At 46.0% G+C, this 143,813-nt stretch overlaps 3 protein-coding genes across 4 annotated transcripts; 2 read left to right on the plus strand and 1 right to left on the minus strand.

The window, feature by feature from the left end:
- The first annotated feature begins 28,210 nt into the window (after nt 1-28,210).
- Nucleotides 28,211-59,490, plus strand: HEBP1 (heme binding protein 1). The gene is made up of 4 exons (XM_047787507.1): nt 28,211-28,393; nt 38,396-38,534; nt 39,576-39,756; nt 58,890-59,490. The coding sequence occupies exons 1-4, from the start codon at nt 28,316-28,318 to the stop codon at nt 59,059-59,061; spliced, it is 570 nt and encodes a 189-aa protein (XP_047643463.1). The 5' UTR covers nt 28,211-28,315; the 3' UTR covers nt 59,062-59,490.
- An 11,373-nt stretch (nt 59,491-70,863) lies between these two features.
- Nucleotides 70,864-81,996, plus strand: GPRC5D (G protein-coupled receptor class C group 5 member D). Of its 2 annotated transcripts, XM_047788555.1 has the most exons (4): nt 70,864-71,088; nt 71,964-72,890; nt 79,715-79,782; nt 81,742-81,996. In XM_047788555.1, exons 2-4 carry the CDS (start codon nt 72,008-72,010, stop codon nt 81,811-81,813), a joined length of 1,023 nt encoding a protein of 340 aa, XP_047644511.1. In that variant the 5' UTR covers nt 70,864-71,088; nt 71,964-72,007; the 3' UTR covers nt 81,814-81,996. The 2 variants fall into 2 exon arrangements, with proteins under 2 accessions (XP_047644511.1, XP_047644512.1); XM_047788556.1 differs by lacking the exon at nt 79,715-79,782 and having other exon boundaries at nt 70,923-71,088.
- Nucleotides 81,997-102,411: 20,415 nt separating this feature from the next.
- On the minus strand, nt 102,412-122,748 carry GPRC5A (G protein-coupled receptor class C group 5 member A). Its single transcript, XM_047787509.1, has 4 exons — nt 122,499-122,748; nt 106,432-107,360; nt 104,154-104,212; nt 102,412-103,358 (listed from the first exon to the last, which is right to left on the minus strand). Exons 2-4 carry the CDS (start codon nt 107,351-107,353, stop codon nt 103,266-103,268), a joined length of 1,074 nt encoding a protein of 357 aa, XP_047643465.1. The 5' UTR covers nt 107,354-107,360; nt 122,499-122,748; the 3' UTR covers nt 102,412-103,265.
- Between the last annotated feature and the right edge of the window lie 21,065 nt (nt 122,749-143,813).

Here is a 143,813-nt window from a genome sequence, read left to right on the forward strand (position 1 = left end):
GAAATGCTCTAAGCCCCTCCAGTACATGGGCCATTCAGAGGGTGCTGCCCCTGCTGGCCCCTATTTCCCTCCTTAGGGGAGCTCTCTGGCCCTGCCTCCACCCACATGCCTATGAATTTTGCAAGACAGTTGCTGTTGTTGTTGTTGTTGTTTGTTTGTTTTGGTTTGGTTTTTTTGTTTTGTTTTTTGCTTTTTAAGGCATATGGAGGTTCCCAGGCTAGGAGTCTAATCAGAGCTATAGCTGCCAGCCTACGCCACAGCTACAGCAACGCCAGATCCGAGCCGCATCTGTGACCTACACCACAGCTCATCACAACACTGGATCCTTAACCCACTGAGCAAGGCCAGGGATCGAACCTGCAACCTCACGGTTCCTAGTCAGATTTGTTTCCAGAGCGCCACAACAGGAACTCCTGCAAGCCATTTTAAGTCAAACTATTTATACGGATGAAGCCCTGCTAGAAATATTTCCAGAAGGCCTCCCTGCCCCCCTCCTTGCCCATAGTCTCTCCATGGCAACAGACCCACCCCATCTCACTCCCTCCCATCCCCGTGTCCAATGTCAGCTCCCCCTGAAGGGGATTTGGGTTGTGTGTTTGTTTCTTTTAATAGCACTGGATCTCAAAGTTGGGAGGGATCTCGGAGGTCTGCAAATCTAATCCCCACTGAGTAGGAATTGCTTCTGTAATCCCTGGTCACTTCATCTCTGTGTGGACATTATCCTCAGCTCCTAAGAGCTTGTGGTGTGTGGCTGAAATCCAGGGCGGCGTAGTGTTGTGGTTGCTACCCACGACCACCACCCAGCAATCTAATTTTCCCTGCCAGAGCCACAACAGATGAGGCCTAATCCCCATCCCATATGGTGATCCTTAAAACGCCTGAAAGACGGAGGCAGGGTTCTTAAGAAATTTTGCTTGAAGTTATTTCCTCCTTTCTATCAAAACTATTTTCCTCCCCCTTCCCCTTCTCTTTCCCTTAAGTGAGTACAAGAAGTTTTGTCTCCTGATACAAGAGGTTTCCTTTGACATTAATTTCTCCTTCACCAATCAAGCCTCACATTCCTGGAGTTCCTGTCACGGTGCAGCAGAAACAAATCTGACTAGGATACTTGAGGTTGAGGGTTCGATCCCTGGCCTCGCTCAGTGGGTTAAGGATCTGGCGTTTCTGTGAGCTGTGGTGTAGGTTGCAGATGCAGCTCGGATCTGGCCTTGCTGTGCCTGTGCTGTGGCGATGTAGCTCCTATTAGACCCCTAGCCCGGGAATCTCCATATGTGGCAGGTGCGTGTAGCCCTTAAAAAAAAAAAAAAAAGGCCTCACATTCCTTAGAGAAACAGCTTTTTTGTGGGGAATTAATTCCTCCTCCCCCTCACAAATGTTTTCTCACCCCGTTTGGGGTTAAAATCTTTAAAGGCCTTAGACATGTATTCTTAGAGCTGAAAATGTGGATGCAACTAGAGATTCTCATACACTAAGTGAAATAAGTCAGAAAGAGAAAGACAAATACCATATAATATTGTTTGTGTGTGGAATCTAAAATATGGCACAAGTGAACCCATCCAAAGAACAAAAACAGACTCACAGAGAACAGACTTTTGGTTGCCAAAGAGGGGAAGGAGAAGGGAGTGGGATGGACTGGGATTTGGGGGTTGCTAGATGCAAACTATTACATTTAGAGTGGATAAGCAACGAGGTCCTACTGTACAGCACAGGGAACTATATCCAGTCTCTTGGGATAGAACATGTTGAAAGATAATGTAAGAAAGGGAATGTATATATGTGTATATCTGACTGGGTCACTTTACTGTACAGTAGAAATTGGCACAATGTTGTAAATCAACTATATTTTAATTTTTTAAATATTGAAAAAATAAAATAAAGGCTAAAAATGCCCAATGAAGAGCAAGAATGAATTAGGTAGAGAAGAGAATGTACCTGAAGCTGCTATGAACTATGACGTCACAGAACTCTCTCCTTGTTTCTTTTTCTGGGGTAACCTGAAAGACGTGAGGTTTTGTTCTCATGCGTAAGAATGAAGCTCTCTTCTTCTTTACTAGGCCAACTTTAAATAAGAGAAAGCACCTTAGAGAAAGGATTTTTTTTTTTTTGCATGATTTTTTCTGCCTATCCCATATATTGCCTTACAAATCCTTTCTCTAGGATCTTTTTAATTTGTTTGTTTGTTTGTTTGTTTGTTTTGCTTTTTAGGGCCGAACCCTCGGCATATGGAGGTTCCCAGGCTCGGGGTCCAATTGGAACTGCAGCTGCCAGCCTACACCACAGCTACAGCAACGCCAGGTGCCAGGTTCAAGCCAAGTCTGTGACCTACACCACAGCTCACAGCAACGCTTAACCCATTGATCAGGGCCAGGGATCAAACCCATGTGCTCATGGATATTAGTCAGGTTCATTTCCGCTGCACTACAACGGGAACTTGGGATTTTAAAAAAATTTTTTTAATTATTTATTTATTTGTCTTTTTTTTTTCGTCTTTTTAGGGCCACACTAGTGGCATATGGAGGTTCCCAGGCTAGGGATAAAACCAGAGTACAGCTGCTGGCCTATGCCACAGCAACACAGGATCTGAGCTGAATCTGCAACCTACACACAGCTCACAGCAACCCTGGATCCTTAACCCACTGAGTGAGGCTAGGGATCAAACCTGCATCCTTCATGAATAATAGTCAAATTTGTTTCTGCTGAGCCACAATGAGAACTCTGGGTTTTTTAAATTTTAATCCTACATTTTCTGTACTCTCATCAAAAAAACTGTTGAATATATTTTCCTCCCCAGTCTTAAAGATCAGGGATACAAGAGTCTATTTCTTTCTGTTATAAAAAGTTTGCTTTTCACACCTTAGACTTATAGATCTGTGGCTCTATTATCTCTTTTAGTGACAGGACAAAAATTACAAACTGGCACTTGAGAGAAGAGAGACAACTAGGACCAATGTCTGGGTACTACTTATTCAGCTAATATTTATAATGTTTTAATTTTAAAAGAATAAAACAAGGCACAATTCATTTCAATTTGATCTTTCTGTATATCATTTCAATTAAATAAAAATATAATTTACTAATACATATATGAAGTGAATTTTAGCTACTTAAAATAATGACATAGGAGTTCTCATTGTGGCACAGCAGGTTAAGGATCTATAGCTGTCTCTGTGGCAGCGGGGCAGAGCAGTTTTGACCCGCAGGCCTGGCACAGTGAGTTAAGGATCTGGCATTGCTGCAGCTGTGGCATAGGTTGCAGCTGCCACTCGAATTCAATCCTTGGGCTAGGAACTTCCGTATGCTACAGGTACAGCTGAAAAAAGAAAAAAAAAATGACATAGACTCAAAAGTACTGACATGGGAACATGCCCATCATACATTTCAGAAATAAATCTATTGTATGTATATAAATTGTATGCATGTAAAAATGTTTAATGTGTACAAAAGGGTGCAACAGACTGGATATTTGCATTCCCCTGAAATTCATATGTTGAAACATAATCCCAGATGGGATGGTATTTGGAAATGAGGCCTTGAAAGCCTCATGAATGGGATTGGTCTCCTTCCAAAAGAGCTCCATAGAGCTCCTTCGCCCCTGTGCCACATGAGGACATGGCAAGTAGGCGGCTGTCTATGGACCAGGAAGCGGGCCATCACCAGACACCAAATCTGCTGGAGCCTTGATCTTGGACTTCCCAGCCTCCAGAACCATAAGAAATAAGTTTCTGTGGTTTATAAGCCACTCAATCCCTAGTACTTCTTTTGTAGCATCCCAAACAGATTAAAACAGGAAAGATAAACACAAAACTGTCAAGAGTGGCTTTCTCTGGGAGGTATGTTACGTTGCATCTGATAAAGGAGAGAACTGTTGCTGAGACCGTTCACTTTTGACTCCATATTCACTTGTATTAGTGGAAAATGAGCATATATTTTCTGTAAAAAATTTTGAAAGTTGCCACCAGAACAGAAATAAGAAAGAAAATATACTAAGGACATAAAGTCAATCAAGAGAAATTATATAAAACATAGGTGCTAATTTACATTAAATTCTCTTCTGATATCTATGTCAATTAACCCCAAATGATGTCACCTAGTTTCATTTTATAATCTTACCCTTCCTATTTTTTTGTTTGTCTTTCGTTTTTTGTTGGAGGGGGTGCAATGCAAAGGAGAAAAAAGTAGCTTTATTGCTTTGCCAGGGAAAGGAGGCCACAGCAGGCTAATGCCCTAAAGAATGTGCCCTCCCTCAGGGGAGATTAGGAGGTGGTTTTATAGTTTGGGAGTAGAAAATAAGACCACAGATAAGGATCGGGGAAGATGTAAGCTTTCATTCCTCTTCAAAGTTGGTGTTTAGTCGCCCCAGGACAGGTTTTTGTGGTCCTCCTATCTGCCTTTCGTCTGTTGGGGGTTTTAGTTCTATAGAAGAACTCAAAGATATCATGTATATTCCTTGAAAAGGAACTAGGACCCTGCCCCAAGCCTGCACTATTGTTTCTTGACTGTTCTTCCTGTTACCTTTTTTTTTTTTTTTTGTCTTTTTAGGGCCGCACCCTCGGCATATGGAGGTTCCCAGGCTAGGGGTCCAATCAGAGCTGTAGCCACCAGCCTTCATCACAGCCACCGCAACTTGGGATTTGAGCCGCGTCTGTGACCTACACCACAGCTCATGGCAACACTGGATCCTTAACCCACTGAACAAAGCCAGGGATGGAACCCACATCCTCATGGATGCTAGTCAGGTTCGTTAACCACTGAGCCACGACAGGAACTCCCATGTTCCTCCTGTTATCTTAATGGTGATCAACTTTAAAGTTGACTGAAATAGTGACTATTTGATATTTGATATTTTATTGAATATTTAATATTTCAATAATGGCTATTGAAATTTGATATTTTTCCCGTGCTTACTATAGTCGAGGGAAATACCTTTTAAGAGGACATTACACATGTTTACCCACGGTAGAACTTCGGAGTTCTTATACTGACTCTCATAAAGAGTCGATTTTCAATGTTCTCACTCAGTTTGCAGTTTCCAGCTTTGTTGAATCTTTGTTTTCCTGAACTTAATTCTAATCAGATTCAATCTCTTTGGGATATTTTCATGGGATGTTTGAAAGAAACAATAAACCAGAGTTCACCCATATTTTTCCCTCTTAAAAAAATAAATATTCCTTTCCTTTGTTTAATTTTAAAGCTCAAATAGAACTTCAGGTTCCTGCAAAGATGGAAAACTGGAACAGAATGCTGGCTCCCTTCCCCAGAATCAAACAAAGAAAAGCTTAAAGAGAACATGAATTCCAGGAACCAACGACATCGACAGTGAGAAATCCCTGGGGAGGTGGAAACAGTGCACCTGGAAGGCGTGGGGGCAGGTGGGTTGGCTGGAGCCTAGGGCAGAAGACTGGCTGGGAGAAATAGGTTAGTGAAAACAAGTTTACTTCCCTTCTGGCCCATTCCCTGCTCTGTTTTGAGGCAATGACTACCTTCTTATCCACTAGCGAAATCAGCGAAATAGGGGTTCAGGGGATAAAATCAGGCAAACAAAATTTCAGCTAGAGTTAATAGTTAATGAAAACAGGAGCCAACTGACTGGCTGGAACATTTACTCCACCATTCCTTCACCTTAATTCTTGACTATTAGCTTGCAAATTAGATGTCCAGCCTGGACCTTGACCTTGAACTCCAGACTTATCTATCCAAAATTGTCCACTCATAACTCTCCTTGGATGTCTAACAGGCATCTCAAACAAAATGTTTCAGTCAGGGAGTTCTCTTCATGGCTCAGCGGTTAACAAACCCGACTAGGATCCATGAGGATGCCGGTTGGATTCCTGGTCTCGTTCGGTGGGTTAAGGATCTGGTGTTGCCATGAGCTGTAGTGTAGGTTGCAGACTCAGGTTGGAGGCAGCTGCAGCTCTGATTCGACCCCTAGCCTGGGAACTTCCATACGCTGCAAATGCAGCCTTAAAAATCTAAAAAAAAAAAAAAAATTTCAGTCAACCTAACTCTTGAATGCCCCCTCCCACCCCTGCAAAAAATCTATTCTTTTGCTGTCTTCTCCATTGCAGTAAGTGGTAATTCTATCTTTCCAGTTACTAATTCCAAATCTATTGGTGCTACCTTCCATTTAGAAATGGACAAATTCGTACAATGGAGCACTATGCAGCTATAGGGAGAAAAAAAAAAGGACTCCTATGTACCACTATGGAATGAATTCGATGATACACAGCTTAGTGAAAAAAGCAGGTACAGTATAAAGTGTATAGTATTCTACCTTTACCTAAAAAAGAAATAAAAATAAGAAAATGCATGTACTTTCACAAATGGAAGAATAAATTAAAATATAATGGGAAATGGTTACTTTCAAAAGAAAGAAGCAAGTTCAAGGAAACAGGGTTAGAAGCTAATCTTCTCTGAATACACTTGTTTTTATAGCTTTTAACTTAGAAACCATGTAAATGGTTTATGTAATTATAAACCACATTAAATCAAGATGGGAAAATATTAATCCCTGAAAATTGAAAATAAAAAATCAAATATATTAAGTTATGGCTTAACTATATAGAGAAAAATTAATTCAATAATGTCAAAATACAGCAATATTTGCCTTCCTTTTAGGGCATGGTCTAAAGGAAAAATAGAATTGCAAAGTAATCTTAAATTGTATTCACAGGTCATATTGCTAATAACAGAAGTATGGAACTATTATACATACACACATATATATTACAGGATAAAGCAAACAATTTTTTTTTTCTTTTTCAGGGCCACACCTGCAGCATATGGAAGTTCCCGCGGCAGGGGTCGAATCAGAGCTACATCTCCTGGCCTATGCCAAAGCCACAACAATACCAGATCCAAGCCGCATCTGCAACCTACACCACAGCTCACAGCAACGCCGGATCCTTTAACCCACTGAACAAGGCCCGCAATCAGATCTGAATCCTCATGGATACTAGTCGGGTTCTTAACATATTGAGCCACGACGGGAACTCCACAAATAAGTAATTTGCTAATGATGTTCAAAACTGTTATATATACACATAGATGAGCTAAGGCAAATTAAGTAATTATACTAATGAGTAAGAATAAAGAGACACAAACATAAAGAAGATAGGTTTTAAAATGTGATACTTTACTTGAATTGGAAATATGATTATTAACTTCTGAGATATTTTCCCTTTTCATACAGGAATATGTATTTCTAGCTTCTACCTAGAAGCAATGACCAGCCCAATGAGGACCCCTAGCGCCCAGATTGTATTCTCCAAACACTACTTCCCACGAAAAGGAACCAGAGCTCCCTGGGAAAATAGATGAGTTCCTGTCTAGAGCAGGAATGAGCCTGGAATACCTATCCATACTAGAAAACAAGGAAGCTGTTAAAGCCCACCATGGGCACGTCAAAAAGTCCACAGGAGCCAGTTTGAAGAGGTTCCCACAGTCAAAACTGAAACAATTTGAAGGGGCTCCCAGGAGCCAATGATGGAATATTATCAACAGGAATAATAATTGTAGTAGAGTGTAACATATAAAATATGTTAAAATCCATACTTTTATAATGATACTTTTTTAAAAGAAAAAACTTCGATTGGAGCTCTTTTGTGGCTCAGTGGTAACGAACCCGACTAGTATCCATGAAGATGAGGGTTCAATCCCTGGCCCTGCTCAGTGGGTTAAAGGATCCAGCATTGTGGTGAGCTTCGGTGTAGGTCACAGATGATGCTCGGATCGGGGGTTGCTGTGGCTGTGGCATAGGCTGGCAGCTGCAGCTCTGACTGGACCCCTAACCTGCAAGTGCGGCCCTAAAAAGACCAAAAAACAACAACAACAAAAAAAAACCCTCAAAAAAAAATTTCACTGATCATCTTTAGAGCATTCAAAAGAACCAAATAATTTTTCTAAAAACTGGAAATGCAAGAGGGTTAATACCCATTGGGGCCATCCTCATCCAAGAACAGGAGTCAGTATAAACATTCCCTGCTTCTCTTTCAAGCAACAACTCTTATGCACACTCTATGTGACTTTCCAGGGTGTCCCCAGCAGGATGAACCTCTAGCTCCCCACAGTGGGGTCAACTTGGGAAGGTGCTCTTGGGTTATCTTTTCCTCCTTTCCTACTCTTCATTCTCCCTTCTTCTGTTCCTTGGAGGATTATTTTCCAAAACAATGATCATCATGAAAATCCTTGTCACAGGGTTCTGCCTTTTTGCCAAACCAAGGCTAAAACATTTGGCAGCAAAAGCAGCTCTAGAAAACAGCCCCTCCATAGACAATTCTAGAACTGGGTCACTTATAGGTCAAACACTGGTAAGGACTCCATGACTGGTGATAAGTAAGAAAGACTGTGTGGGTTTGGCTGACTTTTGTTCATGGCCTCAAATGCCTTGATGAAAAAATTTAAGAAGATAGGCTCAGGTCAATCAGACAACTCTAGACACACTGTGAAAGTAAGAAAGCCTCCATGGCAGTGTTTAAAGAGGTTCTTGTCCTTTTCCACGGGGGGCTGAAAATCAAGTCCAGGATTTAACTGCTTGGCTAACAGAGCACAAAGAATACTAAACAATCGCCTAAAGAGGTCTCACATCAAGATCAACGTCCTGATAAGATGATAGTGAGAATCAGAGACCTAAGATGGGGATGAGCCTAACATGAGCCTAACAACCTTGAACCCTGATATCTTTTAATCTGCCAAGTTGGTAAAAGCAGATCCTTCCCCCTTGTTAAAGGAGAACCACCTCCATTCAAATGGAGACTCCTGGAAGACCTCACCTGAGGCAGGTATTTCACAACATGGTGCTTATTCTTCTCTAGATCTGGCTCCATCTTCTCTACCTGCCTTCAAACCAATGACCAGGAACAAGTCTGAGCACAATCTAAGTGGGAATTCCTTCTCTAGAAGCATTTCACATACACACTCTGTAAATCTGAACACCTGGCCAACATGTAGCAACAGGAACTGGGGCGTGTATAGGAATGGAACTTGATGTTAGACAGGATAAGGGAGCAATTATTATTTATTTAGAGGGATAAATATAAGGCAGGATAAGGGAGCAATTATTGGCATGGGAGCATTATTTCATGACCTGGAGCTCACTGTCCTGACAAGGACACCTGAAGTCAGTCCCCAAATCCTATTGGGATGACTCTTGGAAGCTTGGAAACAACGCTGAGGCAGAAATGCTAAAACTTCCTTGACAGAGTGTTGAGGAAGAAGGTTCAGGAAAGTATAAATGTTAGAATGGTTGTTATATGACTTCTGATACCTAACTAGGTCCCCCAGGAAGGCCCAGAGGGCACTCCATCACAAGAGCAATAAGAGATAACACTGGTAAAGAGGCACCAGCATTTCTGAGAATTCCAGCAATAAACGTGCTCTGTACATTATCACTGAATGCTGGAGATTCTTCTGTGGAGTCAAGCTCTCTATCACCAACTGGAGTGATAGGATACCAGAATAGCCGAGGCCAGATGACCTAATCTAAAGAGTCAAGATGAAGTTCTCTGGTGGTTCAGTGGGTTAAGGATCTGGTGTTGTCACTGCGGTGGCTCAGGTCACGGCTGTGGTGTGGTTTCAATCCCTGCCTTTGATGCCACAGGCACAGTCAAAATAAAAATAAAATAAAGAGCCAGTATGAATATAATTATTAAAATACAGACCAAGGCTGGAGTGATAGTCAAGTTTCCTTGACCTACCAGTATCTGTGGCAATGGCAGATAGACCATGGCGTTACTAGGAACCATACAGATGGACGACAGATTAGATTATTACTTGGTTTACATAACCACACAAAAATTGAAAGCTAATGAGCAAAAGGCTGATATCAATCACCACACTGGGTACCTGCAATCTCATTTTCCAGTCACAGGACAATTCTGAGACCCAGAGCCAACTGATTGAAGAGGAAGCCTAATCCCCTTGATAAAAGACTTTGCAATGCCATGACAAATACATACATAAGCATTTCCCCATTCCTTCCCCAAAAGAACATGTAGCCATTTTCCAGACTCTAGGGAAATGGGAATACCCAGACCCATTGCACAGTCTGGGCTGATATGAAGACCAGGGGACCTGACATGCCATCAGAGTCCCCAGGTGAAAGTCAAGAGATAAATGATGTCCTAGCCCACGTTCATCTCTTGGTGGGTACAATGAGTGCACAAACCTACCAACGGTTGTCAGGTTCCTGAGTACACCAGTGGCAAATGGAGGTTCCCAGGATAGGGGTCCAGTTGGAGCTACAGCTGCCAGTCTACGCCATAGCCACAGCAATATCAGATCTGAGCCGTGTCTGAGACCTACCCCACAGCTCACAGCAATGCCGGATCCTTAACCCACTAAGCGAGGCCAGGGATTGAACCCACAACTTCATGTTTCCTAGTTGGATTCATTTGTGCTGTGCCATGATGGGAACTCCAGGGATGGTTATACTTAAAAGCAGGAAAAACCCCTCAGATTTATTCCTTGACTTGTTCAGGAAGAGTCATTATGGTAGAGGGAGTTCCCGCTGTGGCTCAGCAGTAACAAACCCAACTAGTATCCATGAGGATGTGGATGCGGGTTTGATCCCTGGCCTTGTTCAATGGGTTAAGGATCCAGCCTTACTGTGAGCTGTGGTGTAGGTCACAGATGCAGCTCAGATCCTGTGTTGCTGTGGCTGTAGGATGGCGGCTGCAGTTCCGATTCAACACCCAGCCTGGGGGGGGGGACTTCTATATGCTCCAAGTGCAGCCCTAAAAACCAAAACCAAAAAAAAAAAAAAAAAAGTCATTACGGTAGAAATGGTCAGCAAGTGAAAGCCTCTGAAATGACCTGCCCCCTCTTCTAGCCATGATAGAATATCAGAAGAAATACCACATATTAGGAAGAATTACAGAAACCAGCACCACCTTCAAAGAATTAAAGGAGGCAGGGATGGTGCTCCCTATCACATCCCAGCTTAATTTACCTTTCTAATCCTGAAAATAAGAAAAAGCTGCTGGTTTCCTACTATAAATCTAAGCAAGAGGTAGTCCAGACACAGGTGCTATTCCAGATGTGATACCTTTACTGAAACAGAACAACGCAGTTTCTGTCACATGGCATACACTACAGATCTGGCAAGTGCATTCTTTTCAATTCCCAGAAATCAGAGGACCAAAAGCTTTTTTTAAACTTGGGATGGACAGCAGTACTAATTCTCTGTTTTGTCCTTGGGTATTCTCATTCTCCCAGTCTCTTTCATCATGGAGCTGCACTGTCTCATTTGCCCGTAATACAAAGAAGTCAAAGGAAAAGGTCCATCAGGAGCTGAAGGTGTTACTGGCTTCTGCTCCATGCCAACGAGGTAAACCAGCAGATCAGCGATAACAACTGATGCCCTACACTGACCTTGAGGGCATTTAAAAATGGCTGCTTTTTCTCTTCTGCCTTTTGAATCTTGTACGAATTTCTTTTGTCACCAACCCCAACCTGAAATCACACAGGAAAGTAAATTCTTAGAAATGCAGTTTTAGCTTAGCTAGGGTCACACACCCCATTAACTTTCTTGAGTTTGGGGAAAATTATCATAAACAATAGTTTTCAAGTTTTATTTTGCAAAAAGTATCATAAGGCATTCTGACTGTCTACCATTACATAATAAATCTCCCCCAAATTAGTGGTTGTATGCCCCAAGTTCAGAAAAGTTAAAAATAAGAAGATGGCAATGGCATATCAGAAAAATCCAACTGAAAAGAAAGCTGGGGCTACAATCTTAATACCAAAGTTGGGTTCAGAGCAAAAAAAAAATATGTATTAACAAGATTTTTTTCTTTTTTTAAAATTTTAAATTTATTATTAACAAGATTTTTTTAAAAGCACTTTATAATGACAAAAGATGCAACTCACAGTAAAGCTACAACAATTATGAGTGTCTATGCACCAAATCACATTGTACCAACTATAACACAAATCTGTATGTGATATAAGAATAGGGGAAAACAAAGCAATGGGGATCTTTAATCTTTTTCCATCCATGAAAGAACAAGTAGATCATTTTTTTCTTCCATGCTTTGACCCCAAAACTTCCCCAGGGTTGCAGAATTACTATAATCAAAGGGGACTACCTACACTACATATGAAAGGGTTTAGTGTTACTTGAAGGTAGACTTTGATAAGTAAAAAATGTGTGTTATAAACTCTAAGGCAACCATTAAAGTTTTTTAAGAACTATAATTGATAAACTAAGAGAGTAGACAAGATAGAATAATATAAAATGCTTAATTAAAACTAGAGAAAACTAGAGAAGGCAGAAAATGAAACATCTGGGCCATAAATGGAAAATAGTTACAAATATAATAGATATTCAAGGAAATATTATATATTATGCCATATCCGTGGCATATGGGGGTTTCAGGGCCACATCTGTGGCATATAGGCTAGGGGTGAATTGGAGCTGTAGCCACCAGCCTATGCCACAGCCACAGTGATGCCAGATCCAAGCTGTGTGTGCAACCTACACCACAGCTCACAGCAACGTCAGATCCTTAACCCACTGAGCAAGGGCAGGGATGGAACCTGCATCCTCAAGGATACTAGTCAGATTCATTACTGCCGAGCCACAATGGGAACTCCTCAAGGAAATGTATTGATAAATACACTAATTAAAAGAGACTGTCAGAATAAGAAAAACAAGATAACTTTATATTGTCTACAAGACAAGAGATTCACTTTAATTATAAAGACACAGATAGATTAAAAGTAAAGGGATGGAGAAATATATTTTTCTTCATCCCTTTATATAATGCTAATATTAACCAAAAGAATGCTAGAAGAGCTTATTAATTTCTTTCTTCTTCTTCTTCTTCTTCTTTTTTTTTTTTTTTTTTTGGTCTTTTGTCCTTTTAGGGCTGCACCCATGGCATATGGAGGTTCCCAGGCTAGGGGTCTAATCAGAGCTGTAGCCGCCGGCCTACACTACAGCCACAGCAACACTGGATCCTTAACCCATTGAGCAAGGCCAGGGATTGAACCCACAACCTCATGGTTCCTGGTTGGATTCTTTTCCACTGAGCCATGACGGGAACTCCGAACTTATTAATTTCAAACATATTTCAGAACAAGGAAAATTTTTAGAGATAAAAAAGGGTACTGCATAATGATAAACGGGTCAGTTCTCTAAAAAGATGTACCAACATTAAAGGTGTTCAAGTTCAAGCTGAACGGAGAAACAGACAAATCAACTATGATGGTTGGAGACTTCAACATCTTTCTATAAGAAATTGATAAATCAAGGAGGCTGAAAATTAATATGGATATAGATGACCTATTGATCACTGGATATAATTAACATTTATAGCTTATTCCATCAAACAATAGCAGTAATACACATTCTTCTCAAACTCACCTAGGACATACACCTCAAAAGAATACATTCTGGGATATAAGACACATCTTAACACATTTAAAAGACCAGAAAATCACACAAAAGAATTTTTCAAACCATGGTGGGATTAAATTAGAAATGAATAGTAGAAAGATAACTGAAAAATTCTCCTAAATACGTGGAAATTAAAAAATATACTTCTAAATAACACAAATCAAGGAAGAAGCTCAAGAGAGGAGTTCCCTCCTGGTGGCTCAGCAGGTTAAGGATCTGGCATTGTCACTGCTGTGGCTCAGGTGACTGCTTTGGCGCAGGTTCAATCCCTGGCCCAGGAAGAGAAATTTTTAAATTCTTTGAGCTAAATGAACATGAAAATGCAACTTACCAAAATCTATTTTAGATGCAACAAAAACTGTTTATAGGGAGATTAAATGCCTATGTTGGAAAAGCAGACAGCTCTAAAATCAATAATTTAAACTTCTACCTTAGGAAACTAGAGAAACAACTGCAATTTGATTCTAAAGCAGAAAGATCAGAAAAATAAAAACTGGAACAGAAACCATAAAAAATGAACACAAGAAAGCAATAGAGGGAATCAACAAAATTGAAGACTGATTCTTTGGAAAGATTAATAAAATTGATAGTAACCCTCTAGCCATGCTAAGAAAAAAGAAAGAAAACATAAATTAACATAAACATAAATTACTAAATTATCAGTATCAGAAATGAAAGTGAGATCATCTCTATTGATTCTATAGACATTAAAAGGATAATAAAGGAATACTATGAATAAATGTATGCTAACAAATTTGATAATTTACATGAAATGGACCAATGCCTTGAAAGACACATACTACCAAAACTCACACAAATAGAAATAAATAACCTGAATAGTCCTATCTCTATTAACAAAATTGAATCAATAATTAATAGTCTTCCAAAAAAATAAACCACAAGGTCCAGATGGCTTCACCAGTGAATTTATGTACCTACACTTTGGCCCAGGAAAATTTTATTTACATAAACTTGCACACATGGCAAATGATATATGTAGGAGCTTATTCATTACAGCATTGTTCTTATTATCAAAAGACTGAAAACAATGTAAATGTCCATTTATTGACTACTTATTAAGTCAGTCACACACATGGGAATCTAGATAGCAGTGGGAAAAACAAGGATCTTCCTCATATATCAACATGGAATAATTTCTAAGATTATATAGGTACATGGAAAGAAAACAATGTACAGAAAACCGTGAGGATAGTAAGCTACCATTAGTGTAACAGGGAGAGGATGGAAGAATGTATGTGTAAGAGCTTGTCTATGTACAAAAAAATCTTCAGAAAAATATATCTGAAACTAACATAACAATAAATACTTTGAGAAAGGGAAGCAGGTGTTTGGAAAACAGGGGCTAGAAGGAAGTGCTTTACTACATATCGTTCAGTACATTTTTAATTTTTGAAGTACATAGTTTACCCTCAAATATATGAAATTTTAAAAGTTAGTATAAATTAATATCCAATCCCCCACAGATACTGAGGGATGACTGTATATGCAAAAAATATCTCTGGAAAAATACACAAGCGAGGAGAAAACCCAATGGCTAAGGCACAGAGAACATCGCTCTGCTGTAGATATTTTTGAATTTTGATCCATGTGAATATTTCGTATTCAAAGGTAAATTAAACATAAAAGTATAATTAGTCATCACCTATGGAACATATATTTCTTACGCAAAAATTCAAATCTGGTCTCTGGGCTTAAACGTTAGATGCTTCCCTATGTTTTCTGTGCCTTTACTTAGAAAAACAGACCATGGGGCCATGTTCCACCTCGATTTCTCCTTACAAATATGATCTTTGAGAGGTTCCTCTCTGATAGCAAAATTATCAGAAAGAGAAATTGGGGCGTGTGGTATCTTGATCCTTGACGAGAACCTTTGCCCTCATTCATTCAGTTTCCTCTGGAGAGGGGAAGATGGGGATGGCAGGCTTCTCAGGCAGCTGCTCTAAGGTACCAGAGAGAAAATCCAGCCAGAAGCATCGTCTTTTTCTTCCTTCCTTCCTTCTTTCCTTCCTTCCTTCCTTCCTTTTTTTCTCTCTCTCTCTTCCTTCCTTCCTTCCTTCCTTTCTCTCTCTCTTTCCTTCCTTCCTTCCTTCCTTCCTTCCTTCCTTCCTTCCTTCCTTCCTTCCTTCTTTCTTGCTTGCTTGCTTTTTAGGGCCACACTTGTGCAGCATATGAAATTTCCCAGGCTAGGTGTAGAATCTGAGCTGCAGGGGCCAGCTTATACCACAGCCCCAGCAACGCGGCATCCGAGCAGTGTCTGTGACCTACACCACAACTCATGGCAACACCAGATCCTTAACCCACTGAGTGAGGCCAGGGATCGAACCCACATCTTTATGGATACTAGTTAGATTCTTAACCTGCTGAGCCACAAGGGGAATTCCCCCAAATCATCTTTCTGAATTGCTGTCATGACTGGCAGAGTTCCACTGCCCCAGGGATGGCAGGGGGAAGAGCAGCCCTCAGGAAGTTGCTCTGTGACTTCCTCCAGCAGAGGCAGAGGATTTAACAGGGCCTGAACCTATGCGCAGGGATGGTCAGCCCTTCTGGGCAGAAATCTTTGTCCTCCGGAGGAGACAGGGCAAGAGGACACACAATTGCTGCAACTCACATAGCCCTGATCCAGAGCAAAATAATTCCAAAATATAAATCTCTACACAGCAGATGCAAACCATGAACTTTTTTCAAATACTCAATGAATTTTATTACATTTTTAGTTTTACAATGATCATCACAACCAAATTATAGCGTCTCAGTCCCAAACCCCCAGTGCACGCCCCCACCCCCAACTTGTCTCCTTTGAAACCATAAGTTTTTCAAAGTCTGTGAGTCAGTATCTGTTCTGCAAAGAAGTTCACTGTGTTCTTTTTTTTAGATTTCACATGTAAGTGATAGCGTATGATGTTGGTATCTCGCTGTCTGACTTCACTTAGCATGATAATTTCTAGGTCCACCCATGTTGTTGCAAATACCGTTATTTACTTCCTTTTAATGGCTGAGTAATATTCCATTGTGTATATGTACCACATCGTCTTTATCCTCTCCTCTGTCGATGGGCATTTAGGTTGTTTCCATGTCTTGGCTTTTGCATATAGTGCTTCAAAGAACATTGGAGTACATGTATCTTTTTGAATCATGGTTTTCTCTGTATAGATGCCCAGGAGTGGGATTGCTGGATCAAACGGTAATTCTACTTTGTTTTCTGAGGAATTTCCATATTGTTTTCCACAGTGGTTGCTCCAATTTACACTCCCACCAACAGTGTAAGAGGGTTCCCTTTTCTCCACACCCTCTCCAGCATTTATTGTTTGTAGACTTTCTGACAATGGCCATTCTGGCCAGTGTAAGGTGATACTTCAGAGTGGTTTTGATTTGTATTTCTCTAATAATGAGTGATGTTGTACATCTTTTCATGTGTTTTTTGGTCCATGAACTCTTTTTTTTTAATCTGAGATCTTTGCTATTGAAAAGTCCCACCAAAAAGAATCAAAATAGGACTGCAACCCCTGTATTGGTTAAGGACAAGGTCTCCTTGCGAATGAATCAAAGAGCTTTACAATAAGGCCTACAGTACAGCACAGGGAACTATATCCAGTCTCTTGGGACAGACCATGATGGAACATAATAAAGGGAATGTATATACATGTATGATTGGGTCACTTGGCTGTACAGCAGAAATGGGCACAACATTGTAAATCAACTGTACTTTAATAAAAAAGTAAAAACAAACAAATAAATAAATAAAGGTTAGTTTCCCTGTTGCCCCCTCCCAGAGATTCTGATTTGAGACCGAGGAATATGTTTTATTAACAGGCTTCGCAAGTGATACAGGAGATGGAAGGAGCACACTGTGCGCTACATGAATCCACATCACAGGTTCACACATAAAATTATTATAAAAGAGGTACACAGGGGAATGAGGATGAAGAGAGCCAAAGATGATATGTGGGTGCTGGTCTGTTAGAATGGGAAAATTATAGGAGCTCCCTGGTGGCTTAGCAGTAAAGGATTTGTCATTGTCATTCCTGTGGCTCAAGTTCGATCCCTGGCCCAGGAACTTCTGCATCCTGAGGATGCAGACAAAAAAAAAAAAAAAAAAAAAAGGATGGGAAAATTGTAGCCTCTTACTCACTGCAATAAGATGGAAGGAGAATTCTCCAAAATAAAGGACAATCCACCCAGACAGATGTAAATGCAAACTAAATTCTTTTTCCATTCTAACTGCAATTTTAATAAAGACCATGTCATCAGAAAGAAATAGCTGATGTTACAATTAAGCTACAGACATGTCAATAAAGTTCCTCTCTTTGGATTCCTCTTTTTTCCCAATATTGCTGATTATGATCAACCTTTAAGTTTCAAGAAAAAATTGTGCACAATTTTTTTCCTATCCTCTTCTAAAAGAAGTACTTGGTGGAGTTCCCTGGTGCCCTGCAGGTTCAGGATTGGCATTGTCACTGCTATGGCATGGCTTTGATCTTTGGCCTGGGAACTTCTACATGCCACTGCCGAGGCCAAAAAAACCCAAAAGGACTTGGTGTAGAATGGAATACTAGACACCATGACTAACACACATACACACACACACACACAGAACCTCTCCAATAACCATGTTTGTGTTGCCAACTTTCCTTCCAGAGTCCTTCACCTCCCCCACCACCCCACTCTGTACCACCTTCATTCACTCAATGAACTTATTTTAAGAGCTTACGGTTCTGGCACTATTCTAGTTACTGGGGACAAAGTCCTGAAGGTCCCTCCTTTCATGATGTGTACACTCTAGTGGAAGGGGCAGAAGAAAGAACAAAGCACAGATTAACTCTATATTTTCAGATAACAAGCGCACCGGGGAGATGGAATACTTTAGGCTGGGTAGTCGAGGAAAGTCTCTCTGAAGAGGCGATCTGAATAATAAGAAGGAGCCAGTCACAAGAATTTCCGTGGGAATTTAGGAGCACATTCCAAGCAGAGGAAGAGAGAGTGCAAAGACTCTGATCCAGACAGGCTTACATTCTTGAGGACGGCAAAGAAGATCAATACGGGGGAGCACGGTAAACTAGGAGGTGGACCCTCAAATATCAGGTGAAAGACTAAACCAGAAAGTGTATGGAATGACTGGCCAATGGGGACCTGCTATGTAACAGAGAGAACTCTACCCATATTCCGTGATCATCTCTGTGGCAAAAGACTCTGAAAGAGAATGGATATGTGTACATGTATAACTGAATCACTTTGCTGTTCAGCAGAAATTATCACAACACTATAAATCAGCTACACGTCAATAAAGCTTTAAAAAAGGGGAAAAAAGGAGTTCCCGTCGTGGCTCAGTGGTTAACGAATCTGACTAGGAACATGAGGTTGCAGGTTCGATTCCTGGCCTTGCTCAGTGGGTTAAGGATCCCGGTTGCCGTCAGCTGTGGTGCAGGTCGCAGACGCAGCTCAGATCCCGAGTTGCTGTGGCTCTGGCATAGGTCGCCGGCTACAGCTTCGATTGGACCCCTAGCCTGGGAACCTCCATATGCCATGGGAGCGGCCCTAGAAAAGGCAAAAAGACAAAAATAATAATAATAATAAAATAAAATAAAAAAGGGGGAAAATTAGGTGAAAGACGAAGGCTGCATGAGTGTATGTGTCCTAAAATTTTTCTCTACACCATTTCATAGTAGTTGACATGTTTCATGCCCTCTTTCCCCTTAATAACTCTGTGTGTATTTCCCAAGAGCAAGGATATTTTCTTACACAACCACAATACAGCTGGGGAAATTTAACACTGATATAATACATTTCTCTACTCCTCAGTTTTTATTCCAATGTAAACAATTATTCCACTATGTTCTTTTTCTAGTCCGAAGTCCAGTCCACAATCATGGACAGCATTTAGTGGTCACATCTTTCTCTCTCTCTCTCTCTTTTTTTTATGGCCGCACCCATGGCATATGGAAGTTCCCAGGCCAGGGACTGAATCTGAGCCACAGTGGCAGCAACACCAGATCCTTTACCTCCCTGTGCTGGGCTGGGAATTGAACCTGCACCTCCACAGTGACCTGAGCCACCTCAGTTGGCTTCTCGACCCCCGGCACCACGGTGAGAACTCCATTTGTCATGTCTCTTTAGTCTCCTTCCATCTGGATCAGGTCCTCAGCCTTCATTTGTCTTTTAAGATCCTGGCATTTCACAAGAACTCAGGCCAGTCATTTTATAGCATCTATTTCTATGTGGGGTTTTCTGATGTCTTTATGGTGAGACTCAGGTTACAAATCTATGGCCGGAATGTCCCATGGGCAATTCTGTGTTCTCAGAGTCTCAATCCAGGGGCCTACCATCCCTTGCTGGCGACGTTAACGGTGGCCATGTGGTCACTGCAGGGAGAAGGTATTGACCAGTTTCTCCACTGTGATATTACTCTTTGTGGAAAGATATTTTGAGAGCATGTAAATATCTTACTCCTCATAAAAGGAACACTTTTATTTTTATGATTATGATGATTCTTACGATTTGCTTACAGCAACGCAGGATTCAAGCCTCATCTGCAACCTACACCACAGCTCATGGCAACTCTGGATCCCCCAACCCACAGAACAAGGCCAGGGATCAAACCCATATCCTCACGGATACTAGTCAGATTCATTTCCACTGCTCCACACAGGAACTCCCAAAGGAACTCTTTAAACATAAACACACTAATGTATAACCAACAAAACACAATCATCCTTGGGTTTGATTTTCTGGGTTATTTGGAAAAAAGAAATGTTTTAAACTTCAGTTTGTTTAGGGAGTTCCTGGCGTGGCGCAGTGGTTAATGAATCCAACTAGGAACCATGAGGTTGTGGGTTCGATCCCTGGCCTCGCTCAGTGGATTAAGGATGCGGTGTTGCCGTGAGCTGTGGCATAGGTCGCAGATGTGGCTCGGATCTGGTGTTGCTGTGGCTGTGGTGTAGGCCAGCAGCTACAGCTCCAATTAGACCCCTGGCCTGGGAACCTCCATATGCCGTGGGTGCGACCCTAGAAAAGACAAAAGACAAAAAAACAACAACAAAAAAAGAACCTTTAGTTTGTTTAAATCAGGGTCCTAAGAAAGTCTAGACAATGCATTTGGCTGCTATGTCTCATAAGTCTCTTTCAATCTATAACAAGGGATCCTAAGTTCTTACCAGTTCTTACATGCATGAAATACCATGATCCAGAAGCACCCAGGACACACATGCCAAGTCGTTATCTTATTCCAGCACTGGGCACATAGCACTCACTGAGTTTGGTTGAACTGTTGGGTCCTTATTTCCTCCCATGTACACATATCTCCTGCTACAGGTCATGGCTGTGCTGCGGTGTCTCCAGACTCTGAAATCTCACAGCTGAGTGAGGGTTAGAGCTTGGGCAGAGCTCCAAAGCATGAGGTGGCTGAGCCTGCTCATAGCCTGGACCCAAGCCACCAACTCAGGGGCAAAGGTGTAAAAGGGGGAGGACAGGCCTTCTCTGTCACGAACTCAGTGCTGGGCTGTGCAAGCCCAAGGGCTCCCTGTTGTGTCGGCTGCTATGGAACAGAGATTAAATGTTGGCTTAAATTTGATTGTAGGAGTTCCCCCTGTGGCTCAGGGGGCTAAGAACTGAGGATCCATGAGGCTCCATGAGCATGGGCGTTTGATCCTTGGCCTCACTCAGTGGGTTAAGGAGTCGGTGTTGTCGTGAACTTTGGTATAGATTGCAGATGCAGGTTGGATCTGTTGTGGCTGTGGCTATGGCTGTGTCTGTGTCGCAGGCCTACCCCTAGCCTGGGAACTTCCATAGGCCATAGGTGTGACCTTTAAAAAAAAGGAAAGAAAATAAATTTGACTGTAAAATATTTAAATACCATTATTGGAAATGGCAGAAACGGAAAAACGCATTACAAATCTATTTGTCCCTATTTCTGTGCAGTGTATGTGCAGTGTGTATTGCTTTGGAGGCTCAAATGCTCTTCTGGTGCAAACTGCTATGTCAGGGGAAACTGCTCAAATGGGCAACTGTGTTTAGCAGATGTGAAGCAGAAGCTGTGGTGGGAAATGACAGTGTTTGGGAAACTGTGACTCCCAGAAACCAGAAGTCAGAACATTAATAAAATGGGTTGTCAGTGTGTGAGCCACAGTTGTCTCTACAGACTACCTCTTTAGGGGGGAAAAAAAATCTCCATTTTTATGGATGAATTTAGACTGTACGGTGCTGAAAACTAATGGTTATTTGGGGGAGATCTATTTGTCCCTATTTGAACACTTTCAATCAAGAGGTGAGTACCTGAGACCAAGAAGAATTCAGGAGAGGCAGATGCCAGACAAAATTAGCACCTGCTCCTGGAGAAGAGCCATAAGATAACCCTTTGCTCCTGTCCTGCCTGCTGGTTTTTAAGGTTCTTCATTCTTCCAACCGCTGAGGTCAAACACCCTGGAATCATCTTCAACACCTCACAGCTCATTTCACCAGCAGAAGCCTATTAGCTGCTCCTTCAAGTTCATGCAGAGCAAAACCACTTCTCATCAACCCCACGGCCAGTGCCCTTATCTGAGCATCAGTAGCTCTCCCTGCATCCCCTCAAGGGCCGGCTGCCTGGTCTCTTGCTTCTGCCCTTGCGCTCGCCACCTCTGATCAACAACACGGCAGCAAGAGAAGCCCTTTGAAACCCTCCAGTGGTTTCCCATCTTGCTCAGAATAAAGCCAAAGTCCTTATGATGAATGACCCCTGTGAACAAAAGAAGAAGAAGAAGAAGAAGAAGAAGAAGAAGAAGAAGAAGAAGAAGAAGAAGAAGAAGAAGAAGAAGAAGAAGAAAGCAAGCCCACCCACCCCAAACCCCCAAACAACCAAAAACACCCACAGAGAGAAAGCTGCAAATAAGAAAAGCGTCTATTAGGGGTCTTAGCAATTGCAATCAAGAGACAAAGATTCAGGTAAAACTGAATGTGTTCTGGGGAAGACAGTCAGGGGCCTATTAAGGCAAAAGCCACAGAGGTGTAGTTTGACATAAGAAAAGAAATATTTGTCCTAAGGGATAGGCTGTCACGAGTTGCTTTGGAATAAGGGTCCGATAAGGATCTTGAGTTTCTGGAACATTCTGCAGATGTTCTGGATGCCTGCATTAAGATGATAAGTGGTCAAAAGGCCAGATTCCATCCAGACTGACATGCATAAGTCCTACTTCCTCAGTGGTCTCTTGGCTCCACTTTAGGGAGCTCTCTTAGCAATATCGACTCCATTTTTATCTTCCTTTCACACATGCAAGGTCCCACATGACCTGCCCTGCACCCCAGCTGTATTAGCCAGGGCTCTCTGGAGAAATGAACCAATATGAGATACCAAATACAGACAGAGCTTCCTCCACTTACAATGTGCCAGGCACTGTTCTAAGGGCGTTATGATTATTGATCCTCATAGCAGGCCTCTGAGGAAGGTATTACCATTATCCTCATTTTACAGATGACAACCCTGAGGCAGAGAAGGGCAAATTACTTGTCCAAGGTCACCCAACTCATAAGCAGTGGAACTGGGGCTTGAACCCAGGCACTTGGCTTCAGAGTCCAGCCTTGGCCATCATTGCTACTACCTTCTCCCTTTCTTAGTCACCTCTAGCCTCCCTGGTCTCCTCACTTTTCTCAACATACTAGGTACTCTCCAACCTCAGGACCTCTGCACATGCTCCTCTCACTGACTTGAAAACGCCCCCAGCTAGCCCCTTCTTTACACCCTCATTTCTTCAGCTCTGGGTTCAAATGTCACCTCTCAATCCAAAGTGGCACATACTGGCATACCTGTGCTTCGACACCGCCCCCCAACCTATGATAACATATTTATTAGTTTACTCATTTCTTGCTTGTCTCCCACACCGAGATGCAAACTCCAATAAAACAAAGATTTTTGTCTATTGCATTCACTGCTTCAGTTTAGAACCCCACAGCCTGCAAGAGAACATAGTAAGCATTAAATAAACATGTTGGAGTTCCCATTGTGGCTCAGTGGTTAACGAACCTGACTAGCATCCATGAGGACTCGAGTTCGATCCCTGGCCTTGCTCAGTGGGTTAAGGATCCGGTGTTGCCGTGAGCTGTGGTGTAGGTCACAGGCATGGTTCAGATCCCACATTGCTGTGGCTCTGGCAGAGGCTGGAGACTACAGCTCTGATTGGAACCTCCATTTGCAGTGGGTGCAGCCCTAGAAAAAAGACAAAAAAAAAATCAAAAACCAAAAAAAACCCATGTGCCTCAACATCGCTAATAATTAGAGAAATGCAAATCAAAAGTACAATGAGGTATCACCTCACACCAGTCAGAATGGCTGCCATCAGAAAGTCTACAAATAACAAACGCTGGAGAGGGTGTGGAGAAAAAGGAATCTTGGCGTTCCCGTCATGGCTCAGTGGCTAACAAATCCGACTAGGATCCATGAGGATGTGGGTTCAATCTCTGTCCTTGGTCAGTGGGTTAAGGATCTGGCATTGCTGTGAGCTATGGTGCAGGTTGCAGACATGGATTGGATCTGGCGTCGCTGTGGCTGTGGTGTAGGCCGGCAGCTGTAGCTCCAATTAGACCCAGAGCCTGGGAACCTTCATATACTGTGAGTGCGGCCTAAAAAGACAAAAGACAAAAAAAAAAAAAAAAAAAAAAGAAAGAAAGAAAGAAAGAAAAGAAAAAGAAAAAGGAATCTTCCTACACCATTGGTGGGATGTAAGTTGGTGCAGCCACTATGGAAAACTGTACAGACATTTCTTCAAAATCTAAAAATAGAGCTACCATATGACCCAGCAATCCCACTCCTGGGCATATATCCAGAAAAGATGGAAACTCTAATTTGAAAAGATACACGCACCCCAATGTTCACAGCAGCACTATTTATAATAGGCAAGTCATGGAAGCAACCTAAGTGTCCATCAACAGATGAATGAATAAAGAAGATGTGGTGCTTATATACAACGGATTACTACTCAGCCATAAAAAAGAATGAAATAACACCACTTGCCACAACATGGGTGGACCTAAAATTACCATACTAAATGAAATAAGTCAGGAGAGAAAGACAAACACCAAATGATATCACTGTTATAGGAAATCTAAAAAAAAAAAAAAGATACAAACGACCTTATTTACAAAACAGAAACAGACTCACAGACACAGAAAACAAACTTATGGTTACCAAAGTAGAAAAGGGAAGAGAGATAAATTAGGAGTTTGGGATTAACAGATATACACTATAATACATAAAGCAGATAAAAAACAAGGACCTACTATTAGCAGAGGGAACTATATTTAATATCTTATAAAAACCTATGATGGAAAAGAACCTGAACATGAATGTAAACATATAACTGAATCCTTTTACTGTACACCTGAAACTAACACAACATTGTAAATCAACTATACTTCAATAAAGGTAAAATAAATAAAATAGGAATTCCCCTTGTGGCTCAGCAGTGACGAACCCGACCAGTATCCATGAGGGTTTGATGCTGGCCTCGCTCAGTGGGTTTGATCCCTGGCTTCATTCAGTAGGTTAAGGATCCAGCATTTCTGTGAGCTGTGCTGTACATCACAGATGTGGCCCGGATCTGGTGTTGCTGTGGCTATGGTGCAGGCCAGCAGCTGCAGCTCCTATTTGGTTTGGTTTTGTCTTTCTGCCTTTTCTAGGGCCACTCTGGTGGCCTACAGGGGTTCCAAGGCTAGGGGTCTAATCGGAGCTGTAGCTGCTGGCCTACACCAGAGCCACAGCAACACGGGATCCAAACTTCATCCACGACCCACACCACAGTTCATGGCAACACCAGATCCCCAACCCACTGAGCAAGGCCAGGGATCGAACCTGCAACCCCATGGTTCCTAGTCAGATTTGTTAACCACTGTGCCACGAGAGGAACTCCTGCAGTTCCTATTTGACCCCTAGCCTGGGAACTTCCATGTACCGGGTGTGGCCCTAAAAAGACAAAAATAAATAAATAAGTAAATAAATAAATAAAATGTGTCAAATGAATTTAAGATTAAACAAACCAGACCTTATTAAAAATGAAAGGAAATGGCTTTCATTTTGTAATTTACAAGGCAAAGTGAAAGGAAGTGATTCCCTGGAGAACGGATGTCTGTGGTACTGACGGTATGCCATGCTCTGAGTGGGGGCAGATATGAGACCATTCCTACTGTGGGCAGGGAGTGGGTGGCCCCTGAAGGTTGGAACATGTCCATAGTCAGCACCAGGTACAAGGCCCGTCCTGGATGAGAAAGGAAAGAAGGCCAGGGAAGGTAGTCGGTGCAGATGGAGGACAGAATGAGGCGGAATCTCCCTCCTTCCTGAGTTTCATACACTTGGCCACTCACCAAGAGTCCTGAGCTGCACCCAAAGACACCCTCTGCTAACGTGAGGCAGGAATACCAATTATCTAGCCATGTTAAACGTAAAAACCTTAATGGGATAGGTTCCCATTATCTTGACAATAAATTCTAGCCTTCTTGGTATTAGGAAAACCATATTCTGATGCCTTATTGCCAACTATTGTTTGATTTGTCTATGCCTTGCTTGGATAGAAAGAACAATTCTGTTCTATCCTACTACCTATTCCATCATTGTCATAACCTGTTTCACAGAGAAAAGGAAAGCCTTCCAACATGAGCTCCTCAAACTTCCCACTTCCAACCTACAAAAGTCTGTACACCTATATCCATCTGTCCCTCTTTTTATAATACAAGACATATCCAACCTCTCATGTTCTGATTCACCTTCATTTTTACCTTCTCAGGAATATCACTCAGTCAACCACCTTGCTGCTGAATCTTTAACATCTTCCTTCTTCTTACTTCCTAGCTCTTTCCTTTCAAAATTAGAGCTTGCTTCAGTATTTCCCATGTTAAAAAAAAAAAAAAAAAGTATCTTGGCCTTACCTCTTCATTGAGCTTCTGTGTATTTCTTTTAACAACCAAACTGTGTTGTCTCTGCTTCTTTACCATCCACTTCACTATTTATGCCATGCTCTTCAAGTAGCTGGGTTCAGTTCCTGGTAGCAGAACCAACTCGGCCAGGAGGAGGGAGAGAGTCTAGGCCTTAATGGTGGACACAGTGCTTTCAAGTGCCTGACTGACAGGCTCTTTTAACCCACCCAGCAGCACTGCAGGTGACATCATTACCCCTACTTCTCAGAGGCCTGTGGACAGAGCCAGATTGGAATCTCAATCTTCTGACCAGATGACTTCTGACTCCCAAATGCTTTTGCTACGTGACCAACCGCATGGAGTATTAGGCCCCATTTCACTGTACTAGTTGATTAACTAAAAATAGATGTTTAGATCAAATATCCAGTACAATTTTGTTAATCATTCCACAGTTATTAAGCAACCCCTGGGTGTGGTGAGTGAGGAAAAAGCTAAAGAAAAATAGATCTTTGCCCTTTAAAAGCTTAGTTTATAATAAAGGGACGCGGCTCTGAGCCACAAAAATACTCAAGGACTCTTACAAGGCCTCATATAATCTCTTATGAATTGTAAGCTGCATGCTACTTTTAATGACCCTAGATGCTGTAAAATCAATTGACATCACAGTTTACTCGTTAGCATTTATTTTCTATCTTAATGGCATATAAAATAATAATGCCTCATAATCTATAGCATCTTAGAGTCAAAAAATAAAAATTAAATAGCCATTAATTTATAGCAATCAACAAATATTTATCAAAAAGTACATCTTTTTATCTGTTACCACAAATCTAGAGATCATCAGTATCACCATTATTGATTCCCACTGCCGGGCTCAGGTTCAAGGTCTTCTTTCCCAAGATGGAGGCAAGAGGTTCCTCAGTGTTGGCTCGGAGCAGCCTGCACAAATTACGCAAACAATTAGGTTAACAATTTCAGATGACAGTGTAACCAGTGGACAAACCTGCATAAAGAATCCCCCTCTGGGCAGAACATTTGAATAAACAAAATGGCACCAGTCTCAGATGCCACTCAGATCCCACATGGCTGTGGCTGAGGCCAGCAGCTACAGCTCTGATTCCACCCCTAGCCTGGGAACTTTCATATGCCATGGGTGAGGCCCTGAAAAGCAAATACACACACACACACACATATCGAGCTTCAGGTTTCTCCTTTGTAAAACGACTCTAAAATATTTTAGTCGCGTGAGGAGAGAGATGTTTGTAAAATACTGGACAGGGAGAGCGGACACTCAATAAATGGTAATAAGATCGGTTAGAAAGTTTTGAATAAAAGGAGTGAAAGAGCGAGGCTATGATTCAGAAAATTAATGTAAAATCTTTGATTAAAACGGGTTGGAGAAAGAAAGAGCTAGGTAGAAAACCAGTTAATACTCTTTCAATCGTCCAGATGAGAAACAATTGGGGAGGGGTGCGCAAACTAGACACATCTCTGTGGAGATGAGGCAATCAGGGGTCCCTAAGGGCAAAAGGCTGCAAAGACTTTGAACCTGGTACAGCACCTGCCTGGGGACAGCGCCTGAGGATGGAGGCAGAGTAAACCATGAGAGGAATCCGGAGGCCCTGCAGTTTGTCGCCCAGACGCCTGTGACGGGACGAGGCGGGGGGCAAGATTGTAGGGGTGGAGGATGAGGTGTTCACCACTGCTGCCTAAATCCCACAACCCCCCGCGAAGAGGTCAGATTCAGTTCTGGAGGCGAGGCTGGCGGAGGACCACAGGTTCCTAGGTCTGAGCCCCGCTGGCCGCCGGGAGCTGGGAGCCCGCTGAGCACCGCCCCTCCTTGGCCCCTCCCAGCGCGTCCCTCTTGGGCCCGCCTCCCGAGCGCGTTCCGCGGGTGGGAGCCCGAGGAGCCCCGCCCACCCCGCTCCCTCCGCCCCGCCCGTCCCCACTCTCCCAGTAGCCCCGCTCTCGCCAGCAACTCGCGCTGACCGGAGTCCGCTTGTGTGTCCAGAGCGCCGCGGTGACACCATGTTGGGCATGATCAAGAACTCGCTGTTCGGGAGCGTGGAGACATGGCCTTGGCAGGTCCTGAGCAAAGGGGACAAGGTAGGCCCACAGGGCTGCCGAGAAGCGGAAGAGGGGCCGCGTCCACCGCACCCGGATCGCTGCTGGAGTGGCTCCCGGGGGGCAGGTGGGGCAGGAATGTGCTCTGGATTGTGCGTTCCGCTTTCTGCAGGGGGCATGGCCCTCCACTTCTTATCACTTGAACTAGGGAGAAGGGGAGATGGGGGCGGGGGTGAGTTTTAAGGGAGAATCTCAGCTTAGTGAGATGAACAGCGCCTGTGGAATGCATCGGTCCATTTAAACATTGCAGACAATCTGAATATTTGTTTGCTGAAAGACCTTCGGTTACAGGAAAGTCTGAAAAAGTGCTTGTCCTTAAGAAACTCCCAAGCCATCCCTAGTGGAAAACAGGGTATAAAAGAACGTGGTCTGCCCAGCGTGGAGGTGACTGTGAAGGCTGGCCCAGGACGCAGGGCAGCCTGTTCTGCCGACGGGTGATGGTGGGGCCTTCCACAGAGGAAGCGCCTTCAACCGGGCCTCAGGGATGTGCCAGAGTGTACAGAAACAAGAAGAGTGTGTGCAAAGGTCCACCGCTGTAAAATGGCTATGGAAACTCCCAGAGTTGGGTGCCTGGAACACCCAACAGGACAGGGAAGGAGGGCGTCATTGCTGTTTCCCCCCCCCCTTTTTTTTTGTCTTTTTGCCATTTCTTGGGCGGCTCCCGTGGCATATGGAGGTTCCCAGGCTAGGGGTCCAATCGGAGCTGTAGCCACTGGCCTACGCCACAGCCACAGCAACGCGGGATCCGAGCCGCGTCTGCGACCTGCACCACAGCTGAGGGCAACCCGGATCCTTAACCACTGAGCAAGGCCAGGGATCGCACCCGCAACCTCGTGGTTCCTAGTCGGATTCGTTAACCACTGCGCCAGGTCGGGAACTCCTGTTTTCCCCCAAATTGACGCCGGTGTTGACCCAGGCAAATTGGACTGTCCCCTGAAAATAAAAGCCGGCCACTAGATGATTGTGCACCTCTTGACTGTATACTCAGCCCCCTGCTCAGTACTTCATTTGTTAAAGGACTGTGTTGCCCAGGGGCCAAGTTTGGGTACTTATTATAGTGATCATCACACAAAAGCCCTCAACTGGAGTCTGGACTCTTCAAGCAGCTATAGACAGAGGCCTGCCACTTCATCTGTCTATATCTGCTTCCTTAACTGTATGTAGAATGAGCAGTTTAGCCCCATCAAAGGTGGTCTATTCAAATGCCTACAAAGAGCCAGGCACATAAGAAAAATGAGTGGAGCTGGCAGTTTTAGACTATAAGGCAAGGTGGAGACTGAGGCAAATTGAAGGGAGAGAACTCAGGTTCCCACCCACACAGAGGGTAACTCTGGGCAGTTGCCATGCAGTGATGTGAACCAGGGTTGCTAGATTTCTTTCTTTCTTTCTTTTTCTTGGCTCCACCCATAGCATGTGGAAGTACCTGGGCCAGGGATGGAACCCGAGCCACAGCAGTGACAATGCCAGATCCTTCACTCTGGGCCATCTGGGAACTCCCAGGGTTGCCAGATATTTAAGGAAATCAGAAATCCAGATTCTTCGCATGAAATCTTTCCATTTAAAATGTATTCATTCAGAGTTCCCGTTGTGGCTCAGCGGTGATGAACCCAGCTAGTATCAATGAGGACACGGGTTTGATCCCTGGCCTCACTCAGTGGATTAAGGATCTGGAGTTGGCGTGAGCTGTGGCGTAGGTGGAAGACTCAGCTCAGATCCCCCTTTGCTATGGCTGTGGCGTGGGCCAGCAGCTACAGCTCCAATTTTACCCCTAGCCTGGGAACTTCCGTATGCCGTGAGTGTGACCCTAAAAAGGCTAAATAAATAAATGACAATGAAATCAGCTTTTAAAAAATAATAAAAATAAAACATATTCATTGAATAAGTAACTGTTGAGTGCCAGCTATGGGCAAGGCACGCTTATAGGTAACGAGGATAAAGCAGTAAACAAAACTGGCAAAAAACTATGTTCAATGTGACTAATGAAGAAATAAATAAGTCAAATATATCTTGTATCAGAGGGTGATCAGTGCTGTAACCAAAAAAAAAAAAAAGGGCAGGGACAGGGAGGAAGGCCCCGAGAGTATTAGGGGTGAGGCTGTGGTTTTGAGTAGGGCGACCGTGTCAGTTTTAACTGTTGGCAACTGACTACAAATGTTTGCAAACACCAGGGGTCAATAGGAGCATCTGTGTGTGTGTGTGTGTGTGTGTGTGTGTGTGTGTGTGTGTGTGTGTGTGTGTGTGTGTACCAGCCTATGGACCTGGCCCAGTGATCTCTAGGGTCCTTGCTGGCTTTGACGCTTGAAGAATCTATGTGGTACCTTGAGCTCACAAAGAATTTTCCTTTCTGCAGTAGAATTCGGTTCACTTGTCTTTGTTGTTAAGGATTATTTGGAAGGCAGGCTGAGGGTCCGGGCTGGTCTGCTGCCTGTGTGCCTTCACGGTTCCCTGCCCTGCTCTATGTCTCAGGGTGGAGTGAGGGCTGACCCCAGTCGGTTGTGTCCCAGGCACTGATGTCACCTGGCTCCCAGGGGAGTTTGCCTAGTGGGAGGTGCTAATGGAAGGTGGAAGGGCGAGAAGAAGGGAGAGGCCAGGGTCTTTCTCCCTCCCCTTCTTCCCACTATCAGAGCTCTGAAACCAGGAGCTCCCCTGTGGCTCCAGCACTTGCTGGACAGGCCACCGTGGTTCTAGTTTTCATCAGGTGATCCAGGGTTCTGAGCTCAGGCAGATATCCTGCCTCTACCTCTGTAGGGCACTTACTAACCTCTGGGTGTCTTCACTGTCCCCTCCTGGGCATCTCAGCTCTTTTATTATCTGTGAAATCAATTCCTTGAATCAAGGTGCCTCTGTTCAAAATACTCTAGCATTTCTGTTTCCTCTTAGCCACTTATTAGTACATTGTCACCTGCCACTGATTTAGTGTCTCTAGGGATAAATGGGGCCATATGGGATATTGTTACCAGTCTGAAGCAAATCATTTAACCCAAATGAACATGATTTCTAGAGCTATAGAAGAGCTATCAAAATATCTTTCCCGGGAGTTCCCATCGTGGCGCAGTGGTTAACGAACCTGACTAGGAACATGAGGTTGCAGGTTCGATCCCTGGCCTTGCTCAGTGGGTTAACGATCTGGCGTTGCTGTGAGCTGTGGTGTAGGTTGCAGACGCAGCTCGGATCCCGCGTTGCTGTGGCTCTGGCGTAGGCTGGTGGCTACAGCTCCGATTCGACCCCTAGCCTGGGAACCTCCATATGCCGCGAGAGCGGCCCAAGAAAATGGCAAAAAGACAAAAAAAAAATCTTTCTCATCTACTCCCAGAGTTGCTAGAAATATTAAATTTTTTTACACACATGAAAATGCTTTGTAGGAGTTCCCTGGTGGCCCAGCAGTTAAGGACCTGGTATTGTCACTGCTGTGACGCAAGTTCACTTCCTGGCCCAGGAATTTCTGCATGCCATGGGCATAGCCAAAAAAAAAAGAAAGAAAAAAGGGACTTCCTGTTGTGGCTCAGCAGTAACAAACCCAACTAGTATTCATGAGGATGTGGCTTTGATCCTTGACCTTGTTCAGTGGGTTAAGGATCTGGCGCTGCCATGAGCTGTGCTGTAGGCCAGCAGCTGCAGCTCTGATTAGACCCCTAGCCTGGGAACCGCCATATGTCGAGGGTGCAGACCTAAAGAAAAATGACAAGGAAGGAAGGGAGGGAGGGAAGAAGGATACAAAAATGCTTTGTAGGCTAATACACCCTACAAATGTGGTAATATCATTATGTCAGAATTCATCTCAGCTTCGATCTTACTAGTTTCAAGGTCACGGGCAGCTTAACCTCTGTGATGTGATGCTGATCATGAGAGAAAATAATAATTCTCATAATTCAATATCTTATAAGATTGTTTGGAAATTTAAATGAGAGAACCAATTATAAGTTTTTCAACAAAATTTCTAGCACTTGATTGTTTGCTTTCCCTTAGTTTTCCAGGTAATTTGGGCCAACTTACTAAACCTCTCGGCCACTCTGAACCCCGAGATTCCTCAACTGTAAGATGAGAATGACAGTGCCTTATGTGACGATTAATTAAATATGCAAAGACACTTGTAAACCTTTCTTTTTTTTTTTTTTTTGTCTTTTTCGCTTTTCTAGGGCCGCTCCCACGGCATATGGAGGTTCCCAGGCTAGGGGTCCAATCGGAGCTGTAGCCGCCGGCCTACACCAGAGCCACAGCAACAGGGGATCCAAGCCGCATCTGCAACCTACACCACAGCTCACCGCAACGCTGGATCCTTAACCCACTGAGCAAGGCCAGGGATCAAACCCACAACCTCATGGTTCCTAGTCAGATTCGTTAACCACTGAGCCATGATGGGAACTCCAAACCTTTCTTTTAACATATACAAATTCAGGGAGTTCCCACTGTGGTGCAACAGGATCGGTGGCATCTTGGGAGCACTGGGACGAAAGATCAGGTTCTGTCCCTGGCCCAGTACACAGTTTGGGATCCAACGTTGCCCAAACTGTGGTTTAGGTCTCCACTTTGGATCGGATCTGATCCCTGGCCCAGGAAGTCTATACACCTCAGGGTGGCCAAAAAAGGCAAAAAAAAAAAGAAGAAAGGGAGGAAGGAAGGAAGGCAGATATACAAATCCAAGGTGTTATTATTGTGTAGAGAGCCTCTTTCAGAAATGACCTCTCTCTCCAGGAAGAATCTGAGTCAGAAAACATTTTCGGCTTTCCCGGGCAAATGGACCACACACAGTATGCTCTGTGTAGCTCAGAGTCAAACTCAACCAGATGTTCAGGGCTGATTCCAGGCACTTGGTGGGGAGGCCCAGGCTGTTGCAGACCTTATCAGGTGCCTTATGCATTGCTTGGGGAGGGAGGAGGACACAGTTTTCTGTGGGGGGAATGGGAGGGTCTTGTGAATGCTCAGAGCAAGACTGATACTAACAACAGACATCTTTATGGGGTTTGTCTCCAGCCTGTGCTCAGTGATTAGGCCCCACACTGCCTGGCTCGGACTCCTGGCTCCATCTCTTGCCACTCTTATCTTGGGCTTGTTACTTAACCTCTTGTGCTCCAATTTCATCTGAAAGTGAAAATAAAAACACTTCTTCACAAATGTTGTTGGAGGGATTGACTATATGAATCCATGTAAAATGTTTAAAATAATAAATGATATCTAGAAAGTACTCAGGCTGATCAGTATTATAGTTAGTATGTTCTTATAATGAGAAAGCTGGTTTCCAAAATTAACATGTATCTTCCCACAGCATCAGATGGCAAGGGAAAAAAAAAAAAAAAGCGGCCTCGCAGATGACCTTGCAAATCTCATAGCAAGTGGCATTCTTGCAAGATCTCTGTCTGGGACTTGAACTTGACCACGGTTCCCACTGAATGCTGAAAACGTGTATGTGGCCACTGGCCAAGGTCCTCATCTAGTAACTGATCGGGAACACGAGCTAGCTGGATGTTGGGCAGAAGGGGGGCCCACATTACGTTCCCTGTAACAGGGAAATGCACTCAAGACATTAAATTTGAAGAATCAGATGTATTAACAGTGTTAACTTTGGTGCTTTATTTTGTGCAGAAAAGGAGAGAACTCTGTTTTAACTCAGCTCCCTGGAGAGCCAGAATAGTTGGGTAATGGCCATCTCTCAAATCTAAATTTTCGCAGGGATCCAATGGTTCAAATGAGAAGTTATGGGCATAGATGTGGTTAAAACAAGTGGTTCCAGCCAGAAAACCACCTTCAGACAGTGTGACCCAGCCTTCCTCAGGGATAGATATAGTTAGGCTAGTTATCTCTCCAACCAGCTATAGCTATTGTATTCCTTGTTGTTAGAGCAAAACCAGGTTTCACTCCATGGCCTCCTTTCCCACAAATCCTCATAGAGCGACTATTACACACACACACACACACACACACGCTCGACATGGCATGAGGTGCTAAGAGGTTCAGTGGTAAATGATGTAGACAGTCCCTGATCCCATGTGGCTTAAGGATGCAGATGGAGATTAAACACATTATTATCCCTTTATAATTATTCCATTACATTCTTCATTGAAATTTCCATGATAAGTCCACTTTGATTATAATCACAATATGCTCTGTCGTTAAAGTACAAGGGCCTATAAAAAATGTCATGGGGGCAGTTCCCGTCGTAGCGCAGTGGTTAATGAATCCGACTAGGAACCATGGGGTTGTGGGTTCGATCCCTGGCCTTGCTCAGTGGGTTGAGGAGCTGGCATTGCCATGAGCTGTGGTGTGGGTCGTAGACACGGCTCGGATCCCGCGTTGCTGTGGCTCCAATTTGACCCCTAGCCTGGGAACCTCCATACATTTCAGGAACGGCTTAAGAAAAGGCAAAAAGACCAAAAAAAAAAGTCATGGGAACCTGTTTTATTTTTTATTTTTTGTTTTTTTGGGGTTTTTTTTTTTTGTTTGTTTTTTCAGGGCCGCAGCTGAGGCGTATGGAGGTTCCCAGGTTAGGGGTCAAATTAGAGCTGCAGCTGCTGGCCCACGCCACAGCCACAGCAACCCTAGATCCAATCTGAGTCTGTGACCTACACCACAGCTCATGGCAATGCCAGATCCTTAATCCACTGAACAAGGCCAGGAAGTGAACCTGCATCCTCATGGATACTAGTCAGATTCATTTCCGCTGAGCCATGACGGGAATTCCTGGTAACCTGTTTTAAATGGGGATCCTCTCAGAGTTCCCTGGTGGCCTAGCAATTAAGAATTCAGTTGTCGCTGCTGTGGCTCAGGTTTGATCCCCGGCCTGGGAACTTGTACATGCCATAAATTATTTTAGGATAGATGAAACAGACTCGCTGTCAGATCTTCATCGCTGGACTAATGATTACAAAATCTAGCTTCCTAGGTCAACCTTCAGATCTTTGGGAATCTGGCCCCTGCGAGAGTCTCCGGCTTCCTCTCTTGCCGTGCCCTGCTGGACAGGCCTTGCTCCAGCAACAGTGAACCACTCGTATTTTTCACCATCTTCACACTGTACTTCAACTCCTCTTTTACCCCTGCAGTGCCCACTACCTGGAATCACCCTCCAGAAACTATCCATGTATTTACGACATCATGTAATAATCATGTAATTCTTCTCATCTTCCAACTAGAGTGCCCATATCATATTAAATCTCCAAATCTATGGCACCTAGCAGAAGTTTGCAATCGATGTTTATTCAGTATATCAATGCATCAGTCACTGAATGTCCAGATGGGTGATCTGTAAGCACTTCAAGGTCAGCTTGACCTACGCAGACATGTAAACACACACCCATGCCCCCTCAGACATGGTCCTCTTCTGTGCTCTCACACTGCCCTGGAACTGCTCTCCCCTTAAACATGTCATCAGATTATAACCTGTTTTCCTGGCTGCTTCTATTAGACTATGCCTCTCCTGATGTCGGGGACCATGTCTTTCCTGGCACAGTGCTCAGCACAGAATAGATAGTCTCTAGCTGTTGGCTGAATGAATGAAAGAGGGAAAGCAAGCAAAGGAAAGGGCCAGCCAGTTTTTCTTTCTTTCTTTCTTTCTTCCCTCCTTTCCTTCCTTCCTTTTCTTTCTTTCTTTCTCGCTCTCTCTTTTTCTTTCTTTCTTTCCCTTTCTTTCTTTCTTTCTTTCTTTCTTTCTTTCTTTCTTTCTTTCTTTCTTTCTTTCTTTCTTTCTTTCTTTCTTTCTTTCTTTCTTCACTGAGAGTTGGTCATTGGCTTCTCCATTTCTAAGAGAAAGAGCTGCATCAAAAGGACTTTTGATGCCCCTGTTCTGAGTTTGACACAGGCACACGAACATCCTTTTTCTTTCAGGTCAAAGTTCCCAGGCCAGAGATCACGTGCCACGCCACGGCAGTGACAACTCCAGATCCTTAACCACTGGGCCACCAGGGAACTCCCACAAATGTCTATCAGAAATAACTACTACAATAGCTGAAGAAAGAGGTTCAAATGCTCACGTCATCCCCCATGGAGCGTGGTGCCTTGTGACAAGCATTAGACCAGAGTTTGGGGATTTGAATGCTGGTTCCAGTTTCACCATGCAGCAGCTGTATGGTCTTGGGCAACTTGATCTTTCTGGTTCTTCATTTCCTCTTTGGTAAAATTTGTTTGATTGGGTGAACTGCAAAACCTCTTTCAGGCAGAAATCCTATGACTCACTGAGTGGCATTTCTGGGATTTAAAACATTATACGTGGCCAGATTCAGGGGGACCTCAAATGAAAGCCAGGTCTGGTCTCTGCTGTGACAGATGGAGCCAGAAAGAGCAAAATACCCCCAGTTTACGTAATACAGTTTGCTCCTGATGGCTGTTTGGAAGTATCGCACTCACCAAGGGGAGGTCCCTACAGCAATCTTGGGCTAAGTGGGTGTAGTGCCCCAAAGTCAAGGCCGATTTGGGGCCTTTTGATTCTTGGTCTGGTACAGTTTCCCTGGACCTATGTGAAGGGAAGTTTATGAAACTGGTTGTCAGGGTTTGCGTTCAGATTTCCTTGACCCTTTTCTCACTACTCTCCTTGAATTTTTCATTGCAAAAACAACAGGTATTTTTGCATTCCAGGTATAAAATTTAATTGTAATATAAAATTATAATATAGAATATTGTATACAAATATATTTTTTTCAGGAGTTCCCATCGTGGCTCAGTGGTTAATGAATCTGACTAGTAACCATGAGGTTGCAGGTTCAATTCCTGGCCTCTCTCAGTGGGTTAAGGATCTGGCGTTGCTGTAAGCTGTGGTGTAGGCTTGGATCCTGTGTGGCTGTGGCATAGGCCGGCAGCTGTAGCTCTGATTAGACCCCTAGCCTGGGAACCTCCATATGCCAGGGGTGTAGCCATAGAAAAGACAAAAAGACAAAATATATATATATATATTTTTTTTTTCAGACTATATAGGTTACTCACAGCCCCATAGAGATTCATTACAACCCCTTGGAAGTTGAATCTGCAGTCTAAGAGGATTCAGAAAGAGCAAAATACCCCAGGTTTATATAACACAGTTTGCTTCAGTCATAGGAAGGCTTGTTTGACCAGCCTGGGGCAGCCAGGTCCTCTATCATATGACTTTTTTTCTTTCTTTCTTTTTTTTTTTGGTCTTTTTAGGACTGCACCCGCAGCATATGGAGGTCCCCAGACTAGGGGTCGAATCGGAACTGTAGCTGCAGGCCTGTGCCACAGCCACAGCAACATCAGATCTGAGCCGTGTCTGCGACCTACACCACAGCTCATGGCAATGCCAGATCCTTAACCCACAGAGTGAGGCCAGAGATCAAACCCACAACCTCATGGTTCCTAGTTGGATTTCTTTCTGTTGCGCCATGATAGGAATTCTGAGTGTTATAATTTCTAAGTCCATCCATCTGATTCTACTTGAGTTGCAGCCCCGATAACTAGAATGAGGCTCATCTTGGGGCCTTAGAGTTTTGTGGGATCATTGTTGTATTTCTTTGTTTCCTCTTTTGCAATTTTATCTTCTCAGGTCCTGGATCTCCTATTATTCAGATGTTGGATCTCTTGGCTTCATCCTCTGATTTTCTGTTCTCTTCTATTTCCTACTTCATTGCCTTTTTACTTGACCTTCTGGAATATTTCCTTCAAGTTTATCTTCCAACCTCTCTACTGAATTTTTGTTTCTGTTGTACTTTTAATTTCTCAGAGCTCTTTGATCTCAGAAACTTACATATTTATAGCATTCTGGGGATGTTCTGGGTGGTTTAGGATGCGACATCTTCTATTATTTCTCTAAGAAAATGAACTCTGTGAGGTTTTTTCTGCTTCCTGTACCTCTGTAAGAAATCCTAGAATCAGTTTCTCATGGCTCTTGCAACTCAGGTCTATCTCTTCCCCTGTCACCATACTCAGGCTCCTTATGGAAAGTTCCTTAGTCATTTGTGCCTCTTGTCACTGGACTTTTACTGCTTCTAGGGCCATCACACGTTGCTACTTGCTGTCTCCTAAGCACTGCATGTTCTCTGTCTCTAGCAAGATATCTCCTATGAGGAACGGGCCTGTGAAGGCGGGAAGTTTGCCACAGTGGAAATGACAGATAAGCCTGTGGACGAGGCTCTACGGGAAGCAATGCCCAAAGTGATGAAATATGTGGGAGGTTCCAATGACAAAGGTGAGTCCCCTAAAGGACTGGCTGTGGTCTCATAGGCCAGTATGGCATAGTCTCATTTCGTCGATGGAAAGTACAGAGGCCACAAGGCACCTGTCACTGTTTCAGTGGTACATGAGCTTGCTGTGCTACCTGAGCAGGGAGGCTCTGGGGAGACCCACTGACTTGATGCCAGCATCCCCCTGACTTTGTATTTTTATAGGCTTTTTAAACACAATATATCCTGCTTCTGTTACTTATTTCATAATTATTTTCCACTGTATCTAAATAATTATTATCTTAAGCATAATTATTAATAGCTAAATCATACTGCATCGTGTGCCTGTAATTTGCTTTAATATATCACTCCTGTTTGGAACATTTATGTGAATCCAGTTTTTCACAATTATAAATTCTGCTGTAAGGAAAATCCTGTGATCTATAGCCTTTTCTGTATTTTGGATTATTTCCTTAAAATGGACAGTTAGAAAGGAAGTAATAGATACAGATATATTTGCAGTCTTGATGTATATTACTAAGTAATTTTTTTCCAGATGAGTTGAATCACTGTGCTCTTACTGTTAGAAACGGCGAGGGAAGAAGGAGGCAGAGATGGGAGCAATGAGATCTCAAGCAGGTTTATCTACCAACAGAGTGGCCAGGAGCACTGAGCAGAGGGAACTCAAGCTTAGGGAGCAGCTAGTAATATAGGGAAAGGGGTAGTTTTTATTTTTAGCATGTTCTATTTTTAGCACAGGTGCTTGAGGTATTAAGAAACAGGGAAGATACAAGTTTTGTTATAATTTAAGTTTCTCCAGCTATTCTTGTCTGGCAGCTTTGTATTTCATTTTATACAGTTACCACCTAACACTTACTTCCAGTGTATACAAATGAGAGGTGTTTTGTATGTGTCTGACAATATATTTTAATGCCTGAAATGTTTATTATTAATTTCAAGAAAAAAGTATTGTCTTGGAAGAAGAGTGAGATTAGCAGATCTTCCACATGCCTGAACAGCTCCTGTCTCTAATACCCACCTCTCTCTGCGGGGGTTTGTGTTTTCAGGAATTGGGATGGGAATGACCGTTCCTATTTCCTTTGCCGTGTTCCCCAGCGACGGTGGCTCCCTACAGAAGAAATTAAAAGTCTGGTTCCGGATTCCAAATGAATTTCAAAGCAACCCACCAGTTCCCAGCGATGACAGCATTAAGATCGAGGAGAGGGAAAGCATCACCGTCTATTCCTTGTAAGGAGATGATTCTGTGTATCCCAGGGGGGGCATTTGATTTCCCTAACCACTCCTTGAATCATCTGCAGTGAGCATTTGCACTCAATTTATGTCCCCCACCCCCGTTTTGAGAAATAATTGACATCTAACATAGCATTCATTTAAAGTATCCACCATAATGCTTTGATACGTATGTGTGTATATATATATATATATATATATATATATATATATATATAATGCAACAAGTATTGCCATTTAGTTAGCATCCTTCACTTGATACAGTTAAATTTTTTTCCTGAGATGAAAAATTGTAAGATCCACTCTCTTAGTAACTTTCAAATACACAGGACAGTATTGTTACTACAGTCGCCTTGCTGTGTGTTTCATCCCCAGGGCTAATTTATCTTAGAGCTGGATGTTTCTCCCTTTTGACCATCTTCACCTATTTCTCTCACCCACCACCTTCCCACTCTCTGGCAGCCACCGATCTGTTCTATCTATAAGTTCAGTTTTTTGGTTTTTTGGGGTTTTTGTAATTTCACATGTAAGATTACACAGTATTTCCTTTCCTCTGACGTTTCATTTAGCATAATGCCCTCAAGGTCCATCCAAGTTGTCACAAATGGCAAGAGTTCCTTCTTTTTATGGCTGAATAATATTTCCTCCTCTGTCTATGGACCATCAGGTTATTTCTACATCTTGGCTGTTGTAAATAGTGTTGCAACAAACATAAGGGTGCCAGTATGTCTTCAAGCTAGCGATTTCACTTCCTTTGGATATATACCCAGAAGTGGAATTGCTGGATCCACATGGTAGTTCTATTTTTAATTTTTTGAGGAACTTCCATGCTGTTTTCTATAGTGGCTGCACCAATTTATTTATTTATTTTATAGCAACATTATTTTTTAAAAATTTTATTATAATTCATTTACGATGTTCCATCAATTTCTGCTGTATAGCAAAGTGACCCAGTTATACATGTATACACATTCTTTTTCTCATATTATCTTCTATCCTGTTCCATCACAAGTGATTGGATATAGTTTCCTGTGCTCTATAGCGAGACCTCATCGCCTGTCCATTCTAAACGTAATAGCTTGCATCTTCCAGCCCCAAACTCCCAGTCTGTCCCACTCCCTCTTCCTCCCTCTTGGCAACCACAAGTCTGTTCTCTTTGTCCATGAGTTTGTTTCTATTCTGTAGATAGGTTCATTTGTGCCATATTTTAGATTCCACAATAAGTGATATCATACGGTATTTTTATCTTTTTCATGATAGCCATTCTACAAGTGTGATGCGACATCTCACTGTAGTTTTAATTTGAATTTCCCTGAGGGTTAGTGACATTGAGCATCTTTTCATGTACCTGTTGGCCATTCGTATACCTTCTTTGGGAAAATGTCTATTCAGAGCCTCTGCCCATTTTTTAATCAGGTTTTTTGGGTTTGTTTTTCTTTTTCTTTTTGTTTTACTCTTGAGCTGTGTGAGTTTTTATATATCTTGGATATTTACTCATTACATGTATATGATTTACAAATAGTTTCTCCCATTTGATAGGTTGTCTTATTATGTTGATTGTTTCCTCTGCTGTACAGAAGCTTCATAGTCTGATGAGGTCCCACTTGTTAATTTTTCTTTTGTTGCCTGTGGTTTTGGTGTCAAATACAAAAAAATTATGGCAAGACTGATGTCAAGGAGGTTACCACCCAGGGAGTCTTCTCAGAATTTTACAGGGTCAGGTCTTATGTTCAAGCCTTTCATCCATTTTTTTTTTTTTTTTTGTTATTTCTTTGAGGGAGAGAGAGAGAAGACAGCAGCCAAGAGCAGGTAAATGGAGAACTGATCTCCACCTTGCTGATTCACTTTTTTTTTTTTTTGTCTTTTTGCCATTTCTTGGGCCGTTCCCTCGGCATATGGAGGTTCCCAGGCTAGGGGTTGAATCGGAGCTGTAGCCACCAGCCTACGCCAGAGCCACAGCAACGCGGGATCCGAGCTGCGTCTGCAACCTACACCACAGCTCACGGCAACGCCGGATCGTTAACCCACTGAGCAAGGGCAGGGACCGAACCCGCAACCTCATGGTTCCTAGTCGGATTCATTAACCACTGCACCACGACGGGAACTCCCTTTCATCCATTTTGAGTTGATGTTTGTGTGTGGTGTAAGACAGAAATCCCGTTTCATTTGTTGAAGAGATTGTCCTTTCCCTGTTGTGCATTCTTGGCTTCCTTGTTGTAAATTAGTTGACCATCTACACATGAGTTTATTTCTGGAGACTCTTTTCTGTATCTGTTTTTATGTCAATACCATACTGTTTTGATATGTATGTATGATATACATATATCATGATATATGTATGATATATCATGATATATGTATGATAGCTATGTAATATAGTTAGAAATCAGGAAATATGATGCCTTCAGCTTTGTTCTTTTTCCAATATGCTTTGGCTATTCAGGGTCTTTTGCACTTTTATACGTCTTAAAATGGTTTTTCTTTTTTTTTTAATTTTAAGTGAGAATTGCAATGATTTTTAATTTTTTTATTTTTTACTTATATTTTATTTATTTATTTTTGCTTTTTAGGGCCTGACCCGCAGCATATGGAGGTTCCCAGGCTAGGGGTCTAATCAGAGCTACAGCTGCCAGCCTATGCCACAGTCATAGCAACACAGGATCTGAGCCTTGTCTGAGACCTACACCACAGCTCACAGCAACACCAGATCCTTAACCCACTGAGCAAGGTCAGAGATCAAACCTGCAACTTCATGGTTCCTAGTCAGATTCGTTAACCACTGCACCACAATGGGAACTCCAAGATTGTTTTTCTGTAAAAAAAATTCCATTGGAATTTTGATAGGGTCTGCATTAAATCTGTGGATTGCTTTGGGCAGTATGAACATTTGAGCAATATCAGTTCTTCCGATCCATGAACATGGAATAACTTTCCATTTATTTGTGTCCTCTCCAAATATTCTATTAATGCCTTATAATTTTCAACATAGAGATCTTTCACCTCCTTGGTTAAGTTTTTTCCTAGATATTTTGTTCTTTTCGATGCAATTGTAAACAGGATTGTCGTCTTAATTTCTCTTTGTAAATTCATATTGTTGAATTAAGTAAGAAATACTGCAGAGTTCTCTTGTGGAGCAGCAGGTTAAGGATTCAGCATTGTCACTACAGTGGCCTGGGTTGCTGCTGTGGTGCAGATTCAATCCCCAGCCCAGGAAGTTCCACATGCCACAGAGGTTGCCAAAAAAAAAAGGTCCCAACTGTTCTCATTTAAATTTCTTCAGCCAGAGTTCTTGTCGTGGCGCAGTGGAAACAAATCCAACTAGGAACCATGACGTTGCAGGTTTAATCCCTGGCCTCACTCTGTGGGTTAAGGATCTAGCATTGCCGTTAGCTGTGATATAAGTCGAAGACGCAGCTCGGATCTGGTGTTGCTGTGGCTGTGGTGTAAGCTGACAGCTAAAGCTCCGATTAGACCCCTAGCCTGGGAACTTCCATATGCTGCGGGTTCAGCCCTAAAAAGACAAAAAGACCAAAAAACAAAAAAAATTAAAGAAAGAATAAATAAATACACAGATAAATTTCTTCAGGCTTCAGCATACAGACATTTCCAGTTGCAAAAGTAGCTTAGATAATAGAGAGTATCCCCTCAGCTTAAGCTGAGCCCGTACATGAGCCACAGCAGGGTTCTGACAGATTTAAGGACCACCTAAGTCAAGCTGTAGTTTGGGGTCATGACTATGAGGGAAGCATAAAGGGCAGGCAATACCTAATTTTTACCCCACACTCCCCTTGAATGCCAGAAGGGCAGGGGGCATATGCCAGAGTGGGACCACCAACCCCTTAGTCATTTGTGGTCTATGGTCCTTTGAGCAGGGCACACATGCACTCCGTGAGTCTAGTCCTGTTTCCAGGGCCCCACTGGGGTCAAGTTCCTTTGACTGTAGAGAATGACAGGCGCAAGTGGTTGCATGATTTTATTCTTTGGGTCCCACCCTCCTCTCAAAAGCCAGTTCTCTTCTTGATAATCCGTGACTCCCCAGTTGTCAGACAATTCCTGTATGACAGGCAGAGACCAGGTGCTTCTCCAGGAGTAGCCATAGGTTGGGGTTGGTTCTTGCTCATGAAAAATAAATATATGAATAATCTCACACTGGACAGTTTTTGTCCACTCTCAAGGGCCTCCAGCCTTAGTTACTATTTAGCTGAGCTGCTCCAGCTCTGCACCAATGCTGAGAATGTAAGCCTGGCTGCTCTGGGCAGTCCTAGGCCAGGTGATGCAGAGCTCCCCAGGGGACAGTGAGTGGACTGCAGCTGGGCAGTTCGTATGGGAGCCTAAAAAAGTCCTTCAGACTTTTCAGCCTTCACTGTGGAGGCTGCAGAGGAAGCAAACTGTACTTAAATGTTATCAGGAATATCTTTTCCCTGGGCAGGGACTTGGGTGGGGAAACGGGGCACCTATTGTGCAAAATTTAAGGAAGCACTCACCCTCACAGTTGTCCAAGTGTATGTAGTATTGGCCCTAAGAGTGAGTGCCTCCTTAAATCTTGCACCCCAGGTGTCTCAGCCATCTCATCCTCTGTCCTTTCCATCCTCTTTCCTGTAACTTGGGAGGCAGCCTGGAGTAATATAATGAATCTTGGATGATGCTTGGGAAGTTAGTTCCTTTAAGACTTAATTTCCTCAGAGTTTCCATTGTGGCTCAGTGGAAAGGATTCCAACTAGTATCCATGAGGATGTGGGTTCCATCCCTGGCCTTGCTCAACGGGTTAAGGATCTGGCATTGCCATGAGCTGTGGCATAGGTCACAGATGTGGCTCAGATCTGGCGTTGCTGTGGCTGTGGTGTAGGCCAGCAGCTAATAATATAACCTACCTCATAGGATTATCATTAGAGAGTATCTTTCGGTATTTATTAAGACATGATTTATAGCCTACTTAATGTTTATGACCTGTAGTAGGTGTCAGTAATTAGTCCTTCCCTTTGCCCCTTCTTATTTCATAAGAATGAGGTTGGTGTGATTAAATCAGGTCACATAAGACTTCAATAGAAGGGACTAGTTTCTAATTGTTTTTTTCCCCTCAAACCCAGGAGAAAGACTTGGTCCAACTTTTTTCTTTTGCCTTTAACTGTTTAGTATGGAAATCTTCAAACTTATAAAAAGAGAATAAAATAATGAAACCGTGTGCACCCATCACTCACCTTCAATGATCACTGACTCAAGCCAGTTTTGTGTCATGTGTACCCTCACAACTTCCACCCAGTCCCTACCCTAAATTATTTTTGGGTGAATTCCAGACATTTTATTATTTCATTCATAAATACTTCAAAGTAAATACCTTTTTTTTTTTGCTTTTGCTTTTTTACAGCTGAACCTGTATCATATGAAAGTTCCCAGGCTATTCCCAGGCTAGGGGTAGAATCAGAGCTGCGGCGGCTGGCCTAGACCACAGCCACAACAACTCTGGATCCAAGCCGCAAAGCCGGATCCTTAACCCACTGAGCCAGGCGGGGGATCGAACCCACATCCTTGTGGATACCAGTCAGGTTCATTACCACTGAGCCATGACCGGATCTCCGCAAAGTGAAGACTTGTTAAAAATACAATCATGATGTCTCATTATTCTTAACATTTTTAACAGCAGTGCATTAATGTTAAAGTAATTTAAAATATCCAGTGTTCACTTTTCTCCCATTATCCCATAATTTGTTCTTACAGTTTGTTTAAATCTGGATCCAAATAAGATCAATCCGTGGCAATTAGCTGGTACATCCTTGAAGCTTTTATTAACTTGTAGATTTCCTCACCACCACACTTTTTTTCACTTTTCTTTGCAGGTTAGGGATCATTTGTCACAGTGTTTTCCACAGTCTGATTTTGCTGGTTTCCTTTCTGTGGCATTTGAACATGTTCTTCTGTCCCTAGTAATGCCCATAAATGAGTCATTGGAACTAGAGGCATGATCAGATTCAAGTTTGAGTTTAGGAGCTTGAGGTTGGTAGATGCCAAGTACCACATTTACAATGGGTAAGCAATGAGGTCCTACTGTATAGCACAGGGAACAAAATCCAGTCTCTTGGAATAGACCAGGATGGAAGAAAATATGAGAAAAAGAATGTATTATGTATATTATGTAATATATGTAATTATATATATAACATTTTTACTTCTGTATAATATATATTAACTTTTTTTCTGGTCTTTTTGTATTTTCCAGGGCCACAGCCTCAGCATATGGAGGTTCCCAGGCTAGGGGTCGAATCGGAGCTGTAGCCACCGGCCGACACCACAGCCACAGCAACGCAGGATCCAAGCCATGTCTGCAACCTACACCACAGCTCACGGCAACGCCGGATCCTTAACCCACTGAGCAAGGCTAGGGATCGAACCCACAAACTTATGGTTCCCATTCGGATTCGTTAACTACTGAGCCATGACGGGAACTCCTATATTAACATTTTATTTATTTATTTATTTATTTATTTATTTATTTATTTATTTTTCTCTTTTTGTCTTTTTGTCTTTCCTAGGGCTGCACCCGCAGCATATAGAGGTTCCCAGGCTAGGGCTCTAATCAGAGCTGTAGCCACCGGCCTGTGCCACAGCCACAGCCACAGCAATGCCAGATCCAAAGCCGCATCTGCGACCTACACCACAGCTCATGGCAACGCCAGATCCCCAACCCACTGAGCAAGGGCAGGGATCGAACCCGCAACCTCATGGTTCGCAGGGAACCCGCAACCTCATGGTTCCCAGTTGGACTCATTAACCACTGCGCCACAATGGGAACTCCTATATTAACATTTTTAACAGCAATGCATTAATGTTAAACTAATTTAAAATATCCAATGTATATAATATGATATACATATTGTGTGTGTGTGTGTGTGTGTGTGTATATATGACATTATTTTTCTCATATTATTATACATTCTTTTTCTCATACATGACTGGGTCACTTTGCCACACAGCAGACATTGGCACAGCATTGTAAATCAATTATACTTGAATTTTTAAAAACATTTTTAAAAAGTATGAGTTTGGGGCAAGGATGTTTCATAGCTGGGGTTGTGTGCCTCCATCTGGGGCTCCTGCATTTACTTGGCTCTCTTTTTGTGATATTCATGACAGTATGCCGTCATTTTCCAGGTACCTTGTTTCCTTAGAGCTATTGTGCCTTCTGCTATGCCATTAACTCGACCTCAAAGGATAATAGTTTCTATTCTGCCTTCTTCATTTATTAGCTGGAATACTTCAGTAAAGAGAAACTTCCCCTCGTCTGTTCTTTGGTTGCCCTGAGAGAGAGTGCTGGGGGGAAAAGCCAGTACCTTCTCTTCAGCTTGGTGCCATCCCTCTATCAGTTTTCCAAATAATGACTTCACTTTCTGACATCCTCCAAAGGGTAGGTAGTGTTCACCTCTGTTGGTGTTGGGTTTTTGGGGCTACACCTGCGGCATGAGGAAGTTCTAGGGCCAGGGATCAAACCTAAACCACAGCAGTGACAACCCCAGATCCTTAACCACTAGGCCACCAGGGAACTCCTTGATCTCGGGGGCGGGGGGGGGGGTGAGTATCAGTATAAACATATGAATTCCAACATAATGTCTTTCAATACTTTGCAGCTATTATTCTTACTGATGCCCAAACTGTCCCATCTTTGGCCAATGAAGCCTCTTCAGATGAGTTTCTTGGTCCTTTGACGTGACCTTGGTGATCTCTGGCGACTTCCTTGGTTTCTGATAGGATTCGGTGTTTCAAGCACATCTTGACATGTCTGGCTCTAGAGCTGGATTAGCCATTTCTGCAAGGAGCCCTGGTTCCTTATGGTGGAAAAAGGAATCACTTTAAAAGGTTCTATTCACGCCAGATGTGCAGAAGTTTCCTTTACTGCAGCTTAAACAGAGGAGAATAACAAATATGGTATCTAGCCTGGCTCAGTGAATTTTTTTTTTTTTAACCTAAGTTAGCATCTGATCCAAAGTTAGTATCTGGTGGTTCCTCAACTATCCACTTGGTGTCACTGCACAGTCGAGTGTGCACTAAAAGTTCCTGTCTGTGGAAGGCCGAGTTACTGGCATAGCAGAAGGCACAAGCATTGTTTCAACTACACAGTTGAGTGCAGTAGATGACAAAGTTCATTCTAAAATCCTCTTTTTTTTTTTTTTTTTTGTCTGTAGGGCCACACCTGCGACATATGGAAATTCACAGGCTAAGGCTGGAAATTCACAGCTGCCAGCCTAGGCCACAACCACAGCCATGCCAGATCCGAGCTGCATCTGCAAGCTACACCACAGCTCACAGCAACACCGGATCCTTAATCCATTGAGCAAGGCCAGGGATCAAACTCACATCCTCATGGATACTAGTCGGGTTCGTTAACCACTGAGCCATTACGGGAACTCTCAGCCTTACATCCTTAATTTGGTCTTCCTTTTTTATAACCTTATAAAGGGATGTCTACAAAGGGATTATACATTGATTAGCATTATGTATTACCAGTGCTTTTTCAAATGCTCTTTTTTTTTTATTATAGTTGATTTGCAGTGTTGTGCCTACAAGTGCTTTTTTAAACGAACAGAAGGCTGTGAAAAAATGACAGGGTCAGAATTTTTTCCATATTAGAATTATTCTCACACTTACACTGTCCCTCTATTAAGGCCACTTAGAGCTCGGCTCCTTGGTGCAGTTCAGCAGAGACCAGCAGCAGGAGAGGTTTGCTGGTGTGACAAAACTTCCGTGGTCTGAACGCAGTGTCTGGGCATAAAGGAAAGAGCTGGAACCCCGGAGCTCATTGTCAGGGTGACTGTGCTCCAAGCTCAGCGCTACTGAGCGGCCAGAGGGCCTTTGGCATCTCTCCAAGCCTGTCTGTGCCTCAGTGTCTTCATCTGTGAAATGGAAGTAAGAGTACCTCCCCCTGGGGTCTCTGTGAGGACGAATGTGGCATCCGCAAAAGGCTAACAATGCTAGTCGTTTGGTAGATACTCAGGGAATGCCAGCCTGTTCTCTTCCTGGCTTTACCGCCTTCTGAGAATTAGGTAAAGTTTTACTAGAATGAACCGAAAAAGTCAAACTACAGATACACTGGAGTTACAACCTAAACTCTTAATAATTATGAGCTTTATACCTTTGGGTCTCTGAGCTTCAGTTTATCTCATCTATAAAATAGAACTTGGAGTTCCCATTGTGGCACAGCAGAAACGAATCTGACTAGTATCCATGAGGACGCAGGTTCGATCCCTGGCCTCCCTCAGTGAGTTGGGGATCCAGCATTGCCATGAGCTGTGGTGTAGGTTGAAGACATGGCTCCAATCCTGTGTTGCCATGGCTGTGGGGTAGGCTGGCAGCTGAAGCTCCAATTGGTCCCCTAGCCTGGAAACTTCCATATGCCGCGGGTGTGGCCCTAAAAAGCCAAAAAATAAAAATAAAAATAAAAAAATATAACTCAGCTGAGTTCCCTTGTGGTGCAGTAGGTTAAATATCTGCTGTTGTCACTGCAGCCACCTAGGTTGTTGCTGTGATGTGGGTTCAATCCCTGGCCCAGGAATTTACACATGCTGCTGGCACAGGCAAAAATAAAAATAAAATAGAATTTAGCAGAGTTTCCTGGTGGACTAGCAATAGGGATTGGGCATCCTTACTGCTGTGGCATGGGTTCAATTCCTAGCCCGGGAACTTCTGCATGCCACAGGCACGACTAAAATAAAATAAAAATAGAAATTAGGGTGCATTGTTGGGAGTGTCCAGTGAAGTTGTGTATATGACAGTACTTTGTCAGCTCTGAAGCAATGCCTCTAGGGTTGCTGACTTGTTTCTCTCTCTGAATGAGAATCTGCTAGTGCAGCTTGGGAAGTTTGGCCTAGAGGAAGAGGAGTTTGAAAGAAAGGTCCAGCTGCTCAGCCCCTAGGCTATTCCTATAATTACACTTAGGAGATCTGTAGACCAGTGTTGGCTAAGCTCCTAGGTTGTCCCAACATCATCTGCATCACAGGAGGTTTGCGCCACGGGCGACATAAAACAGCCTTGCCTCCTTGACTTGCCCAACACCCAAGCTCTTGTGTCAACTTCCAGGGGCCTCACCTGACGGTTCTATCAAAAATAGCTCCCTGGAGTTCCCATTGTGGTGCAGTCGTTAATGAATCCGACTAGGAACCATGAGGTTGCAGATTCGATCCCTAGCCTTGCTCAGTGGGTTAAGGATCCAGCGTTGCCGTGAGCTGTGGTATAGGTTGCAGACACAGCTCGGATACTGCGTTGCTGTAGCTCTGGTGCAGGCCAGTGGCTATAGCTCCAATCAGACCCCTGGCCTGGGAACCTCCATATGCCACGGGAAGTGGCCCTAGAAAAGGCAAAAAGACAAAAAACAGACAGCAGAAATAGCTCCCTGGGCATTCCCATTGTCTCTCAGCGGGTTAAGAACCCAACATACTATCCATGAGGATGTGGGTTTGATCCCTGGCCTCTCTCAGTGGGTTAAGGATCCAGCGTAGGTCACAGATGCTGCTTGGATCTGGCATTGCTGTGGCTGTGGCATAGGCCAGTGGCCGATCCGATTCAATCCCTAACCTGGGAACTTCCATACGCCACAGGTGCAGCCTTAAAAAAAAAAAAAAAAAAAAAAAAACTCCCTATCTTTTTCTGCCCCTTTACTCTGCTTTATTTCTCCCCATATCTCTTATCATCACCTGCATTATGTAACTATTTGTTCATTTATTTACTGTCCTCTCCCTCACTAGAATGTTCTTTCGGGCAGGGCCTTTGGCTGGTCTCTAATAAGTGCTCAGTTAACAGCTGGTGAATAAGTAAATGAATGACAGTCTTGGTTCTTGCCTTCCCTGCACTTCGCTTTTCTTGCTCTCCTCGCTGGAGATCTTGGTGCCGTAGCTTCAGCTGTCACCCCTCCATCAGTAACTTTCCACCTTGACCTCTGTCCAGCTCCCTTGAATGTCTTATCATTCCTCAGACTCAAAGTAAAGACCAAAGCAGGGCTATTTACACATTCATTCATTCATTCATTCACTCATTCAAAAAAAAAAATCACATCTTCATTCATTGACTCTATGTCAGCAATAGTTTCAGGTGCTGAAAATAGAGTTGGGAATAAGCCAAAACGCTGCTCCTTGAGGCGAGAGAAACATTCTAGTGTGGGGACTAGGAAAAAAAAATAAGTATCTCGAGATATTTCAGGACAGTGGCATTCCAGATCTAAGAGGCGGTGTCTGTGGATTGAAATTACAAGGAAGCATAATCCTACTCAATATGAAAAACATTCGGGCATAACCTGTCTGGAGGTAAAATGGACAGAGGACGAGGCAGTGCAGCCCTTGCCCTGGAGGAATTTAAGCACCATCTGAACAGGTGACAGTTATGCACAGAATGTGTGTACTAAGGGAAGTTTCGTTGCATTTGACGGAGATGTGTTGGGTACCTCTGATATTTAAGCCACCTCCCCTTTAAGTGCTTCCAGGGATAAGATTCTGTATCTAAAACCTGATTAATCACCCTTCATTCCCTGCTCAACTGCTCAGTTGTTCCTCTGGTCTTTTACAAACTGGTACTTGGAAGGAGCTTCCGTCACCATATCCAGTGGATGAGCCCACATCAGCAAGACGGCTGCCTTTGCTCCCAGGCCCCCCTAGGAGCCTGTGTCCATAAACCCCCTTGAGTGTCCCCCAAATGGACATGTCCAAAGGGAACTCTGATGCCCTTCCACCCCGACCCCTGTGTTCTGTCTCCCGGAAGGTCCCCTCCACCCTGCCCATCCTGTTCAGATCCACCCTGACGCCTTCACCTTCCACGTCGCCGGTGGCCGAGTCCTAGTCACCTCCTTCATCCACACAGCCATCTCTCTTCCTCACCTCCTGCCCGAGGCCTCCTGACTGGCTCTAGTTTTAGCCCCTCTGCCTCTTCTGGGTTGTGCTTTTGTCGCACTGCTTCCCCCTGCTCTCTGGCTCTGGCTGTGGGCTTCTGCCCGAGGCACACCGGGGAGTTAGGACCAGAGCCCAAGGTAGTGATAAAATGAGAAAGGGACACTTTGGGTTGGGTCCCCTTCACTGCAGGCTCTACAGGGAAGCCTGGTAAAATGGTCTGTGATGGCCTGTGCAGCCCTCCACACCTTAGCCTGGTCTCAAAGCATCCCACCCCCACCTCCCAAAGCCCGCCTTGAACACACACATACAGTATCCATTCCCAGACCTTCACTCAAGCAGCCAGCTCCTCTCAGCCCCTCCCAGCCTCTGCTCATGGGAAGCCCTGTGAAGAAGGGATTTTTGTCACATTGTTCATTGTCAGCAGCATCAGGAAGAGGCGTATGATAAATACTGCCTGAGGAGTTCCCTGGTGGCTTAGCAGATTAAGGATCTGGTGTTGTCACTCACTGCTGTAGCACAGGTTTCTTCTTTTTTTTTTGCTTTTTTGCTTTTTAGGGCCACACCTACAGTATATGGAGGTTCCCAGGCTAGGGGTCAAATTGGAGCTACAGCTGCTGGCCTATGCCAGAGCCACAGCAACGCAGGATCCGAGCCTCATCTTTGACCTACACCACAGCTCACAGCAACGCCAGATCCTTAACCCACTGAGCGAGGCCAGGGATCGAACCCGAAATCTCTCAGTTCCTAGTCGGATTCATTTCCGCTGCACCATGATGAGAACTCCTGCAGCACAGGTCTGATCCCTGGACCCAGATCTTCTGCATGCCACAGACGCAGCAGAAAAAAAAAAAAAAAGGATAGCTGCTTGATGTCATGCCCTCCGTAGTAGCATCCTTCCCTTTGCCCTCTAAGTTAGAACCCATCGCTCTCTATGCCCCACCCCTGGAGCACTCCGTGTGTACCTCCTACCTCCACTCTAGTGTTTTCTCCTGTGCTGCATAATCTGTGTGTGTTTCTGTCCTGCCCACAACAGTTAGACCTTGCCTGGATGGAAAGGCTCCCCCGTCATCTTTACGGCTCTGTGTTGTCAAGGGTGTGTTTCCTGCCCAGTGGTGCTCAACTCAGTAAGCCTGGTTTAGTCGGATCCATTGAAAGGCCATGTGGTGTCACGTTTCCTCCCTGTTGGCGTGAGTTATCAGCTCTTCATCTTAGCCTCCTCTTGCCGAGCATAGTGCTGCCTGCATAGCAGACTCGCCGTGAGTCTGTGCTGACCTGTTGATTGTGAAAGTTTTAGACCAAGTCAGATGCTCAGGCAGAGAGTCATTCCGTTTCTCCTCCTCGCTGCATGCCTGCTCCAAGGCGCTCCCCTCGAGGTAACATGTGATTTTCTGGACCTTGGACCAAAGCCTCCATCTGTCAGCTCACGTCACTGATGCCTACGTCATTCCCCCATCCCAGCTCTTCCAGACGTTTTTTAGTCAGTTCCTTTTGTATTTCTGGAATCCAGGGCGTGTGGGGGCCTTCCTCAGTTCCTGTGGTAACCAGATTCTTGGTTGGGAATACTGAGTTTTGATGGTTGGGTGAGATAAAACACAGAGCCCTGGAGGAAGAGTTGCTCTGAAGATGGAGACGTAGAGGCTTGTTAACAGACTTACAGACAAAAGACTATAGACATCTCATTTCTTTCCTTTGAGAAGCTCACTGCTCTTTATTAGTGTTCCTTAATTCAGATGTGCCCATGAACTTGGAGAACTGTGTCCACGGCGTGGTTATCCTCTGTGTGCGGTGTGGAAGCCAAGGCAGGGAGGGACCAGGCAGACAGAGCTGAGCCTCCTTTGCATCTGAGGGCTTTGGAGCCAGGAGAGGCTTTGGTTTTTTTCGATTCTGTGATGGGGGCTAGGGGGAGGCGGTTAGACCGGCAGGGGGCAGCACGCATGAACCTGTTCCACTGCTCACCCAGCTTTGCTTGTTTCCCAGTCGAAAGGTAGAATGCTTTCTTTATTCTTTTCTGTTTTCCTTTATTCTTTTCTTTTTCTTTCTTTCTTTCTTTCTTGCTTTTTATGGCCACACTCGCAGCATATGGAAGTTCTCAGGCTAGGGATGGAATCTGAGCTACAGCTACTGACCTAGCTCACAGCACTCGGGACCCCAGACGAGCCTGTGACCTACACCACAGCTCACGGCAGCGCTGGATCTTTTGACCCACTGAGTGCGGCCAGAGGTCGAATCTGTGTTCTCAGGGATACTACTTGGGTTCATTACCGATGAGCCACAGTGGGGACCTCCCAGAATGCTTTCTTAATGTAGCAACAGGGAAATTTTCCTCGTTTGCATGCATCTCCATTAGCCAGGGAATAAGTCTTTTTAAATATCCAGGATTTTTTTTTTTTGTCTTTTTGCCTTTTCTAGGGCCACTCCCACGGCATATGGAGGTTCCCAGGCTAGGGGTCTAATTGGAGCTGTAGCTGCAGGCCTCTGCCACAGCCACAGCAACGAAGGACCGGAGCCGCATCTGCGACTTATACCACAGCTCACAGCAACACCGGATCCTTAACTCACTGAGCAAGGCCAGGGATTGAACCCTCATCTTCATGGATGCTAGTCGGATTCGTTAACCACTGTGCCACAACGGGAACTCCTAAAAATCCAGGCTTTTTTTCGTAATGCATTTAAGATTCCCCGAATGATGACATTCTCACATCCTTCTCTGCTGGATATCCTTGGACTCAGCTCCTTCTCAGTAGCCTCGGCCGAGTCCTCTTCCTCCACCCACCACCTGGGGACTCAGATTCCCGAGAACAGCCTGCTGACCCTCTTATTTGCTCACCACCCAGGCCTCATCCCTCCTGGCCGTGACCATGGCCAGCACCTACTCACGGTGACTCCCATTCCCGTTAGCTCTGACTTCAGTTCCTTTCTGAGTCTAAGGAGATTTCACAGGTCCTGACACACACTTGGCACAGTAACTGGTGTGTGCATGTGTTTCACAGAGGCTCCTTCGCATCAACGTGCCACCCCACAGGATGATGAGCCCACACCCACCCCTCCTCTCCAAGGGGACACTTCAGCCCGGAATCCCCATTCTGGTTGGTGGCAGTTTCCTAGACTTCCCTCCCACCCCCCCTCACCGCTTCCTAAATTGTCCAGGCCTTTGTCGCCACCGCCACCGCCACCACTGTCAGTGCTGCTGCTGCCGTCTCACACTCCTCACAGGCCGTTCTTGGCCTCCTGTGGCTCCATTTCCCCCTCCCTCCTCTGCCACCAGAAGGGTCTCTGCAAAACCCCATCTGAGCACGGCAGTCCCTTAACTTTCAAACCCCACCATGGGCCCACCTTTGTATCTAAGATCAAGCTCAGAGTCCTTAGGTCAAGCTTCAAGGCCCTTCCCAAGGGAGCCCCAGTCAGTCCACTTTTCCTGTTTGAATTCCTGCCACTGTGCCTTTAGTAGATGCTTCGGATTTTATTCTGTGTGTGAGTGGCTATGGAGGCCAACAGGCTTCAGTGCTCTCATCCTTAGGGCTGTCAACCTGCAGTAACTTATGCTGTTTATCCTGGAATTTTTTTTTTTTTTTGTCCTTCGTCCTTTTGGGGCCGCACCAGCAGCATATGGAGGTTCCCAGGCTATGGGTCTAATCGGAGCTGTTGTTGCCAGGCAACACTAGAGCCACAGCAACGCCAGATCCAAGCAGCGTCTGCAACCTGCACCACAGCTCACAGCAACACCAAATCCTTAACCCACTGAGTGAGGCAGGGATCAAACCCGCAACTTCATGGTTCCCAATTGGATTCATTTCTGCTGCACCACGACGGGAACTCCATATCCTGGAATTGTTTGTTCAGCCAGAGGGTCAAATATGTGTGTTAGGTGCTCAGAACACACCACTGAACAAAGAGTGACAAAGATCCCTGCCCTCATGAGGCCTGTATTACACCAGGGGACTCAGACCATAAACAATGAATAATTCCTGTAGTGTGTTAGAAGGAGGGGGGAGGTTAGAATGCTGAAGAAGGAATCAAGGAAGAAAGGGAGGAAAAGGAAGAATGAGGGAGAGGAATGGGGTTACAAGATAGTAGGGTTTCGAGAGGAAGCCTGATTGAAGATGTGAGGTTGTTAATTGAGCCAGTCTTCATTCTTTTCATTTTGGCCTCACCTGCAGCATGCAGAAGTTGCTGGGCCAGGGATCGAACCTGCACCACAACTGTAACCAGAGCCACGACAATGACAATGCCGGTTCCTGGTGTCTGAGCCACCAGAGAACTCCCACGCCAGTCTTCATTATTAAGCCATCTTCCTGGGCTCAGGATCATTACTTTGTTATTTTTTTATTTTTTGGGTTTTTTTTTTTTTTTTTGCCATTTCTTGGGCCGCTCCAATGGCATATGGAGGTTTCCAGGCTAGGGGTCTAATTGGAGCTGTAGCTGCTGGCCTACACCAGAGCCGCAATGCTGGATGTGAGCCACGTCTGCAACCTACACTACAGCTCACGGCAACACCAGATCCTTAACCCACTGAGCAAGGTCAGGATCGAACCTACAACCTCATGGTTCCCAGTCGGATTTGTTAACCACTGAGCCACAACGGGAACTCTAGGATCTTAACTTTAGATCACCGTCTTATCCTTCACCTCTGGGGGCAAGAACTGAATGTCTGTTCAGAGCCAGTTGCAAAGTAACAATAGCTACTGTTTGCTGTGAGTTTCCCATGTGATGGGGACAAGGCTGAGAAGTTTGCACAGTCTTCTCTTTTTTAATCTTTACAACAGCCTTCTGAGACTGGTGCCTTCATCCCTACAATAACCCTGCAATTGACATTCTGAATGCTTAGCAAGCATGACTAACCGCTTATAAAAGAGCAAAACGTGAGTCATAGAACCCCACCAAAAATAATGCATTTGGCCGAATCTTGGCTTGGGGCAGATTGAGACCTTTGAGTCATAAAGCTCATTAGAAATGGGGATGGATTTGACTCTAATAAAGATTTTAGTGCAGCCCAGATTTAGAGTGGTATATTTAGGGTAGGTCACAGGATGAATTTTGGAGCAGAGGCAGATGATGTAAGAAGAGAATAATAGTCTTGAAAATTCGAGCTTTTATTGCTTCTCTGTCCCCACCTTCTGCCCTCAAGAGAAAACCCTGTTTGGGGGGGGGAGATCTCTACTTACTAGAAAAAGAAGGCTTTCATGATTTGAGCAGGAGAAGGGATTTATTAAAAGTGACTTCTTTATTTGGGGCTTGCTTAAAACTTGCACGGGGCCCTCCCCAGGCTTCCTCGGGTTCCTGCCTTTGGTAGCTCTGTTTTTTGCTTTGTTTTCTTTTTACAGCCGCCCTCGGGACATATGGAAGTTCCAATGTTGGATCCTTAACCCACTAACACCAGGCCAGAGATTAAACTGGTGCCCCCACAGGACAACCCAGATCATTAATCAACTGCATCACAGTGGGAGCTGGCTCTGTCTTTTAAACAAAGCTGCCCCTTGTCCCTGCTGGGATGTGCTTGCCCCTTAGAACCACTCTGCTGCAGGAGGAGGGTGAGTGCCGCTCTCCCCTAACTCCTCTGGTCTTGCTTCCCCAGCTGGAAATGGAGAGGCAGGGAAGACGAGCAGCTGGGACAGCAGAAGGACAAAAGGATGACAGCGTGGCCTGGGGAGAAGTCACCCTCCCATCTCCAGGAATTTTCTGAAAGGGCAGGGAAGCTCACTTTAGTACTTAGTGCAGTACTGGTTCCAGACTGCTTCCAGGACCCCCGTAGACACCAAAATCCAAGGATGCTCGGGTCTCTTACATAAAATGGCATAGTAACTGCATATAATCTACATACATCCTCTGTATACTTTAAATCATCTCTAGATTCCTTATAATACCTCTTAGTGTAAATGCTATGTAAATGGACAGCACACAGCAAATTTAAGTTTCAATTTGGGAAACTTTCAGGAATTTTTTTCCCAAATATTTTCAATCTGCAGTTGGGTGAATCTGCAGGTGCAGAACCTACCACTACAGAGGACCATCTGTTCTGTGTTTTGGGCTCTACATTAGAATTTTTTACATCCACAACTGTCTTTAATGCTCATAACCGCCTTGGAAGAAAAAGGAAACATCTCACTTTTTTCTCTTGCATGTCCTTTTTTTTTTTTTTGGTCTTTTCTAGGGCCGCACCCCCGGCATATGGAGGTTTCCAGGCTAGGGGTTGAATCAGAGCTGTAGGCACTGGCCTACGCCGGAGCCACAGCAACGCGGGATCCGAGCCGCATCTGCAACCTACACCACAGCTCATGGCAACACCAGGTTCTTAACCCACTGAGCGAGGCCAGGGATCGAACCCACAACCTCATGGTTCCTAGTTGGATTCGTTAACCACTGAGCTATGACGGGAACTCCTGCATGTCTTTTCATTTCTTTCTTTCTTTGTTTATTTAAATCTTATGGGGTGTAGTTGATTTACAATGTTGTGTTAGTTTCAGGAGTACAGCAAAGTGAATTAGTTATACATAGGTATATAACCATTCTTTCTCAGATTCTTTTCCTGTATAAGCTATTACAGAATATTGAGTAGAGTTCCCTGCGCTCTACAGTTGGTCCTAGTTATTTATTTATTTTATATATAGCAAGTGTGTATATGTTAATCCCGGGCTCCTCATTTATCCCCTCCCCCTGTGTTTCCCCTTTGGTAACCAGATGTTTGATTTCAGATCCGTGAGTCTGTTTCTGTTTTGTAAATAAGTTCACATGTATCATGTTTTTATTAGATTCCCCATATACATGATATCCTAGGATATTTGTCTTTCTCTGTCTGACTGACTTCACTTAGTAAAACTTACCTCAATTGACAAAGGAGGCTCTGAGCTGGATGAGATGCGGGCCACCTCTGGAGGAACAGGAGGACCACACTCTTACCACAGTGGCATGCTCATCATGACAAGGGTGGGGAGTGACTGCTTTTTTTTTTTTTTTGCTTTTTAGGGCCGCACCCAAGGCATATGGAGGTTCCCAGTGCAGGGGTCGAATCGGAGCTGTAGCTGCCAGCCTATGCCACAGTCACAGCAACTTGGGATCCGAGCCACATCTGAAACCTACACCACAACTCACAGCAATGCTAGATCCTTAACCCACTGAGGAGGCCAGGGATCGAACCTGTGTCCTCATGGATGCTAGTCAGATTCATTAACCGCTGAGCCAATCGGAACTCCTAGAGTAACTACTTTTTTGAAAAATCCCCCTCCCTCTGAGACCAGCTTTCTTAACCTTCCCCTTGCTCTGTGCCCTCAGGCAGTTTGGTGGTTACGCCAAGGAAGCTGACTATGTGGCTCGTGCCGCCCAGCTGCGCACTGCCCTGGAGGGCATAGCCACCTGCCGGAGTGACGTCTACTTCTGCACTGGCTATGACCCTCCCATGAAGCCCTATGGACGTCGTAACGAGGTCTGGCTGGTAAAGGCATGAGTGATTGAGCCAGTGCATCCGGGGTGGGGGAGGTGCCAGCTTCTGTGCCCACTTCCTCCAGGCCAAGCAGAAACCCCTGGGCAGCCCCAGTAACCAGCTCTCCTTCATGACCAATCGGTCACTGCCAATGTTCTGAGATAAGCACATTCTAGCTCCTGAGGCTCTTTTTCTCATGGTGGGAAATAATACACCCACGATTGATATATGTCTTTCTAAAGGACTGAGAAAGTTCTGTAGTTGACCAGAAAAACCCAGCGGCATTTTTCCAGCTCTCTAGATCCCTAAAAACTGATTTTTTTAAATGATCAAAACTGTATTTTTGTTATGGAAGGAGAAATATGATTTATGTGTGATCTTTCATCTGTGATTCTTATAATAGCTTTCCTTAAAAAGAAACTGAAAATAAAGATCTTTGACTTAAACAACTGAGACAAATCCTAAGTGTGGTTATTTCCAAGATTCCAGAGTCCTATAGAAACTGTGACAGAAATCCTATGTTCAGAGGTTCAAAGTCCTTCAGGCTATAAACCCAAAGATCCTGGGGTAGGAGGACGTGCACCACGTGCTCGAATGGCTCCAAAATTAAAATCAAGGCCATTTCCTGGGACTGGGTCGTAGTGATTCCATGATCAGAGGTTGAGAAGCCTGTCTGTAGCTATGGGCCACAAATAATCACAGCATCCTCATGCTCAACCCTGGAAGCAAGAGGACCTGCTCACAAGGTTTATGCAGGGTGACAAGATTAGAAAAAGCTAGCTCCCTGGTGGCCTAGTGGATAAGAATTCAGTGTTGTCACTGCTTGGCCCAGGTTCAGTCCCTGTAGGTACCACAGCACAATTCTGCACTCTCCTGCTTATGTGAGTGCCTGTGGGCGATAGGATATCTGTATATAAGCAGAGTGGGGCTCTTGGCTGAGCTCAGGGAGTTGGTCATCCCCTGTTTAAGGAAGACCTCCTCTTTTACCTTTGGCTTCTCCACTCTTGAGTAATGTTACTTTGATCTTGAGCCTGGTAATTGAAGCTTCATAGCATGCCACATGGATGGGTATTTATTTGGTTAAATGCCATGAATTTTTGCCTTTGAATGTATATTCTTGACTAGCTCTAGGTTTTTCCTTTAGGAGTATTCCATTTCTATAGCAACCATCATTCCCTAGGAATTAGGGGACAGGCTCAAGCGATATCCACGAATGATGAATCAAGAATCAATCCACGTAAGGCGGAAATGGCCAGAGTGAACTGAAGGTGTGGCAGAATTTGCGGGGGGGGGGGCTGGGTAGAGCTATCTCATAATCAAACGTCAGGTAAAAAAACTTGAATTACCTTTTTCTTGGCAATGAATTAATTACACCTTCATCAAAAAGCCATTTTATGAGCTGGCTCAAACACAGCGTCTTCTCAAATCCTGCCTCTTGCTCTCTCCTGGGTTCCTTACCCTCCAGCAGCACAAGAATAAGTGCTAGTTCCCATATGATAGCCGCCAATTTCCTGCTCGAACTGCTCCCACACCTAGAAATCCCCCCACACCTCCCTATCCATCCTCCACCCCTCCCTCGAGTCCCAGCTCCAGTCTTTGAATTCCTCCCTGATCCCTCCAGTTACACCCCCCCTTCCTTTATGACTTATAGTCCCCATGTCACCACATAGCATAAGGGTATGTATACAGTAGATGCTCAGTATTTGGCGGGGGGTGGGGGGTGGGGGGAAGGGATCTCAAATCCCAGACCGGGGACTGAACCGGGATCACAGCAGTGAAAGCCCCGAGTCCTGACCACTAGACCAGCAGCGAACTCTCTGTCCATCTTCTTAATATAGATCAGTTTGAATTTTAAAAAATAAGAGCTATTGGAATTCCCTCTGTGGCACAACGAAATTGACAATGTCTTTGGGGCAGCTGGGATACATGTTCCATCCACAGCCCGGCGCAGTGGGTTAAGGATCCAGCATTGCTACAGCTATGGCGTGGGTAGCAGCTCCGGCTTGGATTCGATCCCTGGCCCAAGAACTCCATATGCTGAAGGAAGGCCAAAAAATAAAAATTTATAAAAATAAGAGCTATCAATAGCTACCATTTATGAAGCATTTCCCACGTCCCAGGCTCTATGCAAACTCATACATGAATTACCTCATTTATTAGACACCAAAATCCTGCGAGGCCATCACGGGCACTACCTTCTCCACCCCATTTACAGATGAACCAGGGCAGCTCAGGGAGGTTCATTAGCACACTCCAGGTTGCACAGACAGTACCTGACTGAGCCAGAATTTGAACCTGGGCAGTTTAAGTGCAAGACTAAATACTACCAAACCCTCAGTTAGTGTCTATTTTCCTAGTCTGGTGAAGAAAGGAGATGAGGCAGAATGTGACTGTAAGAAAGTGTCCTGGGTGCATGAAGTGCCAAACCCGCCATCCAAGGAGAATCCTGTCACCTGTGCTAGGGGCCAGGTCTCTGTATAATTTATTCTGAGGCTCAACCAGGGTATCAGGGATATAATCCCTATGTCTCTAAGGCATAGGCCACCTGGAACAGAGAGGAACAAACTCCATGAACTTAAAACTCCAGAAAGAGCACAGAGACCCAGCAGCAAACTATGGGCCACCTGTCAAGTCAGCAGCCTTGCCCGTCCTCTCTCCCTTTGTGAATTAAAATTCAGCTAAAAAAAATTCTTATGCCACCACTACTAACACAGGACCATTGTCCTTCTGTTTTCAAACAATGTCTACAGGAGTTTCCGCTGTGGCTCAGTGGGTTAAAAAATCAGACTAGTATCCATGAGGATACAGGTTCCATCCCTGGCCTCGCACAGTGGGTTAAAGGATTTGGCGTGCATAGCTTGCAGATGTGGCTCTCATCTGGCATTGCTGTGGCTGTGGTGTAGGCTGGCAGCTGCAGCTCCGATTCAACCCCTAGCCTGGGAACATCCACATGCTGGAGGTGTGGCCATAAAAAGAAAAAAAAATGTCTACAACATAGATACCCTTTTCTTCCAGTTTTAATGAAATATAATTGACATACAGCACTGTGTAAGTTTAAGATGTACAGCATAATGATGTGACTTCCACAATAAGTTTAGTAAACACCCATAATCTCATATAGAAACAACATTCAAGAAATAAGGGGAAAAAAGGAGTTCCTGCTGTGGCGCAGTGGGTTAAGAATCTCACTCCACAGAGTTCCCACTGTGGCATAATGGGGTCAGCAGCGTCTTGGGAGCCCTGGGACACAGACAGTTTCAATCTCCGGCCCAGCACAGTGGGTTAAGGATCTGGCATTGCCACAGCTTCAGCTTAGGTCGCAACTGCAGCTTGGATCTGATCCTTGGCCTGGGAACTCCATATGCCACAGGGCAGCCAAAAAAAAAAAAAAAAAGAATCTGACTGCAGGGCTTGGGTCACTGTAGAGGTGCAAATTCCATCTCAGGCCCAGCAACAGTGGGTCTAGGATCCAGCATTGCTGCATTTGTGGTACAGGTCACAGCTGCAGCTGGGATTCAACTCCTGGCTGGGAACTTCCATGTGCCATGGGTGAAGCCAAAACTTTTTTTAATTAAAAAATTTAAAAATAAATAGAAAAAAAATTTCCTGGTAATGAGAACTCAGGATTTACTCTCTTAACAGCTGTCCTAGATGACAGATATCAGTGTCATTACATCCCTAGAACTCATTTATCCTATAACTGGAAGTTGGTATCTTTTGTGTGCCTTTACCCAATCCTCCCCACCCCCCTATCAGGTTGGATGCTCCTCTGTACCAGGTGACACTGACACCTAGTCTCCCCCCTTGCATTCCTCCTTTGGCACCTGTGACCTGTCAGTCGCGAGGTGCTCCACCTCGGACCACATCCCTACTTTTATTGGATTCTGTCTCTGGTGCAGCCCTTAAATGTTGGTGTTCTGGGACTGGGGGGCTGGAAGGCTTTGGAGGGGGGCATGGTGTGTCCTCCTACTGCCCCATCACATCACCCTGCACACTCTCTCAAGATGAGCCCATCCACGGCACCCACAGGTCCTGTGACCATCCATGTCCTGGTGACTCCCGAGCATCCATTTCTAGTCCATCTCTCTACCTGACTTAATTTTTTCGTGCATCCAATCTCTTTTAAAAACATAGCCTCGGGCCTTCAGAAGTAAGAAACAAGTTTGTGGCTGAGACATACTCTGAACTGTCCCTCAAGCTTTGTCCCTTATGTGTTGTGACACAAAAACATAAAAGCTTTGAAATAAACACGTGCGAAGGATCCGAAGGCATTGCTAAAATCCCTTCTCTTTGCGGGGGGGGGGTCTCTTTCTGGGAGGAAGTGGAAGTAGTCATTTATTCTTCAGGTTACAGCTCAGAGTACATCTCAAGTATTGGTCAGCACGTCTCGCCAATTAAATATGATTTTCTTGAGTGTCGATATTTAGGATTATTCATGTTTGTACTCTCAGCACCCAGCAGAACACTGGTACATAACAAAAGCTCAGCATATGATTGCAGGGTGAATAAATGAATGAATGTGTTCCGCAGTTCATGCAACTGCTGAAAGCAAGCTGAGAAAGGAGGATGGAGAGGGATAGCCAGGCCACCTGTGTGCTGTCCAGCTTGGTATATGTCCTGACGCCAATAGGAAGCGGGACACAAAGCACCAAAGGTTAAAATATGCCTGTAAGCTCCAAATGCCTATCTCCAATGACCTGTTCGACATATTCACACAAATAATTCACAAATTTCTCAGACTCCATGTGCCCAAAAAGGAACTCTCGGTTCAGATGCTTCCATCCCCCAAAACCTTTTCCTCCCTCCATCATCCTTGTCTCTCTAAATAGCACTACTATTCATGAACTTGCTCAGGTCAAAACAAACAAACAAAAAACAGGAGTTCCCATTGTAGGTCAGTAGTAACAAGCCCAACTAGTATCCATGAGGATTCGGGTTTGATCCCTGGCTTCACTTGGTGGGTCCAGCATTGCTGCAAGCTGTGGTATAGGTCACAGACATGGCTCGGATCTGGTGTTGCTATGGCTCTGGTGTAGATCAAAGACTCGGCTTGGATCCCAAGATGCTGTGGCTGTGGTATAGGTCAGCAGCTGCAGCTCTGATGCAACCCCTAGCCTGGGAACTCCTGTATCCCACGGGTCTGGCCCTTTAAAAGAAGAAAAAATGAAATCATCATAAGACACAAATTTTCCTCATTTGCTGGATTGTCCTCAGGCAGCTTCCCACTCCCCAGGCAGCTGTCATGTGAGAGCAGCACGTTCCTCTTACCAATAGGGCCGTCCCCCCTTGGGAAGCCCTCATTCTAACTGCATCAGTTGGCCAGTTGTTTCCTGCCTCCTCCTAGCTTTTCTTAATCAAGACGGGGTGAGGGGTCTAAGAGTGGGGCCCTCTCCCACAGCAAAGCCTCAGTGCCTCCAGCCATGCCCAGCCAGGAGTGGGTCTGAGACCACACAACTTTGGCTGACTCTGCCTCGACGTCTTCTCTGTTAGCCCTGCTTTAGCCCCTGCTCTTTGTTTGTGGTATTTGGCTCCACCTGCGGGCTGAACACTTTCTGAATTCCTTCTCTTCATTCATTCATTTCACAGCTATTTCCCAAGCCCTGACATATGCTAAGCACTATTCTAGGCAATTAAGATTTATCAGTGAGCAAAACAAAAAACCTTCAACTTTGTAGAGTAGGGGATATAGACAGTAAACAATTCTTTATTACCTTCTATTTATTTCATTTTATTTTACTTATTTTTTTCTTTTTATGGCCACTCCTGCGGCATATAGAAGTTCCCACGCTAGGGGTCGAATTGGAGCTGCAGCTTGGGCCTTAGCCACAGCCACAGCAACGCCAGATCTGAGCCCTGTCTGCAACCTACACTGCAGCTCACAGAAATGCCAGATCCTTAACTCACTGAGCAAGGCCAGGAGTCAAACCAACAACCTCATGGATACTAGTCAGGTTCATTACCACTGAGCCACAATGGGAACTCCTTTTTTTTAAAGCATTTTTCTTGCTCTTGTCATGTTCATACTTCCATAGCCAGCAGTTGAACTTGAGCATACCTCTGTATTTTTCCCTATCATCTGCTTTCTTCTCATAATGATAAAACACCTCAGTATAAGATCGATGTATTAGATTTCAGTACACTCAATTAAAAGGTTATAGTAGGAGTTCCCGTTGTGGCGCAGCAGAAATGAATCCGACTAGGAACTATGAGATTGTGTGTTCAATCCCTGGCCTCACTCAGTGGGTTAAGGATCCAGCATTGCCATGAGCTGTGGTGTGGTTTGCAGACACGGCTCAGATCTGGTGTTGCTGTGGCTGTGGCATAGGCCAGCAGCCATAGCTCCAGTTAGACCCCTAGTCTGGGAACCTCCATATGCCGCGAGTGCAGCCCTAAAAAGTAAAAAAAAAAAAAAAAAATCTTATAGTAGCCACAACTGGGGTTGGGGCGGGGGGAGCAGTCAGATAACCCCCTTTCCAAAAAATGCTGTGAATATTCATAAATAATTTTCAATTGGGCATCTTAGCAATTTGCCAACCCAAGTGAAATACCACCATTCCTCATGACTAGCTGCGCATTATAATAATATATGATTAAACTGTACAATATCAACATTCTGATAAAATTTGATCAAGTTAGCCATCATCTACCAAAAAATTGAAGGAGAGGCCCAGGGCCAGCTATGTAATTTTCAGGGAGGGCCCAGGGCAACATGAAAATGTAGGGCCCTGCTTGGACATGAGTCAATCAATCCCCCCTTTCCAAGGGCCCACCACCCTAACCCCTAACCCGTGTCACACAGGTGAGCCTAGGTAGAGACCAGAAGCAATGGAAGACAGAATCGTGCCTGAGCTGAGGCTCCAAGCTCCCCGTGCCTGCTCCATTGCCCCATCTGACTTCACTTACAAAACACAAATTCAAATATTAAGTTACTAGGAATTTTGAGACAGTGATGGTAGAGCATTAGATACCAATCATAGGACCCTTCTTTTTTGGACCCTGAACAGGGTGCTGGTGGCAACTCCATGAAGCCAGGGAGCAAAAGAGCAAATGATCCTCGGGGCCAACTCCACCCATCTCACACAGCTGGTCCACACGTGGTTGCCATGACAGCTGCAGGGTTTGCTACAGGATGAAGGGTATGCGCTCCACTGTCTTAATCTGCTTTTTCTTTCCAGTCAGGACTCACATGTCATCACTCTCAGGGCTGGTCCCGATGACGTGGCCTGTGTCAGGAAAGCAGCCCGGTACAGCAGCAAGATGAGACCAGGAGTCAGACAACGCTGGCGTCGGCGGTCTCTCCTAACATTCCACCCCTTGGGCACCTCCCTTCATCTCTCTGGGCCTCTGCTTCCTTGTGGTTAAATTCCTCATGTTGTAATGGTGGCTTTGTTATTATTATTAACGAAAGCGTTAGACCAGGTCGCCCCTAACCTTCCCTCCAGCTCTGCTTCTGGGAGGAGGAAACAATGCCAAGAGATGTTTGGCAAAAGGTGTTTGGCCTCCTGACTGTTTTATCTCCATTTTTAATGGACTCATTGTAATCAATAGACTTTGATGCATCAAAGGCATATCTGAGCTGTTTGGTGTGTTGTTGTCGCCGCAGAAAAGACAAAAGGAAGGAGGTGTGAGTAATTTGGATGTGTGTAGGCAAAGGGAGCCTTCACGTCCTTAAGGTCAAGAGCAGATGGGCTAATTCTCTCACCCCAGATGTTAAAATGACAATAATTAGTACCTGAGACAGTTCTTTTATCTAAGGTGCTCAAAGAGCTCTGTGGTCATTAACCCATTAATTCACCTGCCTCAAGCCATCAGGGAGAGGGTCACGAGGAATCTCCTTAGAAGACTAGCACGCCAGGAAATAAAGCCTCACAACCTGGAGGAATGACCATGACTAAGGGTCAGCCAGAAGGGGGCAGGAGGAGGAACGGGGTCATCAAAACAGTCCTCTTGGAGGAATCAAATGGGAAATCCTTCTCTTGGTCTACTGACAGCAATTTCACCCCTTACTACGGTCCTTGAGTGAATTCTCCTAGAGGTCGAATTTCATCATCTGAAAATCCCTTTACCCTTAATGAAAATTTTTACAGCTTCAGATAGACTATGATTCTGCCCAAAGCCAGTAAAGGGGAGAGGTCCTTTCCCTAGAATAGTCTTCTCTCAAAGGGGACGGCGGTGGCAGGGGTTTAAAGTTAAGGAGTCTCTGGAGTCCCCTTGTGGTGCAGAGGGTTAAGGATCCGGCATTGTCACTGCAGCAGCTCAGGTCACTGCTGTGGCGCAGTTTCCATCTCTGGCCCAGGAACTTGCACATGCTGGGAGGCATGGCCAAAAAATTAAAAAATAAGTAAAATTAAGGAGCCTCTCATGATAGAACGCCACTTCAGAATGAATTTGTCCAGATTCTTTTTTTTTTTTTTTTTCTTTTTAGGGCCACACCCATGGCATATGGAGATTCCCAGGCTAGGGGTCAAATCGGAGCTGTAGCTGCTAGCTACAGCCACAGCCACAGCAATACCAGATCCAAGCCAAGACAGCAACCTACACCATAGCTCACGGCAACACCGCATCCTTAACGCACTGAGCGAGGCCAGGGATCAAACCCACAACCTCATGGTTCCTAGTTGGGTTCGTTTCCTCTGGGCCACGGCAGGAAGTCCTAGATTCCTTTTTTTTTTTTTTTAGGGCTGCACCTGCAGCATATGGAGGTTCCCAGGCCAGGAGTCTAATCAGAGCTGTAGACACCGGCCTATGCAGAGCCACAACAACGTGGGATCCAAGCGTCATCTGCGACTTACACCATAGCTCACAGCAACGCTAGATCCTTAACCCACTGAGCAAGGCCGGAGGTCGAACCCGAAACCTCATGGTCCCTAGTCGGATTCGTCTTTGCTGAGCCAAAACGGAAACTCCCAGAGTTTGTTAAGATTCTAATTTATCTGCACATGGTTTCCATTAAGAACCATCTTTTGGAAAAATCACACAGCTAAAAAAAAAAAATACCTTCACTTGGCCTGGAATTCTATCATTAGAATCCTGCAATTAATCGACCTATCCATCACCTAGGAGGTTCTCCACGAGGGGCCAGGATATAAAATATGGATCCTCGCCCTCAAGTAGCTATATATCTAATCAAGGGGATGAGACAATTATAAATAAAAGTAATTAATTAATTTGTTATTTATTATTTTAAAACCATTTAATGCTCACAATTATTAATACATGGATTAATGCAAATTAAATGGGCAGAAATATTATTTCTATGATTTTTTTGGCCACACCCATGGCATGTGGAAATTCCCAGGCCAGTGATCAAACCCGCGCCACTGTAGTGACCTGAGCCACGGCAGTGACGGCAGTGGATCCTTAACCCACAGAGCCACCAGGGAGCTCCATATGTCCATAACGTGGGGGTTTGGGGTTTTTTTGTTTGTTTGTTTGTTTTTTAGGGCCGCAACTGAGGCATATGGAAGTTCCCAGGCTAGGGGTCTAATCAGAGCTGTAGCTGCCAGCCTACACCACAGCCACAGCAACATGGGGTCCGAGCTGCCTCTGTGACCTACACCACAGCTCACAGCAATGCTGGATCCTTAGACCACTAAGCAAGGCCAGGGATCAAACCTGCAACCTCACGGATATTAGATTCATTAACCACTGAACCACGATGGGAACTCCAATATGTCCATAATTTTGGAAAGCCCAGACCCTACATATGGTGGCGTTCTCTCGGGACTGATCACTGAGAGACAGAGTGACTGGGGAAGCAGGAAAGCCCACAGAGGAGAGAGCCGAACCAGGTCTCAGAGTTAAGGAAAGCATTCGCTTAGGAAACAGAATCGATGGGAACCAAGCAAAAGGTAGTTCAGGCCAAGGACAACATCTAAGAGAAGGTGAGCAGGGGGTAGTGGGAAAACCAACCCAAATAAAACCCAGGGCCAGGGGACCTGAAAGAAACACGGTTGGACGGGGAAGGGAGGGCCAGATTGCAGAGAGACTGGAAACCAGACTATCAGGCCCTGATTTGGGGGTTATGCAGCGGTCCTCTGTCAAAATGCAAATGCCCATGTATTCACTATCCTGCAATAAACCATAACAGAATAAATTATGAGAAAAGATTATATACATAACTCTGTGTGTGTATGTGTATATATATATCACTTTGCTGTGCATCGGAAACTAACACAACATCATAAATCAACCAGTTAAATTAAAGTGGTTTTTGTTTTTTGTTTTTTTGTCTTTTTGCTTTTTCTAGGGCCGCTTCCCATGGCATATGGAGGCTCCCAGGATAGGGGTCGAATCGGAGCTATAGCCACCGGCCTACAACAGAGCCACAGCTACGTGGGATCCGAGCCGCGCCTGCAACCTACACCACAGCTCCCGGCAACGCTGGATCCTTAACCCACTGAGCAAGGCCAGGAATCAAACCCACAACCTCATGGTTCCTAGTCGGATTCGTTAACCACTGCGCTGCGACGGGAACTCCTAAAGTGTTTTTAATACTTCAATTTAAAAACGTTTTAAAAACGAAAGCCAGTAAAACCTCCAATTTTTTTTTTTTTTTTTTTTTTTAGTGCTGCACCTGTAGCATATGGAAGTTCCCACGCTAGGGGTCAAATTGGAGCTTTAGCCTCTGGCCTACACCACAGCAACACGGGATCCAAGCTGCAGCTACCACCTACAGCTCATGGCGGCACTGGACCCTTAACCCACTGAGTGAGGCCAGAGATCCAACCTGCATCCTCATGGATCCTAGTTGGGTTTGTTAACCGCTGAGCCACGGAGGGAACTCCCCAAACCTCCAAATATTAAAAGAAAAAAAAAAAAAAGCAAATATCCAGGAAAAGAACCAAGGAGAAAGTAAGTAAATCTGAAGGGGGGCTGGGGGGTGGTCCAGTCGGGACTGGACTCTGTGCCGGGCGCTCAATCAAACATCACCACGGGAAAAAAAGAGAATGCTTGCCAAAAGCAGCTGGAACGTTTCATTGCAAGTTCTTCCCTCCTGGGCCCTGGGAATGCCCCGATGGAACCAGCCCTGGCCAGAGTCTCTTCTGGTGGAGGTAACCGAGAGCAAGGATAGAGAGAAACTACACCAAAGGCTTCAGCGATACCAAGAACTGCTGGCACAGGTGGGGCCCACACTGGACAGGCAGCCAGAGCCTGAGGAAGGACGGTCAAAGGACAGGAAAAGAAAGTGGCAGACGGAGTTCCCGTCATGGTGCAGTGGTTAATGAACCCGACTAGGAACCATGAGGTTGCAGGTTCGGTCCCCGGCCTTGCTCAGTGGGTTAAGGATTCGGCGTTGCTGTGAGCTGTGGTGTAGGTTGCAGACGCGGCTCGGATCCCGAGTTGCTGTGGCTGTGGTGTAGGCCGGTGGCTACGGCTCCAATTCGACCCCTGGCCTGGGAACCTCCATATGCCGCAGGAGCGGCCCTAGAAAAGGCAAAAAGGCAAAAAGCCAAAAAAAAAGGAAAGAAAAAAAAAGAAAGTGGCAGAGTAGGGAAGACTAATTTCCCCTCATTCTCAATGCTGGCGCTTACAATGCACAGACCCCTTCTTTAGGGCCCAGGAAACCTCCTATTCCTTTGGAACACACGCTCTGTCGGATCCTAGGAGCGAAGTCAAGATGTGGGAAGTGGCTTTTGAGGGAGCAAGTCGGAGGAAGAATGAAGTGTCCTCCCATGAGGCCAGTGAGGGCCTCTGTCAGGCTCTGGCCACATGGGAGCCTCTGGGGAGGAGGCAGTTTTCTCTAAATCCACCCCCCCTCCTTTAGGACCTCTCCAAGGTCAAGGTGCCTCTGGTTAGCAGTCAAGTGAAAAATGATGGTTCTCCCCAAAGAAATGGCTGTAGAAAAGCTGCTGGGAAACTGGAATAGGTGTGTCTTTCTGACCTTCCGGTTCTTTTTATAGGCGCTGCAGGAACCTGAGTGTGGGCCTCCATCCTTCCGCCCATTTGGGGAGAGATTAAAGACGCTGAGGTTGTCTCCTTCTTACTCATTGGCAGTTACCACCTCGAAGCAACTACAGCCTTGGCTTCCAGCGTGTGGACACAGAGGAGGTAAGTGGGAATGAAGGGGCTGTGCCCTCAGCTGTCCGCCCTGGTGGCTCCAGCCAGCTGGCTTGGGACAAACTGAAGGGGGGCAGAGAGGGGGATTTTCAGTTGCAGGGCATTCTTTTTCAAATCGATGTGTGATTATTATTAATTTTTTTTGGAGACAACCCCAGCCAAGATATAGATTTTGGTGCTAAACAGTCCAAAAAGTAAATGAAAGGCAGAGCCCATTTTGTAAAAGGCTTTGACAAACAAACAGTGGGTATTTAACCCTAATGTTATGCATTGGATTGACATGAATTAAAAAAAAGTACCCTGCTGGCTCAGTGGGTTGAGGATCCGGTGTTGTCACTGCTGTGGCTCTGGTTACTGCTGTGATGTGGGTTGGATCCCTGGCCTGGGAATTTCTGCAAGCCTCCGGTGCAGCAAAAAAAAAAAAAAAAAAATACCCATCTGCCTGTCTCTTTCAAGCAGTGCATCATGTCTTAAATGATCAAATGGTCCATTGATGTTGACAATCCTTGTTCTGGAGCCTGATGTAACTGGAGTCCCATCAATCATGCAAATGTTATCATTCACCTGTTAGGAAATGTTACAAAAAAGATTCTGCCTTAGGCTTCAAAAAGCCTTGGTGGAAGTTGTGACGTGAAAATGACTGGAGCCTCCAAGTGAAGACTGTTCATTTCCCAGCAGGATGGAGCCAGGATGGTTTGGAGGCATTGATGGTTTTGAGTTATTTCATTCTGTATGTCCAGGGGTCTTCAACTGGGACTCAGAGACATTACAATGCCCTGCCCAGGACTGCCCAACAGGAGTGCTTGTGGGTGGATGCAAAGTCGTGTTTATCTCATCTTTTTTCCTTCTTTTTCTTTTTTGGGCAGGGGAAACACAAGACCATTCTCAGGAGGCCCACTTACACGTCACCATGTACGAGGACTGCGTGAAGTCCACTGGGGACTATTACCTCTTCTGTGACACTGAGGGACCATGGGGCATTGTTCTGGAGTCCCTGGCAGCTATCGGCATAGTGGTTACAGTGATGCTGCTCTTGGCATTTCTCTTCCTCATGCGAAGGGTCCGGGACTGCAGCCAGTGGAACGTTCTCCCCACCCAGTTCCTCTTCCTCTTGGGTGTGCTGGGGCTCTTTGGCCTGGCTTTTGCCTTCATCATCCAGCTCAATGAGCAAACAGCCCCTGTCCGCTACTTTCTCTTTGGGGTCCTCTTTGCTCTCTGCTTCTCGTGCCTCTTGGCTCACGCCTCCAACCTGGTGAAGCTGGTCCGGGGCAGAGTCTCCTTCTCTTGGACCACAATTCTGTGCATTGCTATCGGCGTCAGCCTCTTGCAGACAATCATTGCCATTGAGTACGTGACTCTCATAATGACCAGAGGTATGAGGTTTGTGCACATGACACCCTATCAGCTCCACGTGGACTTTGTGGTCCTGCTGGTGTACGTCCTCTTCCTGATGGCCCTCACGTTCTTCGTCGCCAAAGCCACCTTCTGTGGCCCGTGTGAGAACTGGAAACAGCACGGACGGCTCATCTTCGTCACAGTGCTCATTTCCATCATTATCTGGGTGGTGTGGATCTCCCTGCTGATGAGAGGCAACCCGCAGCCCCAGTGGGACGACCCCATCATCTGCATCGCCCTGGTGACCAACGCATGGGTTTTCCTGCTGCTGTACGTCATCCCGGAGCTGTGCATTCTCTACAGGTCCAGTAGGCAGGATCGCCCTCTGCAAGCTGGTGCCTGCCCGGTCCCCGCTTACCAACGCAGCTTCAGAGCAGAGAACCAGGAGCTGTCAAGAGGTACTTGCCGGGGGGGATCCAGGGAGCAGGGAGAAACAGGAGAAACCTAGGATAAGAGGATCAACCAAGGGGAACCAAAGAGGGAAGGGTCAGAATTTCGGTGGGTGTGACGCGATAGCTCAAGCGTGGGGATGGGGACACATGGAGTCGAGGTTAAACTTTTCTGAAAAATCAGTTCTTCCAAAATATGGAGATTTATGGGGAGAGACCAAGACAAAAATGACTCAAAGGGCCTAAATCAAGTGGGTGTGGCCCTGAGTATTACGCTGCATGAAGAAAGCACCCACGGAGTTCCCGTTGTGCGCTCAGTGGTAAGGAATTCAACTAGTATTCGTGAGGAATCGGGTTTGATCCCCAGCCTTGCTCAGTGGGTTAAGAATCCAGCGTTGCTGTGAGCTGTGGTATAGGTCGAAGCCTCGGCTCAGATCCTGTGTTGCTGCAGCTGTGGCACAGGCTGCAGATGCATTTCCAATTTGACCCCTAGCCTGGGAATTTCCATATGCCGTGGGTGCAGCCCTAAAAAGCAAAAGCAAAAACAAAAACAAAAACAAAAAAGCAAGAAAGGCATCCATTATGAAATGAGTTAACCAGCCCCAAAGGAGGCTTGAATGGGGACGTGGCATGCCATAGCGTGCTAAGTCCAGATGTTTTGGCCATCGAGGGCAAGAGTCAACCCTGGCTACAGTGACTAACATTTGTAACATTGAAGCCTCAAAGCTCACTGGCCTAAACATCATATTAGACTGATTCATAGGATTCATCACCTCATTAGAGTGGCAAAGCCCAACTTCTGGATTTCTCCTTTGCAAACCACTTGCTCCTTGAAAGCCGTCAACGTTTACAAAAAGTGACAGGAAGCGCCATTAAGTCAGAATTCTGAGCGACGGCTCAGATATGTAATCATTAATAGAAATAAAGAACTTGCTTATGCAGCATTTTCCTAATGATTTCTGGGTCAGATTTCTGTCCTTATGTAAGACCAAGCCACCTGACTATACATTGTTAAAAAATAAAATATATTATCCATGATAACAAAGAGGCTTGGACCCCAATAATCTGGGGGAATTAGTGGCTAATTTCAGTTATCTGGAAATACGTCAAAACCCATTCATTCCTTTCTGAAACATCTGGCTTATTATTTAGTACCCAATATCATACTTTTACACCAATTTTTGTCTTAACAGGCATCTGATTTCTCACAATGTATATCTAATGTGCAAAGATTATATTATTTTATATATTATAGAGAACACATTATGTTTACCAGGCTCAAAAGAAATTAATGGAAGCTTTCCTTTCAAGTCATACACTTTTTTGAGCTGTAATCTATGGCTAATTACACATTCAAATTAACTCCTCTTCAGAGAGATGCATCCATTAATTCTTTTCAGTTCTATTGACCACAAGTCGGAAATTGACACTATACACCCTTCCTATAAGAGTTTTTCTTTGCTTGTGATGATGCATAATCACATCATTGAGGTCTGTGGCAAAATCACAGAGTCAGTCTTTCTTGAAACTACCTCTCACAGTTCTCACGGAAAGATAGGATAGGAGTTCCTGTCGTGGCTCAGTGGTTAACGAACCCGACTGGCATCCATGAGGACATGGGTCGATCCCTGGCCTCGCTCAGTGGGTTAAGGATCCGGCGTTACTGTGAGCTGTGGTATGGGTTGCAGACGCCTCTCGGATCCCGCATTGCTGTGGCTCTGACATAGGCTGGCAGCTACAGCTCCGATTTGACCCCTAGCCTGGGAACCTCCATATGCCTCCGGGGCAGCCCTAGAAAAGACAAAAAAAAAAAAGAAAAGAAAAGAAAAGAAAGAAAAAAAGATAGGATAAAACTTGTGATTGCTTTATTGCTGTATGTTTCCAGGAAACAAAAGTCAGAGAAAGAAAGAGGGAGAAAGAGAGCAAAGTTCTCAGAACTTCATAATACCCCAAACTCACTGGAACTTGTAATGATCGATTTCCCATATTCCAAAAAGATTAGGCAAGTGTTTAAGGTGTTCTCGAAGTGTCTTAGTGGAAGAACATGAGCTTTCAAAGGCACAGTGTTTCCGTATAACTGTCCTTCTTACTGGAGCATAGTTGGAAAATCCATTTCTTTTTTTTTTTTTTTGTCTTTTTGCTATTTCTTGGGCCGCTCCCTCGGCATATGGAAGTTCCCAGGCTAGGGGTCCAATCGGAGCTGTAGCCACCGGCCTACGCCAGAGCCACAGCAACACGGGATCCGAGCCACGTCTGCAACCTACACCACAGCTCACGGCAACACCGGAACCTTGACCCACTGAGCAAGGGCAGGGATCGAACCGCAACCTCATGGTTCCTAGTCGGATTCGTTAACCACTGCGCCATGACGGGAACTCCGGAAAATCCATTTCTGAGCAGAAAAATCCATTTCTGCCAGTGATAGTCATTGTCAATGTAGTTTGATATTTTGTGGGGGGGAGGAATCAATAGTGTAGGAAAGAAAATATGGATTGCTCTCCAAAACTGGGCAGAATAACCAGAGACTTAAGCTTAGGAGGGGATCAGAATTTAGGTCACCCGGAAAAAAGTGCAAATGTCAAAAATTAGAAGAATGATTAAAACTCAAGAGAAAGGACAAGATGACACCTTAGCCAGGACACACACACAAACAGATACGAAATAGAGACGAGCCAGACAAGTGCAGTATAATAACAGTAACTCGAAAAATCTTCAGCCTTACTGTGGGTCGTGAACTGACAATGACAGAGCCGCTCACCGCTGTCTTTTTTTCTGTTTGGTCAAGAAACAACCACAGTGCTGTGTAAACAGATGTGTGGTCAGCAAGAACAGCTGGGCTGTTGTTCTCAGCCCTGGTCAGACTCTGCCAAGAACACCCTTTCCAGCTCTGGGATTCGCTAATGAGACGTGTGGGGACTTACAAATGGTGGGTAGAAAACCACAGAGTTTGACTAAGGGGTTCCAACATCGGACCTACATGGGAAAGAGCTGCAACAGAGATGGCAGTTCTTAAGCTTTATGTGCCTTTCCCGTGGATAGTCAAGTTTTCTCTAAACTCTCTACTAAAAAAATAACATTTTGTTCCAGTCCGTGAGGCATGCATTTGTCATATGACTCTTCTGGTCTGTAACTGTGACTCCAGTCACATAATTATTGGATTTAGCACTGGGTTGTGAGACCAGAATTATTCAGTTGAGAGGAGAGTAGATGAGAGGGGATTAGCAAAATTTCCCAAGTAGGAGGACCCCTCTCCAAGAGGCTGTGGTCTTTCCTATCGTTTTCTGTTTCCAACAAGAGAGGAACCACAGAAATAAACTCAAACTGAAGCCATGAAGCTTTTTCTTTTCTTTCTTTCTTTCTTTCTTTCTTTTTAGGGCTGCTCCTACGGCGTATGGAAATTCCCAGGCTAGGGGTTGAATTAGAGCTGCAGCTGCCGGCCACAGCCACAGCCACAGCCATGCCAGATCCGAGCTGTGTCTGCAGCTTACACCATAACTCACGGCAACATTGGATCCTTAACCCACTGAACGAGGTCGGGGATCAAATCCACATCTACATGGTTACTAGTCAGGCTCCATTACCGCTGAGCCACAAAGGGAACTCCCAAAGCATTTAGATTAAATACGACCATAAGGGTTAGTACACACTGAAGTGGATCAGCAAAGGAGATTAAGGGCTCATTTCCCAGGAAGTCTTTCAAAAGATTAGGCTTTATCTCTCTCAAGTGGCTTATGGACTTAGTTCCAAGATATAAAAACATCTTGATGGAGAATGAAAATGCAATCAGGCGTGTCACTCTAAGACACCAAACCAATGAGTATAAATAGTCTTTGTCCCTAAAAAAGGCAGCATATTGAGTAAACTTTTAAAAACCAGTTGCTCTTTTAACTGAGAATTTTAAACATGGTATAATTTGCAAAGATCTCCAATACAGAGTATCAGCCATGAATTTTTCTTAATGAAGGGACATTCTAATTACTGCCTACTTTATCTGAATTTAACTAAAATATGATTATATCAAGTTTGCTAAAAGTAAGACCCATGTAAATTTTAAAGTATCACCTTACTGTCAGTGTTTTTTCCATCCAGTGTTTAAATGTCTGTAGGCAAACCAAGGATGAAATTTTAAAGATATGAAGACAAAAATAATGAGGCTGTGCAATGTAAAAATGGGTCAATGAATAGCAAATGAACAAGAGAAAAATGTTCTTGCAACCACAGGCCCTTCAGATTGTTTTCCTTACAGCAAATAGCAACTTTTGCCAAACATACACTTTTTGCCAGTACTCAACATATATTTTTTTTTTTGCCTCAGGATGCCTACCTTACTGGGAAAAAAACCCAGTTTGGATGGTCCCAGGCAGTGTCATTTTTGTTTGTTCTTTCTCAGAGACAAGCCTCAATACTTCTCTTTTGTCACCCTCAAGAGCCACAGAGAGGGTGGCATAAAGTAGAAGAGAAACGAGTCTGGGCAGGATTTGCTTGGTGTGAGGAGAGATCAGGCAGAGACAAGAGACAATGACATTCATCTACATCCAGAAGCATCAGAAAACTGGGCCGTGCCGGGCAGCGGAAAAGGTGCAGACCCCGTCCTCATATGCCCTGGCTTTGAGGCTCAGCTCTGCTTCTTACCAACATTGAGACCATACCAAGCTCCTCAATCTCTAGGAGCCCAGGCTCCTTGTAATTGGGGGGGGGGGGTGGTGGCAAGGGCACCCTTTATATGTGGAAGTTCCCGGGCCAGGGATCGAACCTGAGCCACAGCAGTCACAACCCTGAATCCTCAATCACTAGGCCACCAGGGAATTTCTCCTTGTATTTAAATGGTGTTAATAATGTCCCCGACAGGATTAACAGAGAGAAACACTCGGCTTTTTGGTAAATTCATGAGCCATACCTCAACGTTGGAGAATTAAGCTTCTCTAATTTATGATCTGGTCTGAAGAGACTGTTGGAGGAAATTGGTTACCAAGGGGCTGAGTGTGACAGTCTTGTTGTACCACAAGGAACAAAGTTAAACCAAGGATTCAGTTCATACGGCCGGGAAGGACACTTTTCCACACAGGATCTAATCTCTGTGCCCCAAGGAAGAGGATGCCACAGTATCCATTAAAACCACACCACCAGCATCACCACCAATAATAATATACAAAAGGTGGAGTTCCCGTCGTGTCTCAGTGGTTCATGAATCTGACTACAGACCATGAGGTTGTGGGTTTGATCCCTGGCCTTGCTCAGTGGGTTAAGGATTCAGCATTGCCAGGAACTGTGGTATGGGTTGCAGATGCGGCTCGGATCCCACGTTGCTGTGGCTCTGGCATAGGCCAGTGGCTATAGCTCCGATTAGACCTCTAGCCTAGAAACCTCCATGTGCCATGGGTGCAGCCCTAGAAAAGAAAGACAAAATATATATACGCACAAAAGGTAGCACTACAGTGCTTTCTATACCTCATGCCCAGAATTCCCTCGTGGCTCAGTGAGTTAAGGATCTGGCATTGTCACTGCCATGGCTCAGATTCAATCCCTGGCGCAGGGACTTCTGCATGCCATGTGGGTATAGCCAAAAAAAATATTTTAATAAATATATATACACATATATTCCAAGGGCCTTGTAGATATTCATCTTCAAAGCAACCCTATGCCATAGATTGTCTATTGTAATTATCACGATCCCTCATTTATTCCCATCAGGAAACAAAGGCAACAAAAGGTTAAGGAACTTGAGTCCAAGAACATAGCTAACGTGAGAAGGCAGAGCTGTCCATGCACTCTGGGAACAAAGTCACACGGCTACGTCCCAGGCCATCAAACAACATATATGTATCAAGCAAGGGCCTGGCCTTAGAGACAGACATAGCTCCTGTTTTCACAGAGCCTGCAGTCTCGCTGAGGAGACAGACATGAAACAAATAAGCATGAATGATTATTCTATGACCATATAACATGGTCTTTAGGGATTTTTTTTTGTCTTTTTTTGTTGTTGTTGCTATTTCTTGGGCCGCTCCCGCGGCATGTGGAGGTTCCCAGGAGAGGGGTTGAATCGGAGCTGTAGCCACTGGCCTACGCCAGAGCCACAGCAACGCGGGATCCGAGCCACGTCTGCAACCTACACCACAGCTCACGGCAACACCGGATCATTAACCCACTGAGCAGGGGCAGGGACCGAACCCGCAACCTCATGGTTCCTAGTCGGATTCACTGCGCCACGACGGGAACTCCCTATAGGGATTTTTAAAATTAGGTCCAGTTTTTAAAATTGAACCAAAGCTTGCTGAGTATCAAGCTTAAAGGGACTTTAGAGATGACCTCCTGAAGATCTTTTATTTTATTGTTTAAGACATCGAGGGAGTTCCCTGGTGGTCCAGTGGTTAGGATTTAGCACTTTCACCACTGGAGCCCAGGTGCAATCCCTGGTCTGGGAACTGAGATCCCACATCAAGCCACTGCAGGCAACAGCTAAAAAATAAAAATTTCAAAGATTAAAAAAACAATAGTGAGATGCCCAAATTGATGGCCTGAACTGGCCCATTCTAGGGGCTCTTTCTCTACAAAATGATGATGAGCTTTCAGCCTCTTCTGTTCCTAAACACAGATGTACTTCTTCCCAGCACACAAACGTCATCTATATGCAACCTTCCCAAGAAACTTTAAAAACACTTTTTTAAATCATAAATTAAAAACAAAACACAAAACAAAACAAAACAGCCTCAGCTGAGAATTTCTTTTTAAAGAGTCAGGAGCCTCTTTGCCAGCCACTGAGTCGTATAGCCCTCATGTGCTGTTTCCAGGTGAATCTCTGACACTAACCCAGCCCTCCCTTCTTTGGCTTTCAGCCCGAGACAGTGAAGGCGCTGAGGAGGATGTAGCATTAACCTCATATGGTTCCCCCACTCAGCCGCAGGTAAATGTGCTTGTCTGCGCTTCACCTCCAACAGCTGTACTGACCTGGGAGAAGAGACGCAGGCAGGGCAGGGTCACTCCTAAAGGCTTGTGGAGCTTGAACCGTCCAGACTTAATCCATACCGGGGCAGTGCCTTTGGCCTCTGCCAAGCCCCTCCCAATTGCCACCAGCCACTGCCATCAACAATATATTTGGGGGACTTCCCATTGTGGTTCAGTGGAATATGCACCCAACTAGTATCCATGAGGATGTGGTGATGATTCCCGGCCTTGCTCAGTGGGTTAAGGATCCAGTGTCACTGTGGCTGCGGTGATGGCCAGCAGCTACCGCTCCAATTCCACCCTCAGCCTGGGAACTTCCATATGCCACAGGTGCGGCCCTTTAAAAAAGAAGAAGAAGAAGAAGAAGAAGAAGAAGAAGAAGAAAACAATATATTCTGATGCAGGAGTATGTCCCTGAAAGAAAAGGCAACTTGAAGGGTTTGGTGAGGGTGAAGAGGAGAACATTTTTGCCTTGGGGACAGCGGGGGATTGTAAATATGTAGGAATGGCAAATCCGTTTTTGGTATCGGTTGTCTAAATATATTCCCTGGCCACACTGGCTGCCTCTCTGAGTCACTGTCTTGCCCAAGCTGCCCCAAGAACTGGGCTGGGTCTGTCAGCATCATCTGGATGCCCAGATGGGCATACCAATTTTAATCCTTGCCTGCAAAAACAGAGGGACACTGCTGAGCTGAATTGGGGCAACTCATGCTGGTGCTGCAAAGGCTTGAAGATACACAAATCCCAAGAGCCAAAAAATATGGCTTAGCAGTAGCAAACCCGACTAGTATCCCTGAGGATGTGGGTTTGATCCCTGGCCTTGCTCAGTGGGTTAAGGATCTGGCATTGCTGTGAGCTGTGGTGTAGGTCACAGAGGCAGCTCAGATCCCATGTTGCTATGGCTGTGGTATAGGCCAGCCGCTATAGCTCTGATTCGACCCCTAGCCTGGGAACTTCTGTATGCTGCAGGCGCAGCTCTAAGAAAAGAAAAGAAAAGAAAAGAAAAGAAAAAGAAAAGAAAAGAAAAGAAAAGAAGAAAGAAGGAAAGAAGGAAAGAAGGAAAGAAAGAAAGAAAGAAAGAAAGAAAGAAAGAAAGAAAGAAAGAAAGAAAGAAAGAAAGAAAGAAAGAAAGAAAGAAAGAGAAAAAGAAAAAAAATGCCACTTTGGGACACAGTTGTATCATGAGGATCAGACATCACCAAGGTCCAAGAGGGAAAGCCATGCTCAGACTGATCAATGAATGTACCAGGCAACCCTACCTAGGTTAATCCCTCTGGTCTGTTATCTGAGGTACTCCCTTTTGCAAGAAGGACACACAGACCAGGACACGCCTCTATCATTTGTTGCAATTAACCCTCCTGAGAGCGTTTCCACAATGAGAAAACCTCTACTATCCCTGCCAAGAATTTCTTGGATTCCTTTCAATTTCTAATGATCTTGCAAAAAGATTCTCATTACATGGCTAAGAGGGAAGATCATAAGGTAGTTCTGATATGGCTGGCAGCCTCAACATTTTTGTCTTTTTTTTTATTAACAGGGGATGCAATGATGGTGAAATTATAATCTCTCTCTCTTTCTTTCTTTCTTTCTTTTTTTTTGCTTTTCCTTAGGGCCGCGCCCATGGCATATGGAGGCTCCCAGGCAAGGGGTCAAATTAGCCTCCAGCCTATGTCACAGCCACAGCAACACCAGATCCAAGCTTCGTCTGCAACCTATACCACAGATCACAGCAACACTGGATCCTTAACCCACTGATAGAGGCCAGGGTAGAATCTGCATCCTCATGGATCCTAGTCAGATTAGTTTCCACTGCGCCACAACAGGATCTCCTGAAATTAAATATTTCAAGCATAATTCTAGAGTGTACCATTCCCTATGTTGGCTCAGAAAGTTGATAATGGCATTTCTTCCTTTGCAGACTGTTGACCCCACACAGGAGTGTTTCATCCCACGGGCTAAACTGAGCCCCGAGCAAGATGCAGTATTATAAAGTCCACAGGAAACACGAGGAGTGAAAACTCAAAAGACCATCTTCACGTCGCCGTGATGGGCCACTGGAGAGCCCATCTGCCAACAGAGCATCGGCTCCTCCTTCCCTCCCTGCCTCCTCGTCCTCTCCATTCATCTGGACACTGCCCTTGTGAGCATAATTACAGTCTTGCTGGCCACCCTACCATGATCACGTGTCTCTTTCTTCATTTGTGTAACTGAAAGATCCCCTTCCCTAGTAATGCTAGGTCAAACTGCCATTTCTTACTAATAGGACCAAAAGACCCTTGTTTGATGCAATCACGGTCATGCTAATATGACAAAGTATAGATGTTAGCCGTAACTTACTCCTGGATTACTCCTCCAGTCATTTTTTTTTTTAATAAAAGGCCCCCTAAATACCCAGAATTTGCAATAAAACTTATAAAAGAACCTTCAGGATCCCTACCTTCGGACCTCTCATGGGCTTGCAATCTGGCAGGTTTCTCCCACGGTGTTATTACCCCCATGACAGTGAGAATGGCATCAGACATGACAGAGGTCAGTGACCTGCTCTGATGAACCAATCACAGCAAAGGAGGAGCCACCTGAGTTGATGCTCATAAAGTACTTCAGGGGGTGCACATGAAAAGCAGAGTGTGCCTGTCTGCAGGTTTCTAATGCCCTGACGCCTCTGCTCTAATTACTTTGCCTTCATTCCTCATGCAGCCTCACCTCCTTCCCAATGGATTCATCTGTCCTTAAGACCTATTCGTTAGATGTAATAGGTATAATAGGACCAGAGTCTGAGGCATGCTGCCCGAAGAGTTCTTAGGTCTGAGTCAGTCTCCCACCTTGAAGATGAAACAGAGCCTTGGGGAAATGGAATGACTTGCCCAAAGTCACACAGTAGTTCATGGTGGACTGGGTCTTCTGATTGTCATGCCACTCTCCCACTCTCCCAGGCTTTTCCATGCCTGTATTTCTATATTAACAAGCAAAGCACGCACCTCTGAAAGCCACCTGTGATATTTCAGACTAGTGAGTGTTGAATACTTGCTATGTGAAAGCACTTTGAAAAATAGTTAGGACCCCATATGTTGAAAAGGAGCCTTTTTAATTACAGTGTAGGTGGGTATTTCCTGAGCACCAGCTAGGTACCAGGAACTGCTCTCAGACTCAACCCTAGGCAGCTAGGATACACAACACTGCTTGATGGAGTTTATTTATTTATTTTTGTGTGGGGGGGGGAGATAACATAATGCAGGGAATTTTAGGAACACTGCTCCCTCTGTTACTGAACCCAAGCTTATACTGCTCACCACCCAATAGGACAGTAAACCCAGAGACAAGTATTGGGGCAGGGAATAGAGACTTTATTTAGAACCAGCACACCAAGAAGATGGACTAATGTCCTAAAGATCCATCTTAGCTTGGAGTAGAATCCAGGCTTTTTTTATGCTCAAGGAAAAGGATAAGTGGGAGAGTTCAAGAGAATTAAAAGAAAAAGGGGGATTATAGAGTTCTTAGATCCATGAGGGCTTCGAAGAAAGCATAATATTTATTTGTTCTTCTGCTTGCTCACCTAGGCTGGATCATAAACTCCTGAAAAACTTCAAGTTGTTAGCAGTTATTTTTACTTTACTATTCTTATCTCTGCTTATTTGCAAAGTTTCTAGGCTGAAATGAAACTTATCTACAAGAAGTAATAGGCATAGCTAACCCAGATCTGTGAGATGGGAACTTTCTACAAGAAACCTAATGAGTTATTTAAGTACAAGCAATGTTTCTCCAATGTTTAACTTGACATTCAGGGCTAAAGTGATGGAATACACAAGCTAAAGAATGAGAGGCAGTTTCAACGTGGTGTTAGTTCTGTCCTTCCTATTACACCTCCTTTTACAGAAGAGGAAGGGGACTTGTTCAAAATAATATGGCTTGTTAGGAGCAGAACCAACTAGAATTCAAGTCTCCAGCTGCTGTTCAAGTGTTCACACTCTGCACGATGTTCTGTTTTCTTTCTTTCTTTCTTTTCTGCTGCACTCAGATTAGCTACTCCTTTTTGAAATGTGTGCCCTGAGCACGGGTCTCAGCATAAACCATCACTGTGAATGACCAATGGGTTTGACCTTCTGCCCTTACTGGTAATAAAAAGTGGAAAGAACATGTTTAAACATTAAGACTCTGACCTATCAACTACGTAGCATCCTATTCAACAAACCACATAAAGAGTCTAATTTGAGAGAGAACAGCAAGCCATGCAACCTTACATTTTCTCTGGAATGAAAGCATCATCCTTGATCTTCCTAGTCTTGATCCCCAAGATGATGACACCTTCAACATAATTTTGTTTTGTTTAGTTTTGCAGGTGAGACATGTTTCTGTTGAGTCAGCTGCCAAGTTTCAATAAATCCATCAAAGTCACATAGGATGGCTAATTTGTTTCCCAAAATATTTTCCCTGAAGTCGGTAAAGATAAAACTGAACTTCTTTGTACCAAATTATCCCTGAGGTACATAGCACAATTTTACTAAAGTTTGGACCATGTTTTAGTCAGATTTGGGAGTTCATAAGGTGGCAAGTGTCTCCTTTAGGCCGTTTCAGGAATTGAGCTATACTGTAAGGTTACATGTGGGAGGAGGCAGAGAACCTCCTGGGAACTTAGTACAGCCACTTAGTAGGCTTCAGGGAGATGGAATGCTGTCAGGTATTGAAAGGATCCCCAACCCCACAACTCCCCTCATCCACTTGAACACTTTCCTCACTATTTCCTTTTGTGGTATTTTCACATATCCATCCAGCCACTACCAGCTGACTGATTCTCTCCTTAAATGTCATAATTCAGAATCCTGAGAGGGAGTCCGATTGGCCCTGCTGATCATCATTGTCTCTGATTGAGTGCTTTTTGCATTGGCCCACCTCTTAATTTACAATCAGCCTGTGGATTGGCCACTCTTGGGTCCAGTACCCACCACTGGTCCATTCAGATGTGCCTGGCTTTGTCAAGTGGTACAGACTTGATCACATCTGTCTGCTTCCTCAGCGAGATGCCATGGGCAGGGAATTATTCCCTGGGCAGCTGGGGAGAGCTTAGCACACACCATGAGTGACCAACTCCAGAGAGGTTAATCCATAAAATATAGTTTTATGACATGATGGAATATTTGAATGAAAATATAGTTGCATGTCTTTCAAGTTTATGCAATTTACAATAGTCTTCCGAGTTGGGTCCATGAGGAACCACTTAAAAGAACAGAAAAAATGGAGTTCTCTTGAACTACAGCAGGTTAAAGATTGATGTTGTCACTGCAGCAGCTTGGGTTGCGGCTGAGGCTCAGGGTCAATCCCTGGCCCAGGATTTCCATATGCTGTGGGTGCAGGAAAAAAAAAAATGAACTGCTTATGATTAGCATATTGCATTCAGTTACTCAATTCAACCAATAGTATTTGAAGATCTAAACTCATTTACTTATATGTTATGGGTTACACAATTTGAAAGATGTTTATTCTCTTAAGCATTTTAAATTATCCTCTTCTTTATTTATTTACCCAAAAAAAGGCATCAATGAAAAAATTCATTAGAGGAGTTCCTACTGTGGCACAGTGGGTTAAGAATCTAACTGCAGAGCTGCAGTTTCAAGACCTGGTCCTGCACAGCAGGTTAAAGGATTGGGGATGGTCATAGCTGTGGCTCAGATTCAATCCCTAGCTCAAGAACTTCCATATGCTGCGGATGCAACCATTAAAAAAAAAAAAATCATCATAAAATTCCTTCCTGGTGGAGCATGGCTGGTTTGCTTGGTTAGAGCATGGTCCTAATGAAATACCTGCCTATGTAGAGTTAATATACCCTTCATCTTGGGAGTTCCCATTGTGGCTCAGCAGGTTGCCAAACCTGACCAGTATCCATGAGGATGTGGGTTCGATCCCTAGCCTCGCTCAGTGAGTTAAGGATCTGGCATTGCCATGAGCTGTGGTGTAGGTCACAGACAAGGCTTGGATCCAGCATTGCTCTGGCTGTAGTGTAGGCCAACAGCTGCAGCTCTAATTCGACTCCTAGCCTGGAAACTTCCTTATGCCACAGGTTCATGGGAGAAAAAGGTATAAGGAGTTCCCTGCTGACTCAGCCGGTTAAGGACCTAGCATTGTCACTGCTGTGGCTGGGTTGCTGCTATCTCAAAGGTTTTTATTTTTATTTAGTTATTTATTTTTGCTTTTTAGGGCCGCACTCATGGCATATGGAGGTTCCCAGGAAAGGGGTCAAGTTGGAGCTACAGCCACCGCCACAGCAACACAGGATCCGAGCCCCATCTGCGACCTACACCACAGCTCATGGCAACGCCAGATTCTTAACCCACTGAGCAAGGCCAGGGCTGGAACCTGCAACCTCAGGGTTCCTAGTCAGATTCACTTCCACTTTGCCATGACAGGAACTCCCTATCTCACAAGTTTGATCCTTGGCCCTAGAACCTCTACACACCACCAGTGTGGCAGAAAAGAAAAAAAGAATAAAGTGTAAAACACAAAGATACAACTTACAACATTGCATGTATATTTTAATTTATTGACCTGACATTTCTTAACTACTAATATATTCTTTATATGATATAAATGGACCAGGAGAACATATTATGCTTTTAAATTTCCTTTTTAGGAGTTCCCATCGTGGTGCAATGGTTAACGAATCCGACTGGGAACCATGAGGTTGTGGGTTCGGTCCCTGCCCTTGCTCAGTGGGTTAATGATCCGGCATTGCCGTGAGCTGTAGTGTAGGTTGCAGACGCGGCTCGGATCCCGCATTGCTGTGGCTGTGGTGTAGGCCAGTGGCTACAGCTCTGATTCAACCCCTAGCCTGGGAACCTCCATATGCCGCAGAAGCGGCCCAAATAAATAGCAAAAAGACAAAAAAAAAATTTTCCTTTTTAATGTGAAATTCCCCCCCTTAATTATTGTTTTTAGGAGTTTAAGGATTTGTACATCTTCCACCTTCACATACTGAGGGGAGCTGGGCTTTTTAAAATATATGTCAAAGGGAACTTTTTTTTTTTGCTGTACACAAAGTATGTGGAAGTTCCAGGGCCAGGGATTGAACCTGAGCTACAGCAGCAACCCAAGCCACAGCAGTGAAAACACTGGATCCTTAATCCACTGGGCCACCAGGGGACTCCTGGGAACGTTTTGATGTTGTTGCCGCCTGGACTGTATTTCTATGTAGAAGAAACTTGTAAGGACTTCATCTGCAATTCACTTTTAAATTCCTTAATGTCTAATTCAGAGCTATCATTCCCAGGGCAATTGTTTCTGGAAAAACTCAGCTTTTCAATTGCTGTTTTGAATATACAGCTGATTCAGATTAAAAGAATGTCTTCTGTGGTTCTGTTCTTATTAGATGTTTGTTTTAAAAGCAAATGAAAATCTACAGGGAGAAAAAAAGAGAAGATACCTATATCAGGATAAGACCCTAGAACATAAAGATCTTTGGGATGACTGGTCCTTTAGGCTAATAACATTTTGTTTTTAAATAGCACATTCTAGCATGTTTACAATTTACAAATGGTTTTCACATCCACTATCTCATTTGATCTATTAGATGGGTTAGGGAATTTATTTCATATATAAATATGCTTTTTTTTCTTTTTTTTACTAAGATACTAAGAATCTCATCTAAATCTGCACTTGGGGAGTTCCCCGCGTGGCTCAGTAGTTAACAATCCTGACTAGCATCCATGACAATTCGGGTCTGATCCCTGGCCTTGCTCAGTGGGTTAAGGACCTGGCTTTGCCATGAGCTGTGGTGTAAGTCACAAACTACACCACAGGCCTGGATCCTGTGTTGCTGCGGCTGTGGTGTAGGCCGGCAGCTACAGCTCCGATTCAACCCCTAGCCTGGGAACCTCTATATGCTGCAGGTGCAGCTCTAAAACTTAACTAACTAAATAAATACATTAAATAAATCTGCACTTGGGCCACTATCACATTGCTATTTTTTACAATATAATTGAACTACGTTTCTAAAATAAAATAAACATATACCCCCAAATTATTTATGGACAGAGGTGTAACTGAAAGATTTCCCAAAAAAGACTGTGCATTAGAGTTTTAGCTACAGCTGTTATTGCCATATCCTGCTGTTGATAGTGCATTTTTCTGAACACCAACTGACAGAAGTGGCTATTTAGGAAAGAAGAACAATCAGTCAATTTTATGGCAAGTGTCAACTCTGGGAGTCATTGGTGCTGTTTGTCAAATGTTTCCATTCTCTCCCCCGCTTCCAGGCACATGGTAGGGTTGCACATTTTGTCCCTGTTGAGGTTGGGTGGAACCATGACACTAACTCTGGCCAATACATTGCGGCAGAAATGATGTCACTTCCAAAGCTGATTCCAGGCAGAAGCAATTACTTGTTGGTGCAAGACGGTCAAGAGCTGTTCTCTCCACCATGGTGGCAAGCAGGGCTGCCCATCTGAGTTCCATTATGAACATGAAGTGTGAGCAAATAATTAAATTTCTTTTGTAAGCCTCCAAGATTTGGGGTCATTACCTCAGCTAGCCTGGCCCAGGCTGACTGGCATAGCTGCTGGACCAACAGTTTGGTACTCTGATTTAAAACAAGGAGGTACTCATCTGAATGTTTGACTTTACCACTTGTTCTTCTAATGTTCTTCAAAGGCATCCTTAGATTAAAGAAGAACCACCCTGAACTTGAGTGATACATGCCAGACTGCTCTGCCAGCTGGGTGGCTCCTTGGCTGTTCACATAATTACACTTCACTGAGATAGCTGTGGTCATTCAAGCATGCAGAGGGCATGGTGGTGACGCTGAGTTACTCTGTCTGGGAGACCCAGGTCAAGGAAGACTTCCAAGTGCAGGTCAAAGCTGGAGCTCCGTCTTCCATGGGAGGTGGGAATTCATGGGGCAGATGACCTCGAGAATGACAGTCAGAGCAGCCACTAACAGGGGTTTTGTCAAAGTTAGAAAACAGCGCCTCGGGAGTTCCTGTCATGGCTCAGTGGTTAACGAACCTGGCTAGGATCCATGAGGATGCAGGTTCGATCCCTGGCCCTGCTCAGCACGTTAAGGATCCCATGTTGCTGAGCTTGGTGTAGGTTGCAGACGCATCTTGGATCCCATGTGGCTGTGGCTCTGGTGTAGGCCAGCAGGTACAGCTCTGATTAGACCCCTAGCCTGGGAACCTCCATATGCCCCAGGTGTGGTCCTAAGAAGCAAAAAAGAAAAGAAAAGAAAAAAAAGAAAACAATGATGCCCCTCTGGACAGATGAATTAGAAACTTGCCGGCAATCCTCTGGGAGGCAGCCTCCTGCCAAGCGCAGGGGGGTTGGTACGTGGAGCAAGGCTGAAGCCCAACCCCACTTACCATCTCAGCCAGGTGTCATCGTGCAGTGCAGAAATCAACAACTCTTAGGAGTTCCTGTCATGGCGCAGTGGTTAAGGAATCCGACTAGGAACCGTGAGATTTCGGGTTCGATCCCTGGCCTTGCTCAGTGGGTTAATGATCCAGTGTTGCCGTGAGCTGTGGTGTAGGTTGCAGACGTGGCTTGGATCCCGAGTTGCTGTGGCTGTGGTTGTGGCTTAGGCCGGTGGCTACAGCTCCAATTAGGCCCCTGGCCTGGGAACCTCCATATGCTGTGGGAGCGGCCCTAGAAAAGGCAAAAAGACAGAAAAAAAAAAGAAAGAAAGAAAAGAAATCAACGACTATGCACTTGACTGCAATGACCCAGGTGTGCAGGCCTGAAAGCATGCCCACCTATAGGTGTAGCATGGAAAATTAAGGCGTACTAGAGAACTGCAAGGCATTCATTATTGCCATGGCAGAAACACAGGAGCAGTAGGAGACAAGGCTGGAGAGCTGGGCTTGATCGATGCACAGTGGCGGGGCTCGAATCCCGAAGGCAGGAATCTGGACACAAGTGTGAAGGGCACTGAAAGGAGCCGCTGGGCACCGCGGCTGTGCCAAGCCACGCTGGATGCTGGGCAGAAGCACAATATGTACTCTGCCTGAGCTCACCATCGTATCCTCCCGCGTTCAGAACCCAGTGGAAAAAGTTAACAGAAACCCTCCAGTTAAAAAAAATCTAGAGTCCTTCATTGCCCAATGTGTTTCCAAGTCTTTGTCAACCCCCATAAGCCCCTGGGTGGGACATGACAGCCACACCAGCCCGGGAACCACAGCCTGCTTGGGAACAATTGTTCCCTTGCCAAGTAATGCAGGGTCGTGAAACCAACAAACCACAACAGCCTGTTTTAATAAAACTTCTATGTGTTGTCGATCGTGGCCTTTTTGCACTGTTTGATTTTTTTTTTTTTTAATATTGTGATTTATCTTGATGACTGAGGGTTTTGGCGCTCCCTTGAATTTTATGCCCAAGTTTTAAGAGCCTCAACCTCCCCACCCTGGCCCCAGCCCTGCTGATCTGATTTGCCGGGTGGAAGGGAAGGAACAGAGGGTGGAGAGGGAACCCCGCCTGCATATGTTAGAATCATGTGGGAAACTTGAAAAGCTCTCCATGGCCTGACCTCACCACAGGCCAATTAAATCAGAATTTCTGGGAGTGGAGCCCAGGCATGGGCCTGTTATAAAATCTTTCCAGATGATTCTGTCTTGCAGCCAGGCTTGCAAACCACTGCCTCAAACAGCTCCTTAGGCTTAGACGGAGAGAATGAGGAAGCGGTTGGCATCAGGATCCTGGCCTGGATAACCCATGAGATGATGCTTCCACTTTGAAACCGAGGTAACACAGAAGGAGGGGTCAGGGGGAGAGACAGATCTGGAGAGGGAGAGGACCGCGAGTAAGTGGCTTTGAACCAGTTGAGTGGGAGGTGGAAACGCGCACAGGTGACTACAGGGCTGTGGACTTGCAGTAGAGACAGAGGGGGAGATTTGGAAATGAGCTTTGCCGTAGAGACGGGAGCCAGAGGCAGGAGATATGGCTGTAGTGGGGCCTGAGGAGAGGGCTCCAAGCATGTCTAGTGATGGAGAAGCCTGCTGCATCCCTAAGGGGATCCCTTCCTGATGCCTTTGCCTCCATATCCAGTCTGACCTTTAACCCTGGGAGGTCTCCACCAAGATCCCTGCAGAGGGGGGAACCCCAGTCCTGGTTGCAGAACCCCACTGTAGCTCTGAATGAAAAAGAACCAAGAGGAGTTGCTGCTGTGGTGCAACAGGATTGGCAGCATCTCTGCAGCACCAGGACAAAGGTTCTATCCCTGGCTTGGCACAGTGGGTTAAAGGGTTACAGCTGTGGCATAGGTCACAGCTGTGCTCGTATCCGATCCCTGCCCAGAACTCCATATGCCATGGGGCAGTTGAAAGAAAGAGGAAGGGAGGGAGGAAGGAAGGAACCACGAGAACAGACAAATTCTTCCTATGGATTTAAGTTCAAAGGTTGGGAAAGCAGCTCCTGGGGCTTGCTTGCCTATAAAATGGAGGGAAGGGATAAGAAAATGACAGATGTGGCTAAATTTCCAATGTTTTTCCCCAAAGCCGCCCAATCAGAAGAATCAGCTGAATTTCTCATTAGAAATATAACTTTTCATACCTGGGCCTGGACCTACTTAAAAATCAGAACCTCCAGGAGCGGGCCCTGGGACGCTGCATTTTCGACACATTCCCAGAGTTTGGGAAGCACTACTCTGTTGACCAGAGAAGGCTTCCTCTTTGCTCTGTCCAGGCTTTTCCAGTGTGGCTCAGGACAGCAGAAAGGGATGGGCTTCATAAGGTGTAATCAAGGGGAAAGTTTTGTGAGTCAGTCCTGTCCCCAGCTTCCCATTTGCATCGTCTTCTCTCCCCTTGTCCAAGGACAGGTTCAACCCATCCCACCCCATGTCTGCTGCAGCCCCATCGAACCTCACTCACTCCCACCCAGTTCCAATCCAGGACACACTTGCTCAATTCTCCTAAGAGAAAATGTTGCCAGAAGCAGCTTACTTTCTTGAAATTTAGGAAGATAAATCTGTTCTGAGCTTCTCGGCTGGCACTCCCATCTATTGCCAGTTGGGTGTATGCCGTCTGCAAGGTCCTTGTTCATCCATTTGGTTCAAGCCAGTTTAGGAAAGTAATGCACTTGAGAAAAAACAAAAAAAAAAGATTGCCATTGATCTTTGGGGAGATCAATCTAAAATGCTCCTCTGATTTTTTGGCCTTGGGTGATGCTTTTCTCTTTTCTCATATTTGAAGTTTGTTCTTACATAGTTCTCCTAGGAAACAGCACTTTCCCAAGCTTGACAAAGAAAAGCCTCAGGGAAATAAAACTTGGACGTGATGAACTGCACTCAACCTCCAAAGTGAAGAATCGCCTTTCTTTCCTCCAAGCCTCAGGCTTGCAAATAGCTTTTATCACGTTGGACTCAAGCGTTCCTGTGCGGAAACAAACACAAACTAATGGTCGTTCGGCTGAAATTCCTGACCATTATTTAAAGATAAATGGCACCGAAGACACCAGAGCAGACTAGGGGGAATCTGACAGTGGTCTCTCTGAGCAAGATGCCATAATCCTTTTTTTTTTTTTTTTGGCTTTTTTAGAGCTGCACCCATGGCATATGGAAGTTTCCAGGCTAGGGGTCCAATTGGAGCTGCAGCTGCTGACCTATACCACAGCCACAGCAATGCCAGATCCTTAACCCTCTGAGTGAGGCCAGGGATGGAACCCGCATCCTCATGGATACTAGCCGGGTTTGTAACCTGCTGAGCCCAACAGGAACTCCAAGATGCAATAATCCTAACTAGCCTGGGACAACCCAAAAGATTCCCTTTCTCCCCAAAATTTTCTTTGCTCATGCAACGAACTTTCCTATGTGTGCAGGCACTGTGCTAGGCTCTGAGGATACAGGAGGAAATAAAATAATCTTCTGCCTTCCCTTAGCAATCAGAATAGTGGGAGAAAAAACAAGGAAAATGACAAATAAATGTAATTGCAAATTATAACTGCTCTGAAGAGAACAGACTGGTACTCTGAAAACCGGCTCCCGTGGAAGACCAGCATGAAATGGACTGGAGGTGGGAGGCCTCAATAAGAGAGGGATGTTTGAGCCGAGATGCAAATATTGTAAGGGGCAGGAGTTCTTGTCGTGGCTCAGCAGTTAAGGAATCTGACTAGCATCCATGAGGACCCAGGTTCGATCCCTGGCCTTGCTCAGTGGGTTGAGGATCCGGCATTGCTGGGAGCTGTGGCGTAGGTCACAGACACAGCTCAGATCCTGCATCGCTGTGGCTGTGGGGTAGGCCAGTGGCTACAGCTCCGATTGGACCCCTAGCCTGGGAACCTCCATATGCTGCAGGTGTGGCCATAAAAATAAATATAATAAATAAATAGATAGATAGATAGATAGATAGATAGATAGATAGATAGATAATGTCGTGAAGGGCAGAGTTGGGGGGAGAGTTGGGAAGCGTTGAGGGGAGACGGCCGTGAGAGGCATGCAGAGCTGGGCCCCCTACAGGGAAGGATTGATGGAAAAACCTACCTCAGAGATGCGTGACTGGAACCATTAGGAACTCTTACATGGAAGCGTCAGAAACAGGAGTTTTCATCAGTTAGGAGGGAGGCGCTGAGTGGGGTGGGTGACAAGAATGGCAAAATGTGGACTCCCTCAGCACTTTGGGGCAGCAGGCAGGATTCAAGGAGACTCGGGGCCCAGACTGGCTGTGTCTGGCAATCTACAGCAGCATCCATTTACCCCTGTGTGCCCTAAAATATTCGTGTCACTTTTTTTTTTTTTGGTCTTTTTAGGGCCACGCCCATGGCATACAGAGGTTCCCAGGCTAGGGGCTGAATCAGAACTGCAGCTGCCGGCCTATGCCACAGCCACCATAGATCCAAGCCAAGTCTGCAACCTACACCACAGCCGAAGCAACGCCAGATCCTTAACCCACTGAGCAAGGCCGGAGGTCGATCCACGTCCTCGTGGATAGTAGTTGGATTTGTCACCACTGAGCCACAATGGGAACTCCCTCTGTCACTTTCTAAGCGTCCCAACAGGTGAACTGATTGGAAGGCCCTACTTAAGGTTTTAGGCCCAAACCAAACTGTCTCATGAAAACCTACTCAGAATCAACCTCAACTAGGTACCTGGATGATACGCTTATATTTTTTCTCTCTATATAGGAGTTTTCAGACTGGAATGCATCGCTTTTTTTTTTTTTTTATTTTCCCACTGTACAGCAAGGGGGTTAGGTTATCCTTACATGTATACATTACAATTACATTTTTCCCCCATGGAATGCATTTCTGGCTGAAGGGACACCTTGCGAGAAGCAGGGCTCTGGGAAGCTGTGGAAAGTGAGGTCGTGCCCTCTGGTTGTGACACACCCCTAGGGGTACATGAGGAAGATGGTGGAAACCAAGGTCACAGGGATGGGCCATGTGCCCTAAGTAAGGGACACTTGGTGGCATGCATCCCTTCTCATGAGGAGAGTGGGTTCATCTCACTTGTGGGAATGACTTTCTGTCCCTTACAATTATATCTGACGTGTGGATCTCTGCATGGGTAGGGGTGTGTGTGTGTGTGTGTGTGTGTGTGTGTGTGCGCGCGTGCATGTGCACTTATGCCAGCAGACACCTCACACAAGTCTTGGGAATTTCAGAGACTCCCACAAGCTGTTAGAAAAGATATTTGGAGACCATAAAAACACAATTTACACCTTATGCAGAATCGATTGAAAAAACAAAAAACAAAAACAAAAACAGGAGTTCTCTTTGTGACTCAGTGGGTAACGAACCTGACTAGGAACCATGAGGATGCGGGTTTGATCCTTGGCCTTGCTCAGTGGGTTAAGGATCTGGTGCTGATATGAGCTGTGGTGTAGGTCGCAGACAAGGCTCAGATTCTGAGTTGCTGTGGCTGTGGCTATGGCTGTGGCTGTGGCTGTGGTGTAGGCCAGCAGCTGTAGCTCTGACTTGACTCCTAACCTGGGAACTTCCATATGCCGTGGGTGAGGCCAAAAAAAAAAAAAAAAAAAAAAAAAAAAAAAAGCGAAAACAAAAACCAAAAACAGAGTTCCTGTCGTGGCGCAGTGGTTAACAAATCCGACTAGAAACCATGAGGTTGTGGGTTCGGTCCCTGCCCTTGCTCAGTGGGTTAACGATCCGGCGTTGCCCTGAGCTGTGGTGTAGGTCGCAGACGCGGCTCGGATCCCGAATTGCTGTGGCCCTGGTGTAGGCCGGTGGCTACAGCTCCAATTAGACCCCTAGCTTGGGAACCTCCATACACCGCAGGAGCGGCCCAAGAAATGGCAAAAAGACAAAAAAAAAAAAACGCAAAAACAAAACCCTAGAGGCTCAGTGGGTTAAGGATCCAGCATTGTCATTATTATGGTAAGAACTCTTTTGCTTCCTATAATCTTGTTTTCTCCTAAAATTAAATGTAATAAACACACACACACACACCCCAGTGACCTGGGGACATACACAAGTTCCAATTTGGTGTGTCATTGCCTCCGATGTGAAGGGGAAAGGAAGGACCAGGGGACCCAGCCAGCGCCTCTGGGAGGGGGAGTGTCGGAGGGCGGGCAAGCAGAACCACCTTCTGCGCATGCCCAGGTCTGTGCCCCTAAGAGGCTGCTTCTCCTCACGTCACCCTCCGACCCCCCCCTCGTGATTCAGGGAATTTCTGGGAACACAGAGGAAAAACAGCCATTCCTAATAGCTATTGGGGGGGGTCTATGATGAGGTCAAACCCATCTGCCCAATTTCACAGGCAGTTCATGATGCTGGAATGTGTGTCAATGTTTTCCTGAATTTCTGATTAAGTCCTTAACTTTCATTTCACCTTAGGATACTTTTTTTCCTTCATTATTTTGCTGTTGTTTTGTTAATGTTACATCCCTCCCTTCTACCTGTCAGCCCTCTCCCTCATCTCTCAACCGCACTCCCACACTTTCTCCCCAGCTCAGCCTTGGTCCTCCTCCCTTCAGTCTCTGTCTCTCTTATCTCTCTGTCTCTCTCTCTCTGTCTCTGTGTGTCTCTGTCCTCTCTCTGTCTCTCTGTCTCTGTCTGTGTGTCTCTGTCCTCTGTCTCTCTCTTTCTCTGTCTCTCTGTCTCTGTGTGTGTGTGTGTCTGTGTCTCTCTCTCTCTGAGTCTCTCTCTGTCTCAGTCCTCTGTATCTGTCTCTCTCTGTTTCTGTCTGTCTCTCTCTCTGTCTCTGTGTGTGTGTGTGTCTCTGTCTCTGTCCTCTATCTCTCTGTCCTCTGTCTCTCTCTGTCTCTGTCTCTGTGTGTGTGTCTCTCTCTGTCCACTGTCTCTGCGTGTCTCTCTGACTCTGTCTCTCTATCTCCCTGTCTCTGTCTCTCTCTTGGCTAGCTAAGTACAGCCAGATGTTCCCTCTGAGCCTGGTCCAGGTTCCCAGGTGTTCATAGCGTGCACGGGCTCAGGACTCAGACGGCCCAGCTTGGGATACACCAGGGCAACCCACAAACCTTTTTGATTTTGCCGAGCATCACAAATCATAGGGTTCCTCCTTGTGGAGTGAATCACCCTCAAGAGACACGCGGACTAGTAGTTTTTGTACCTAAAAATGATAGCTTTTGTGTAAAGAACTAAAGCAGGCCCTAATCCAGGCACTGAGAGCATGGATCAGAGATGAGAGGTGGGGGTGGGGGAGGCGGGCACACTGGTTTTTGTAAAGTTCAAGTATCTTTTTTTTTTTTTTTTGTCTTTTTGCCATTTCTAGGGCCGCTCCTGCGGCATATGGAGGTTTCCAGGCTGGGGTCTAATCAGAGCCACAGCAGAGCCACAGCAACGCGGGATTCGAGCCATGTCTGCAACCTACACCACAGCTCACGGCAACACTGGATCGTTAACCCACTGAGCAAGGGGAAGGACTGAACCCGCAACCTCATGGTTCCTAGTCGGATTCGTTAACCCCTGAGCCATGGCGGGAAGTCCAAGTTCAAGTATATTTGCAAAGAATCCTACCTCATCATCATCATGTCCTCAGTAAAGCAGAATTAAATACGGCACAGAATACAAGGCACCCTATACTCCAAAGCAAGGCTGTGAAGAAGGGGTCTGTAAAATACAACTACCGGCCAGGGGGTGGATTCTGACACCCAAACATAACACTTACTAAGGGATGAGGGTTCATCCCAGTGGTGGAGACATTCTTATTTCCACCTGAGGGCAAAGGGAGTGTTTGGGCTGCCCAAACCCACAACCCATAAACGGTTCTTAGACTCAAACCCCGAGACCGATAACTTGGCAAGTGAAGTCCAGAGCCCTGAGGGTTACGGACCCCCGGACATCATCAGTGCACCCTCACTCCTAACACAGAATTCCCCACAGGAGTTACCTGGTGGCCTAGCGGTTAAGGACCTGGCATTGTCGCTGCTGTGGCAGTGGTGATGCAGGTTCAATCCCTGGCCCACGAATAAGCCCCAGGCATGGCCAAAAAAGAAACAAAACAAAACAAAACAAAAACAACTACTGTTAAACTAAGCCTTTCCAACCTATACTTACATAATTTATCCTGGAAGCATGCATACATTTACATCTGTTACACTAAATTCTTGGTCTGGGATCTTTAATCCAGTCTACTGCAGTACATTGTATCTGGTTTTATCATTCAGCCTGTCCCAATTTTGTGTTACGTGCAAAATTTGAGAAATAGGCTTTTTTTTTTTTCTACTTTATAGGGCCGTACCTGCGGTATATTGAGGTTCCCAGGCTAGGGGTCAAATCAGATCCACAGTTGCCAGGCTACAACACAGCCACAGCAACAGCAGATCCAAGCCACATCTGCAACGGCAATGCCAGGTCCTTAACCACTGAGCAAGGCCAGGGATCGAACCTCGTGGTTCCTAGTCGGATTTGTTTCCTCTGCGCCATCATGAAAACTCAATATGCTTTATTTTTATCCAAAGTGGTCAATAAAGATGTTATACAAACAGATTCAAAAGTGGAGCCTTGGAATTCCCGTCATGGCACAGAGGAAACGAATCCAACTCGGAACCATGAGGTTGTGGGTTCGATCCCTGGCCTCACTCAGGATCTGGCATTAACATGAGCTGTGGTGTAGGTTGCAGATGTGGCTCGGATCCTGCTTTGCTGTGGCTGTGGCGTAGGTTGGCAGCTGTAGCTCCAGTTCGACCCCTAGCTAGGAACCCCCATATGCCTAGGGTGCAGCCCTAAAAAGCAAAACACAAAAACAAAACCAAAACAAAACAAAAAAAGCAGAGGCTTGTGGGAAACCGCTAGAGACCTGCATCTGATAAATGACCTTTTCTTGGATATTTGACTGATGACTCCACCTGACTCCACGATCTTTATCCCTGCCTTTTTCATGAAGATATCTTTTTCCTAAAGACATCGTGCTAAGATGGGTCAAGGATCTGGTGTTGCTGCAGCTGTGGTATGGGTTGAAGCTGCTGCTCGGAGTCAGTCTCTGGCCTGAGAACTTTCATATGCTACCAGTACAGCCAAAAAAACAGTTGATCTGGAATTACTCCTTCTTAGGGAGAAAGGTGGTAGCTTTACATAATCACAAGGTATAAAGCTAGCCCCTGCCACCGTGTCCAGAGCTCAGCGCACAGCTGTATGGGTTTCTCAGATCTCTTTTAATTGAGTTGATAAAAAATCCATGAATTCCCTGGTGGCTCAGTGGGTTAAGGACCTGGCATTGTCACTGCTGTGGCATGAATTCAATCCCTGGTCCAGGAACTTCTGTATGTAGTTGGCATGAAAGAAAGAGAACACATAGGGAGGGAGAGATTGCAGAGGGGAGTTATAACCTCAGCAAAGGAAAAGAAGAGGTGCCAGGTATGGGTTTTGACTCGAGATGGGACTCAAGGAAGAGGAAGGATTATCACCGAGACTGGAGGATAAACTCTGCCTTGCCCTGCAGCCCCGTTTGGCTTGGAGGTTGCAGGGCAGTGACCTGGGGTGACCCGGAAAATGTGGGCCCTCACCAGGTCCCTCTTCCCACAGCTTCCGTGCCGGGGGAGGACGACTGAAGGAGAAATCAGGAGCAGGGAAGGCAATTGGGGAGGCAAAGGAAAATGAGAGAACTTAAATGTATGCTAAACACAGTCATTTTATTCTTTCCTCAAATACCCCCTTGCAGGGAAAAAAAAAAAAAAAAAAAACCTGTCTAAAATGGGCCACACAAGTGTTGGCAGTAGGAAGAGCACAGAACCATACATCTGGGCCTGGTTATATTAAATCCTTTAGGCCTGCATTCCCTTCTCCGTAAAAGGGGGGCTCTGGACACTGACTAAGGAAGCTCTCTGACCTCAAAGGCTAGCATTTTAGGCACTGGAGTGTCCCACTCTGAAGGACCAAGGAAGAGGTAGTAGTCGGGGGTTGCAGAAATCAGGGTCAGGCAAACACCCTCTGCCACACAGACTCCTCTGCATACCTGGAAACCCTAAAGCCAAGGGGGCAAACCATTGTCTGCCCAGAGGGGAGGGATGCCAGAAAAGGACCACAGGTGAACCAGAGAATTTCCAAAGGCAGCAGGCTGCGCACGACGGGGAGCAAGTTCCCAGGTCCCAGATCTCAGCAATGAACTCCTGAGAAAGATTTTTCTTAAGCTGCCACCTCCAACTCTGAAATCACGCCAAGTATCTTTTTTTTTCCCCCCATTTTTAGGGCTGAACACATGGCACATGGAAGTTCTTGGACTCGGGGTGGAATCGGAGCTACAGCTGCCAGCCTACACCACAGCCACAGCCACATCTGCGACCTACGCTGTAGCTTGTGTCAATGCCAGATGCTTAACCCACGGAGCGAGGCCAGGGATTGAACCTGAATCTTCATGGATACTATGTAAACCCGCTGAGTCACAACAGGAACTCCTCAGGCCATGTTTCAGGTTGGGGTTGGGGCTGGGGCCATGGTAAACCTGCAAAACTGGTAGCAACAGAAGGAAGTGGACAGGAAGAAAAAGATGGGCAGGGCACCGATGACAAGCCTAGAAATTAAAGGAGAAAACCCAGAATGGCGGGGAGGGGAGAGAGGAGGGGATTTTACTACTGCATTTCTGGGGCCAGGCTGTACTCTTTGCTTTGGCAAACTTGTCCTGCCCAAAGCCAATGTTCTCACCACATAAATGCTTGTTGACATTAATAACAATACCTATGAGAGCAACATCTATAAGGATGCCAGGCTACATGCAAATGAGCTGGAAATACCTTGCAGAGTTTTGCAACAATGAGACACAGGGCAGTGAAGCTATGGCAAAAGGGATGCAGAGCGGATTCCTTAAAGGTGGTGGGAGGGAGGATGCAAACAGCTCACAGATTCAAGCCTTTTAGAGTGGGTGGTATTTGCCTCAAGCCCTCTTAAGCAGCTGAGGACAGTTCCCGGCTCTGAGGGCAGATGTCTGAGGTTTCAGCGCCATCCAGTGGTGTAAGCAGGTATGGCAGCTGTGGGCACCCTCAGCCTAAAGTGAGCAGCAGAGATGAGACTGGGTCTATTTCGCATCTGACAGTGAAAGATGAGGAGAAGGTTGCTGAGCTTCATTTCATTATCACCCGTTTAGTTCCAAAGAGATGCCATTTCGGTTCTCATTCATCAATCCACTGGCATCACTCAAGAACCAGGCTGGGCTAAATTTGCACCATCTATTTCAGCCTAGGTGGAGGTAGAGACTTACAAGAAGGACCTTGAAACCCTCTTCTCTAAGAGGATCATTTTCAGAGGCCCAAACCTCCAGTCCCTGACATGTCCTTTTTTTTTTTTTTTCTCTTTTTGCCTTTTCTAGGGCCGCTCCTGCAGCATATGGAGGTTCCCAGGCTAGGGGTCTAATCGGAGCTACAGCCGCCAATCTACACCACAGCCACAGCAACGCAGGATCCGAGCCGAGTCTGCGACCTACACCACAGCTCACGGCAACGCCAGATCCTTAACCCACTGAGCAAAGCCAGGGATCGAACCTGCAACCTCATGGTTCCTGGTCGGATTCATTAACCACTGTGCCACGACAGGAACTCCTGACATGTCCTTATTTTAATGAAAGCGTTTACTTATGTGCAGAAGACAGAGACTTGAAGCCAGGTTAGCATCTGGTGGGCAGTGGGGGCGGGGGGGTGGGGAATGACAAGTGCTGTTGAATAGAGAGCACTCTTCTACCACCTGGCAAGAAAAGAACCCAGTTTGAGGAGGGTCTACTTGTCCAAACTCTATTTCCTAGAAGAGAAACCAATTTCCAGCAATGGATGCCATTTCCATGCCCTCTTCTGTCTTTGAAGAGGTTGACCTGATGTCGGCTGTCATGGGGCTACAAACCTTAATGAGGAAGCAAATCTAGGTGTTCACCTGTAATGCAGTGGGTTGAGGATCCAGCATTGTCACTGCAGCGGCCGGATCACAGCTGTGGTATGGGTTCAGTCCCTGGCCCGGGAACTTGCACCTGCCATGGGCACAGCCAAAACAAATAAATAAAATGGAAAAGCAAATCTTGAGTCTTTTGTAGTTTTACCTCTTGCTCAGCTCCCTTCACTTAGTTGATGGGTGGAGACAGAGAAGGAAAGAAAAGAGGGGAGGAAATACGTATTTCTTGTGTACCTACACTGTGAGATAACACACATGAAATTATATTGTTTTCTCCTCACAACAAACCTCACTAGGGAATTCCTCTTGTGGCTCATTGGGTTAAGAACCTGACACAGTCTCCGTGAGGATTCGGGTGCAATCCCTGGCCTCGCACAGTGGGTTAAGGATCCAGCATTGCCCCAAGCTGTGGTGTACCTTGCAGATGCCGCTCAGATCCAGCATTGCTGTGGCTGTGGCCTCAGCTGGCAGCTGCGGCTCCAACTCCACCACTAGTCTGGGAACTTCCATATGCTACAGGTACGGCCCCAAAAAGCAAAAAAAAAAAACCCCAAAACCTCACTGCGTTATGGCCTCTTTGGAAAGCTTGCATAGTCTAGAAGAATCCAAATCATCATTTGTAATTCCCCTTATCAATACAAAACTAGACTGATGTTAGTGCAAAGCCATGCGAGTGACAGTCACCTAAATCTCTGTGGAATGCAAGTGTCCCTAATTCAGCAGGTCATTAATGCCGCTCCAACCTCCCCACACCAGGCTATCTTTGTGATGAGAAGCAGAGTGGCAGGCCCTGAGGAGGTGACTCCCTAACTCAGCTATAGCCTTATGAATATCGTTTGGTTTCTGTACATGGAGATTTATTTCTTTTCCTTCTTCACCCAAATGCAATTTTCTATTGCCCTGCCCCACAGAGCCGTACCTGGAATTAAGTAAATGATCATTGTTAGCTACCCTGTCTTTTCCAAGAAATAATATGAACCAGTTCTGTCAAATTAGGGATCTGGCTTTATCCCCCACGACAATCCAACCTCGGGTGAAACGTGACACTGGCTTTGAGGGCTCCACCCCGTCTGATCTGGGCTGCCCAGCTCCATCCCGAGGTTGCCACTCCTGTTCTCCTGGAGCAAAACCTCGGGTCCAGGGTTTTGGCTCCCCCACCCAAAAACACAGGGGTGGACACTCCTGTGGTAGCCGTGAGGAGGAGGAAAGATGCAAGGGGCAAGGTCAATCCACACCCAGTGGAAGGGAACCTCCAACTGCCGCTCCCATGTGAAGACGAGGGGCTGCCGACTGTCCCCGTGTCTAGTGCCCACCAGTCATCCTGCTGCAGCCACAGTCAAAGAGTTGCCACTGCACCTTTATTGCATCTCCAGTGAAGAGCAGTGAATAACTTATTTTACAAGGAATACTCCCCCCCGTGTGTGGACAATACCCACGTCCAGACCCGTAGGGATGACTATTTACAGAGGCTGAGGAGCAAGGGGATGGGAGGAGGATTGGCACAGCGACTTAGAGCAAAACAGTGCACACGTTCTCCTGGCAAAGAGAAATCAGGCTGGTCTGCTGGTGGGGTCCGGGGAGAAACCCTGCTGAGGCGCAAGGAGAGGTTAGTCTGGGGACTGATGGTGAGTCTGGGACCCTGGTCAGGCAGCACCACAGTGGGGAGCAAGCTTAGGGTGACTTTCAGCCCCTCCCATCCAGGCACGAAGGGAGGCACCAGGGAGATGTGGGTGTGGGCGGGGTGGCCTGAGAGACGGGCCTTTGCGGGTTTTGCTCAGATTTGCAGCTCTGCTCAGAGCTAAGCCATTGTCACAGAACTAGCTCAGAGGTGGAAGAGGTGGCGTCTGAGGCTGAACGAGCCAGCGTATAGTCAGATGACCTGAGCCCTAGTCGCACGTAAAAGGGCAGGGACGGTCAGGGTCACCCTGCGTCGCCTGAGACGCCCGCTCCAGAGAAGCAGCCTAAGGCTGGGGACAAGGAACAACCACAGAGCGGCCAAGAACTGCAGTCCTGCCAGCCTTCTCCAACCTCGGGACAGAAGAACCGCGACCACGGCTGCGGGGAGGGAAGGTCTTCCTGTGATGCTCTCTCTGTACAGCTTCCCTGGAAGGCTCAGGACCAGGCCTGCATCCCGTGAACTCCCCGCTGGCTCTGCTGACTTGCTGGGTTCATCCCACCTTCTGGGACCGGTTAACTGACATCTTTTCTTCCTCCGTAGTCACTGTAGGGGCTGACCTGAGTCTGGGCCCGAGGAATGGAGAAGTCCTTGGGGGAGTTCCGATTCTGGAAAGGAAACGCTCACGGTGTTAAACCTGTGCCACCTCCCAGCCACTTCGGGGACACCCCAACCCGGCAGGAGTCGAAATTTCCTCCCCTTGCTCTAAACCCTTCCCTGCCCTGCAGGCCTGTCTCCTGTCCTAATCCCGTGAGGCAGATTACAAGTAGACGTGTCATCCTTTTTTTTTTTTTTTTTTCCCCTTTTTTATGGCTGCATCCCAGACATACAGAAGTTCCCAGGGTAGGGCTCGAATCAGAGCTACAGCTACCGGCCTATACCACAGCCATAGCGACTCGGGATCCAAGCCATGTCTGTGACCTACACCCACAGCTCGTGGCAACGCTGGATCCCAGACCCACTGAGCGAGGGAGGCCAGGGCTAGAACCCAAATCCTCATGCATACTAGTTGGATTTGTTTTTGCTGTGCCACAGTAGGAATTCCCTTTCTTTCTTTCTTTCTTTCTTTCTTTCTTTTTTTTTTTTTCTTTTTCTTTTTTTCCTGGCTGCACCTGTGCATATGGAAGTTCCTGGGCCAGGGATTGAATCCAAGCCAGAACTATGACTATGCCACAGCTGCAGTAACACCAGATCCTTCACCCACTGTGCTGGACTAGAGATCAAACCAGCGCTTCCGCAGAGACAAGCCGGATCCTTAACACACCGTGCCACAGTGGGAACTCCCAGTCATCCTTCCTCAGTGGCACCCAGGGGCCATCAAAATGGCACCATCATCTGTTCCCATAGGACACACGCTCCTGGGGTACTCATGCCGCTGATGAGAAAGGAGAAAGCTCATTTACCTGCAGCTGGAAGTGGGTGGTGTACGGCGCATAGACCGTATCGCCTGTCTCCTCGGTACCTGAAACAGCCGGAGAGGAGCAAGTTAATGCCACAGTCCCTACCCCGTGCCCCCACCTGTGCTCACCCAGCTGAGACATTTTTCAAAGCGTGACACACAATTCATTTCAGTCTGTCTCCCTGGTGGATGGTCAGTTTCTCAAGGAAGGAGATTGTCCTCAAGCCCAGGACCAGGCACAGAGTCAGCCCCAAAGTAGCTGAATAAATGAATAACTAGCCTCGTATAACCGCTAGGGAAATGCCTTCCAAAACCTCTCCAGACGCCTCTCATACCAGGACCACTTCCAAAGCACATTTGAAACCAGTCTTTTCAAAGATCTGGCCAAAGATGTACCTAGAGTGGCTCTCTCTGAGGATTTACCACTTCTCTACCTGCCTGACAAGGAGAGACACGTGTTATAATTTTCCTTGCGAAGGGACAGAATGTATGAGCAATTGTCTTTTATGTACTGGGGGACAATCGGAGAGATTGAAACTCCAGAACAGATGAGTAAACATCCGCTCATCATAAGTATATCTTGAAAGCACTCCATCCATTTCCCACCAGTTACCTGTGCAATTTACTCGATAAATACCTAAACACCCTCTGTGGGTAAGATATGAAGAACAGGAGGATTGACCAGAAGGATTGCTGCCCTGAGGCTGCTGCTGAAGAGTCTGGAATATGCGACCCGTCACACAAATAGCTATGCAATGAGACAGACCCTGATAAGAGCATTGCCATGGTCTCGAGCTCTGCGGGCGGAGCTAAGACTGAGCACACCTGGAAAAGGGCGAGGTTAGGTAAGGACAAGTCAAACACAGGCAGGAAAGTGCGGGGACTCGGTTCATTTGAACGGAGAGCACAGCTTCAGCGGTGGTGAGGTTCGGGCTGTGAAAAGGCTCCCCAAGGATTCGGTCAATGCAGTGGATAGTGGGGGAGCCAGTGAGGTGTGTGGGCAGAAAGGGGTGGTGGCCAGAGAAGTATGTTAGGGAGAGGAAGCTGACAGCGGCCAGAAAATGGGAAGAAGGGTTAAAGAAGGAAGACTAGTTAGGAAACCATAACACGGGGTCCAGAGGGGAGGGGGCGGAATGGACAGGAGCCGGTGGGTGATAAAACACCCCTCCCCCTTCCCTTCAGTCTTCCAAGTGCACAGGGAAGGGACCAGGGCAGCAGAGAGAAACAGCAGCAAGCTGTGCACCGCAGGCTTCGAGAGCAGAGAAATGTGCTGGCTGGAGCCATGAACCTGGCCTTGGAGGTCTCTCAGTCCTGTCCCAAACCCACTCCCCTCCCTGATGAGGCCCAGAGACTGACAGAAACGCAAGAGACCAATACATAGAGGCGAATGAGCAAAAGCAGTGTTTTGCTTTTGTTTTTTGTTTTGTGTTTTGTGTTTTGCTGTCAGTGTAGCCTGGCTGCTCATGACTCCAGGCAAGAGCAAAATTCTCTCCCAGGAGCCAGAGACAGGCAATAGGCTATAGCTCTTCAGGCTACATGGAAACCCTCGGGAACTTTATGGAAAGCCCTGTTGGTTTATGATAAAAGAGCTTTCTCCCGGCTCTGTGTTCTGGAGTCACTGCCTGGCTGGGCTTTATGCCCTCCAGGCTACAAAGGGTCCACATTTCTGGAAGGATTGCCTAGTTGTCTTTGATAAGGAACGCGAGCTCATCCACCTGTCTGTAGGAATTTTTCTAATCATTGCTTTTTCCAGTCCTTTGCTCGCTCCATCATGGTTTGTTTTTTTTTCCTTGTCTTTTGTCTTTTTAGGGCTGCACCCATGGCATATGGAGGTTCCCAGGCTAGGAGTCGAATCAGAACTGTAGCCGCTGGCCCACACCACAGCCACAGCAACTCAGGATCTGAGCCGAGTCTGTGACTTACACCACAGCTCATGGCAATGTCAGATCATTAACCCACTGAACAAGGCCAGGGATAGAACCTGTGTCCTCATGGATGCTAGTCCAGTTCACTAACCGCTGAGCCACAACAGGAACTCCCTCCACCGTGTTTGATTCAGAGAAACCTACATAGCATTGTGTAGACAGTACTAGATAAAGACGCCAGAGGCCAGCTTCATCTCTAACTAGCTGGATGATTTTAAGCAAGATCTGAGCCTCAAGGACCTTATCTTTTCAATTAGGAGAATGACACCTATCATCTTGCGTGTCCCTTACAGCTGTAATAGCCTAGGATTCGGCCCCATTTTCCATAAGGAATTCTCCACCCAGCCAGCTTTGTACCTTGAGTGATTCCCTCTTGAGTGTAAGCTTGGTTCTCCACACCGTAGCTCTGCTTCATGAGTTGAGGTTTACAGAAAGCATCTTCCAGAGGGTAATCCATAGTGTTCCGTTGCTTGGTGAGCAATTGAAACTCGGGTACCATGTAAGCCAACAGGAAAACCCAGCCATTGGCCACCAAGGCTGCGCTGAGGATGGTGTCATCCCACTGGGGCCCAGGGGTAGAAACAAAGAGCAGGGCGATCCACACCACCCAGACGGCGAGGGAGAGGAGCGTGGTGAAGTAGATGTGGGCTCCGTGTCTCTTCCAGCCAGTGAAGGGTCCGCGGAAAACGAAAGAGGCCATAAGGAAGGTCAGCACCATCAGGAAGAGGACATAGATGAGCAGCATGACAAAGTCCTCGTTGCGCCGAGGCGGAGGCAGCTCAGAGAAGATGTTGACGTTGGTCCTGTTCATGGTGAGGACGATGTACTCGATGGCGATGACATCCTGCACCAGGCTGAAGGCCACGGCCAGGCCCAGCATCACCAGCAAGGAAAGCCCCCGCCTCCCATGGACCAGCCTGGTCAGGTTGAAGGCGTGAACCAGGAGGCAGGAGAAGCAGAGGGCGAAGAGGATGCCGAAGAGGAAGAAGCGTGTGGGCCCCGTGCTGCCGTCAAGTTGGATGATGAAGGCGAAGGTGAGGCCGAAGACCCCCAGCACGCCCAGGAGGAAGAGGAACTGGATGGGGAGCACTTTGCGCCTGTTGGAGTCCTGCACCTTGCAGATGAGCACCAGGAGGGCGACCATGAAGGTCACCGAGCTCACAGCCCCCACGGCGGCCAATGCTTCTAAGACGATGCCCCAAACTGCTTTCTGATCACATAGTCTGTAGTACCGGGGGTCCAGGTTCGAGCGGCAACCGCTGGGAGCTGCCGTGGCCATTCTGGTCCTGCAGGAAAGCAAAGTGGGGATGAGGGTGGCTCTCCCAGCAAAGCTGGGCACAGGGGACCAAAAAGGATTCAGAAACAATTTTGCATACTTAGCCAGGGTTTTGCCCCTGAACTTACAACCTTACTTTTTCGGGGGAGGAGAGGAGGCACGGGCAAGCTGCAAGAGCAAGGGGCAGAGTTGGAAGAAGGGAAGCTGGAGTTCCCATGTGGAGCAGTGGGTTAAGGACCTGGCATTGTCACTGCAGTGGCTCAGTGTCACTGCTGCTCTGGCCTGGGTTCGATTCCTGGACCAGGAACTTCCACATGCTGCAAGTGTGGGCCAAAAAAAAAAAAAAAAAAGGGAAGAAGACGAAGGGAAAGCTCAAGACCCCTTTTATCAAAAAGCACCAGTGAAAGCTCTTGGCCTCTTCTAGTGCCAAATTGGGAGAAAATGTGCAGAAAGAAAGCAGCAAGAAGAAGAGCTGGGATTGAGAAGCAGGAAAAAGTACAAAATGTCCAGAGGGTCCTACCTCTTTCCTTATAACGGAAGAAACAGCTCAGAATTTCTTCACCACATACCCATAGATGCTTATAAACATGATTTCTCTGGCCCTTCACAGCATAGTGGGGTGCTATGATCAACCCAAGACAAAAAGAACACACCCCCTCCTGCCCCTTCCACTGTGTCACGCCAAGATCAGACCACAAGGCAGAGCACAGTAATGAGTCATGACTGGCTGACCCTCCAGGGCTGTCCTTTCCCACGTAGAGAGAATCCAAACACCTGCTTCCCTTAAAGATGCAAAATCATCACTCTAGTTTGTTGAGATAGTCATGGTCCAACATTTTTATTCACAGAGCAATGAGGAAAAAATTACATATATGTCCATGCAATGTAACACATACACACATACACACATGAATATTATGTAGATGTTAGAATATTATGGGTGCTGTGTTCGCATAAAATAACTTACATAATTGATAGCTTAAATCTATCTTCCTAACTTTGTCATGAGATGTGCCTCTCAAGCTTCCTTTTGTATCACAGAGCCATTCTTTCAGCTGAGCACTGGGTTAATCGCTTGTTGAGATGCTCAAGAGTAAAGGGGAAGCGCCATCAGACACGTTCCGTGCTGTAGTGGAAGAGAGAGACGGGCTAAATCTGCCACCACGGCCACAGCCTTCCCGTGGCTTTCCCTGTCCAGGGGTCTGTCACCTGCACTCCACCCCAGGGAAATGACACCCCCATCTTCCCTACCACAGGCAGAGCTTAGAGCAAAGAACGGGTAAGGTTCCATCTCCGCAGGGCAGTGCAGAACGGGATGGAGGAGGGAGAAGAACAGCAAACAAGCTTCAAGTATGAGCAACCTCTGAAATCCAGGGGCCCAGAGTCTGATATCAGAGCCTCACCCTGGATGCCACAGAACAGGGAAGGGGGGCGACGAAGATGCAGAAGAGGAAGAGCCCCATGTAATTCAAGGGCAGCGGCGGAGGGAAGGGACCAGGCTCCTGCATTCTCTTCCCTCCCCACCTCCCTGCCTCACTCCCTCTCAGATTAATCATAAGGGCGGTGTCCTGATGGAAAGGTATTTCTCTCACCCTCCCTGCCCGGCTCTTCCCCACCCATCAGGGCAGTGCTGTTTTGTTGATAAGTAGTTGTTGTTACAATGACCTGATCATTATAAAGGACTTTGAACCTGATGACTCTCCATCTTGAGAGATGGATGAGGTTTTCTACCAAAGGATGGTTCTGGCGCTGCCTAAGAGGGACAGTAAGGCAGAGACTCCCCCCCCCACCCCCAACACACACACACACTTGGACCCCTAGGCCCCTCACTTCTGTGCAGGAAGGGCTTGTGTCTCTGGGTCTTCTGGTGCCTACAGACCAGCATCTGACATTAAACAGATAAGGTAGGGGATTCCTGGAGAAAGGAAACCAAGCATGGCTCTCTTGACATAAGAGAAGCCATTTTTGGCTGAAGTCTTTTTTTTTTTCTTCTTCTTCTTCTTTTTCTGCCACAACTGTGGCATATGGAAATTCCTGGGCCAGGGATCGAATCCGAACCAGGGCTGTGACCTATGCCACAGCTGCAGCAATGCTGGATCCTTAACCCACTCCACTGGACTGGGGATGGAACAGGCACCTCCACAGAGACAAGCCAGATAATTAAACCACCACACCACAGTGGGAACTCCTGGAGGCACTTTGTGATCTAAGCCTGACTACAGTGCTTGCTCGTGAACAGGTCTCAGCAATATGGTATTACAACTGATAAGTTGTAAAGACTCCTAGTTCTACCTAGAGATTAGCCTGAAGTGCTAATAAAGCGCTAGTAAAGTAGTCATCTTTAAGTAACCACCAGATCAACTGGAACCTAAGGGGAGATGATGTTGACTTTTTCTATTTTTTTTTTTAATAAACTTTATTTCCATCTTGGAATTTTATTTTATTTTATTTTATTTTATTTATTTGCCAGGCATGCAAAAGTTTCTGGGCTAGGGATCAAACCTGCGCCAGAGCAGTGCCCCGAGCCACAGCAGTGAAACAGGTCCTTAACCCACTGAGCCACCAGGGAACTCTGATGTGGACCTTCTCTTACCCTTGTGACTTCAATCAACTGAAGCTCGCATTGATTAACCATCAACCCCCAAGCCCCTCCATGAATATGCATGTACCCCTAACTTAAAACAACCCCCATTTTGCTGTTTGAGGAGACACTGCTTTGGGAAAGATCCCTGGTGTTCTCCTTACTTGCTGCAAATAATCTTTCTTTCTCCTGATTGCTGGTTTGGTCATGTCTTTTGACTCAACACCCTCCTCCAGTTTTTTAAGTAACAACGAGCAATGGACAGTGGGTATGGAAAGGACAGCAAACCCATTTCCCCCAATTTCACCTCCACCTTCCAACCTCAATCATGCAAGGGAAATGGAGAAATAGGCCCCGAAGTACCTTTAAAACATGTTTTTAAAAATGTTTAATTTTTTATTATAGGAAAATTCAGGCATACTCAAAAATAAAAAGAATAGTATAATAGAGGCCTGTGTCTTCATCACTTGGTTTCAAAAATTACTTCTCTTGGAGTTCCCAATGTGACTCAGCAGTAATGAACCCAACTAGTATCCATGAGGATGTGGGTTCGATCCCTGGCCTCGCTCAGTGGGTTAAGGATCCAGCATTGCCATGAGCTTCAGTGTAGGTCACAACGCAGCTCGGGCCCTGTGTTTCTGTGGCTGTGGTGTAGCTCAGCAGCTGCAGCTCTGATTCGACACCTGGCCTGGAAACTTCCGTATGCTTTGGTTATGGCCCTTAAAAAAAAATACAAAAAAAAAATTACCTCTCTAGGGAGTTCCCTGTTAACACAGTGGCTTAAGGATCCAGCATTGTCACTGCAGGGACTGGGGTCACTGTTGTGGCATGGGTTCGATCTCTGGCCCAGGAACTTCCACATGCCGTAGGCATGGCCAAAAAAATTTAAACAAAAAACAACTGGTCTATGGCCAATTTTGCTTCGTTTACATCCCCACCCCACTTGCTAGATCATTTTTAAGCAATCCCAGACATTGTATCATTCTATACATAAATACTTCGGTATGCTTCTCTAAAAAAGATACAACTCTTCTTTTAACTTAGTCCCACTTTAAAAATTAATAATGACTCTTCAACTTCATGTATCCAGTGAGGTGTCATATTTTTCAATTCTCTCATAAATGCTTTTTTTAAAAACACTTCTTAGTAAATATTTTTTTATCTGAGTGACTCATTGTTTGAAATTATCCTTCCTAATTCACCTCTGAGCCCTCCTCCACCCCTTCCCCAGCATGACAGGGATTGCACAACAGGTCTGAAATGTCCCAAGCACTTCCAACTTTGTCAGAGGGAAATAAAATGCACCAAACTCATTACCAAGCAAGTCTGCAGTGAGAAGGCGCCAGGTCATGCAGGGAAGGGCCCAGGTGAGCCGCAGGGAAGGTGGCTAGGAAAGAAGGACAGGGTTCTGAGAAGCAGAGGTCTTCTAGAAAGCAGGCTTTGAGGTGGAAAAGTGAAGCAATCAGCATTCGGGAACAGAAACTGCCAGGAGCTAGAGCAACAGCCTCGGAGAAGAAACTAAGGGCTGGAGCGGGAGAAAACTGTCACATGGACTGTTGTTCGTAACCAGAGTCAAGGGCAGAGAGACCCAGGGTCCACCAAGAAAGGACTTGCTCCTACAAAGACCACACAGGGGAGTTCCCATCATGGCTTTGTCAGTGGTTAATGAATCCGACTAGGAACCATGAGGTTGTGGGTTCGATCCCTGGCCTCGCTCAGTGGGTTAAGGATCCGGCATTGCCGTGAGCTGTGGTATAGGTCACAGACGCAGCTCAGATCCCGAGTCGCTGTGGTTGTGGTGTAGGCCAGTGGCTACAGCTCTGATTCAACCTCTGGGAACCTCCATATGCCGCAGGAGCGGCCCAAGAAATGGCAAAAAGACGAAAAAAAAAACAAAACAAAGACCACACAGGGACAGAAAGAAACCATTTACTCTTGGACTTGCTCTGGAAGGGGAGGGCAGGTCTCCTAACTCGTTCTCACCATGGATCAGGCGTGGTGGTACACAGTTCGCTTGTCTCATCCTCGCAACCACCCTATGAAATAGCTTGTGTTGTTATAATTCCTGTTCTACAGTTACAGCAAGTGGCTGACTCCCCAGAGTCACCCAGCTGGTAAGAGGAAAGACCAGCATTCGAACCTGAATTCTAACTCCAGCATCACAGGTCTTAAGGCGACACAAGAGGTGTCATTTAACACAAGGGGTACCCCCCTTGGTCTGGTAAGATCTTCAAAGCCGGGGAGGAACTGCCAGTTAGAAATAGGGTGACTGCACTAGTGCTCGGCTGTTGCTTTAGGCTGTGAGCACGGGTTAACTTCCTGAGATACGCAGCCTGCCCTTGGCAAGTTGCTCCAATTGTTCAGAGTTATGCAGACCCTCAAATTCCCACCCAGAAAAAAAAAAATGACTCTATCTACAGACTGGCTGTGTGTGCTCTTTGGCCGTAGACAGGTCAGGACAGAAGGGCCCAGGGGAGAGATGAGAAAGCGAGGCAGGAGGGCATCCCAGAGGTCTCCCATTTGTGGACCCAAGGCAGTGGCGCTAAAAGCCAACTTAAGATCTACCACTGGGTCAGGAAGTGGCCGAGGAAACCCCTAGTCCATCATCCAGGTCCTATCAATCCTGCATCTTCAGTATCTCCTGGGTATGACCACCTCTCCCAGCCCTAAGTCAGCCCACCCATCGTCTCTGCCTGGACCACTCTGAAGGCCGAGCTCTCTGTCTCCAGGCTTGCCCTCTCAGAGCCTCTCTATCCACATCCAGGGGAAGAGTCCTAACCTCTGCACCTCCAGTCCCTGCTGCCTCACCAGCCTCACCAGCTTCTCCAGCCTCAAACCACACCACGCTCTTCTCCTTGTCCCAATATATCTGCTTCTTATTATCCACCATCTCTCTTCAAACATTGTCAGGGGACAGTCTCCTTGATGGGCCCTATTATCCATCCTCTTAAAGGTCCCCTCTCCAGGGATGCTTTCCTGGAGGCCCTAGTCTGGTGAGATGCAGCTCACAAATTCCCCGAGCCTCTGTATTTCCTGCAGTGGTGTTTATTACAAAACCCTGTAGTGTCTGTTGGTGAATCTGTATCTCCTTCCAGATTCAAAGGCGCTGTGAAGGCAGGGAATGAGCTAGTAAAAGTCTCCCTGGGAGTTCCTGTTGTGGCACAGCGGAAAGGAACCTGATTAGTATCCATGAGGATGCAGGTTCCATCCCTGGCCTCGCTCAGTGGGCTGGGGTCCGGCGTTGCCTTGAGCTGTGGTGAAGGTTGCAGACACAGCTGGGATCCTGAGTTGCTTTGGCTGTAGTGTAGGCTGGCAACTGTAGCTCCAATTGGACCCCTAGCCTGGGCACCTCCATATGCCATGGGTGCAGCCCTAAAAAGCAAAAAAAAAAAATTAAAATTAAAAAGTCTCTCCCAAGTCTTAGTCTAAGACACCTAACCAGGATGCCCGACGGTACACGTGGGTAGACGTGGAGTCCGGTGGGGGAGCAGGGGCTGTTCCTGCGACGGCAGTGGGGCGGCTGGTACCTGGTTTTTTCACAAGCCCTCAATCTGCATCCTCAGTTCTAACCCCCTTGCTCCCAGCCTCTTCAGGGGTCTGAGATAGGACCTCTGGCCACAGCTGGGCTCCTGTCTGAGTGACTCCAGGATCTCCTGGTAGCTTGGATCCTGAGGTGTTCCCAGGAGGCAGAGAGGGATTTGCTGAAATCCAGTCATTGGCTCCCACCCAGTCCCCTGGTGACTAAGCCCTGTGCTCTGGAGGGTGATGGTGAGGTTTTACTGTGTTGCTCCTGCCGGGGGCATAAGGAAGGACTCTGAGTCATAAGGGTAAGATTCCTTTACTTCTTGCAACTGCTGACCAACTGCCCCCATCCAGTAATTCACTAACACCCACAACCGAGACCACGAAATCCCTTGGCGCTGCCTTAAGCCCTTTTCAAATGAGTCAGGACATGACCGAAAGGTTAAAAAAACAAAAACCAAAAGAGGGAGGAAAGGAAGGGAGCAGGAAAGGAAAAAGAAGAACCAGAAAGGGGACTGGCGGGGGGCGGAGGGGGGGAGGAGGAGAGGGAGGAAGGCAGGGAGGGAGGGGGTCACTGAGCTCAACTCCGGGCCTCTGACTCCACCCCTTTAGGAAAGAGGGGTTCCGCTGCCTCTGTGCATGGACACCAGCTCCTGGAACCTCATCCTCTCTGTAAACAGGGGGTCTGGTGTTGACACAGATGCTCTGAAACGGTGCTCCATTGTCCATCCCTCTGGGAAGCTCCATGAAGACAGTTTCCAAATCTTATTCTCCCTCCTCCTCATCCTCCTTCTTGCCCCATCTCCTTTAATTTTCTTATTTTATTTATTATTTTTTTTTTTTGTGCTTTGGAGTTCCCATCGTGGCTCAGTGGTTAACAAATCCGACTAGGAACCATGAGGTTGAGAGTTCGATCCCTGGCCTCGCTCAGTGGGTTAAGGATCCGGCGTTGCCGTGAGCTGTGGTGTAGGTCGCAGACGCGGCTCGGATCCCGTGTTGCTGTGGCTCTGGTGTAGGCCGGTGGCTACAGCTCCGATTCAACCCCTAGCCTGGGAACCTCCATATGCTGCAGGTGCGGCCCTAGAAAAAGGCAAAAAAAAAAAAAAAAGACCAAAAAAAATTGTGCTTTTATTTATTTATTTATTTATTTTAGGGCCACACCTGCAGCACATGGAAGTTCCCAATCTAGGGGTCAAATCAGAGCTGCAGCTGAGGCCTACACCCCAGCTCACAGCAACGCCAGATCCTTAACCCACTAAGCAAGGCCAGCATTCAAACCCACATCCTCCTGGATACCAGTCGGGGTCTTAACTCACTCAGCTATAATAGGAATTCCTTGCCCCACCTCTTTTAAAGCACAAGTGCGGCAAACTCCTAATAAAACCCCAGACCAGGGCTGGAGGTGAAGTTGAAGGGTCTGAACACAGGCCCAGGGGAGGGACGCAACATCGTGAATGGATCCCTCACCTACAGGACTGACCCGAGAGTGGCCTTGACACACGGCATGGACTGGGGTGCAAGGTCAAATGCCAGCCTTTGAAGGGTCTCCCAGCTTCTCCTTTCCAAGAGAGCTGGGGAAGGGTCTGGAATTACTTATGCCCAGGCCTAGAAGGTTGCCCCACTGGCCGCATGAAGGCCTCCCCAGATTATCTGAGTGTCAATTACCTCGGCCCTGAACCTCGCCCAGAGCTGATCTTAACATTCCTCCTTAGGAGATCTATCTCCTGTCATCTTAAAAGAGGAGGGCAGTGACCTCTTTGAACTAATGCCAGGGAGATGATATCAAATAACTCCAGTGTTTCTGAAAGTTGAGCCTTTGAACCATCCCAGCCAAGCAAATTGGCAATTTTCTAGCATTTAAATCTCTCTAGCCTGGCACTGCCATATTCAATCAGTAGCAATAACAACAGTCACAATGTTAAGTATGAATAAAACTAATGACAACTACTGTCACATACTGAGTCTTCTTTCGAGCCAGGCTCGATGCTAAGAATCTATAAGTTTTTATGTGTGTTTACTCATTTATATGCTTTTATATCTATTATCTCATTTAATATTCCTCCAACTAATTTTGTAGGTGAGAAGACTGACTCTTTCTTTTTTCTTTTTTTTGCTTTTTAGGGCTGCCCTCAAGGCGTATGGAAGTTCCCAGGCTAGGGGTTGAATCTGAGTTACAGTTGCCACCCTACACCACAGCCACAGCAATGCCAGATCCAAGCCAAGTTTGCAATCTACACCACAGCTCACAGCAATGCTGGATCCTTAACCCACTGAGCAGGGCCAGGGATCGAACGTGCATCTTCATAGATAACAGCCAGATTTGTTTCTGCTGTACCACAACAGGAACTCCCTGAATCTTTTTTTTTTTTTTTTTTTTTTTTGACCACTCCCATAGCTTGTGGAAGTTTCCAGGCCAGGGACCAAATCCGTGCCCAGCTGTGACCCCAACTGCTGCAGTGACAATGCCAGATCCTTAACCTGCTAAGCCACAAGGGAATTCCAAAAAGACTGATCCTGAAGAGACAAAGTTACATGTCCAGTGTAACATTATGAGGAAGAATATCCCTTTATGAGCAATCTTAATTAGAATTTGACCTTGCATGCCATCTCTAAATCACCATTATGCTCTTTGAACATTTTTCTCCCTGACTCCAGCCTGTCTCTATTTATTTAAATATTTTTAATTGCAGTATAATTGATTTATAATGTTGTGTTGGTTTCTGGTATATAACAAAATCATTCAGTTATACTATATATATCCTTTTCATATTCTTTTCCATTATGTTTTTTAATAGGATATTGAATATAGTTCCCTGTGCTATATAGTAGGACCTGTTTATCCAACCTATATACAATAGTTTGCATCTGCTAATCCTAAACCCCAAACCCACCTCTCCCCCTTGGCAACCACAAATCTGTTCAAGCCTCTCTATTTAAACCATGTCCCAGAAGTCTCCAAAGCAAACAATCCTGCATGTGGCCAATCTTCCAGTCAATCCACAAATGTTTAAGTGCCTACTTTGTGTCTGGTACTGTGCTAAGTGTACAAGGCATGCAACGTGGCCACTGCCCCTGCAAGAACCAACAGAGTCACAGAACAAACAAATAAGAGTTACAGAATGTGCAGGGAATGCTGAGGGCCATGGAAAACAATGACCTACTCTACCTAATGGGGAAAAAAGGAAAAGAATTTAGAGTGGAGACCAGGGGGATGAGATCTGAAAGATGGGAGATTCTTAGGAAGGTAGGACCAAATGGAGCTTAGAAACACAGGCTTGTGGGGAGAGATGCTCAGTTTAGCTTTGCTGAATCTCAGATGAATATGGGACATGTTCATGGAGGAATCCAGGAATGATAAATTCTAAGTCTCTTGGGGTTTACTCTGGGCCACACCATTCAATCCTCACACCAGCTCTGTTATTATACCTCCTTTTCACAGTGGAGGTAATGGGGGCACAGAGACATGAAATAAATTGCTCAAGATCACTGGGCTCCTTTTTTTTTTTTTTTTTTTTCCTATTCTTTTTAGGGCCATATCCATGGCATATGAAAGTTCCCAGGCTAGGGGTGGAATCAGAGCTACAGCTACCGGCCTACTACACCACAGCCACAGCAACAAGGGATCCAAGCCATGTCTGTGACTTATACTACAGCTCATAGCAATGCCGAATCCTTAACCCACTGAGCGAGGTCAGGGATCGAACCCGTATCCTCATGGAGCCTAGACAGGTTCATTTACTGCTGAGCCATGAAGGGAATTCCACCCCCCCCCCTTTATTTTGGCCTCTCCCGCAGCATTCGGAAGTTCCAGGGTTGGGGATCAAACACAAGTTCACGTCAGTGACCACACCAGGTCCTTAACCCACTGAGCCACCAGGGAACTCCCCTGGAGTATTTTCTATCTGGAAGGGAACTGGGGCTCATCCAAGACCATTTCTGACAAAGTTGCTCTTTTATCTCAACACATGTGTTATTCTCCTTGCCAAAAAGGAACACTTCTCCTCCTGGTCACAATCCATTTACTGTATTCTTTAGAAATTTGGCCCCAAACTTACCTCTGTCTTGAGGGTTTTTTAATTATTAGTCCCAACTCATTCTAAATTTGTAGATCTCTTCATAGTTTTTACAATTAAGGATTTCTCGGCACTCAAGTTTCTCCATACAAATGTCATACATTATACATTAATATCAGTGCTAACTAGCCTATCAGATGACAAGCTTCTTAAGGAAACAGAGCAAATCTCTTTGTTGGTATCCCCTTCCCTATGCGCTCTTCCCAGTGGTTGGGGTTTTTTTTGGGGGGGGCGTGGAGGGGAGGTTAATAAATAAATGTACCTGTATTCACCAAAATTTTGGGGGACCAGGGGGCCGTATCCACAGCATATGTTAGTTACCTGGCCAAGGATCAAATCTGAGCCACAGCTGCAACCTATGTCACAGCTGCGGCAACGCCAGATCCTTTAACCTGCTGCACCGGGCCAGGGATCGAACCAGCACTGCCACAAGGACAACACCTGATCTTTAACCCATTGCACCACAGCAGAAACTCCTGCACAATAGTTGTTGAGCAAATATTTTATTTATTTATTTATTTATTTTGCCTTTTCAGGGCCGCACCTGTGGCATATGGAAGTTCCCAGGCTACGGATCTAATCGGAGCTACAGCTGCTGGCCTACACCACAGCCACAGCAACGCCAGATCCTTAACCCACTGAGCGAGGCCGAGGATCGAATCTGTGTTCTCATGGATACTAGTCGGGTTCGTTAACCACTGAGCCATAATGGGAACTCTGAGCAAATATTTTAGAATAAGACTGACCAGTCTGTATAACTAAAAGCAAGTTATTTATGAGCAAGTGTGAGTAATGGAGAGGAAGGATTTGGGAGATGAATATGAGCTGATGCTAATTCTCCTATTTTATTCGAGCTGAGTTCTAAGGGGGGGGGGGCGGAGTCCCACAGAAATTTCTCTGCCCTAGGTGAAGGATTAGTTTTAAGTGGAAAGTGTCCACAGGGAAATCTGCAAGATCACCTCTTTTGGGTAAGCCATCCAACATTCTGATGACATAAAAGTGATGCATTGTGGCAACCGCTTATGAATAACACCTGAATAACATCGCTGAGTTGAGTTTCTATGTAGTAACTGGGAGGAAATAAATCATCATTCCCCCACCGGCAGATCTAAATAAGTATGAAAGTATTCATCCCAATTTCCTCACTTTCAGGTAGTTCCACTTTCAGGAGTATTATCATCTTCCTCACTCTTTCTCCCCACATACATACATATATATACATTTGGCCGTGCCCTTGACATGCAGAAGTTCCCGGGCCAAGGATCGAATCCAAGCCATAGCAGTGACCTAAGCCACAGCAAAGACAACGCAGAATCTTTAACCACTAGGCCACCAAGGAACACAATCATCTTCCTCTATTCTAAACAAAGCGTGTGAACTTTAGAGAAATCACTGGAAGATAAAATACTAGAAATCCCCTTTTTTAACTTAATATTTTGAGTGAAATGTCTAAATCTCTTAGGCCTAGAATTTTAAGAAAATTTTCAGAAAATAGGTGGATAAAACGAAGTCCTTTGCTGGTATACCATCTCAAAGCTCTCAAAGACAACTTCTTTTAAGCATTTTATTTTAGCATATAAAGGTAATATATTCATGTTTCCAAGCTAAACTTATCACTCTTTACTAGCCTATTTATCTAAACTCTGAGAATGGTACTATCATACACTCAGTGTATCTAAAAGTACAATATAGACTTTCTAATGTGGGAGAAGATGAGCAGACCAAATGGCCAAAAATTAGATGACAATAGCAAGCAATTGTTATTACAATAAGTGTAAATGGTATTCTTTTTATTTTGAAAAGACTAAATTAAATATACTAGTAAGAACTTCACCTAAAACAACAGGATTCAGAAAAGTTGAAACCGAAAAAATGAAAGTAAATGAAAAAAAGCAACAATAACAGATGGTGTTTATCTTGCAAGTGTTATGTATCAGGTACAAAGTTAAATAATAGCTTGCTCAAGGTAAGAAAATGAAGTATGAGTTGATTTATTAATATCACACAAAGTTTAGTCAAGGCAAAAAAGCTATTCTATTGACCTAAAAGCTTTTTTATAATAATTAAGAATACTCTGGGGAGTTCCTGTCTTGGCGCAGCAGAAACAAATCCGACCAGGAATCATGAGGTTTTGGGTTCAATCCCTGGCCTCAATCAGTGGGTTAAAAATCCGGTGTTGCCTCGAGCTGTGCTGGAGGTCACAGATGTGGCTTGGATCTGGCTGTGACTGTGGCTGTGGTGTAGGCCAGGCGGCAACAGCTCTGATTCGACCCCTGGCCTGGGAACCTCCATATGCCGCGAGTGCGGTCCTATAAAGACCAAAAAAAAAAAAAAAAAAAAAAAGAATACCCTGGGAATTCCCTGAAGATACAACCATCATGAGCTTTTTTTTTTAAAGGAAGCTCCCAGGCTAGGGGTTGAACTGGAGCTGCAGCTGACAGCCTACACTACAGCCCCAGCAATGCAAGATCCCAGCCACGTCTGCAAGCTACACCACACAGCTCAAGGCAACACCAGATCCTTAATCCTGAGCAGGGCCAGGGATCAAACCCACATCCTCATGGATACTAGTTGGATTCGTTACCACTGAGCCATAGCAGGATCTCCCCATCATGAACTTTTGCACACTGAATAATATAACACCAAAATACATAAAACAGTACCTACCAAAAATACAAGGAGAAATCAAAAGAAATACTATAGTTTCAAGAGATTTTATCAGTCTTTAGCAGATGAAATAGAAGATGAAATAGTAGTAGTAATATGCTAAGATTTTATAAATGTTCTATGGATACGCTAGTCAAAATACGCCCTATATTCATATTTTATAAGATCTCTATAATTAATCATGTGACTCAGATCCTCTACATCTGTGATCAGCATACATTTTCAGTAAAGGGTCAGAGAGTCACTAATTTAGGCTTTGAAGGCCATTTGTTTGTAGCTGCCAGCATCCGTAGATAATACAGCGGCAATGAGCATGACTGAGTTCCCATAAAACTTTATTTATAAAAATAGGCTGTGGCATGTGTTTGGCCATGAATCTAGTTTACCAACCCTCCCTAAATGATTTCTTCTATTGAAGCAGTCATGGAACATTTATAAAAACAGAATATTTTAGACCACAAATAAAAAGTCTAAAATAAGAAACATACAGACTATATATTCTGACCACAAGGCAATAAAACTAAGAATATAAGTAGAAACAAACACACCAAACTGCTCAGAAAATTCGAGACTCCTCAAGCAAAAATATTATTCAATTCATTGTTTTTCAGATCCCTATTACACCAACACGACATTTCCTGCATTTCCTCAGCTCAATCTGTGGATTTTTTTTTCTTTTTCTTTTGGTCTTTTGTCTTTTTAGGGCCGCACCTGTGGCATATGGAGGTTCCCAGGCTAGGGGTCTAATCGGAGCTGCAGCCACCAGTCTATGCCACAGCCACAGCAACACGGGATCCGAGCCGTGTCTGCAACCTACACCACAGCTCACGGCAACACTGGATCCTTAACCCACTGAGCGAGGCCAGGGATCGAACCTGCAACCTCTTGGTTACTAGAAGGATTCGTTAACCACTGAGCCACGGATGGGAACTCCCATGTGGATTTTTAAATAGCAGTGAACCTGAAGACCAACCCCCAGGATGAGAAGCATAAAATCAGCCCAAACTCTTCTTCATACCCTGTTATCTTCAGTTCCCACTGAGAAGTGGAATACAAAGAAGCAGACCAAAGAGGACCCCCAAAGAGACATTCACAGATAGAGAGGGGCTAGAATTGCAGCCCTGGGAGGGAGCTGATGGCCTTTCCAAGACCCTTTAGGAGAAACTCAAGGCCCAGCCCCAGCCTCCTCACAGCTACATGGCCTGCAGAGCTGGGATGGAAACAGGCTTCCTGACTCAAGGCTGAGAGAGGCTTCCCACCTCCCCACACCCCCAGGAGCCTGTGTCCGGGGTGACACCCCTGCTGACCCTTCCTCCCCAACATTCCTTCCCTCTCCTGGTGGTAGCCAGCACCCAGACTGGAGGGTGGAGCGCTGACCCCTATCCTCACCCCACCCCTGGCCCAAGCCCTTTGTATCTGAACTGGCTCAAGTGTTCCCCTTCAGGAATGAGCCCACAGCCCTGGCAGATTCAACCCAACCATTCAACAGGTGTGGCGTCTACAAACCCTCTGGCAAAAATCAGCCTGGAAAGAAGTCAGGAATGAAAAGCCCTTCAAATTCCTTGATTCCGACTTGGCTCCCCCCCCCCCCAGGTGGAGGTTTAAGGGACCCTTTGGACAGTTAAGGGCCATTCCTGAGCCAGGTCTACTTGTTGCCTGAAGGTGGGCTGTTGCTGGACATTCAAACGACCTTCAGCCCCGAGGGTCCAGAGCAACTCAGGGGACAGCAAAGTGGGGGGAATGCTATGAGCTGATGGCCCCCACTCACATCAAGAGAAGGGGAGGCTTCTAGAATCTACCTTCCCAAATTCAGAAGGGCATGCTTGTCGTGGAAAGACAAAATAAATGGGCACTTTTCAGAACCTGGGTCACCCCCTCCCTCTTCCTGCGCCTCCCCCCACCCCCCATCCCCCACCCCCCGTCCCTGCCATTCCTCTAAGATCTTTTCTCTTCCCCTGATCTGACCCCAAAACTACTCCCCTGCCTAGCCAGGATTCCACCTCCTGAGTTTGTTCAATGTCTGAACAGAAACTATTTATCCTGGTTAACTTTCTGCTCTCCGCCTCTCTATCTTAGCCGGGGTGGCGGGGCGGGGGCGCGGGGGGCGGTTTCCGGTAGTGGCGGTGGGATCTGATTTGAGTTAAATTCGAGGAATTTCTTTCCTGGGATGGTTTTTTTCCTCCGAGCCAGTCGTAGTCCGTTACCGGGATTGCTCCCCTCTGGCATCCCCCCTCCCAGCCCCGTTCTCCCGGAGGATTTCAGTCCCGAAGTCTGGCGCGCTCCGGGCTTCGCGCACCTCACTTACCCGGGCGCCTCGGCTACGGAAGGTGAACTTGGTGCTGCTTCCCGCACGTAGAGGCAGCACCGGAGCCCCTAGCTGCTGGGGATCCCGCGGGCGGCGATTACGCCCTCCCGGCGCCCAGCAGTTATAAAGGCAGCTGTCCTCGGAGGGAGGAGGGAGGAAGGGGGTGAGCAGAGGGACAAGGGGCGGGAGAGGGTCAGGGGGAGAGGACACGCCCATTCCAGTGCCGCGGCACTGCATGCTGTTATGAAAATAAAAGTCCCCGTGCCAGGAATGAGCCAAAAGCCGCCTGACGTCAGCGGCATAGTCACCCTTGAAATAGGTGGTGGGGGTGATGGGAGGAGGGACCCCAGGGGACCCACCCCGTCCCGCCCCGCGCATCAGCTGCCCCGGATGTCTCAGGGAGCGGAGGAAAGGGGTCAGAGGGGACCGCTCTGTATCCGTGCTGCAAGCCGTCACCACCTCGAGGGAGCCACACCCGCCCTCTCGCCGGGCACTCCTGTCTGCCAAGGGCAAGGGCTAGACAGCCCGCAGCGCAGGTGAGATTCCTGGGTCCCATGGGAAGCCAGGCCCGGGAAAGGGGGAGCTGGCTACTGTCTGGGGGCTCCCTGGCCACGGCAGGTAGAGGCCAAGGAAAACGTCGTCCCGGATCCAGAGTCTGGTCAGACTACTGGTGAGAGCTGTCCCGAGACGGGCACTGCCCCGGGCGGGAGACCTGGAGAGATCGTTATCTCTCCACTTTCCTAACTACTTCTTTTAAAGCCTTGAGGATGCAGGGAGAGGAGAATGCGGATGCCAGATAAAATTATGAAATAAAGGAATTTGCCTTTGGTATCTGGGGCTCCCTCCCCTGCCCACCCCTCTTAAGCGATCAAGCCAATCCCACTGAAACCTGTCTTTATTGACTTGTCAAACAATGCCTGAGTGGCTGCCTCCTGGCTGTCTGCTTCAGGCAAGGTTCTACCCCACCGCCTTGAGGGAGGGGACCTATGCGCTTTCAAGGTGCAGGTTAGTTATCGCACCTGGTCACCTAACCTGGAGTACTATGCATATAAATAAACAAGGAAGACCTAGGCTTCCCAGCTTTCTCCTCACTTCTCTAACCCCAGGTTTCCAGAGTCTAATGGGCTTTTTTTTTTTTTTCCTTTTTTCTTTTTTCTCAGCAGCATATGGAAGTTCCCAGTCCTGGGACTGAATCCAAGCTGCAGCTGCAACCTACATCACAGCTGAGGCAATGCCAGAACCTTAACCCCTGCCCTGGGTTAAGGTGTCCACCACTGCCAAATGGACAATGCCAGATCCTTAACCTGCTGTGCCGCAGTGGGAACTCCCTCTAAAGGGCTTTTTTAAAGTGGCTTTTGGAAGACAATGCCTCCACCTTTGTTAGGTTTTTATTTCCCTGTCAAGGAACCACAGCCGAGGTTTTGAGTCTTGGAAAGCTTCCCTTGAGGCCTGCAGCTCAAGGGTCTAAGTCCACTTGCTCCTCTCCCAGGCTCCTAGGCACGTGTGTGTGTGTCTCATCTGTTAAAGGAGGAATTTGAGCTTCTTCAGGCTTGTCCCGTGGACAAGTCATTAAAACCACGAAGGCCATCCACACATAGAAACTTTCTAGCAGCTAGAAGAAAAAAAGGGGGGGAATTAATTTTATTTTGCTTTTATTTATTTATTTATTTTGGGGTGGGGGAGTGCTGTACCTGTGGCATATGGATGTTCCCAGGCTAGGGGTCAAATCAGAACTGCAGCAGCCAGCCTGTACCACAGCCACAGCCACACAGGATCCAAGCCGAGTTTGCAACCTACACCACAGCTCTGGGCAACACCGGATCCTTAACCCAATGAGCAAAGTCAGCGATAGAACCTGAATCCTTGTGGATACTAGTTGGATTCTTAACTTGCTGAGCCCCAATGGGAACTCCAGGGGAATTAATTGTAATAGTATATTTTATTTAACCCAAGATCTCAGGTGTTATCATTCCAACATGTAATCCATATTTTGTAAAATATCAATGAGCTATTTTACATGCTTTTGTTTCCAATTTTGTTCTCAAAAGCCCAGTGTGTGTTTTATAGCACTGGCCAGTGTGGACCAGCACAGATCAAGTGCTCAAAAGTCCTGGCCCGGCTGTCTCTAAGGGCTCTTCGGGCCCCAGCAATTTAGGAGTCTGGATTACCAAGGCTAGGGTGAGGTTCATGACAAAAAGGAAAAGATGTTAGTTAAGTCGGAGGAGGGAGGTAAAGCAGAGGGTTATGACTTGGGGACTTTTTTCCACATGCCCCGCCCCCCACCCCTCCCCAGGACAAGAAACGCAGGGAAACCTAATGAGAAAAGCGTGAGTGTGTTTTATTTGTCCTATTGCTCCTTGTTCTCTAGTGATGTCTGTCTGGTGGGTCCAGGGCTATGTAGGGGAGAGCTTTGTGGGGATGCCTGTCTCGAAGCACTGCCCTCGGTCACCTGTGCCCACTGGTCCTCACTTTTCTGTTGACTTCAGATTTCCTACCTTGTCCTCTAAGCACTCTCTCTTCTACCCTCCTTTTACCCTCCCGTTCTCCTCCCATCCCTTTATCAATCCACCAGCCCTGGGGAGTTCCCAGGTGGTCTAGTGGTTAGTGTTGTCACCGCTGTGGCCTGGGGTTCAATCCCTGGTCTGGGAACTGAGATCCCCCATCAAGCCACTGCATGCTGGGGCCAAAAAAAAAAAAAAAAAAAACAGGAAGAAAACAATACACCAGCCCAGCACCAAGTCAGGATTGGAGTGAGGCACTCAGGGCACAAAATGTAAGGAGTCACTTCCACAGCCCTAGATTTAGTGCTGCTTCAACCCTGAGCCCCGGGCATCTGCACCTCCATAGCCCCAGCCCCAGAATCCCTGCGGGTCTGGGCTCTGGAAGGTGGGGGTGGGGGGGGCTGAGGAGGGTGGGATAGCTGAGTAATTTTTTTGTGGTTTTTTTTGTTTTGCTTTTTTAGGGCTGCACTCGTGGCATATGAAAGTTTCAGTCTAGAGGAGGGGTTGAATCAGGGCTGCAGCTGCTGGTCTACACCACAGCCACAGCCACAGCCACGTCAACTCAGGATCCAAGCTGCATCTACGACCTACACCACAGCTCACAGCAATGCCGGATCCTCAACCCACTGAGTGAGGCCAGGGATCGAACACAAGTCTTCATGGTTACTGGCTGGGTTCATTCGTTACCACTGAGCTACAACAGGAACTCTCAATAGCTGAGTAATTTTAAGATGCCTCTGAGGAAGATAGGAGGGTACCCAGGAGGTAAAATCATATATTTGCTCTTGGTCTGGAGAACAAGGTTGAGGCCCTCGGAAATCAGTGGGAGAAAGAGCAGACAGGGAGTCTGGAGAGCCAGGCATGAGCTCTCCTGCTCTGAGTGTTACCTGGCTTCGAGTGACAGGTGGCATTGTTGAGGGACATAGAAGGGAAGCTCATGTGACTGGAAGTGAGAAGAGAGAGCCTCACAATAAGGGTGCTTGTTCCAGAGGCGGGGGAGGACCTTCATTCTGCTGCCAGGCTGGAAGGGGTGACTTTCCATGGGGACAGGCTTGGGTCTGCCTCGGTCTGGGAGCCCCAGAGCCTAGTCCCTGCTGACCCCTCCCTCACCATCCCCCGAGGGCCGTGGCTGCCAGAACCACCCTCTTCCACTTCGATTACAGGACTGAACAGGAACACGGACAGATCTCCCAGCTTCCTGGTGCTGACCCCTTTACCCAGGCCACTGAGGCTTTTGGGGCTGTAGGACCTCAGCCCTGGGTCTCCCTCCTTTGCCTGCACTTCTTCACCAGCAAGATGGAATATGTCACCTGTCCCCTTCCCTGACCCATTTAAGAAGCATCTGAGGGAGTTCCCTGGTGGCTCAGCAGCTTAAGGATCCAAGCTCGCCACTGCTGTGGCTCTAATTGCTGCTGTGATGCAGGTTCGATTCCTGGCCTGGGAACTTCCCCATGCCTTGAGCATGGCCAATAATAATATTATTATTAATAATAAATAAGAAGCATCTGAGTTGGAGGAGAAACGCACAGGGGGATTTTATCGCCTCGGGTTCATTACACTCATGGAACGTCGGGTGTCCATGAACCACAGCTCCCGCCAGCTTTTTGCTAACCATGGCTCCTCCATCCAATCGCTAAACCGTCCAGGAAGCATCAAGAGCCAGTGACACACCAAGGATTGCAGGACATGTGATACAAGTAAGAGAAAGATGACACTCAGTTTCTATCCCTGAAGCCACTCCACATTTTTTTCAGCAGTTTAGCAGCTGTGGATGATCTTGTGTGTATCTGCCAGGGATTCACAAGAAAACTGCCTTGAAGGAGCTCAGTCTGGAGGAGAGAAGGATGCAATGGAAACAAAAGCATGCGTTCAGGAGTTCCCACTGTGGCTCAGCAGTAATGAACCCGACCAGTATCCATGAGGATGTGGGTTCAATCCCTAGCCTTGCTCAGTGGGTTAACGATCCAGTGTTACTGTGAGCTGTGACGTAGGCCGGCAGCTGGAGCTTCAATTTGACCCCTAGCCTGGGAATTTCCCTATGCCTCACGTATGCCATGCCCCCCCCCCCAGAAAGCATGTGTTCTGTTACATGTTATGCCTGAAGAACACACGTGGTCCAGGGGAGCGGCTTAAAGGATGAGTACGTTTTTCAGGTGGAGGGAGAAGAGGCTGAGTAATGTGAAGGGCATTCCAGGCCAAGGGGACAGAATTTGCAAAGGCACAGAGGTTGCAACAGCCCTGCCCATCAACACAGCGTGAATCCAAAGTGTGGGCAGTAGGAGATGAAGCCGCACAGGTAGACCAGATGGTGTGTGGAGTCCCAGACTCATCCTGGAAGCAGAAGAGCTTTGACGCACAAAGCCGGAGGCCCACCTGAGGAGATGCATGAGACAAGTAGCCCTTCCGGCGGCCCCAAACCCTGTGACTGGTGTCCTTATAAGAAGAGGACATGGGGAGATACACAGGCATAGAGGAGGCAGACACACAGAGAAGGAGGCCATGGGAAGACAGAGGCAGAGACATGGCCACAAGCCAAGGAGCAGCAAAGATGGACAGCAGCCACTGGAAGCTTCTCCCTCAGCTCCAGGAGGAACCAGCCCTGCCCACACCTGGGCTTCAGACTTCTAGCCTCCAGAAGCATGAGAGAATGAACTCCTGTTGCTCTGGGATACTTCCTGATGCAGCCTTGGGGAAGGAAAACATTCTGAAACAGAGATGACTTTGCACGTGCCAGTGGGCGCTGGGAAATGCTGCTAAGAGCCCACCTAGCACAGCTGGAGTCCCAGGCCTCCGTCTTGAAGTGGCCTTGGTTTCGTCCTCCCACCTCCAGCAGGTCCAAGCCAAGAAGTAGAGTGTGCAGGGGGTAAAGAAGTGGCATGAGAGGTACTTGAGGCCCAGAATGCAGCCTTGGGGGAACTGCGCTTGCGGTCAGCAGCTGGCCGAGCACCAGCGCTGCCCAGCCCCTGCCTCAGGCCCTAAAAAATGCTGGGGTTCCTGCCCATCCCAGTCCAGTCTTTTTCTGGGACTGACTTTAAGACTATGCTCTTGGCGTTCCCATCATGGCTCAAAGGAAACAAATCTGACTAGTAATCATGAGGTTGGGGGTTTGATCCCTGGCCTCACTCAGTGGGTTAAGGAGCTGGCATTGCCGTGAGCTGTGGTGTAGGTCGCAGATGCAGCTCAGATCCAATATTTATGTGGCTGTGGCTCTGGCCAGCAGCTGTAGCTCTGATTTGACCCCTAGCCTGGGAACCTCCATATGCCACAGGTGTGGCCCTAAAAAAGCAAAAACGCAAAAAAACAAAACAAAACAAAACAAAAAACCATGGTCATCCTCAGGGTCTTCATTCCAAGGAGAGTTATGAGCTGAAGATGCAAGGCTGAAACCAAAGAGCTGCCACCCGTGACCCCAAGGTTGGGGGAGAGAATCCCATTAAGTGGACAAGTCCCAGACTGGTTCAGGGATGAAACCCAATGCAGCTGCCTCTTTGCTCTTCCAGCTCTTGTGCCAGTTCAATAGAGCGGCCCCATCCCACCCCTACCCTCCCAAGACTGTGCTCGGCCCAGGGCAGGGAGTCAGTGACCAAGAGGGTTCACATTGGAAGGAGTTTGTTTGTGTGTTTGTTTGTTTTAGGCACAATCACAGCATGCAGAAGTTCCCAGGCCAGGGATCGAACCCACCTCACAGCAGTGACGATGCCAGATCCCTGCCTGGCTGAGTCACCAGGGAACTCCTAAAAAGAATTTGAAGGAAATGACCCTTGGGGTCAGGAAGATCTGCTCTGAATCCTACAAATAGCTCCAGGGTCTTTTTCTTCATCTGAAAGAAAGACGTTCCTAACATTTTATTGGAGGTGTTGTCATGAGCATCAGATAGAATTACGTCTAGTGCACAGGAGATCATCAGCAATACCCAGCCTCTCACTAGTGAATTTCTGGCACTGAAGGCAGGAAGGCAGCTTCCTGAGTCTGTACATAAAAGACAAGCAAAACGGTGAACCTGGCAGCACTTTCCTTCAGCCTCTTATCCTTGTTAGGCCTCTTTCTCTTCCAGTTACCCCAATACCGTTCTACTTTCCATATGCTGCTCAACCCCCCAAAACTCATTCAGACTGTCCAAGGGCTGAAAGGATGGCCTTTTGTCCCTCCTGGGAGTGTTTTCTATTAAAAAAAAAAAAAAAGGTCTACTGATTCCAATCAGCAATAAAAAAGGAACAAGCCACTGTACACAAGATAATGTGGTTGAATCCCAAAAACAACACATCAAGCAAGAGAGTGAAAGAGTATAAACTCATGCTTCCAGCTATATGAAATTCTAGATCAGGCAGAATTTATCTATCATAACAGAAAGCAGATCAGTGATTGTCCAGGGCCATGGGTAGGGGCCACAGATTCCTGCACATTTTCGGGGGTGTTGGAAATGTTCTTTCTTCATTGTAGTGGTTGTTATACAACTGAATGCATTTGTCAAAACTCAACAAATTGAGTTCCCATTGTGGCTCTTGAGGATGTGGGTTCAATCCCAGGCCTTGCTCAGTGGGTTAAGGATCTGGCATTGCCATGATCTGTGGTGTAGGTTGCAGACGTGGCCCGGATCCCGTGTTGCTGAGGCTCTGTGTAGGCCAGCAGCTGTAGCTCCAATTCGACCCTAGCCTGGGAACCTCCATATGCCTCAGGTGCAGTGCCCCCCCCAAAAAAAGAAAAAGTAAAAAGAGGCCAGATCCTGAATATATTCTGAGGATAAAGACAGCAGGACTTGTTAGTGAAATGAACGTGGGATGTGAAAGAAAGAAAAGGAATCAAGGATGATTCCAAGGTTTTAGGCTTTGCATATGATTGAAAAGAAATTCCTTTTGTTATATGTGTTATAAAGAAACAACTAGGGGGAATTCCCTGGTGGCTCAGTAGGTTAAGGATCTGGTATTAGTCACTGCCATGGTGTGGGTTCCATCCCTGGCCAGAGAATTTATGCATATCTCAGTCATGGACCAAAATAAAAAAAGAAACAACTAGGACCCTCATTACTAAATTCTTCTTTAAATTAAAGAAGTATATTTTCAGAACAAGAACTGAAAAAATGCAGACTACCAAATGGCTTTGATGCCACACACAAAGTGCAAGAGGGAGTTTGAAAAACATAAGACCCTATATATATTGCAGTTACAGAGATATTTTGAAGGTTTGTGGGATGAATATTTGAAACCAGGATGATCCCATAAAATGTTATAACCTCCAACTTTCTCCAACAGAATTATAGAAACTCTTTCTTATTGATTCTCATAAGAATCATGAAATTAGGAGTTATTTCATGGTCAAATCACTTGCACCAACATGGCTGAGTCAGATGGATTGGAACATTTTCATGGTGAAGCAGGAGTTTGGGGGTGCAATCAAATGTAAGATTTAGGAATTAACATAACGTTTGTCAGTCTCTAGAGTGTTTTAGAGTAAGTCATTCATCATTTGCCAAAGTGGAAAAATATCAAGGAGCAAAAATGATAACCTTTCCCATAATATTTTTATCCTTCGTGATGTCATCTTCCAAAAGTTTAAAGTCCTAGTTTTTTTTCATAGTTGTTCACAGTAATGATTTGTACTCTCATAGAACCATGAATTCCTTCCTCTGCCTTCAATCCATAACATTTATCTCCCTGCAAATTAAATAGGAGAGAGGAATGGAAAATATTCTACTCACATCAATTGGGGTGTTCCAGAGTTTCAACTTGGGAAGACACAAAAGGTCTTCATGTCTAAAACAGTTTTCAGATAAACTAACTCCCCAAATGCCCAGACCACCCTTTCTCGCTAAAGCCTTGGCAAAGACCCCTAGGAGAATAATAACTTGTCCAACATTTATTTGGTGAGACAATGGAACATGGAAAAATATCCCTACCAGAATAAAGTCAAATGAAGTTCATTTGTCCCTGAGTGCAAGGGAAATATTTGACTTTTCAGTACAAACTGGCCTGAAATTTAAAATATATCATATATATTCTTTAACGCAGCCTCAAACACGATCTCCTGAGTTATCAGGAGAAGTAAGACTGAAGAAAGCACCTCATGCACTCCCGTGTTCATAGCAGCACTATTCACAATAGCCAAGACATGGCAGCAACCTAAGTGTCCATCAACCGAGGAATGGATAAAGAAGAGGTGGCACGGGGAGTTTTCTTGTGGCGCAGTGGGTTAAGGATCCAGCATCGTCACTGCAGCAGCTCCAGTCACTGCTATGGTGTGGGTTCAGTCCCTGGCCCAGGAACTTCCACATGTCATTGGTGTAGTCAAAAAAAAAAAAAAAGAGAGAGAAATGTGGTACACATATTCAGCAAATACTACTTGGTCATAAAAAAGGATGAAATAACGCCATTTGTAGCAACATGGATGGACCTAGAAATTATCATACTAAGTAAGGAAGAGAAAAACAAATATCATGTGATATCAGTTATATGTGAAATCTTAAAAAAAATGACACAAATGAACTTATTTAGAAAACAGAAACAGGAGTTCCCGTCGTGGCTCAGTGGTTAAAGAATCTGAATAGGAACCATGAGGTTGTGGGTTCGATCCCTGGCCTTGCTCAGTGGGCTAAGGATCCGGCGTTGCCATGAGCTGTGGTGTAGGTCGCAGACGAGGCTTGGATCCCTGAGTTGTTTTGGCAGCTGCAGCTCCGATTTGACCCCTAACCTGGGAACCACCATATGCCATGGGAGTGGCCCAAGAAATGGCAAAAAGACAAAAAAAGAAAACAGAAACAGACTCAAGGACATAGGAAAAAATCTTAGGATTGCTAAAAGGGATAGTGGGATGGCGGGGGAGAAAAATTAGGAGTATGGGATTAACAGATGTGCACTGCAATACATATAAAATAAAAAATGCTCTACTGTATAGCACAGGGAACTATATTCAATATCTTGTAATGGAAAAGGATCCGAAATATATATTCAGATTCTTCTTTTTTCAAGTGTACAGCAGAGTGATTCAGTTATACATACGTTATGTATATATATGTGCATATAACTGAATCGCTTTGCTATATACCTGAAATGAACACAATATTGTAAGTCAACTATACTTTAGTAAATAAATTTTAAAAAGAATGAAAGACCTGAGGGAAGAAAGAGATTGAAGGTGTCTGTTTTGTGCCAGCTCCCTTTTCAGCGCAAAAGGACTAAGGAGAATTAGTCGTGTGTCTTTTCTATAAAGCTACACAAAACACCTACTATGTGCCGGGCATGTGTAGTCTTTCAGAATCAATGACCAAAAGGGCTTCACCCAGATCATTAAATCACCTCTGCATCAAAACATCCTTAGTTTCATCTCTTGGGTTGGAAAATCCAGCAGACTGTCATCTCGTGTTGCCTGTCCTTTGGTTGCTACATTTATTCACATTCCTTGGGGGGTACCCCAAGGAATGTGGCCTAAAAGGCTAGTGCCCCACAAGGGTGGAAGGAGAGGGGTCCCGAGTGTGCTTTCTAGCCTCCTGGCCACATCGGAGTCTAGTTCTGGCCTCATCCCAGAGATGAGCCAATGGCTAACCCCAGTGGCAACAGAGACACACAGCAGAGTGAAACTCCTGTGGCAAGACTCTGGGCTGGCACTCCAGCAACACCCCAGGGCCCTCACAGCAGGGACACTGCCATGGCAGCTCTAAACGCCCTGGCCTGTGGCAGGTGGAGAGAGAACAAGGGTGCTATTGGGCTCGCCATTCATCGGCCAGCCACTTCCTTATTTCTCTGGTGCTACCCCAAACCACAACTTCGTGAGATGTCTTTTCAAGAAACTGAGGGGTGTGACCTGGGGAGGGAACTGTGTACATAGGCACTGACAAAGAGGAGTATTGAGAAAAGACGACTATTTTAATGGAAAGTGCGAGAAGACATTTATCTTGGTAAAGATGAAGGTGCCAGGTATTTTCGGTTGTGAGTACTCAGTTTCCCATAACCAAGGCTTGTCTTGGATGCCTTGGGAAGGAAATTGTGAATTGCGACCTAAGGAGTTTTTATTTTCCTATTATAAAGAAGTATGATTCTCTTCCCACGAAGTGATAACAATACTGTGTGTATGTGATATATTACTAATGTTAGTAATATGTGAACCATTAGTCATATTTAGGGATGAGGGGAGCGCTTAGCGTGATGTGTCTGGCCCATGGTATAGCATCAGTAATTAGCAGCTCTAGCTGGGAATGAACTTGACCAGTAAGAGGACTCAAGTTCAGAGAGACCAAAAGACATGTCTTAGGTCCCAGATCTGGCTAGCTGGGGAATCAAAATTAAGAACCGAGGTTGCCAGATTCCTGTTCTAGGCACCCAGCTATTATAGTACCCTAATTTTCACTTCATGACTTATTTAAGGATAACACCTCAGAGAGCAAACTCTTTTTTTTTTTTTTTTTTTTTGCTTTTTAGGGCCGCACCCACAGCATGTGGAGATTCCCAGGCTAGGGGTCGAATCGGAACTACAGCTGCCGGTCTATGCCACAGCCACAGCAACGCCAAAGCTGCATCTGCGACCTACACCACAGTTCAGGGCAATCCCGGATCCTTAACCCTCTGAGCGAGGTCAGGAAACAAACTCACAACCTCATGGTTCCTAGTGGGATTCATTTCCACTGCACCACAACAGGAACTCCGCGAGTAAACTCTTTTACATCCTGCTTTTTTAAAATCTTGCATTTGTACATTCCCAATTTCTGCTAGTTCAGCGACTCATGGGCCATGGACAACAGACACACATACACACACTGGGGATCCAAAGATGGTTTTTAGGAGTTCCTGCTGTGGTGCAGTGGGTAAGAATCTGACTGCAGCAGCTCAGGTCACTACAGAGGTGCAGGTTTGATCCCTGGCCTGATGCAGTGGGTTAAGGATCTGGTATTGTCCCAATTGTGGTGTAGGTTACAACTGTGGCTTAATTTGATCCTGGCCCAGGAACTTCCATATGCCATGTGGCCATAAAACAGAAATAAACAAACAACAAAAGATGGATTTCACGCCGAGAACCCCTCTCCACTGTCAGAAATACATGCACTTTTCCCTTGAGAAACAACAACAGCTTTTTTTCACACTCTCAAAGATATCCCTGGAGGGATGAAAGGTTAGAACCACCACCAGCCTCTGTCCCTACATATTACACTTGCAGTGTAGGTCGGGTTTTTCCTGGCTCTCAGTTTTCAAAGGACACCTCCCCAAGTGACATTAAGTGTACAGTAGCACTGCACCAACAAGGGCCTGGCTGGGAAATGCAGGATCAGTGTAGGGATAAGCATTTTCCCTATTTTGGCATTTTATTAAAAGCCTATCTGCTTACTACCCAGGATCTTTTCACTAAAATACACACATCAGGAGTTCCTGTCGTGGCGCAGTGGTTAACGAATCCGACTAGGAACCATGAGGTTGTGGCCAGGATCCCTGGCCTTGCTCAGTGGGTTAAGGATCCAGCATTGCCATGAGCTGTGGTGTAGGTCACAGACACGGCTTGGATCTGGCGTTGCTGTGGCTCTGGCGTAGGCCGGTGGCTACATCTCTGATTCGACCTCTAGCCTGGGAACCTCCATATGCTGCGGGAGCGGCCCAAGAAAATGGCAAAAAGACAATAAAATAAAATAAAATATACACATCATGGAATATTCCTCAGAAGGAATGGTTTCTTTTTTACCAGTGCAATGACCTGGATGTTTGCATTTCTCCCTCCCTCTTCAAATCCGTATGTTGAAGCCGTAACAGTCAATGATGGTATTTGGAGGTGGGTCTTTTGGGGAGTAATTAGGCTTAGATGAGGTCATGAGAGTGGGGCTCTTGTGGCAGGAATAGTGCCCTTATTAAAAAAAAAAAAAAAGACACCATAGGAGCTCCCTGGTGGCTCAGTAGGTTAAGGATCAGGCATTGTCAATGCTGTGACACAGGTTCAATTCCTGCTCTGGAATTTTCACATTCCTCAGGCATAGCCCCACCCCCACCCCAAAAAAGAAGAGACACCAGAGACTTAGTCTCTGTGTGTGCACAAAAAAAAAAAAAAAAAACAAGCAAAAAAAAAAAAACACAGTGATGTGGACACAGCGAGAGGGTGGTCACCTACAAGCCAAGAGAAGCCTCAGAATGATAATGACCTTGCTGGCACCTTGATGTCAGATCTCCAGCCTCCAGACTGTGAAAAATAAATATCTGTTGTTTAAGCTTCCCTGTCTGTGGGATTCTGTTAAGGCAGCCAGAGCAGACTCAGAGAACCAGTTTACTTTCTTTTTTGTGGGTATCCAGACTTTTTTTTTTTTTTTTGCTTTTTAGGGTTGAATCCATGGCATACGGAGGTTGAATCGAAGCTACAGCTACCAGCCTACGCCACAGTCACAATGATGCCAGATCCAAGCCACTTCTGCAATCTACCACAGCTCACAGCAATGCTGGATTCTTAACCCACTGAGCGAGGCCAGGGATTGAACCCACAACCTCATGGTTCCTAGTCGGATTCGTTTCTGCTGCACTACAACAGGAATTCCCGTATCCAGATTTTTTAGTTTCTGTAGCACTTGTGTTTTCTGTCTCGTGTTTTATCTCTCCAGAAACGCTCCAACAGATATTATCTTCATTTTACAGATGAGGAAACTGAGGCTCAGAGAGGCAAATGGCCTGCACACAGTTCAACCTTCAGAAAGCGGCACAGGGCCCACACAGCCTGGCCCCCCACTCCAGAGTCAGGCATCCCTCTGCCCTTGGTCCCCGGCCCTCCCAAGTGTGGCTGACTCTGCAGGGACGTCAGGGGCTGTGTCTCTGCCATGTTTTCCCTGAGAGCTCTGGAGGCCGCACTACCGGCCTCACCCTGCTGAGCTCACTTGCAGCTGGTGCTGCCCTGCAGCCTTCCTCTGCTTTTCAGTCTTTTAGGTTTGGCAAGAGCTGGGGCTCCTCTGTTTATTTCTTTTCCCCAAGGGGAAAGAGCTGACAAAGTGACTTCACTGGGGCCAGGATGGCATCTCTTAGCAAACATCTCCCTTCACCGCTTGCTTTCCACAATTCGGATTTGGTGCTATTGCTGTATTTCTACACATTCTTTGTGTGTGTGTGTGTGTGTGTGTGTGTGTTAAGTCACACTTTTTTTTTTTTTGGCCAATTCTGCAGCATGCATAAGTTCCCTGGCCAGGGATTGAACCTGCACCCCAGCAGTGACCTGAGCCACAGCAGTGATGCCAGGTCCTCAAACGCTAGGCCACCGGGGAACTCCAATTTCTACACATTCTGAGATGTGAACCCTCAAACGGCGTTGCCTTTACAGGGGACTTTGCCTCCTTTCTCAGCTCACCTGTAATCTTCTGGGCTGCTAGCAGGCAAGGTCACCTGGTCTAGAGCAAGCTGGGAAGGGGACACCCCAGAGTCTGGGTCTCCCGCCCCCTCGCCACTCCATTAGCCCCATATCCTCCCCAACATCTCCTCTGTCTTCTGAACACCTTTCCACGTCTGAGCTGCTCTTTGTTCGTTTTCTAAGCTTCCATCTGTTGAGAACCTTCTTGTTCCAGACACAGCTCTCCTTGCTTTGTATCCATTATCTCAATCCTCTGCCTGCTCCTAGGAAGAAGCCGATACAGGCAAGGATTATAAGACAGATAGGCTTCGTGGTTAACCCTGGACACTTGAGTGGAACAAAACTTGGGCCAAAGTGATCTGTTGTTGTAAATACAAACGTATTCGTAAGCCAGTTGGGGAAGTCAGTGCATGGCTTGGTTTAATTCGGTGGCCAGGAGGTGCTTTCCTTTAAAGCCCTGAATCATGTTATCAGGTGCTCCGTCAGCTGTTCCTTTTGCAAGACTGTTTCCTTCGCAAGCATCATTGCTCAGTTGATTCAACACAATGGTCCTTAATAAGACTGTTCTCTTTTTTTTTTTTTCTTTTTCCTCTTCTTTTGAGGGCCGCACCCACGGCATATGGGTGTTCCCACCTACACCACAGCCCACAATAACCCTGATCCTTAACCCACTGAGCAAGGGCAGCAATCCAACCTGCATCCTCATGGACGCTAGTCAGATTCGTTTCTGCTGAGCCACAGCAGGACCTCCAGGGGATTGTTCTACTCTTGCAACACAAAGAACTCTACACAAAGGAGGTTCATGAACTCCTGAAACTATGGAAAGTCTCTTTACACTTTCAGGGGAGAAGTTGCATATCTTTCTGAGATTTTCCAGGACCTCCAAGTCACTGGTGGCTAAGAATGACTGCTTTACAGATCTAAGATAAGCCCTCAGATATTCAGATACTCTGGAAAAGAATGAACATGAACTGAGTCACAAGTTCCCACTGTGGCTCAGGAGAAAGGAATACGACTAGTATCCATGAGGATGCAGGTTCGATCCCTGGCCCCGCTCAGTGGGTTAAGGATCCAGCGTTGCCGTCAGCTGTGGTGTAGGTCACAGACACGGCTCAGATCCCACGTGGCTATGGCTGTGGTGTAGGCCGGCAGCTATAGCTCCGATTCAACCCCTGGCCTGGGAACTTGCATATGCCACAAGTGCAGCCCTAAAAAGATGGGAAAAAAAAAAAAAAAAAGAATGAACATGGAGACAGAAGTAACATTTAAACACATACAGAAATGAAGTCCTCTCTCTGCCGCCATCTGTCAGGGAGGCCTGTCATGACCAAGGGGAACAAAGGACCCTCTCCCCACCTTCGCCCTCTCTGCTCACGGAGCATCAGTCTGGACTCAAAAAAAGAATCAGTTGTCCAAGTTATTTCACCTAAAGCACTTGACTGAGTCAGAGAGCCCAGGAACTGATCCATCTCTTCTTTAGCCTTGTCCACCTGGTGTTCACTTCCTGTTACTCCTGTTAAATCTACTCCATATTTTGTCTCCTTAGCTAGATTTGCCTTGAGTGAAGGGAGTCCTCAAAAGCAGCAATTTTAAGTACATATACACACATTTATATTGTAATTTAAGTCAACGGACACCCTGCTTCGCCATTTGGTTCATTCACTCATGCATTAAATCAACATTTATTGTCCTATCTGGAACCAGGCTCTGGATTTAAGGACAGAAGCAAAGTAGGTTCTGTCCTTAAGGCCCTACAGTCTAATGAGAAACAGACATAAAAGCACATGATTACTATGCGTTAAATGCAAAGAAGTGAATAATCAGGGATTCAAAAGAGAGGGCACTGTCTCCTGGAGGGATAAAGAAGCAGGAAAGGTTTCACAGAAGAAGTGACTTGTGAGTTGAAGAATAGCTTAAGACCAGATGTAACAAAGAAGACACAGTGCCTGCTGTCTCTCCAGAGGCCACCCCATTCCTGCAAGCATTCACTCAACTAATCCAACACCCATGCGTGCTGAGCACTTGCCGGCCAGCTGCAAGGGTGATAACGCACAGTCAGAGCAAGGGTGGGCCCTGCCCACTGCCTCCTTCTCAGGAAAGAGAAAGATGATTTGCATTGCAAACAACTTGGCTGGGGTGAAGGGTGCTTTGCAGCAGGGGCTCCTGAGCCCAGGCACTTTATGAGACAAATTAAAGTCTACTCCCACCTCTGGCTAAGTGAAAGCCAGCTTTTGACTTGAGCTGTGTCAAGAAGGCCCAATCTAACCCCCAAATCTCCTGCCAGAAAGAACACTGGCAGAGTTCCCTGGTGGCTCAGCAGGTTAAGGATCCAGCATTGTCACTGCTGTGATGTGAGATCAAGCCCTGACACCCACCCCCCATCCCCCCCACGCCTGCCTCCAGCCAGGAACTTCCACATGGTGTGGGCACAGCCAAAAAAAAAAAAGAACACTTGTCATCTGGCTGAACTGGCTGAAGGTGGACCATGAGCATTTGTAAGAATCTTACTTTGAAATGCTAGTGTGCCCTGAAGCGTCTAGTGTATTACCCGGTCATTAGGTGAGTACTGTTCACATCTGTGTGAATTATAATCTGATTCTCCTCTCTTAAGAGTTGCTAGGTATCTGCCCCCTTTGGAGCCGGCTTGCTCTGCCTGTACCTGTGAGGAGCAGGAGATTCTGGGGACCCAGTCCTGGCTGCCACTGGTGGGGTGGGAGTCTGAAAGCTCAGGTGGGTCCCATCTCCCTACTCCCAACACTACCTCCCTCCCACCTCGCTCTCAGGCAGTTCTGGAGGAGGCTCCCCTTTGCAGGTGAGATAGCGCCTTTCCTGGCTCCTCCTTTGCTCCGTGCAGCTGGTCCCCTAGCCCCTGACCCCCACCCCAGAGCACTTCTGGAGAGAGCCAGACCTCAGGTGGCTGCCCCAGGAAGCTGGAGAGGGAGGATGGAAGGGCCTGAAAGATAAATTCCTGCCACTCACAGAGCTAACAGGGGAGGTCCTCTGAGGAAGGGACGCAGAAGCCCAAGACACATGTGGTCTGTGAAGAGTGATGGGCAAATCATCCCAGGGGCCAGTGTCATTGCTACTGTTCTCATCTCACATTCCTGTCTTGGGTCTTTGAACAGCCAACAACCACAGCTGTTGTCCACTGTGGTGGCTAGGAGGACAACACACATTTCCTCACTTACCCCTCACCACAACCCCATGAGGCGGGCAGTATTTGTCTTCTCACTTTACAGAGAGAAAACTGAGGCTTCCTAAGGCTGAATAACCACAGACCTGGCCAGGAGGAGACCCAGGGTCAGTCCCCAGGGGCTCTGGCCAGAGACTGGGCTTTGCATCACCACCGTGGAGGTTGATGGTCACTCTCTCTGAGCATCTCTGTGGGCCTGGGCCTCTAAGCGGAAAGAGAGCCCCAGACCAATAGGTCTGAAGGCTCCTGGGCCCCAGGGGAGCTGCTTGTGCACCCATGGGGCCATCAAAGGAAAACAGGAAGCAAGATTTCCTCCTACACAGGCGTCTGATGGCACCGCTTCCAGGGGCTCCTAGGAGATCCTATTCTGAAAAGCGGCAGGACTGGGTAAGCTTTCTCATCAGGTCTTTATTCAAGATTTAGTGAACAATCTCTTATTGAACATCAACTAGGTATCAGGTTCTGCACTAGACACTGAGGTCACCAAGATTTAAACGAAAACAAAAGCCTTTTTTTTTTTTTTAATGAGTTCCCTGATGGCTCAGTAGGTTAAGAATCTGGCATTGTCACTGCTGTGGCTTGGGTTGCTGTTGTGGCATAGGTTTGATCCCTGGGCATGGCCAAAAAATATATATAACCCTCGTCCTTAGAAAAAGTAACTGTTTTATCTATAGAGAAGACAGACAGTTACCCAGGTCCCATAGCATAGGAAGCAGCAGGAGTGAGACTGGTGGGGTTTTAGTTCTGGGTGGGTTTGGCACCTGGGTGTTATGGATGTACTTGAAAAACTATGTTTTCATTTCCTCAGCAGTAAAGTGTGGGAAATAGGACCTACCTCTTAGGGTTGTTGGAAAGATTAAACAACACATGGAAGGGAAATGTCTAACTGGGGACTATTCCTGGTTAGCTTCTCAACAAATGTCAGCCTTTGCAACTTTGGGCAGTGACTTAACCCTCTCCTCCTTAGCTCCCCAGTCTGTCAGCTAGGACTAACACATTCTCCAAACTTCTGGACCTGTCGCTCAACAGAAGTTGCCTGGAAATTCTGAGAGGTGTTGTGGGGCCAAAGGAAGGAAAAGCACCAACCCTCAGATGGCTTCCAGGGAAGCTGGGAGATGCTCAGAGTACCATCCTGTTGGGAGAAGAACATACTCAGCATGTGAGTAAGTGCTGAGCTATATGGTACCACGCTCCCCTGTGGTTCTTTGCAAGGTAGGTGTTAGATGCATGGGGAGGTCACCCACAAGGTCGAAAAGAGGGAGGAGAGGGAGTTCCCATCGTGGCGCAGTGGAAACAAATCCAACTAGGAACCATGAGGTTGTGGGTTTGATCCCTGGCCTCTCTCAGTGGGCTCTAAGACTGACTTGTGTTCACAAGGAATGTTTGAGAAACACAGCTTGAAAGGCCAAGGATGCCCTGGCAGACTAGCCAGTCAGATCTTCCTACTGTTTTACACACCAAATAAACCAGAAAAGGCAAATTAACACTCCCAGTCTGGTCCAGAGGGGAACAGATGAGGCAGTCATGAGAGATGGGGTGTGACCCTCCTAGTACGGCTGGGGAAAAACTCCCCTTCAAAGAGAATCGCCCATGTTGCTTGGGTTCCTCGGGAGCAGTGGTTCCTGGGAGCACATCTATTTATTATTAGCACCTGCAGGCATGAGCAAGGGAAAGGGACCCACACCTCCCAGCTAAACCATCCCCGCCCAGTTACTCACTTGTAGCTACTTATCTGTCTCCATCAAATTGTACACATTAAACTGGTGCCTAAATAAACAAATGAAAAAGGCTAATTTCCTGGCAGGAAATTCCCGTGTGATTAGTCAGCAGCTCCAGTCCCTGCTCTGTCACTAACCAGCACTGGGACGTTTAGCAGGGCCACCTCTCTCCATCCCTGTTACCATCACCTTAGGCCACTATGTCCGCCCCCGACTACACAGCTTGCTATTGCTCTCCATCTCTTTTTCTCCTCCCCCAAGTCTTCCAACTCTGCAGACCCTTAGCATAGAGATTTTTCCTAAATCCCAAATCTGGTCAAGTCTCCTCTCCTTAAAATTGGCAATACCTCTTCATTTACTTCAGGACAAAATTCAAACACTGTACAAATCCCAAAGTCGTGCTCTGATCCCTGTTTACCATTCCAGACTCCTATCTCATCCTCCTGCATCTGAAGTCCTATGCTCCTACGTGATGCACTACCCATGTTCCCCTGAATAAAATTAACCATTACCAACGCTTATTGAGTGTTTCCTATGTACCAGGTATTGTTCTAAACAACTCTCCATGCATTAACCAGCTTAATCTTTATAACACTACTAGATTCTACTATGATCATCTCCATTTCACAGATGAGGAAACCAGGACACAGAAAAGTTAAATAATTATACAAAGGGAGCAGACAAGTCAATGGTAGAACCTGACTGCACCATCCTTATCAGCCCCTTGCTCCCTCCATTTTTTTTTTTTTAATTTATTTTAATGGCCACACCTGCAGCATACAGAAGTTCCCAGGCCAGGGGTCAAATAGAAGCCACAGCTGTGGCAACACCACAGCCATGGCAACACTGGATCGGAGCCACATCTGTGACCTACACCACAGCTTGTGCCAATGCCAGATCCTTAACCCACTGAACGAGGCCAGGAATTAAACCCAAATCCTCAGGGAGACAACATCAGGTCCTTAACCTGCTGAACCACAACAGGAAATCCCCTTGCCCCCTCTTCTTATCCTCAAGTCTTTGTACAGAAGTTTCCTTCCACCTGGAAGACTTCTCTTCCTGTTTTTCTTCCCTATCTTTTTGTCACCTGGCTAGCTCCTACTCTTCATCTGTGATTCCTGATGGATACATCCATCTCCTCCTCTGAGCTCTCCCTCCCCAGACTGCCCTCTCCCCTCAATAGCAGTTTGTCGCCAAAGATAATTGGAGACATTCCTCCAGAAATGATGCCTCCTGATTCCCATGCCCTGGCATGGTTCTCTCACATAGTGAATTTCAGCTGGCCCTGTGACTCACAACACAATATGGCGGATGTGATGCTAACTTTTGGGCCGAGGTCACAAGAATCCTGGCAGCTTCTACTCAAATCTCTTAGAATTCTCACTCTGAGATAATCAGACAGTATGTAAGAAGTACCCCCATGCTGTGGGAAAGCAAAGTTGCCACATGGAAAACTACTTGGAGATAGAGAGAAGGCCAGCCAACCCTCAGCTGTTCCAGCCATCTCAGGCCATGCACTAGATATGTGACAAAGAAACAGTCTTCGGGGAGTCTCCCTTGTGACTCAATGGGTTAAGAACCCAACTGGTATCAATGAGGATTCTGATTCAATCCCTGGCCTCACTCAGTCGGTTAAAGATCCAGCTTTGCTGCAAGCTGTGGTGTAGGTCAAAGATGCAGCTTGGATCTCAAGTTCCTGTGACTGTGGCATAGGCCAGCAGCTGCAGCTCCGATTTGATCACAAGCCTGAGAACTTCCACATGCCGCAGATGCAGCCCTAAAAAAAGGAAAAAGAAGAAAAGAAATAAACCATCCTAGATGTCCAGCCTGGTTGAGCCTTCAGATGACACCATTCTCAGCACCTCCTGACTGCAGCTGTATGAGAAACCCCAGCCAACACACTGAGGTGTGATTCCTTATTTTAAGCCACTGATCTTTTGGATGATTTTGTTAAGCAGTAACAGATAACCAGAACATTGGGGACAGAGTAGTAAACAATAGATTGGTCCTCTCAAGGAAGTCTTAGAACCATGGCAAAGTCAAACAGGCAAGTACCACAGAGTGCGATGAGTTTGAGTGGTGGGGAGAAGGGAAGGGAATGACTGTCCAGCCCTCAGCAAGTGGAAAACCAACAAAAGCAATGTGGTGTGGTTGATAAAACAGGAGCTTTTGAGTCAAAAGGAATTCTTTGAATCCCAGTCCTGTACTTGCTTTTGGAGTGATTATATATCATATATATCATATGTGATGAACATGGTCCAATAATAACCTGGGCTTGTCAAAGTTCACATCAAACTAACACAGTGAAAAATTCCCTCTAGACATGTGGCCTTATCTCTAGGCTTTATATTTTATGACTAAATCATTCATTATAGTTCACTTACTAGAAACCCCATTTCTTTGGGAGAGGATGAAGAAGGGGATTATTCCTTAGAAGGTGGTGCATACTTAGCAGGAGACTGGACTGGCCACTCTTTGGAGGTGAGAAGTGAATTATGTTCATCCTTGTATCCCCACGCTGATAATAGCACCTGGTACATGGCGGCTGCTGAGCAAGGATGAATTGAATGACTGAATAAGGAAAATGAGAATTTCACAATATGAAGTGCAA

Source organism: Phacochoerus africanus, chromosome 7, assembly GCF_016906955.1.
Source record: "Phacochoerus africanus isolate WHEZ1 chromosome 7, ROS_Pafr_v1, whole genome shotgun sequence".
Lineage (NCBI taxonomy): Eukaryota > Metazoa > Chordata > Mammalia > Artiodactyla > Suidae > Phacochoerus > Phacochoerus africanus.

Bases quoted from the DNA above. Each gene is read 5' to 3' on its own strand.
- HEBP1 (XM_047787507.1), top strand. From the start codon at position 28,316: ATGTTGGGCATGATCAAGAACTCGCTGTTCGGGAGCGTGGAGACATGG. The intron at 28,394-38,395 runs GTAGGCCCACAG...CTCTGTCTCTAG, and splicing joins TCCTGAGCAAAGGGGACAAG to CAAGATATCTCCTATGAGGA. The intron at 38,535-39,575 runs GTGAGTCCCCTA...TTGTGTTTTCAG, and splicing joins GGGAGGTTCCAATGACAAAG to GAATTGGGATGGGAATGACC.
- GPRC5D (XM_047788555.1), top strand. From the start codon at position 72,008: ATGTACGAGGACTGCGTGAAGTCCACTGGGGACTATTACCTCTTCTGT. The intron at 72,891-79,714 runs GTACTTGCCGGG...TTTGGCTTTCAG, and splicing joins GAACCAGGAGCTGTCAAGAG to CCCGAGACAGTGAAGGCGCT. The intron at 79,783-81,741 runs GTAAATGTGCTT...CTTCCTTTGCAG, and splicing joins GTTCCCCCACTCAGCCGCAG to ACTGTTGACCCCACACAGGA.
- GPRC5A (XM_047787509.1), bottom strand. From the start codon at position 107,353: ATGGCCACGGCAGCTCCCAGCGGTTGCCGCTCGAACCTGGACCCCCGG. The intron at 104,213-106,431 runs GTACAAAGCTGG...CGGCTGTTTCAG, and splicing joins TCAAGAGGGAATCACTCAAG to GTACCGAGGAGACAGGCGAT. The intron at 103,359-104,153 runs GTAAATGAGCTT...TTTCCTTTCCAG, and splicing joins CCACCCACTTCCAGCTGCAG to AATCGGAACTCCCCCAAGGA.